This window comes from Misgurnus anguillicaudatus, chromosome 11 (assembly GCF_027580225.2).
Source record: "Misgurnus anguillicaudatus chromosome 11, ASM2758022v2, whole genome shotgun sequence".
Classification (NCBI taxonomy): domain Eukaryota; kingdom Metazoa; phylum Chordata; class Actinopteri; order Cypriniformes; family Cobitidae; genus Misgurnus; species Misgurnus anguillicaudatus.
The window spans coordinates 28525590-28669768 of NC_073347.2; the positions used below are offsets into that span (position 1 = coordinate 28525590).

Sequence of the window (144179 nt, forward strand, 5' to 3'; positions counted from 1 at the left end):
CAGTTTTTCTCTTTTAAACTTTACCAGTAGTTCATACAAGCATTTTCTCATTCGAACAGAGTTTAAAGTTTATAATCATAAAGTTTAGAGTTGATAATGATAAAAATGTACAACACCAATGTTGTAAATTGTGTGACCAATGTACAGTATGACATGATGTTTATTATTGTCACTGTTTTAGGTTACTCAGTCTTTAACTGTAAATATAAAAATATAAACAGTCATGATATGCACTCATCTTAGTCATGAACACAGAGGCACAAATCAATGAACTTTAGGCTCTTGGCAACTTCTTAAGTCACAAGACTATATCTGAGGATCTACATTCATCACCTGACCTATTCAGTTCTCAATAATCCATAAATGACATATGAATATATCAGCACAGGTAAGAGATGAGAAAACCTTCAAGTGTCAAAGAATTTAGCTTTAAATTTGAAAATGTTCATACAAGAGCCAAGCAAATATTTAAACAAATAAATTAATTGCACAATAATTAAACGTAACGGCAGGTTTGAATTTTAAAGAGATCACTAGTCAAAAAAATCCTGACAGAATGTTTGATATTAAACATGTTTTATTACTGAAAAAAGAAATCATTCAATTGTTTAATCATTAAATCAAGAATTATTTAATCAGACTTCATCACACAGTTATTCATGTATCAGATCAGATCTTTGATGTAGACCAGTTGATCTACAGTAGTCATATTTACTGTATGAGAAGAGATGAAGAGCGTGCAGTTTAAACTTTCACAGCTTCATCTGTCTGAAGACGCTCATGAAGAACCTGCAGTGAGAAATCTCGAGATACACGACCGATACCCTTCACCTGTAGAGCTGATAGAGATTCCAACGGCAGATCTGACAACATCCGGTCAGCTAAAATCACCAAACTCTCATCAGTTTCTGGAAAACACAAACAAGAACAGACACAACACACATTAAACATTCAACACATCAAAGGGGACATTTCACAAGACTTTTTTAAGACGTCAAATAAATCTTTGGTGTCCCCAGTGTACGTATGTGATGTTCCAGCTCAAAATACAATATAGATCAATTATTATAACATGTTAAAATTGCCACTTTGTAGGTGTGAGCAAAAATTTGCCATTTTGGGTGTGTCCTTTAAAATGCAAATGAGCTGATCTCTGCACTAAATGGTAGTGCCGTGGTTGGATAGTGCAGATTAACGAGCGATATTTTCCCCTTGTGACATCAGAATGGGAGCCAAATTACCTATTTTTTTCACATGCTTGCAGAGAATGGTTTACCAAAAGTTACTGGGATATCTTTTTCACGTTTTCTAGGTTGATAGAAGCACTGGGGACCCAATTGAAGCACTTAAACATGGAAAAAGTCAGATTTTCCTGTTTTACAGTTAAATGTTTTGTGTGTACAAGCCCTGAATCTATGGAGCTTTAAATTATTTTATGAAACATTTTGATAAGACCAGACACAATAAACACTACAACTGAACTTATGATGAAGCTGAAGAATTGATCAATAATTGTATCTTTACAGCAGCTCAGATCAAACATCTTTTAACTCTATTAATAAACAGTGGTGCAAAGCGAAATACAAATAACAGATAAAGATGTCATTCTGACAACACGTGAGAGATAAATTCACATGAGCAAATGACAGCAGTGTGTTATTTTGTGTTTTCATGCGAGACGTACCAGACTGAGGTTTATCAGGAGCACCACGGACAGATGAAGAGCACACGCTGAGATAAGACGGAGAAGACAAGAGAAAATTTATGATGAGAAGATGAGACACAAAAGACCATCACACACACACGCACATTTGTGTTAAAACATAAGTTATGTAATTTCCCAATTTTTGGATTCACACAGACAGATTTGATCTTTAATCCTCATTTTTTTTGTATTTACACTAAAAACACAGCCTTGTTACATTGCATCAGCAAACACATACACATACACCCACGCACACATGCACGTACACACACACATGATGTTTATATTGCCGATCATAAACTTAAATGAAGAAAAGTGAACATTAATGTAAAAGTGTGTCTAAGTCAAGAATTTGTGTGTGTGCGTACCTAATGCATGAAAAGTTAAACTGTGAAAGAACAGGATGCAAATAGTCCTCCGTCACATTTACCAATGACCTGAACACAGCATCCACATCTTCATATGTGTGTTCCTTCAGACAGACAGACAAATAGAGAGAAAGAGAGATACTTTCTGTCCACTATATTTAGATGTACAGACACTTTCATTCCAATTGACCTATAAATGAGCATTTAACATTATGTCTAAGCAAATGTCTGATGTCAGGTGGAAATGAGGCGTCAGAAGAGTAGTGTTGTGTCATACTGTCTCTCTGCAGGCATCATCGCTGGTCTGGTGTGAGTTTGTCCGAACATCCACATGTTTGTAATCCTGCAGATGTTTATGAAGCTGCAGAAGATCTGAGTGTTGAACTGAGACCTTCACAACTTTAGAGCAGATCAGACCACCTACAAACACACAACAGATACACACTCCAAAACCCAAAGTTGAAATTCATTCATTGTCTGTGCAAAGAGAGAGAAAAATGAAAGAACGAGAGGTACAGTAAATGAAGACAGATAGCTGTTACCTATTGAGTTTACACTCTTTCCTTTAGGAGTCTCTGCAGTTTTCACCTTTTCGTAGAAACCACCATACAGCACAGATCTACACAAACACAGATGCGTTACATAAAACACATATCTACACAAACACACACAGCAGTGGCAAAGAGGCACAAGTACACAATCTGGTACTGAATTGTAACAACTGATGACCTCAGAAACACAAAGACTGCTGCCATCTAGTGGAGAGTATAGAAACAGCAAGATTAAACTATATTTAAAACCAAACATTAAAGAATTAAAAAGACTAAAGCAGAAGAGAACTAAGCATCCCTGGTTTACCCATCATCTGAGTGTTGTAGCAGAAGGATCTTCATGTTGGGTGGCATTTCACCCAAAATCCTCATGTGGTTTGGGTTTATGGTTGGGTGACTGCGGACCTGAGAACAGAAACACACAATGTGTGTTATATCTGCTGTACTTCCACAAGAGCTGCTGTAGTCAGTCCAGTACCTGAAAGAGACCCGCATGCTCTTGTCTTACTGCTGCCAGTACAGCACTGGATCTGTGATCAGACGGAAAGATCAGATTCTTCCTCAGATAAGACTCATTGACATCAGAATTGACCGCATGCTGGCCGGACGACATCCTAGTACACCACAGACTGCTCTGAGATCAGACGAAACACCTATATTAATATTAATCAGCACTGCACACACATACACACACATTTAAATAAAGACACAAACACTGCAAGGAAAATATTTTAGATATATGTGACCCTGTCTGTGAAATCTAGTCTCATAATCTAATGATGAGATTTGTTTGATTTCACAAAGTTTGATTTCACATTGATCTTTGATATGATCTTACTCTGTCATATCAAAGATATCAAGATTATATTTTCACAGAATGTTTATTACATTGTGTAGAAAACAGTAAATCACAAATTACTTTAGCTTGGTTTTCACAGACTGGATCACATACTGTATATATTTACAGGCAACATAAAGTTCTGCTATTAACCAGTTACTGAATTGCTTAATATATTTTAATGCCTAATTTGTTTTACTTACTGACAGTAATTTATTGCTATTATCTATTTTTATAGATGTTATTCTAGAGAAGAGAATTGTTATTTAAAATAAACATATGGATTATATGCATTATTGCATTGTTATAGCTGTACTTCTGCAAAGACAAATACAAACTAGCATACACAGATATGAACATGCAGATGTATAAAGAGGCTGATCTTTGTGTTTCACTGAAGAAAGACGGATATTACTTTTTGAATAAAGCATGTCTTTATAAACACATCAGACCTGTAGTAGGGCGAGGTACTGGCCGCTGGTGCTGGTGTCAAACTGACCATGACACTCCAATAGATCTGAGCAGACACCAGGAATCAACTGTAGAAGATTGTGCTGTAAACTCAGAGTCACAGACTGAACGAGCATTTCACTCGACTGAGCCAACAGATACTGAGCGGCCTTCCTGCGGTTCTGACAACACATACAGTACACACATATCATACACAGATCACATACAGATCACACACAGATCACATACAGATCACACACAGATCACATACAGATCACACACAGATCACATACAAATCACACACACAGATCACATACAGATCATACACTGATCACGTACAGATCACACACAAATCACATACAAATCACACACACAGATCACATACAGATCATACACTGATCACGTACAGATCACACACAAATCACATACAGATCACACACAGATCACATACAAATCACACACAGATCACATACAGATCACACACAGATCACATACAGATCACACACAGATCACATACAAATCACATACAGATCACATACAGATCACACACAGATCACACACAGATCACACACAGATCACATACAGATCACACACACAGATCACATACAGATCATACACTGATCACATACAGATCACACACAGATCACATACAGATCACACACAGATCACATACAGATCACATGAGATCATACACTGATCACGTACAGATCACACACATATCCCACACAGATCACATACAGATCACATAAAGATCATCACACAAAGATCACATACAGATCACACACAGATCAAACAAAGATCACACACAGATCACATACAGATCACACACAGATCACATGAGATCACATACACATCACATACAGATCATATACAGATCACATACAGATCACACACAGAGATTGCATACAGATCATACACAGATAACATGAGATCACACAAACATCACATACAGATCACACAAAGATCACACACACACAGATCACATACAGATCATACACAGATCACATACAGATCACACACAGATCACATACAGATCACACACAGATCACATACAGATCACACACAGATCACATACAGATCACATGAGATCATACACTGATCACATACAGATCACACACACAGATCACATACAGATCACATACAGATCACACACAGATCACACACAGATCACATAAAGATCATCACACACAGATCACATACAGATCACACACAGATCACACACAGATCACACACAGATCACATACAGATCACATACAGATCACATGAGATCACATACACATCACATACAGATCATATACAGATCACATACAAATCACACACACTTCACACACCGATCACATACAGATCACACACAGATCGCATACAGATCACATGAGATCATACACTGATCACGTACAGATCACACACAGATCACATACAGATCACACACAGATCACATACAGATCACACACAGATCACACACAGATCACACACAGATCACATACAGATCACACACAGATCACATACACATCACATACAGATCATATACAGATCACATACAAATCACACACACTTCACACACCGATCACATACAGATCACACACAGATCGCATACAGATCATACACAGATAACATGAGATCACACAAACATCACATACACAGATCAAACACAGATCACATACAGATCACACACACACATCACACACTGATCACATACAGATCATACACAGATAACATGCAGATCACACACACACATCACACACAGGTCACATACATATCACACACACACAGATCACATACAGATCATACACAGATCACACACAGATATCACATACAGATAATACACAGAAAACATGAGATCACACATCACATACACAAATCACATACAGATCAAACACAGACCACATACAGATTACACAAAAATCACATACGGATCACAAACAGATAACATAAAAGATCACAAACTGATCACATAAGGATCACACAAATAACAGAGAATTATACACAAATAACATAAACAATCACAAACAGATCACAAAGATAACACAAACAATCACAAACAGATCACACTCAGATGACATATGGATAACACACAGATAACATAAAAGATCACAAACAGATCACACACTGATCACATATAGATCACATACTGATCACACAAATAACAGAGAATTATACACAGATCACAAACCGATACCACACAAAGATCACATACAGATAACATAAACGATCACAAACAGATCAAACACTAATTACTTAAATGTCACAAAAATAACAGAGAATCACACACGGATCGCATAAAAGATCATACAAGGATCACATACTGATCACACACAGATCACATTTAGATCTCATACAGATCACACACACAAACCTGTTTGTACCTGTAGCTCTGAACTGTGTTTATTGTCTGTGTCGTTCGGCTTCAGCTGTGTTTTGTGTTCTTCCTCTTTCTCTTCTTCACTTTGAGTTCTCTTCATGCTGTGATTTTCCTGTATTGTACAAAGATCATACTGACTTCATGAAATCAATGACTCTCTAGAGAAAGACTTTAAATTGTTGCTGTTTCCTACCGAGAGGCCCAGACTCGTATTTTAATGATTTTAATATAGTTTAAACAAGGGAAACAGTTGCAGAGAAACAAAAAAATCTATAATGTGCTGGTGGATTTGAGAAAGTCTGACTGAAGTCTGTAATGAGACTGCTTCCCACACTACATAATCAATACATTTTTATGACACTTCTACGCCTGAGAAACACAATCACAAAAGTTTTCCATGACCATAGTAACCCTAAAATGAACATCTTGTCAGTGCTGTACCGTGATTGGCTCATCCCACAATGTAGATGGATATAATGGGTCTTGCTGATAAGAGAAATATCTCAGACATCTTCCCATCATGGCAAGTGAGCGAGCTCTGGTCTCCATGCAGTTGATAGAGAGAGAATTCACAGCGGTGAGATGCGTCAGAATCACCTGACTGAGACTTTGACCTACACTGATCCACTCCTGAAGATAAAGACACAATACAATGTGACACACATAAATATCACATCAATGTAAAGCGTCATACAGCACTCCAATGACATATGACTGTGATATTATCTGCATTATTTGTGTTTGATAAGCCAATTACTGAATTGATAGCACATCATCTGATCTTGGTTTGGTTTATCAGACTGATGTCTGCTAACAGAATAACCCGATAAACCAATAAGAAAACACAGATGAAGTACATCTTCTTTTTTGTACCAATGAGACATAACAAACTTAATATACTTGAAGAACTTATTTTCTTACCTTCTGGAGATCAGTGAGATGTGAGCTGCTCCTGATGAACTCTTCCACTGCTCTTTCCTCTGATGTCATCATGTCTCGTGTGATGGCTCTTCTTTTCTCTTCTGCACTTTGAATCTCCAGCATCATCAGGGCGAGATCAGCAAGAGCCAGTTTTAGACGTACACATGCGCGCATCACAGGAAGATCACACCAACCAGACTGGAACACACACACACACACAAATCACTATACGTGTTTCATGTAAATTCAGGTTTTAAATTTGGAATAAGGCTAAAAGTCATATTTAAAAATGTATAACAACGCTATATATGAATTAGAAGTGATTATTCAACATCTGTGATACCTGATGAGGTGGCAGAAGGTTTAAGACGTTAAAAGCAACATCCTCATGAAGGGACACAGCCGACTGTATGGGGTAGAAAGCATCCAGGAGGTGGCGCTGTTTCTCTTCTTCATTCACAGTTTGCACAGACAAGATTCTTTATGAAAGAGATGAGAAACAATCAGACCTTAGTAGGACAGTACAGTACTTAATAATTATCAGGGTCTTTTATATATTTGAACTATTTGTGTTGTATAAACAAGAAATAAACTCTGACCATTAAAGAGCACATATTTTATTGCATTAAAAATTTATTTTGTGTATTGGTATAATACAATGTGTTCGGATGGTTTATAGTTAAATTAATTGGAAATTATTTTCCACATACTGTACATTCTCGTAGCTCCAGATATACTGTCTTCCTGAAACGCAATAATTTTGTTCAAAACTCAACCATATGAAAATAGAGCCCGACCGATATATCGGCAGGCCGATATTAGGATTTTTCAAACTATCGGTATCGGCATTCATAATGGTCGTTAAAGGAGTAGTCTACTCATTTTCAATATAAAAATGTTATTACCTTAACCAAGAATTGTTGATACATCCCTCTATCATCTGTGTGCGTGCACGTAAGCGCTGGAGCGCGATGCGACGCTTCGGTGGCATTTGGCTTGGCCCCATTCATTCAATGGTACCATATAGAGATAAAGTTAGAAGTGACCAAACACATCAACGTTTTTCCTATTTAAGACGAGTAGTTATACAAGCAAGTTTGGTGATACAAAATAAAACGTAGCGCTTTTCTAAGCGGATTTTAAAGAGGAACTATATTTTATGGCGTAATAGCACTTTTGGGAGTAGTTCGACTCGCCTGAAAAGTCAGCTCCCCTGCTCCCTCTCATAATGGGAGAGGGAGGGTGTTACTGCGCCGAGTCGAAGTACTCCCAAAAGTGCTATTACGCCATAAAATGTAGCTCCTCTTTTAAATCCGCTTAGAAAAGCGCTACGTTTTATTTTGTACCACCAAACTTGCTCGTATAAATAGGAAAAACGTTGATGTGTTTGGTCACTTCTAACTTTATCTCTAAATGGTACAATCGAATGAATGGGGCCAAGCCAAATGCCATCCAAGCGCCACAGTGCGCTCCAGCGCCCACGCGCACGCACACAGATGACAGAGGGATGTATCAACAATTCTTAGTTAAGGTAATAACATATTTTAATATTGAAAATGAGTAGACTATTCCTTTAAATGAATATTACAAAAAAATAACGGACGAACCAGCCTTCAACCATGTCACGAGTGTTGCCGTTGTATAGTTTGTCCACCAGAGGGCACTCTTCAACCTCCCTGTTGGCAACACTCGTGTATAACGCGTCACACATCCTGCAACCTGCTGATCCAGCCAGAGTCGGGCAGAGAGAACAACGGTTAAGTGAGTTCATGGTGAGTTGGTCACGAGACAATAAAAGAAACAAGTTTCTTTTTTTAAATGCATTACCATATTATTTTAGTTAAAACTCATAAATAACTACAAATATGTTAGGGAAATCTGTTAATGTTTTGTTGTGCGTTTCTGAAATAAAAAATCGGCCGATATATCGGAATATCGGATTTTAAAACCAACAAACATTTGTATCGGTATCGGCCTACAAAATCCTTTATCGGTCAGGCTCTATATGAAAAGCTATGTGTCCCTGATTTGCCAGCTAATCTGTACGTTGTGATTGGCCTGATATCTCTGACGTCAGCAGGAAATGTGACACTCCTTACCATGTTTGAAAGATTCGGCACAATTCAATACTAACAGGAATTAACTTACAGGCTGATTCTGAAGTGGAAGAAATTATGATAATGTCGGTCTTGTCCACGTCAACAGGCCCAGGAAGTAAACTGTTGCCTACAATCTGTGTGTTTGTTGTAGTCCAAGAAAAGAGATTTATGCTATAAACGATAATTCTTTGAGGTTTGTACCTTTTGCATATCGTTAACATGTACTAATACACACTTACACACCAAAGCAAATGTAAAATTGTGAAACGGATAATAGGTGCTTTTTAACTCTTTTGCCGCCATTGACGAGATAATTAAGAGAAAACGCTTCCCCGCCAATGACGAGATTTTCCGTCTTTCCGCAATACCACTATTATCCACCAGGTGGCGCACTTCCGCAACTTATACAACCCGGAAGTAGCGCCTCATGTGAAAGAGAAAGAACTCCGTGTATGTTTTAAAGATCGCTCTGCATCTGATTTCTATGAAAAGTCCTTCGCAAAAATTGAATTATCTCAGCTTTTTGCTCAAATTTGGGTGTTTTTGAAGAAACCTACCCATGTTTGAGAGGTGATTACAAGAGAACTAATGAAGGTAGGATGAAACGTTTTTTTTGTTTTTGTTTGAAAGCAGAGGGTCTGTTCTTTCATCTGATATATTGTTTGTTTATATATTTAAAGAAGAACATTTTCTGGAAGGCATTAAACTTTTGTGAAAATCATGAAAAATGCTGGCGCTGGCTGGCAACTTTTAGAGTTAATTGACAGGGAATTTCTTGTTTTTGTAGTGACATTAAAATGTGATGTTCCTCGGTTTCAGCAGCAACATAAATAAAAGGCTTTTCTCTACTGAACACAACTTCCGGTAGACTTCCACATAGAATCAATAACAACAGAGTCCTTTTACAGAAGTTTACTTCTGATAACAAGTGAAATAAATGGCAGGAAAAATTACCTTTGTTCATATATCATATCTAATGCGCATCAACGTTACTGTGTAAAATTAATGTATACAGTGTTAGCTACAGGTCACTGAATTCTTGCCTGGCTACCAAACCTCTCCGCACAGTTGCACTTGCTCATTCTCGCTGTCTCCCCTTGTCTTCAGCCAAACAAAATACAAGGTATTTGTTTTAGTGATCAGTTTAGCCACTAGCCAGATCGATAAATAAATAAAGACCGGAAGTTCACTTCGCTTTAGGCGCCTGACAACGTGCATGCGTCCAAAGTAATCATCTATACATGTGAAATTGATGTTTATGGTATATATGAGCAGTGTGTATTGATGCAAGCAGGTGAGTTACCTGAGTGTGTTGGCATGTTCTAGTGTGACGTCTGCAGCATATGTCCTGTAGCCCAGCTGTAGCAGTGTCGACGCAGTGTGTTTTAGTGTAACACAGACTGATGTCATCAACACTAATGATGAATCACTTAGTGGAGATGCAGGACCATCAGGACAAAGCAGGTGTCTGCGCAGAAGTGCACTTCTGCACATAGACACACACAGAGACACAAACACACATAAAGTAGTTACGAGTTTGGCTTATTCAATATTGAGCAGCTATAGTACAGTACAGTAAAATCATAAAGGCACCTGGTCTCAAGTGATGTGATGAAGAAACACAGAACCCCAGCTCGGTTCTGTCTCTGTTCCTGTACTGATCTGAAGGATCTACAGGCTTGATCTGTGATCTCACACACCTAAACACACATACACGCACTGCATTAGATATCAGCTAAATGTAGAATTTATAATGATGAATTAATCACATATTTCATATATGTGACCCTGGACCACAAAACCTTAAGTCGCGTTGGAATATTTGTTGCAATAGCCAAATATTGGCCAAATATTGTCTTATCCTAACAAACCATACATTAATAAAAAGCTTATTTATTAAAATCTATTTGTGGTCTAGGGTCACATATGTTTTTAATAGGGCTGTCAAAAGATTAATCGCGATTACAAAATAAAAGTTTGTTTTTGCAATGTATGCACTTGTGTAATTATTTTGTATATATAAATACACACACATGCATATATGTATTTAAGAAACATGTACATGTATATAAATATTTATTTTGATTTATTTAGAATATATTTAATATTATATATAAATAAAAAAATATATATATATACATAAACAACCTTTTTCTTAAATGTATACATGTATGTTTGTGTATTTATATATAGATTATAAATACACATAATACACACACAAATGTATTATGTTCAATAAAACGTTTATTTTGTATGCAATTAATCGCGATCAATCTTTTGACAGCACTAGTTTTTAATGGATGTTTTGCTCTTTTATCAATTTATCAGTACATTTACTAATGTAATTCTAAACCAATTTAAAAAAAACAAGATACCTAATTATTATCTTAACTATTAATTATTCAATTAGCACGGTCACCCATCTGTGATAACAGTATATGATCTCTCTTTATGCCTGCTATAAATCAACAGGAAATATTTAATCACACGGAATCATCCCAAGAGCAGGAAATCCATTAGTTTTACTGTTCATTACAGTTATTAGTACAGCAGCTGTCAATCATTTAAACCTGATGGTGTGCATCTGGTACTCCTCGTCCAGCTACAGCTGTCAGGAGCGTCTGGATCAGCTCATACCAGAAGGTCTCTTCTCCACCCAATTCCTGTGCTTGCTCAAGGAGGGCAAGGGCGTCACTGTATCTTTGCTCCTGATTGGCTAGGACAGCCTGGAGCTGCAAGCTCTTAGCCAATGACCTCTGGTCACCTTGTTCCTGAAACACACATAATAATGACACAATCCATCACTGTTAGACAAACTTCATTTAAAACTGAATGTTTTAAAAGAGCTAACAAGAGAATGTAACATAATCAAATTATATTGAGTTATTCTAAGTAAATTAAGTATCTGAATTAAAAGATAAAAAGGCAAAATAGATAAAATTCAATGACAATAAACATCAGTAAACAACTTATAAAGACATCAGGTAACATAGTGCTGAGATATTTTACTTAACCGAGTAGTTCACAAAAAAAAGAAAATTCTGTCTCAGTTACTTTCCCTTAAGTGGTTTCAAAACTTTATAAATTGCTGAACATAAAAGAAGATATTTTGTAAAATGTTTGTGACCAACCAGATCTGGGGCACCATTGACTTCCATAGTAAAAAAAAAAATACTATTGAAGTGATTGGTGCCCGTGATCTGTTTGGTTACAAACATTTTTCAAAAATCTTCATTTGTGTTCATTAGAACAAGGAAACTGATACAGGTTAGAAGCAACTTGAAAGCGAGTAAATGATTACAGAATTTAAAGGGGCCATGGCACAAGACTTTTTTAAGATGTCAAATAAATCTTTGGTGTCCCCAGAGCACATATGTGAAGTTTTAGCTCAAAATACCATATAAATAATTTATTATAGCACGTTAAAATTACACTAAAAGGCAGTGCTGTGGTTGGATAGTGCAGATTATTATAATAAGAGCTCCTTATGACATCATAAGGAGAGCCAAATTTCAACTACCTATTTTTTCATGTGCTTCTAGAGAATGGTTTACCAAAACTAAGTTTCTGGGTTGATCTTTTTCACATTTTCTAGAAGCACTTTGATAGAAGCACTGCACCTAATCATAGCACTTAAACATGGAAAAAGTCAGATTTTCATGCCATGGCCCCTCTAAATTTTTGGGTGAACTATCCCTTTAAAATAAAATGTTCATTTTTGAAGTTTGATTGTAGACTCAAATCTGTAGCTGTGAAGAACAGTAGAGAGTTTAAAATTCACTGGTTTGTGTCACCTCAGCTAACAGTTGAACTCGTGTCAGCAGGACTTTAGCAGATTCATGTAGATTCATAGTGAGACAAACATCAGCTATCTCCAAACACACGTCACAAATACTTAGATTTCTTCTGTTCACATCTCCTTCATCTACAGACGTCTGTAAGACACCATCAGCTTTGTGTCACATTTAATATTCTTCTCAAGATGAAATTAGTCAATGCATGAAGTGACTTTTATCTATTTAGTTCAATGCAAATGATAACAAAACAATCAGAAGGGCTCAGAAAGAGACACCCACTAGCTCATTTTTAAATCTGAACAAAATACAGTATGTCTGTAATCTCAAATGGTTGTGTTTCTCTTACAGTAACATTTATGATGTACAGTACTACTGACCTCATCTCTCATGTTGCTGTCAGATTGAGATTTGTTTCTCTGAGTGATGATTGTTTTACGGCACCTGAAAGTATATAAAATGTGATAAATCTAATAATGACAGTAATGATTTATTGTTATTTGAAACGATGAAGACTCATACTGTGTCTGTTCCTCCTCTGAAACCTGTGTGAAACTCTGAAGTCCTTCACAGTATGGAGACTTGAAGCCCAGCTCATAACAGTTTTTGATGATCCTGAAAGATCATTATTAACTATATGAACACCGATATATAGCCAGACTTAAGTGTCTGAACATCACTGGATTATATAGAGAGTAACAAAATATAAAACATGTCATCTAAAAACAAATGATGAGTGGATTTATGAAGTCACACAGGTGGTCATGTCAAACCCTACAAACTTTTCTATTATTTTTGCATGAAAAGTCTTGTGGTAGTATTTAAAAAAATAATTAAATAAAAACAGACACTTGTTATTTAATGGGGCGGTTTCCCAGACAGGGCTTAAGCCTAGTCCCAGACTAACTTAAATGTTAGTGTTGTCTTGACCGAAAAAACAACTTGTTCTGACATATCTTAAAATATATCAGTGCACGTGTTGTGTCTGAAGATGCACACCATTCATGTTTATTTGTAAATTATGCTTTTAAAAATGACTTAAATATCCTAATTTAACTAAGGTATAGTCCTGGCTTAAGCTAATCCCTGTCTCGGAAACCGCCCCAATGTTATATAAATGTAGTCTCAATATCGTTTAATCCTCAAAAGCAATGATTGACGCGTCATACAATGAAAATGAAAGTTTCTGGTGCTTTTCTGTGTCTTTGATCTTTTAAGAGAATCTATACACTAGTGTACTTCTATACTTCCTAAAGAAACAATGCTGATGATCATTAACTTCTCATCAAGGCTCTTTACAGGGACGTTTCTGAAGTTACCTGAGACGGTAGAGACCAGATTGATTCTTGTTCTGGATGAGGTCATGAGCAATGACCTCTGCCAAATGAAGAGGGATGAAAGTCAAAGGGATCAAACCGGCCGATTCCAACTCTCTGACCAACACGTCCAAATAAAACAGAGTTCGGCTCTGAAATACATCAATGACACGCATGAGACAACTAGGTTATCATCTGAAGAGAAATACAATAGCTGTTGTAAAAGACTCCAAACAAAAGTCACACACACACATTTGAGATTCAATGTTAAACTCCTTGTCTTACTGTAGGGTGTACAGATTGTTTAAGAGACAGCGACTGATTCCACATCATCACAATTCTTCTATTCATCTCAATTACTATTCTGAATTATTCTTATTTGACAACTGTATTATTTTTCAACTCTTTAGCTTTTCTTCCTTTTTTGTGTAACTATTTGAAGTGCTATACTTGTTTATAAATGCTAGATCATTGTAATTATACCAAATATATGTGATGTTAAGGTCTTCTCGGGTCCAGAGAAATGTACCCAACCCACTTTTTCCCTGAACCTGACATGCATAATATTTTTTAAAAGAAAGACCCAACACGAGTCAAACCTGAGAAAATTAGACATGAGTCCGACCCGACCAAGCAGCTTTTTTTCTTTTGGCAAACAGAAGGGGGTTCAAAAAGGACTCGATGCACAAACGCAAGATAGTTCGGGTCATCTCGGGTCAGTTCAGCAAAAACATTTTAAATTACATGAGACCCCATGCCAATATTATTATTCCTGCCCATGTTTGAGGCACACGTGAGAGTTTTAGACCTGAACCCGCTAGGGTCTCGGGTCGGACCATGGGTTTTCAGATCTAAGTGGACCCGTGATGACCTCTAATGTGATGTTAGTAAAACACAATTAAAGGGATAGTTCACCCAAAAATGAAATAATGTCATTAATGACTCACCCTCATGTTGTTTCAAACTCGTAAGACATCTTCAGAACACAGTTTAAAATGTTTTAGATTTAGTCAGAGAGCTTGTTGACCCTTCATTGAAAATCTACATACGGTATACTGTCCATGTCCAGAAAGGTAATAAAAACATCATCAAAGTAGTCCATGTGACATCAGTGGTTCAAATAAAATGTGTTGAAGCATCAAAAATACATTTTGGTCCAAAATTAACATAAATTACGACATTATTCAGCGTTGTCTTCTCTTTCGCGTCTGTTGTGGAGCGGATGTACGGGATTGAAGTCACGTGACTGCAGTGACGTGGATGACGTGTTATCCTCAGACATATTTGCGAAGTTTTTATTTTCAAACTTATAGCATGCATCTCCCTCAGACTGTAAACGAAGCCCGGGTGCACAAAAAAAAAAAAAATGGCTGGGGCGCACCAGATAACACGTGCGTTTGTACATCATCGTCGTACAAGCATCATAATACATTTTGGTCCAAAAATAACAAAAATTAAGTAGATTTTCAATGAGCTCTCGGGACAAAATATAAAACATCTTAAACTGTGTTCCGAAGATGAATGGAGGTCTTATGAGTTTGGAACGACATTAGGGTGAGTCATTAATGACATTATTTTCTTTTTTTTTGCGTAAACTATCCCTTTAAATTGAAGAGTGGCCCTCTAATGGCGATTCACTGACCTGCATACAGATGTTGGTGTTGTTGATGCTGTACGGGCCGCTGTCATAACAGAAAAACTGTCGTACCTCATCTGGACACTCAAATTGAGCCCATTGCTCAGGGCTGATAGGAAGACAAACCTCAGGAGCTTCATCTCTTGGTTTCACCTCAACAGTGGATGACTGAAGAAGTAATGAATAAAATAAACTCTATAATACCTACTGTTTAAAAATAACAGTATGTTAAGCAGTATGCATCCTATGCAACAATAAAATTTCAAACTTTATGATAAATTCAGTGAGTGATATTAAGTTATACAGAACACTGCACAGAGAGTAAACACGGCATACTACAGTGCCATATTTCAGAATGTTTATGGATGTCTGATGTTGTGATTCATTGAAAATACATCAGTGAAAGATCTGCTGCTGTTTATCACCTGCTTAAGCTTCTTCTCATCCGCTCGGCCTTTATCTTTTCTAGAGCTGGAGGAGATTGCAGCGGCTGAACGATTCCTCAACTTTTCTTTCATCACTTCCTCTGCTGTTTCTATGGACACCTGCATTTAAAAACCACAGAGTTTTTTGGGATGGGAGAGCGATACAAGGAGCTGATACTCTTAAACAATGTAATAGCGCAGGTACCTTCCAGATGTGACGTGTAAAGCTAAAGGCTACGAGCAGGTACTGTCGGTGTTTAGGAGAAGATCTCTCTTCCATAAGAGCCAGCAGTGTGTGCGCTCTGATCAAACCTTCCAGACGTCTGATCTCCCTCACATCAGATAAACACACACCAGATTCAACAATGTTCATTCTCAGCCCGTGTGGATCCACTTCATCAGCATCCACTGCATCTTCTCACAGACAAACACAAGACCTTTATGTTCTCACATGCTGCAGTTAATTTAATAACATTATAAATGTATAAAGTTCATCTTGTGTCGTAAGTGTGATAAGCAGACACTTACCAGCCGTCTGCTTCGCGTCTGTGTTTGTGAACATCAGGGTATCTATGGCCCAATCGATCTGAAGACGGGCATCAGTTTTAAGAAAATGTGTGAAATACAGCCACTCTCCAAACTCCAGGAGGAGCTCAACCTTCTGCCACTGATAACTAGGATCCTAAAATACATAAAACACATGCACACACATTACTGCAGTGTTAAAAACAAAGGCACATCATTTAAGATCTTCAACAGGGGGTCCGGGGACCCTTGGGGTTCCATGGTAGTATTACTGGGGGTCCTCCAAAAAAATTTTAAATTCAAAGAAAATGAAAAATGCATCAACAGGCTAATTATAAAAAATAAAACTTGATTAAAATGAAGAGGATAATGTTCCCACGTTAAACTGTTATGCAGTAGGCTAAAAGTGTTTTTTTAATGTCTCTGTAATGTAAACATCATTACAAAGTATGTGAATCCAGTCTTAATTTGATACATGTACTGAGGGTCCCTTGTCATCCTCTCTCTATTTATTAAGGGGTCCTTGCCTTTAGAGGTATAAGACCTCTGATTTAAATTGTTTAGTTGGAAGAGTACATCCACAGCATGTTAGGATTTGTTATACTGCCTGTAATTAATGATGTGCCGGACAGGATAATATTAATTTTTATATAACAGTTAATAAAACTTAAATGCATGAGTGTTTCACCAATTATTATATTTACATATATGGGCCTTTAGAAACTTGAAATGCTTATCTAACACCCATCGGTAAACATTCCTCATAAGTCTAAAACTGTCCTAATAATTTGTTAACAATTACAAAATGATAACATAAACCATATGTCATTATGTTTTGACATTTTATTTGTCATTAAACAGATGCAAAAAATACAATGTTAAAATTATGCACTAATGACATTTCGGGTCTTTAAAGACCCAAGATATGCACTCCACTGTATTTGAAAATATGCTAATTTTCAGGCTACCCTAGAGTTAAACATTTGATTTTTACCGTTTTGAAATCCATTCAGCCGATCCCCGGGTCTGGCGGTACCACTTTTAGCATAGCTTAGCACAATCCATTAAATCTGATTAGACCATTTAGCATCGCGCTAAAAAAATAACCAAAGAGATTCAATATAATTCCTATTTAAAACTTTTCTGTAGTTACATTGTATACTAAGACACAAAAATAGTATAAGAAAATAAGAAAATAGTCCTCTGCTTTGAAAGTTACCAAGGGGACTCTTTTCAGGCACTGCATAATATCACTACGCCTGCTGCAGCCACGGTACGACAGCAAAGTCCTTGATTATTACGCCAGAATGAGAGTATAGTTCATAAACACATATCTGCCTAGAAAATCGCAACTTTTCATTTTCCGTCGGTCTCAGTACACCATGTAACTACAGAAGAGTCAAGTTTTAAATAGGTTAAATAAGTTTTAAAATATCGAAATTCTTTGACTATTTTTTTAGGCACGATGCTAATGGTCTAATCAGATTCAATGGATTATGCTAAGCTATGCTAAAAGTGGTACCGCCAGACCCGGAGATCAGCTGAATGGATTCCAAAACTGTAAAAATCAAATGTTTAACTCTAGGGGAGCTGGAAAATATGAATTTTTTTTAAAAAGTGGAGTGTCCCTTTAAGGGTTAAATGGGATTAAATGTGTTTCGATGTCATGACAATAATGCCACTAGGCGTTAAAATCATAATTTGTTGGGCTATACAAAATATTACTTTATTCTGTTGAATTTATGATGAAATACATGTACATGTGATGAAAAGTTTATGTGTAAGTAAATGAGATAGATGGAGGTGAGATGATGGTGTGATGGTTTACCTTCAGTGCTGTAATGGCGTTCTGATAACACATCAGTTTCTGTTGTTTGTTTTTAACACAGAGTGCTACACGATGCCATAGACGAGAACACATGAGCTCATCTTCATCACAGATCTGTTTCATATCCAACACAATACTCTCTCCCAGCTGAGCCTTTACCAGAACACGCTGCTTAAAGACAACACTGTATGTACAGATGAACAATGATGTTTAGACCACAGATTATAGCAGTTTACCTGATTATTATTAGAGATTAATTAGGTTTGGCATGTTGTTTAAGTCATTCTAGTCCATGATATTTTAAGGGAACAGCTATGTGTAGTGGTGTTCAAACCACAGTGAATATTATTGAGGTGAGACATTATGTGTGGTTAAGTGTTAATGTCCATTCAGTGATCCATGATGCACTGCAGATGTACAGATACTATGGCACTCACAGTCGATGTGTGGAGGGCGGTATCACTTTGACAGCCTCATCCAACACCTGCAGACCTCTCCTCAAATTTTCATCATCTGCAAATACATGAAAGAGTGCGGTGTACATGGAGGACCACACCTTCAGATCATTGTCAGAAATACCAACACCTGTAGACAGAGAGAGACATAAGTAAAGGTAAATGTAATGTAAATACATTGAATGTTTTATTGCTCTTTATGTCATCACTAGTTTTGTGCTGTGATTCAGTCTGCATTACAGATTTATTCCAGCGGGTGGCTGTGTTGTTCTGCCATCAGATTTAGTGGCTTAGTTGTTGTTAAGTTGCTGCCTAATGCAGATAAAAACTCAAACAAATAAAATAACATCCCAAATAAAAGAGAGCATTGAAATGCTAAAAGTTTAATTGATTCTTCATTTATTTAAAGAAACTTTCATATGATTATGAACCATAAATGCAATGCATTTAAATGTGCCATACAGTCTGTGACTTGCTGTTTCTCTGTGATTGTTTCAATTAAAGAGGAAACGTCTCACTTGTGAAATCTGGTGGGTGTATCAGAGCTCTGGTCCTCTTCACTTTTGATACCATCTTACTTTGTGAGCCCTAAACACAAAATAAAAACCAACAGATGTTTTATGACACCAGCATCTTACAGTAAATATCAAACTAAAAGACAACATTTTTCCAATGGTTAAAACAAAGTTTAACAACAAAATAAACAATGAAAACATGAATATATTAAAGGGACACTCTACATTTTTTAAATATGCTCAGGAGGCACAATGATATTACGCAGCAGCCGAAAATAGTCCCCTTAGTATCTTTCAATTGCAGGTGACTATTTTCAGGCACTATGTAATATCATTGCGCCTGCAGCCATGTTACGGCAGCAAAGTCCTTGATTATTACGCCAGAATGAGAGTATAGTTCCTAGCCATATCGGCCTAGAAAATCGTAACACTTAATTTTAGTCTTAGTACATGATGTAACTACAGAAGAGTCAAGTTTTAAATAGGAAAAATATCAAAACTCTTTGGTTATTTTTAGGCGTGATGCTAATTATCTAATCAGATTGTGCTAAGCTATGCTAAAACTGGTACTGACAGACCCGGAGATCAGCTGAATGGATTCCAAAATGGTAAGAATCAATGTTTAACTCTAGCGGAGCTGGAAAATGAGCATATTTTCAAAAAAAGTGGAGTGTCCCTTTAACTACCTTGCACAAATCATATTTCATATAAAGATTAAACGTTGAAAGATATATCCGTGAAAAACAAACGACCGTTGGTATGATTACAGAATGAACTGTTCTTTTCTGTCTTACAGTAACATGTTTGGTGTAGATGTTTCTCACAGCCTGCAGAATGAGCTCCAGTGTTTTTTTAAGCTGTCCTCTGTTCTGTCTGGTGTTCAGTAGGGGCACACAGGCGTTCCAATAGTAACACACAGCTCTCATACACAGACACCAGCTGCCCGTCTGTTCTGCATAACTATAACAAACAACATAGCTGGATATCATTCACAAAAAATGTTTATGTTCGCATCATGGAGATAACAAAGCGGTCAGTGTTAGACTGAAATAATGATCATTCTGACCTGACACTGGAGTGAAGCGCCTCAAGACCCTTCATATATCTGCTGGAATCAACAACACTGACCTCATGAATCATACTCAGACCTCTGACACAAGCCGCACTGCACAACATCTCCTGTACTGAATGCACATCAAACCTAAACACACAACACGTTAAACAATCACTACATGATGTGACACTAACTTTACAAGACATTTCTGTGTGTTACGTAAAGGTATTGCGGAGGATTTTCTTTTTCCGGGTGGATCATCAAGACTATTGGTCCTCCTAGTTGTCAATCAGGAGTGTTGGGCAATTGCATTTTTAAAAAAGTGGAGAAGGCGGTTCTTTTCTAAAATTCGAGAAAAACCTCCGCTACACCTTTGAAGGAAAACATCACAGTTTTTCAATATTTTACTATGTTCTTACCTCAACTTAGACAAATTAATACATGCCTATCTTTTTTCAATGCGTGCACTTTTAATCTTTGTACAGCGCCTTGTGAATATGTTAGCACAGTGGTTCCCAAACTTTTTCAGCGTGCGGCCCCCCTGGTGTACGGTGCATTTTTTCGCGGACCCCCGAAAAAATTTTCTTCTACAAAAACAGTTTAAAATGTAATATTTTAATTAAACAAAACATATAAAATTATACCTAGTAGTGCTGTTGGTTAGTTGGCTTATTATTTTTTAGGTTTAAATACACAGAATTCATGATAAATAATGTATTTTATAAAATGTCATAAACTGGGGCCCCCCTGGCACCATCTCACAGCCCCCCTGGGGGCCCCGGCCCCCAGTTTGAAAACAACTGTGTTAGCATTTAGCCTAGCCCCATTAATTTCTTAGGATCCAAACAGGGATGAATTTAGAAACCACCAAACACTTCCATGTTTTCCCTATTTAAAGAGTAGTTACACGAGTAAGTATGGTGGCACAAAATAAAACTTTTGTTTGGAGCCATAGGAATGAATGGGGCTAGGCTAAATGCTAACACATTCAAGAAGTGCTGTACAAAGATTAAAAGTGCACGCATTGAAAAAAGATAGGTATGTATTAATTCATCTAAGTTGAGCTAAAACAGTAAAATATTGAAAAACGGTGGTGTTGTCCTTTAATTATTGCTGAGGATAGATAAGATTATACTGGGGTTATACAGAATAAATGTATAAATATTTTATGAAAACATGTCATATGCTTTACTATTCTTGCATTTTTTGTAATTTGTGACGAAATCCAATAGATTTCATTCAAATGGCTAAAAAGTATATTCTGTATGTTAAACATTAACCTAAAAATGATAAATAAATAAAAAAAAAATCACACAGTGATTGACCATTGATTATGATGATGTCACATTGTGTGCAGTCTTTCTCAGGTGTAAACTAAATCACCATAAAGTGTGTTCTTATTCCCAACACAAGTCATTAAGACAATATACAAATGTTCAATATGGATTTAAATGTATTCATAATTATAAATACTTATAAAGCAGTAAAATTAATGTAATTAATATAGAGAGTTTTTCATTTAGCCAATTCTACCAGGGCTCGTCCAATCAGAACCCAGAGCTGAATGAATCAGTTTTATAAATGCAGACAGTGTAAGTATCTGACAGGTGTTTGTATGGTGGTACTCACAGAGCGTAAGGGCTCATATTCAGACTGTTTATTGCGGTCTGCTCTAGCTGCAGTGCATTATCGGTGCAGGTCATAATGATGTCGTGGTCAAGTGTTTGATGGGCGAACAGGGCAAGCTGCGTCCATACATATAACTCCACAATAGAGCTGGACCACTGACAGTCTTGTGTCATCTGTACTAACTGGATAGAGACACACAACTCAACATTACAAATAAACACAACAGTGCACAACATCAGAAAAAGCACATGCCATGTCCCGTATGTATATTTAAAGAGCCCATTGATTTACTTTCTCAAGCATAAAGATTTAATGTAGATTACATCTATCTAGTGAGGCAAAATCCCTCATACTTTACAATTACAGATAGACCAATAAACTTTTTAAAATGTGCACAAAAATTGGAGAAACTTGCTGAAGTGATCAGTCAGTATTATCTATCATGTGTTTATCTTCTGTGGTGTTTATTAAGGATATTCAGCAGGTTTTTACCACAGACAGACTGGGAACTGTAAACTTCATCAGTTTGGTGTTTGTGTTACAGTGCAGCATCTCCACACCAACCAGCACACGAGACATCGCTGTCACGGCCTTGTTTTCACTCTGGCAGCCAACAGAGACACAAAATCATTCAGGGTAATCATTTTAAATGACATACTGTATGCTCGACACTGACCTGAGGTCAGAAACAGTAATACCACACCTGATCACGGATGTTCAGCTCCTGTCCAATCTGCTGCTGTAGCAATTGTTTAACTTTCACCCAGGTACTGATGAGCTGTTTTCTCACATCGATGGACACAGGGTCTGTGTTCCCATTGGACATCCGCAGTGCATAATCACAGATCTATTATAGAGGTATAGTCAGATATCAGCAAAACATGGACAATCTGTCCAAGCAGTCAGTCCTCACAGATCCAGCTAAGAAACCACATTATGCATTGTGCATTTTCAGCTTCCTAAAACCAGCAGACCGCTTGACATGTTTTTAATAGATAAATAAATAAATAAACTCAAGGAAGATTAATTATATCCGTCAAGCGTAAAATATAGTGTTAGGAAAGTGATTAGTGAATAATTTTTCCTATTAAAAAAGTCTTTCATGCGGAATTAGCTGATACTGTATATGAGGTGAGGGGAGGTGTGTATCCCGCACACCAATTTTAATTAAAAAAGATTATGAACACTATAGAGATAAGTGTAGTGGATAAATGAGAATGTGAATATACACAAAACAGATTGGCATACAGTATCTTGATTTAATTTGGCACATGCAGTTTTGGTCCTGGATGCTGATTGGTCATTCCAGTTTACTATAGTAAATGTAAAAGTAAGTACCTGCTTACTAGCGTGATGTGCATAAGAACCTGTCTGTCATGTGATCTACAGGAACAGTCTAATGCACACTGTGTCCTACACCCTTCACAGGGTTCCCACACCTTAGTTAACTTCAAATTCAAGGACCTTTCAAGGACTTTCCAGGTCCAATACCCTCAAATTCAAGGACTAAATGTGGACACAATTCAAGTGAGAGCAAGGTTACATCGTGTTATACCTTTTAAGATACATTGTTACAGTTCCTTTTCACAGGAACTCGCGCTGAGTCACTGCGGTGACACTTTGGGGACGCCTCCAGGGGTAAGTGTGTCTGAATGTGTATATCAAATTCAACCAATGGTGAGGCTTAACGACAAAGATAGGGTGTTGCAGGAGCCAGAAAGTATATCTCTATCTGAAATATTGCCACAGATGGCGTTACAGGGACGCAGGAAGTATGGCAAGGGAGACGCAGCGTCTCGTTCACTTCTCAGGGAACAACAGTTACATACGTAACCTGAGACGTTTTCATGTGTCAAACACAACTATGCAAAAAAGCATTTTGGTATAAATCAACATTTGCATATAGAAGATATAAGCATTTAAGGCGAACAGTTTAGCACGTGTGCTTAAAAAGTCTAGAATTTTTATGAAACTATCCTAAACTACACAGGGAATAATATGGATATTTTTTCAGAAAACTTCTTGCATAAAATAGATTCAAGCACTTTCAATGACCTGTATATTTTCAAAAACTTCCCAGGGCCTTGAACTTTGCCCCCCAGATTCACAAACTTTCAAGGATTTTAAGGACCGTGGGAACTCTGGCTATTTTAACATTGCGACTGAATTCATGTAATTCTACCTTTTGAGGCTTGGCAGGTAAAAACCTTAAATCCTTCCAAACCTTTTGCCCTAGACAGTTTGTAACAGCTCACAGTGCTTCAAATTTCAAATCTCCCAGAATACCTTGCATCAGACGATACACTGTGGTGTATACCGTACGTGCATGTGTGTGGTATGTAGATAAGAAATTTCACCATTTATAGCCTCAGGTGAGCAGAAGTTGGAAGACTCTTCACTGCTCACCTCTAAAGCTTTCTTCGCATCCTCCATCGCGTCAAACTGCAGGCCGTTGGCAGAGCTGGATTTCTCTGCAGCCTTTCCTCGTCCTTTTTTCGCCTTTTTATCTGGAAGCTGCGTGACTTTCTTCTCGTTGTCATCCGGCTCCTGATCGGCATGTGCTGATGTGATGAGACCCTGAGCCACGGCGTCACATAACAGAACCAAAGAATCCACGTCCCTGTACATAAACATCAAACACAAACGCTGTAGATAAGAGTTTGTTTGTTAGATTTGTGTTTTTTAAAGGAAAACACCACAGTTTTTCAATATTTTACTATGTTCTTACCTCAAATTAGACAAATTAATACATACCTATCTTTTTTCAATGCGTGCACTTAATCTTTGCACGGCGCGTCGTGCATGTGTTAGCATTTAGCCTAGCCCCATTCATTCCTTAGGATCCAAACAGGGATGAATTTAGAAGCCATCAAAAACTTCTGTTGCATGAGTAGTTACATGAGTAAGTATGGTGGCACAAAATAAAATGTGGCAATTTTTTTAAGCGATAAAAAAATTAGAACTATATCGTATGGTGGAAGAGCACTTAGTTTGCAGCACTTCAACCTCGGGCGCAGTAATATTGACGTAAGTTAAGCTAGAGGGGGAGTAGTCAGGAATGATGATGTTACTGCGCTTGCGAGGCCGAAGTGCTGCAAATTAAGTGCTCTTCTATCATACGATAAGGTTCTCATTAATATCCGCTTGAAAAATCTTTATTTTGTGCCACCATGAAAGTTTTTGATGGCTTCTAAATTCATCTCTTTTTGGATCCTAAGAAATGAATGGTGCTAGGCTAACGGTACATTCACACAGGGCGTAAGCGTTAACGCTTGACGGAAGGCTTGTCTGAAGCGTGGCCAACAGCCAATCACAGTGGCTCTGGTCTTTCATAAACATAATTGGCTGACTCTGCCTAGGTTATTTGCATAAGGCGATCTGATTAGCTGACGCACACATTGCCGCTTGAAAAGTTGAGAAAAAGTTGGAAGCGCCGACGGATTCACTTTTCAGTTCGGCAACACATGACGTCACCCATTGAAAGTGAATAGGAAGCGTTAGCACTTACGCCCCATATGAACGTACCATCAATGCTAACACATTCACAACGCGCTTTAAAAAGATTAAGTGCACACCTTGAAAAAGATAGGTATGTATTAATTTGTCTAAGTTGAGGTAGGAACATAGTAAAATATTGAAAAACGGTGGTGTTTTCCTTTAACCCGTTAATTGGCGCTGTCCCGTGAGCCGGACACCTACATTTATTTCAATATTTTCTATGTAAATGTTAATCTATCACGACAAACTATATATTGTTGTAAAGGTCTAAGAATGTAGTTTTCATATTTCAAAACCTTTTAGCAGTAATAATAATGCAGTAACTGTAATTTATTCATTTGTGACACAAGAATGCAGCAAACCTCACAGCAAACCAGCACAAACCTCAGTTTTTTGACAATTTTATGTATTAAAAATAATACTATATTGCATTTTTATTTATTACAAATAAAAAGGCCAGAGTTATACTAATTTAAAGGTGTATATCACCTTTTCACCAACCCCCCACTCAAAAAGGGCTGCGCCAGTTAAAGGGTTAAAGTTCCTGTTTTACCGACCCCTATTTCAATATATTACGATTTGGGACAAACTAATTGTTATTTTTAATATTATTTAAAGCTGATAGTATGGGGAACTGGGACGTGGGCTGTGATATTATGATGTGTATAACTCACAACACTCGAGTCTATTCTCACAGGATCTTACGCATCGTACGCTACGCATAATGCACATTGGCCGCTACCGGGAGCTAGTTATTACAGTTTCTAAAGTTTTAAATATGGATATTTTTCTTACGAAATGACATTGAGTACCCTCAGAAGGTCATTATTAACCCCCTAGAGCCATGTGGATTACTTCTGTGAAGGATGAATGCACATTTTTGGGCTTGAAAGTCATGGACCCTGTTTTCTACCATTATAAAGCTTGGAAGAGCCAGGGTATTTACAAAAATAATGCAAATTGTGTTCGTCTGAAAGATGATGGACGTATCTCAAGTGAGTAAATCATGGGGTAATTTTCATGTTTTGCCGAACAATCCCTTTAATCAATGCACTCCTCAACAAAACACATGCATTAAAATCACTCGTCTGGAGCACATACATTGCAGGAGGAGTTATGCCCTGGCCTAAAATAATTTTTTTTTAAGGTTTATTCATCATAATATATAATACACACACAAATAAAGTGACAAAAAGCACAAGCTTACCCAGCACACCCTGTCTGTCTGTGGAATTCTAATAAGCGACTGTAGGTGGGCAATAAAAGTCGATGCCCTCTGCTGGCCAACAGCCACCTGTTGTAGCTCCACAGCTTTACAGCTACATTTGCTACCAACCAGGCTTCATTGAGCTCTGCTCCAAGCTCCGCCCCTCGAAGGAAGTTAGCTGTGGCATTAGCAGATAAATCCTTGATCCAGTCACTGAGGAGATAAAAAGAAGTACAAGCCAGAGATAAAAGCCAAAGACGAGAGAGATCATGTTAGTGAGAGTAGCTGTAACTTTTCTTCACGTTCACCTGTAAAGGGTCCAGTGGGCATCGTCCTCAGGTGAGAGTTTATCTTCAGGAGGTACAGGAGAAGCGTTTAGTTCCACACCTTCTGAATGAAGTTTCAGTACAGTTACCTATACACCAAAACATGACATGTGTCTTTAACGTTTAATGAGGTAATGTTGCATCAGCAGAAAGAAAACTTACAGAGAAAAAGATTTTTGGGGTAAATCTACAGGTCTATTAATTATTGCATTATATTTTGATCTTCAGAGGTATATGAACTCATGTGATTTTCTGACCTGATTTAAATCATGTGTGAGTACATGGGGGGGAGTCTGGACTCATAAAAGGGCTGCTGGGAACTCTGGGACTCATACAGTTATAACAGTGTGACTGATGATCAAAGCATCACACACATCCACGAGGGAACTCCCAGCTCGATCCTTTCACTTCCCCAGGACAGCACGCTCATCGAATTAAAAAGATGCCTTTTGAAAAATCAAGCCCTCCAAATGCAAAAGGAAACGTATTCATGAAGAACAAAGTGACGTGCTATCAAAGAGAAGATGCTCAGACAGGCTTCTGCTTTTGTCAAGGTTACGGCTCATCTCCTTGTCTTTCTGAACGTATTGTTCTGAACATCTTTATCTTTAGTTCAAAGAAAATGTAACATAATTACAGAAATTATCCTGGAGGTCCAATGTGGTCATTAAAAACCCATCACAGTGTAAATTTCATTATCAATATTTACTCCCTTGTTATTTCAAACGGGTTTAGTGTATTTTTCTATGTAAAACAAGTGTCACGTAACAACCAAAACTTGTAGTGATCATGCTTTTACATCAAATAAAAAACAATGGTAAAAAGCTGTGTGAAGATTGTTTAAAGGGCACCTATGTTTGGACATAAATGTGTGTTGACAGTGTGTGATCACAACAACCAACTCCTTCTTTTTTAATTACCATTAAACCAAAGCAGTCTCATTAGACATGCTAGTTTCATTTTCTTGTTAATGTGACATCACACTGATAAAGCCAATAACTGACAGTCCTGCATTACCATGGTTTCCACCCACATCAAGTTGTACATTGTCTGCAATTTCAAAATGTGACATACTATTGTCTTAAGGGGGTCGCACACCGGCCGCGCAGCTCAGCGTCGCGCCAAGTCGCTTCTAGGACAACTCGGAGGTATCGTAAACCAGAAGTGCACATTAAATAGGGCGAGCTTCTTCAGATAGCATCTACTTAATAATGCAAAATATACGTTAGCAGCCAATGTTAATCGTTAATGATTTGGGACAAATATGATGTTATTTAATGTTAAACTATGTGAGTGGCGCTCTGATTTGAGCAACTTCCTGAGTCTTAGCTGGGTGACGAGGACAGGCGCCACCTGTTGGCGCCGGTGTGCGTATACTCATAGAAAGCAATGTGTTTGAGTTTTTTAGACTGTATTCACAGAAATCAGATCTATTTTACCTAAAAGTGCTCACTGTCTCTTTTGGTAAGGAAGTGAGGAGCAGTAGCTGATTTGCATTTAAAGGTACAGACACAAAAACAGCACATTTTTGCTCACATCCAAATAGGGGTTCCATAGGTGTGACACGAGAAAATGCTTTCTGATGAGCTGTTTCTTTATAAAAAGTGGCTTAGATTCTGATCTTTGTAGACATGTAGACCTTTTAACATGTTTAATATTTACGATCAGAAATCCTGATGTGTGGGGGGAGCCCCGAAGACAAGCGCATGCCCGATCTTGAGATTATCACATGAAACGAAACAATATCCAATCAGAAAGCGAGATGATGGAAAACGGAAGCATTCATGGCGCAGCACAAAGTGAAGTTGATGCAAAGTCAATTTGTACAGACCATGTTCCCACTGTCTCCATGACTTCATCCAAACCCTTTTCTTTTTCTCCTTGAATTTTCTGTGAAAATCATTCCAAACACTATCATTTAATTTTTTTCCTGCATATCGTCCGCCATGCTTATTCTAAGGTCTCACGAGATTTTGAGAGATTTTTGTGGTTCACAGTCAAGACTCTGGTTGAAAATCTGTTTGTGTGTGGTGTGCTTTCTTTGACACATCATGGCACACCACACACTATAGGAGCAAAACGGTTAAATCTAGGATTTTTTATTCTCGTGTTTGTGGTATATCACATTTTGAAAATCTTATAAGATGTTAAAAATCTTTTGGTGTGTACCCGCCATTAGTTTCAGTCAAGACATTAATTAATGATGTACTTTAGAAGATGAGCTGTTGATGAAATGCATGGTTGGAATAAACCAAGAAAATTAAAAATAAAACTTTGAGTAAAAATCTGTAAAGGAAAATTCAATGTTTTATTAAAAGAGACACTTCAGTTATACTGAAAGAGGCAAAACTGGAACACTCAATATGATGGCTACGGAAAGGGCTGAAAGTGATCTAAATGTTTTTGACATCATTCACTTCCGATTGTATCACTGTTCTGCAATATGTTATTGAAACATAAGCTTGTGGAGTGGATTTTAAGATTTTAGTCAAAAAACACGGAAGTGTAGACCTTTTGCGTGTTTGCAAACAGAGATGACGTTTTTTGTGGGCGGAGCCCAACTGGTGGCAGAATGTGACAGCTCCGCAATAGGGGTGTGAAGTGTTTTAGCATTAAACTGTGATTTGTATGGATCCGGTGTTCTGTAGAAGTCTGTTTCCCCTATATTTCTCTTAAGTGTAATGTTTCTTATAACGTTTTCACCAAGTTATGTTTATTTTTAAATAAATTAAAAATTTAAATGGCTTGGCTACTGATATGTGTGCATGTATGTAATGTATATGTATTGTTCTTTATTGGTAAATCAATTATTTTTACAGTATGAATCACTGAAGTACTTATAAGAGCAATACTATCATGTATTCTGTATAATATCATTTATTAAATATTTCATAATTTCCTGTTTTCAATTTCTTCCTTATATTTTTAGCCTACGTGTTTGTTCTAAAACTATTATGTTTATATGCAAATTCATGTGTATAGGCCTGTTTATATATTATTAACACTTTACATCGTGTGTGTGCTATGTTTATATATTTATTAGTAAACACCATAATTTAGAACAAACAGGAAAAAGACATAGGCTAAGATAGAAGGTAAAAATGTGAAAACTTTAATAAATGGTAATATTACTGATATTATGAACTCATTCAAATCTTTAATCTTTCTAAATAAATTATAAACGTAACGTGATGAAAACGATATAAGAGACATATAGAGGGAACAGACTTCGACCGAACACCGGATATCTTCTCTAATTATTTTCTATTCAAATTATTAAAAGATTTTCAGATGATTTCATCACTCCAGTCTGTCCGGTTGAGGGCTTATTGCAACCATAAACACCTACGTTTATCTTCAAATGGTGTCTTCGACGACGGTATACTTTAAAAAATGAAGGTCATCTATTTTGGCATTCCTATTCTGACACTCAACAGCACAACAAAACATTTTCTAGTGAGTTATATTGTATATCGTTTCACTCATGTCTAATTCATTTCCATTGTTTTTCTGCCACCACATTGCGTGCTTGACGTAATTGTGACGTCGACTCGCAAAAGGTCTATATTGAGGTAACTGCTACTATAAACATGTAAACAGTTTTATTAGCTTAAACAGATTCTCTCCTGCTTGCTATAGCATCACTTATGGAAAAGCTGTGAAAAACTTGATTTTCTAAATGAAGATGTCTGTGTTCCAGTGCTTCAATAAAGTATAACAAAATAACATTTGCTTTTATAAATGATTTTATCACACATTTGAATCATATTCATCATAAAGTGTATTGCTGTGGTCAGTGAAGAAGCTGTTTATACCTCAGCATTGATGAAATGAACTTCAGCCAGCAGACGTAACACATCTGTTTCTGTCTTCTCTTGTGTGCGTTTTCTCTTAGCTGGGCGCTCTCTTCCTCTCAGATCATCTAATATCAGACATGTATGATACAGAGACTCCATGAACAAAACATCTTCACTTTTCTCTATTGAACTTAGGCTAAAATTTGACATTAACATTCATTGATTCAAACTTTTACAAAACTTTTTTGGTCAGAATCATTGAAGCCCTAAAGATGCAACAACTCGGTCAGTTTGGCCCTGTCCCAAATGTGGACTTTCATGTTGACTTTCGGTCTCATGGCCTTAAATTGCGCGTCCTCGCTTAGTCTATGAGTCCGCAGGGTGTTCCATCTGTCATTTTTATGCTCTGAAGTGTGCTCATAAGCGCTCCCTTTGTACCCTTGATGCGGTCTTCGGCGAAGCCCGCACTGTTGCAGGCTTCATGCGCTTTACCAACCCAGAGGTCTTTGCGAAAGAGCAATCCGACCAATCAGATGACAGATGGGAGGAGATCACACTGAGTGGCAACTTATCTTCCTATTTTCGGCATGAGGCATCAGTCTGTCCCAAAATACGACTCCAGTGCGCCTTCGTGGACTCGTGTCAAGGGTCCCTAAGGCCTGCACTACATGATGTCATCAAAGTGTGGACTCTGAGGAAGTCCACAAGTCCAGAGTGTGCCATTTGGGACAGGGCCATAGTCTTGCTATTCTTAAAGTTCTGGACAGTGAATTTATTCCACAGCAGAATTAAACTCAAGCAGAATCATTTCTGCTAAAACTTTCAAAAATGTAATAAATCTAAAGTCTAGAAGGTCTGCTTTATAAAAAAAATCATGATTTTGGAGACACCCACTCAATCATTATGGAGCAGTTACTCGGACAGGGATTAGACCAATCCTAGAATAAATAAATGTAAGAGCTGTCCAAACTGAAAACAACTTGGACTGACATATCTTAAAATACATCAGTGCCCTTTGTGTTGCCTCAAAATGCAAACAAGTGGGTGATTCTCGCAAAATTAGACTTGTGAGGTGTCATGACACATTTTGATAAAAAAGTATATGCATTTAAAATAAGAAGCATACAGTTACAAACAACTATTCATGTACTATTTTGCACATGATTTCAAATGACATCATACAAACAAATTTTGTTGTTTTTTCCACATTTAAGGGGAAAATTTTCATTACCACAATGTGTCCATGACTGGATTTGGGTTCTTTGACATGGAAAATTTACAATTAAAAAATCTAAAAATAAAAAGCTTCAGTGCATGTTATATTATAAACATTTACAGTAAAGAAACATGTGCTATTTAGTGATCATTGGTAAATGTAGAGACAATAATAAGGAATATAAATGTGACCAAGACCAATTTTCTCATCCTCCGCAACAATTTTCAGAGCAATTCTCAAGCCCTCAAGGAACTAACATTTTTAAAAATAAAATAAAAATGTTGGAAGGGACAAGATTGACTGTGACACTCAGGATGGCTACCAGGTAAGCAGTTCTTATTTTTTCTCACCAGATAAAAGTTAAAATTTTGTTTGTCATAGTACCTAGACAACTTTTTAGTTCTCATTACCGAAACATGAGTATGTAAATGCATATATTTAATGTAATATCATGTTGCGGTAATGATAATTTTTGATAATGGTAATCTAAAAAATGTAAATAATTCTATAGAAAATATTTTTTAAATCCTCTAAAAAATAATGGTTATAGTAAGTTCAGACCTTAATCTTATGTGTGGAACAAAAAATTGGCTTCAAAGGCTTTTAAAAAATTCTGATGCTGGACACCTTCATTTCAATTCCTGAATGAATTACTTAGACAAGTTTTTCTAAATTAAATCTATTTGTACTAAAACAAGCTTTCAATAATATCTGATCACATCAACTGATGAGTGAATAATAGTTGTCTATGCATTTTAAATTCAATTTAAAGTTTTTAACATCCAAGGCCCTCATTAATCATCAGTGCGTATGCACAGATGTATGTGTAATAACCGCATGCGCAAGTATGAAAAATACAGATTTTAGGACTCCTACCCTAGAGAACCAGTGCCCTGCAGAGTTTAGCTCCAACTTTAATCAAACACACCTGAGCAAGTTAATCAATGTCTTGATCATTGTTTTGATCTTAATCATGATCACTAGAAAATCACAGGTAGGTGTGTTTAATCAGGGTTAATGCTAAACTCTGCAGGGCACCGGCTCTCTAGGGTAGGATGTGAGGAACCCTGACTTACACATAAATTTCATTCTTAGAACAGTAGTGTATTATATCAGTATTATTTTGCAATAAAGGAAACTTACTTGAGTTTTTCCATCGACCGTCATCATAAAGCAGGCAAAACCGACAAGCTGCCCTGCACACATCATAAACTTCATATTTCCATGCGGTTTTGGCCAGCAATGCCCATAACTTCACCCTAAGAAATAAACAAACATCTGTTTAGACCAACAATATCAATCTGACATAATGCTGATGGCTGCAGTCATGTTAAATAATGAAAACCTCCTCTGGCTGGTTTTACAGTTCTGTTCTTTTATTTACACTAATGAAGTCCTGCTGGACCTGGTTACATACTGTAAACTTACGATACTGTACGTGCCTGACCAAGCCATAAATAAATCTATGTGTATAGTATAACACAATATTATGCCGTTTTCATGTTTCATTCCATTCGTTTGTTAAAGTTTATCAAATAAAAGAGGATAAGTTCTCTGACTGATTATTTACAAAATGTTCTGAAGCCAGCAGAAGACATTTCCTGAGTCTCTATGGTTAAAAGTTAAACTAACATCACCACAAGAGCTAGAGGATCATACTGTAAATGTGTACATCACCAAATCAAGTTAATGCAGACCTCTCTCGGTCATCTGAGTTCTTGTCAAGCCCAAACAAATGACCTTCGACCTTCTGAACCCAGGCGGTGTAGTGCTGGGCTTTATCAGCCAGCTGTGCAAGGTGACCTTGTGCTTCACTACCTGGTAAAAAGTAAACACACAAAGTTAATCTTAAAGCGTCATGAAACCCTGCTCTACCTCACTATCATTTGGAAAAATGCTACTTAAATGGGCGTGGACGCTGTGAGAAGAACGGCGATGAGTGGGCGGGGCAACTGATATAAGATAAGATTTTCTAGGATTAGCAGTATTACAGAAATAATGAAAGTGAATATAATATTTTACACATTTACTTCAGAACCATATCCATGTGCGTTTATCCTACATCTTAAAAAAGTGTTGGTTAGTGTTTCATGACGCTTTAAGAGCTCTATGCAGATTCTCCTCAAATGTCTTGCTGAAGTGAAGATCTGCCGTAGGTCAGTCTGACATCAGCCAAATCTAATGCTGAATAATGAAGTTCAGTGTCATTTCAATCCATCGCTGTCATCACTCAAACTACATACGTGTAATTAAAATAAAAAATAATAATAAGGTCATCATTGGCTTGAGGGTACAGAGCCACAGACAATGTGTGGGTGTCAGCAATTTGTCAGTATGGTTTTGTAACATCACACTTGCTCGGGGTAAGTCATTTTAGTCTACACTCTTAGAAAGGATGTGTTAATTTTTTACACATCTTTGTGCGTTAACACATTATGTGTCATTTTATCACATTATGTGTAATTTTGTGTTAAAATAAAACACAAGTTGTGTTAAAAGTAACACAAAATCTGTTGTTTCAATAATAACACAGAGATGGGTGGACATTTAGTGTGTTGTCCCAAAAAGCTGCTAACTAAACTCCTCTTGGTTTAGGACAGATCTGCAGACAACATCAAATATTGAGAAATGGCTATAAATTATCATCTGTCACCACAAAAGTATAGTTTGAATTTATATTCCATACATGAATCTTACAAAGGAATTTATCCAACCGAAATATGCTCTACAATTAAAAAGTCCTATTAATGATGAAAACGTTCCAACCTTTCATTGTATTGTCAGCATCCAGCACCATACGGAAAGCATCAGGTGCAAGAGTTATTCCAGCACTGATCGACAGAGGCTTGTTTGTCCCACACCCTTGGGCATCCCTAGTCTGTTATAAAAAAATACAAAAAATAGTGTTATCCGGGTTATGCATCTACCAGCTGATACTAGTGAGGTGCATCTACCAGCTGATACTAGACAGAATTTTAGGGCATCGTATGGCTTGAAAGCTTTTTCAGAAAGCTTTATTATTGTGCATTATAAAATAAAACACACTGGTAATTAATGTATTATTAAAATGTATTTATAAAACAAATGAATAATTTTAAACAATATTTGTGTGTCCAATCTATATGCACTTAATATGCTTATTAGGGATTTACAGTGCTAGTTAAAGGGCACATATGAAGAGTTTCGTTGCAAAACGAGATAAATCCATTGTTTTACATTTTTGTCAAAACATGTTTATTATTATGTTATCATGTTATTATTTTGTTTTATGGTGCTACTTAGCTGTATGTTTTAAGTTATAAAGGTTTAAATCAAAACAAACCAACTGCAGTTGCATTGAAATTAATTGGAATGCACAACCAAAAAACGAGATTTCTGAACAATTAAAAAAAACGGTGGTTATCTCGTTTTGCAACGAAACTCTTCATATATAACAAGATGTTATATAAGTCTCAGGTGTACCTGTGTCTGTGAAGTTTTAGCTCAAAATACAGATCATTTATTATAGCATGTCCAAAAAGCGCCTATTTGGGTGGAAGCAAAAATGTGTTGTTTTCATGTCTGTACCTTTAAATGCAAATGATCTGATTCGTATGAATACAGTCTGAGACAAAAGTATCTTACTTTTGCCATATAATGGACAGCATACAACTCGCTGAGGGTTAAAACTATGGTTATGCAGGACTGTCTGTCAGTGACTGCGGGTAGGGCTTTATCAGTGTGATGTCACATTAACAAGAGAATCAAAACACCATGTCTAATGGGACTGCTATAGTAGCGTGGTTGTGTTCACACACTGCCAAAGCACATTTATGTCCAAACGACTTGTAAAAATGGATTTTGCATAATAGGTGCCCTTTAAGCAAAATGCTAACATCAAAGGAAAGATGCACTGCAAAAAAAATCTTAATAATTTACTTGTTTTCCAGTAAAAAACATCCTTGAGGATACATTTAGTTAAGAATTAAAAAAGCCTGATATACGAAAGCTTGTTTTCAGGGAACACATCTTCTCTTTCCGCAAAAAAAAACATTTCTAAAGCATCTTGCTTTAAGCATCAACCTAACAAACATTAAGTAAAGTTTACGCTTAAATAATGCAATGAAATAAACTTCAGATATACTGTGTAAAAAACAAGTTAATTTATCATTTGGTTAAACAACTGATTAAGATAAATACAGATTAGTTAAATTAATTTTTGCAATGTGTATTTGTAGACAGCATGATGCTAACTCAGAGATGACTGACAATCAAGGACACACATTGAATATACAACACAGAAAAAAACTGTAGAGCAGCTGAGATGTGACCTGCTGTATAAGCTGAGCGGCTCGCTCCTCAGGGCGTTTGGGTGTGATGTGAGGAGAGGAGCGCAGCTGTAGAAGATGTAAAGTGAAGGAGAGATGTTCAGTGTAAAGTCCTCTCTGATCAAGCTGCAGGGCTCTCTCAACATGTTTCATAGCAGCTTCCAGTCTGTCATCTTCCTCCTCTATATCAGCCAACTCAGCATGAATCTCGCATAACACATCAAGCATCGAGCTGTGAACCACATGGAGGACAAATACACACAAATGCACCAGACATTAGGGCTGCACAATTAAGGAAAAAACTAAACAGGATTACAATTACGGGTGAAACAATTGCTTAATCACCAAAAGCCTTCATTAAAGGTCACGTTTTTCCTGATCCCATTTTTCAAACTTTAGTAAGTGTGTAATGTTGCTGTTAATAAATAAAAATAATGTTGCTGAGCGTAAATAACACCTGCAAAATGATAAAGCTCAAAGTTCACTGCCAGGCGATATATTTTCTTGAACAGAAGTTCAACTTCCCGCTTGAATGACATCAATATAAAAGTTTTTGACTAAACTCCGCCCACAGGCGTCAGTCGCCAGCTAAGCTCAAACGGCCCTGATAAGCTAAGCTGCTATCGGATCACAACACACTAAACAAAATACACAATCAGAACTCGTTACATATTTCAGAAGGAGGGACTTCATAGTCATAGAAAAAGGAATACATCAGCCCGTTTTTAGGACAGTGAAAACAGCACTATAGAGATAAGTAAATTGTGTGAAAAATACAGGGTTTTTTCACACACGAAACATGAACACATGTTTCACTGCGCACCATAAACACAACCAAAGCTTTAAAGAAACAGAAAGAACGTGACACTAATGCTGCGTTTACACCAGCCGCGGTAGAGGCGTCAAGCGCAAATGATTTCAATGTTAAGTCAATGTTAAGTTGAAGCGCGCCTGGAGGTCTCGCGACGCAAATGAGGCGTTTAGCGCAGTGACGTGAATGGTACTTTTTGTGCATTTTGCGGGAATTTCTGGTCGACCCCAAGTTGAAACATTTCAACTTTAGTGGATTTTCACGCCGTGTTAACCAATCAGAAGCCTGCTTGCTGCTGTGGTGGCAGCCCCGCCCGGAATTACTCATTCAACATGGAGGAACCCTTGATATTGTCCGTGGGCAGTCACCCAGAGCTATACGACACAAGTTCTTATTTCTATAGAGACAGGAATAAAAAGGACCTCGCTTGGAAGAATGTCAGTGAGGACATTGGGCAACCTGGTAAGTTGTAATACACATTTCACTTTTGAGTCACGTGACGTTTATCGACCCGCGCCGTTTATTTTCCCCCTATAGTAAGGTGACTAAATACAAACCGGTAACTCTCTCAATAAATGCACCATTAAATGAATAGTCTACTCATTTTCAATATTAAAATATGTTATTACCTTAACTAAGAAGAGTTGATACATCCCTCTATCATCTGTGTGCGTGCACGTAAGCGCTGGAGCGCGCTGCGACACTTTGATAGCATTTAGCTTAGCCCCATTCATTCAATGGTACCAATCAGAGATAAAGTTAGAAGTGACCAAACACGTCAACGTTTTTCCTATTTAAGATGAGTAATTATACGAGCAAGTTTGGTGGTATAAAATAAAACGTAGCGCTTTTCTAAGCGGATTTAAAAGAGGAACTATATTTTATGGCGTAATAACACTTTTGGGAGTACTTCGACTCGGCGCAGTAACACCCTCCCTCTCCCATTATGACATGAGCATGCGTCAAAACCGCCGCCATCTTAGAACAGGGGTCTTGTCATAGGAAGTATCTAGGTAAAGCTGCTATGTCCGCCTGTACTTCGAATTCATGGACGATGCCGGACTTTTGTGCTGCGTATGGATGTTAGGGCTACTAGCACTATGCATTATGGTTAGAAAAAGTAGATTTTCAAAATGTTTAAAGTTTAATTTTTTTCTTGACCCAATGCTAAATACATGTCTATCTGTTGAAACGAACCAAAAGAAAACGAAGAAAATCGCATTCATGACGATTTATGGGGATTTTATTTACGTTACACCATTGCCTACAATGACGCTGATGCGGGAATCCCCTGTTTCAAGATGGCGGCTCTGTTTGACGCATTCGGTCCAATGAACTGCCGTAGCCAAGGCGACATCTAGTGTACATATCTATGCCATTATGAGAGTGAGAAGGGGAGCGGACTTTTCAGGCGAGTCCAAGTGCTCCCAAAAGTGCTATTACGCCATAAAATACAGTTACCCCTCCAAATCCGCCCAGAAAAGCGGTACGCTTCATTTTGTACCACCAAACTTGCTCGTACAACCACTCGTCCCAAACAGGAAAAACGTTGATGTGTTTGGTCACTTCTAACTTTATCTCTGATTGGTACCATTGAATGAATGGGGCTAAGCTAAATGCTATCGAAGTGTCGCGGCGCGCTCCGGCGCTTGCGTGCACGCACACAGATGATGTGTCAACAATTCTTGGTTGGGGTGGTGACATATTTTGATGTTGAAAATGAGTAGACTATTCCTTTAATAATCAAAATAAATATATCAAAGTAAATAATAAATAATTATGGTTTATCATCGTGCAGCCCTACGGTTTATAATTATAAATTCAAAAATTTCTGTTTCCTCTGTAGAGCACAAAATAGAACATGATAAGATATAGCATAAATGACCAGAAACAAATGCTTTTGAGCATCTAAATTTCTATTTTTATATTTTTGTGTGGTCTTCTGAAGTTGTAAGCTGTAACGCAGGAGAGGATTTTCTGGGAATAAGGAATTGTATTTTAGTCTGTCCCTCACTCAAAACTAAATGTACAACTTTATAACACTTACAAGAACACAGCACACAAGACTCTTAGGATCTTTACAGGCTTATGCCCAGAGTATAGTCTGTTTTTGTAAATGTACGTGAACATGTGCGCACGGTCAAATGCACAGCCTTGCAATGCTGGGTTACATAATAAATTCTTCTGTAAGCGACCAACGTGTACAAATGTACCCAGGGTTTCAAAAATCTGGCGGTGCGCATACAGTACGCGTGCACTCTACTTATGACGAAAATTGCATAACGCATGTACGCCGACTCTCGCATACACATAAAAAAAAACGCATAAACATTTTGCTTGACAGAAGAAAGAGAATATGAGTTTAACACAACACGAGGGAGAGTAAATGATAACAGAATCTTCATCAGGAACAGACATTATCTCTGTTAATGGAGTGAAAGAAGCAGTATTGCTAACGCACACACACCTGTCTATGCTCTCCAGCGCTCGTGCGAGGGAACTAAGTGGTTTTTTGATCTTCTTCCTGAAATTTGGTTTCAGGAGGGGCAAACATGTGTTCCACTGAGCCACACACACAGTTTGGATCACGCGAGCGTCTCTCTCTCTGAGTGCAGTCTGCAGTAACGCGTCCAGTCTGCGTACAACACTCATCTGCAGCTGCAGCGGGAATAAAAACACAAAACACAGGCTGATCAATTTGATAAAAATAACTATGAACTCAAAACACTATTCGACATACTGAATCGATCCACAAGAATCAAATATTAAAGTCTTGTGGGTATGAATGTTTACTCAGCGGACAAAGTTACTGTGAAGCTGCACCTCCACACTGGGTCTTGAGTAATTTTCAATTCTGTCTCTCTGCTTGCTGAGGTCACAGCAACACTGCAGACACTCCATCATTATACGCTGACTGACCTTTATGAAATAAAAACAAGACAGCTTTGTGTTAACAAGAATAAGACTTGAAAAAGGTTAATAGTGGAAGTGAAATCACAGGTCTGCTTACAGTGACGTCTGTGTGTCTGAGCCACATTAGACAGTCGGACATCACCTGATGCTGCTCTAACTGCAGGGACAGGAAAGCCAATTCCAACAAAAAATCAATCCTGTGTTAGGAGAAAAAACAGAGCTGAGAGAGACACACAGCAACGGGAACAGAATAAACAAGAAAGACAGAGATGAATGTGCAAGTGTTTCTGTGAGACTGTCTTTATACTAGTGTGTTCTTCAGACACTAGTGCAACAAACTAACATTTAGTACATTTAGTATAAAAATGATGGAACATCATTTTGTACTACAGTATACAAATTTCTGTACACTAAGATACAACTAAGCTACAAGCTGTCATGTGTGAATGTGTATGGCTATTAATTATATTTAATGTTAGACATACCTGTCAGTAAGTGAGATATAGGAACTGTGATCCAGAACCGGACAAGAACTGTCAGTGTTGGGTGGAGGACTGGAGCTCTGGGGTTCAGGTGGAGGACTGGAGCTCTGGGGGTCCAGAGGATGAATGGAGATTTGGGCTTTAGGTGGAGGACTGGAGCTTTGGGCTTCAGGTCGAGGACTGGATTTTTGGGCTTCAAGTAGAGGACCAGAGCTCTTGGGGTCGGGTGGAGGACTGGAGTGCTGGGATTTAGGTGGAGGACTGGTGCTCTTGGGGTCTGGAGGAGGACTGGAGTTCTGGGCTTCAAGTGGAGGACTGGAGATTTGGGCTTTAGGTGGAGGACTGGAGCTGTGGGCTTCAGGTGGAGGACTGGAGCTCTGAGCTTCAGGTGGAGGACTGGAGCTCTGAGCTTCAGGTGGAGGATTGGAGCTCTGAGCTTCAGGTGAAGGACTTGAGCTCTGGGGGTCAAATGGAGGACTGGAGCTCTGGGCTTCAGGTGAAGGACTTAAGCTCTGGGGGTCGAATGGAGGACTGGAGCTCTGGGCTTTAGGTGGAGGACTGGAGCTCTGGGGGTCGGGTGGAGGACTGGAGCTATGAGCTTCAGGTGAAGGACTGGAGCTCTTGGGGTCTAGTGGGGGACTGAAGCTCTGGACTTCAGGTTGAGGACTGGAGCTTTGGGCTTTAGTTGGAGGACTGGAGCTCTGGGAGTTGGGTGGAGGACTTGAGCTCTTGGGGTCGGGTGGAGGACTGGAGCTCTGGGGGTCGGGTGGACTACTGGAGCTCTGGGCTTCAGGTGGAGGACTGGAGCTCTGGGGGTTGGGTTGGTGACTGGAGCTTTGGGCTTCAAGTGGAGTACTGGAGCTCTGCCCTTCATGTGGAGGACTGGAGCGCTGGCCTTTAGGTGAAAGACTGAAGTTCTGGGTGTCAGATGTCAGCAGTAATAAAGTTTCCTTTAGTGTCACAAAGTCATCTCTTTTCATTTCACTAGCCTCAACCATGCTGTGGAGAACAAACACACACACACTATCATTCCTCAATCAAGCTACAGTAAAAAAAACAGGAATGTACAGAAGTTCTGAAATTGACCACTTGTAAATTAAAGGCATGGAAAATGCTCAGTAATTTGCTATTAGTTAATGTTTATTATATTTCTTTACACAACTCACTGTTTACATATAAGAACGTTTGTACGTACCGCTTAAGCTTTTCAATCTTGTAGATCATGAGCAGTTTGGGATTTTTAATTTTCAACATGTTAGATTCATCTATGAGGTTGTGTCGAACCTATGAAGAATAAACAAGAAATAAAAGTAACTGCATGTATTTTATAAAATGTCATAAAACTGTGATTCCCTAGCATCATCTCGCAGCCCCCAGATTCAGAACCACATCGTTAATGTACTGTAACATTTAGGGAGGCTCATGTTTAAAATGAAAGAAAAATGATTTTATTTAAAGGATGTTTTCTCTGTTTTTTCTTGCAGTGTGAATGTTTTTATGGAATAGACGCATGAGAAAGCTGCAGCTCTATGAGAGAGATGAATGTGTGAATCACATAGAAAATGAATGCCCAAGAGATTTACCTGTATAGTAAAAAGCCTGGGATAAACCTCTACTTTATGTGACTTTATAAAATCGGAGGTGACCATGGCGAAATCAGCCGCTTCCTGTTTTTTCCCAGCATCACACAGGCATACAATAAGCTGTCTGCATATGAAAAAAAGTTACAAACAACATGAACCCTCAAGCAATTTTGTCAGTATAACATTCGTAAAAGCAGGGGTGCCCAAACTCGGTCCTGGAGGGCCGGTGTCCTGTAGAATTTAGCTCCAACCCTAACCAAACACACCTAAAGTAGCTAATTAAGGCTTTAATAAGCATAATAGAAACATCCAGGCAGATGTGCTGAGGCAAGCTGAAGCTATACTGTGCAGGACACCGGTCCCCCCCCCCCCCCTTAAAGGGATACAGTAGTTCACCTTAAAAATAAATCTAACTTGTATAATTTTTTTTGTTCTGCTGAATACAAATGAAGATATTTTGAAGAATGTTTGTAATTAAGCAGTTCTGGGGAACCATTGACTTCCATAGGAAAAATTATGCTATGAATATGAATGGTGCCCCAGATTTGTTTGGCTATTAACATGTATACAGCCAGGTTTGGAACAAGGTGAGGGTAAATGATAGTAGATGATCACAGAATTTTCAATTTTGGTGAACTATCCCTTAAAAGATTTTACCTGTGAGCACTGAATTAAATACACAGAATCACTGAGACCTGCACTATAATGTTAAACGTCAAAGGCAATGCTGGCCTCAAAAGTATAAAACATAGGATAAATACATTAAAAATATGTAAGAAACAATATTCTACAAAACACATTCTATTTTAAGAGCACAGAGATGTTTTTGATAATTTTCCTATATAATGTGTTTGGACTAGGGCTGCCAAAAGATTAATTGAGATTAATCACATACAAAATAAAAGTTTGAATATATAATTTAAAATATATCAAAATCTAAATAAATATGCTTGTAAATGTTTCTTAAATACATGCATGCGTGTGTATTTATATATACAAAATATTTACACACAGCACACACTCATATATTATGCAAAAACTAACTTTTATTTTGTATGCGATTAATCACAATAAATTTTTTGACAGCCCTAGTTTGGACATTTGAACTTTTCCATGACATAATCAGCAAACAATAACAGCTGGATTTTCAAGCTAGTGTAAAAATCACCAAATTGGGGTTCAAGTTTTTTCTTATGTATGGGTTGGGTGTAGGGTTGTAACGGTATGAGATTTTCACGGTATGATAATCGTCTTGGAAACTATCATGGTTTTCACAGTTTTGCGGTATATGGGATTAAACCATCATTATAATCATCAGCTATAATGACCCTTACATGAATGCAAACAGATATGGTTTTTGGTTGAACATTTGGTTTATTTTATAAAACTTTTTGTGAAAGAAAGGAACTTTTGAAAAAAAAGACAAAATTAAGCTGCATCTCCCATTTGAACAAAATAAGGAATAAGTTATTTCTCTTTAGATATGGCCTACGTATAATCAACTTAAAATTGACTTGTAATATAAATCACTTAAATGGGCTTTAGGGTTTTGAGAGAACGAGAGCGTGCAAGAGAAAGATAGCATGTGCGCAAGAGAGAAAGGTTACCAGCATTCCCATGTAAACAAAGCAGACATGTGCGCTTATAAACAGCGCTTTATCAGGCATTATACTGAGATTAGACGGAAAGAAAATGCCATAAAGACTATTCTCAAACAGTTCTCTTTAGAGGCGCATTTATATAATAGCTTTGTGTCCGAAAACAGATCGGCTGAAAATTAAACACAAATCCGGTTCCGATTTATGACCGATTTTCATGACTGAATTTCGAGATTCCCTCTGCATCACGGAAATAATACTGCTTTTAATTATGAACAAAACACACCTTTATCTGCACAAAGGGATGTGTTCGCGAATATGGTAGCACATGTTCAACGTATTTCTTCCTTTTGCAGCCACTCTTCGTCCACATTTCTTGCAAACTGGATATCCATCTTCAAGGACAACCCCGTGTTCGTGTTTTGGATACCCAAGTATTCCCATACTGCAGATTTTAACTTTTTTTTCCAGCGGGAATAGAGGTTAGAATTTGTAGTCTCTGACATTTTGTCTGCTGTACATAAACAAGTGGCGTCTAGCAGCAGTCACGTGGAATTAAGTTGCATATGCTCAGCAGCGCACGTGAGATCTGCTTTATTATAATTTTTTCCAAAACCGTAAATAAGCAAACGTTTACGGTATGATAATCGTACATGTTAATATCATGGTATACCGCCATACCGGTATACCGTTACAACCCTAGTTGGGTGTATAAAAGATCTACATTTTTAACAGTATAAATTCACCTACAGCATTAGTTCAGCCCTCCATTTATGGTCAGGTTCCTGAATCTCCTCTAGAGCTTTGACCACCTGTGTAAGAGAAGACACAAGGTGCTGACGCTGACCAGGTCTCAGGAATAGCCGAACTGTCTGAAGATATAACTGTGATGCGTTGAACACCAAGAAGTGATATCTGAAAGAGCAAAATTTAAACAGGGCGTGAGAAGAAAGAGACATTAAATATTCAAAGATGATTTTCAGTACATCTCAATTCATACAGCATGACGACCTTAGATCTAAAACCCACTGAAGACTTAATGAGCTTTTCAAAGAGCCACAGAAGACTCACTGGCCATGAGAAATAAAGCAGTTACAGCAGGATGAGCTAAACCAAAAAAAGGTTTGAAGACTTACAGTCACTAATTTATCCACTAGAGAGCTGCCTGCATATTAGTAGGAAATATCTGATACATGGTCCCATTGGTAAAGCCTGAGAGCTTCTACAGAGCAGTGTTTAGACATCCATCATTGACCTATTAAAAGTTTACAGTGGATAAGATCATCTAGCTGTCCCTTGATACAGCGGTTGCATTCGTTGTTTATCTTTATATTTCTTATGAAGACGAGACTCAATGAGTGCAGTTCTTCAATGATAAAGTGTATGATTGATGACAATCCTAAACATTTTCTATAAGCATCTTAAAGCCTAAAACTGTTTCCTTCCAATAGGCTTTATGCCCAGCTGCACTACTTCCTGAATTTCAAACAGCTCCTTGTTTCCTGTCTGCCATTATTGGACAAACTGATTAACTAATTAATCCAGGTGTGTCTGACCTCAGTAGTCACAAACAAACTGATTAATCCAGGTGTGCCTGACCTCAGTAGTCACAACAACAATAATCAGACACACCTGGTCAAACCCAATCAGTTTGCCCAATAATGGCAGACAGGAAACAAGGAGCTGGCTGAAGTTCAGGAAGTAGTGCAGCGGGGCATAAAGCCTATTATACATGTTTTCCCCTATATCAGAGCTGGCATAAAAAGCCTTAGTTTTTTTTACTATGAAGTAGGACAGTATACTATGGAAAGGATTGTTTATATATAGATACTTACCTTGGCTTGACTTTAGCAAACTCAATTGCCTTTAGATACCACATCACAGCCTTATCCAAGTCCTTCTGGAATTAAAGCAATGATAAAAATAGTCACAGAGTGAAAAATCTTTAAAAAAGAGATCTATCATAGGAGACGAAAGGCCTTGGATTCCTCTGAGAAAAATACTCATAGGACAAAAACAAAAACATGATCGCACCACAACCCAAAAATACTACATTTGAGTTTTTAATTTAGACCTTTTTAACTGAAAGGTCATTTATTTTAATAGTTGTATGTTCTCATTGTAATATCTAGAGAGTCAGATAACACCGGCACATAGCTTTAAAGAGTTCATTCTTCCAAAAAAACAACACATTATTGTGTGATGCATTATTTAAAGAGTAAATGCAGACTAAAGCTGCATAAACACTGAAGACTATTGAACTATAGTGAACAATTTCGTTTTCTTACCACTTTAGTAGTGTTGTGTTGAGAGACGAGCTGACCCTGACACAGATACGCTCGACCCAGTAACTGATTAGCTGGAGGTTTTCCATTCATAAACATCATTATACAGTCCTGAGCGATGTTCCTACAGCCAAGCTGACAACACACCACACCACATAATGTTCACAATCACAACAAATATAGCAGATAACCGAATGTCCATGCAAGGATATTTTACACGGAAAAAAGTCAGTCTTTAGTCACACAGGTAAATTTGTAGCAATATCCAAAAATACATTGTGTGGGTCAAAATTGTAGAAATTATTAGGATATTAAGTGCAATTAAGATGTTTTATACATTTCCTACTGTAAATATATAAAAAATCTATTTATCATTAGTAATATGTGTTGCTAAGGATTTCATTTCGACCAGGCAATTTTTTCAATAATTCGATTTTTTGCACCCAATAATAATAATAATAATTAGATAAATAATTAGATTTAAAATTTGTGGGATGCACATCCAGGGCACAAAGCTCCCGTTCCACCACATTCCAAAGATGCTCTATTGGGTTGAGATCTGGTGACTGTGGGGGCCATTTAAGTACAGTGAACTCATTGTCATGTTCAAGAAACCTATTTGAAATGATTCGAGCTTTGTGACATGGTGCATTATCCTGCTGGAAGTAGCCATCAGAGGATGGGTATACATGGTGGTCATAAAGGGATGGACATGGTCAGAAACAATGCTCAGGTAGGCCGTGGCATTTAAACGATGCCCATTGTCACTTAGGGGCCTAAAGTGTTTCCCGAAAAAACATCCCCCTCACCATTACACCACCAGCCTGCACCTGCAAAGGCATGATGGATCCATGTTCTCATTTTGTTTACGCCAAATTCTGACTCTACCATCTGAATGTCTCAACAGAAATCGAGACTCATCAGACCAGGCAACATTTTTCCAGTCTTCAACTGTCCAATTTTGGTGAACTTGTGCAAATTGTAGCCTCTTTTTCCTATTTATAGTGGAGATAAGTGGTACCCGGTGGGATCTTCTGCTGTTGTAGCCAATCCGCCTCAAGGTTGTGCGTGTTGTGGCTTCACAAATGCTTTGCTGCATACCTCGGTTGTAACGAGTGGTTATTTCTGTCAAAGTTACTCTTCTATCAGCTTGAATCAGTCGGCCCATTCTTCTCTGACCTCTAGCATCAACAAGGCATTTTCGCCCCCACAGGTCTGCCGCATACTGGATGTTATTCATTGTATGTTTTATTTCTGATCAGTGGTGTCATATTTGCACCTTCAGTGATTGCCATATGTCAATGCGTGTATCTGTAAGCTCTTTTCTGCTGCCGCTTGAGCCATGTCAACTGAGTGGCGCATCTAGTAAATCACATGCCATGAGATTCTGAGGTCATGGGTTCGAATCCCATGAGCGTGGGTTTTGTCTTGACTAATTTGTTGTTTGAGTTATCTGATTCTGTTATTCATTGTATGTTTTATTTCTGATCAGTGGTGTCATATTTGCACCTTCAGTGATTGCCATATGTCAATGCGTGTATCTGTAAGCTCTTTTCTGCTGCCACTTAACCATGTCAACTGAGTGGCGCATCTAGTAAATCACATGCCATGAGATTCTGAGGTCATGGGTTCGAATCCCATGACTGTGGGTTTTGTCTTGACTAATTTGTTGTTTGAGTTATCTGATTCTGTTATTCATTGTATGTTTTATTTCTGATCAGTGGTGTCATATTTGCATCTTCAGTGATTGGCATATGTCAATGCTTGCAGATGCACTCTTAGAATGAATACTGCCGCATACCATTCTTTGTAAACCCTAGAAATGGTAGTGTGTGAAAATCCCAGTAACTGAGCAGATTGTGAAATACTCAGACTGGCCCGTTTGGCACCAACAACCATGCCACGCTCAAAATTGCTTAAATCCCCTTTCTTTCCCATTCTGACATTCAATTTGGAGTTCAGGAGATTGTCTTGACCAGGACCACACCCCTAAATGCATTAAAGCAACTGCCATGTGATTGGTTGATTAGATAATTGCATTAAGGAGAAATTAAACAGGTGTTCCTAATAATCCTTTAGGTGAGTGTATATGTGTGACAGTATTGTTCATGACAGACAAAAGTGTAAAATGTTTGCAGGGCGTGGCCAAGAAAACATGAATAAGTACCCAGCAAGCAATAGCTATCATTTCAACGTCTAGGCTAACTATAGCCGATAAGTAACCCAATTCTAGACTAAATAAATTAATATTTGGTTATGGGTGTTTTTTGACAAAATAACTTGTGAGATAATCCATCATGTAAGCAAAGTCAACAATGATTACAAGGTGTTTCATTTATTGATTTATTTAATTTCATTTATGTTTGGACTATGGTTAGAGGTCTATAAAATTTTCAATGACAGCCCTTATTTTAGCCTAGACGTCATCTGGGCTGCGTTTGGACGGCTATTAGATGTATTTTAAATGCAAATCTGCTTGCTGGGTAAGTGTTGTTTCAAACATGATGCCTACCTAGACAAACCAACTCATCCAAAATGGTAAACTACAGTGAAACTTCTTAAAAAAACATAATAAATCAACGAGGAACAATTTTATTGTGCTTGAGAACAGAAGGTTGAGTCCAGTTATTTCAGCTGACATCAGTAAGTCAGTTTATGTTATACAGTATGTGAATTCACAATGCTCAGTGTTTGTGCTGTCTCAGTATGATTGTATGAGGTTTAATCTGTATGGCTATTCATTTAGGATTGCGCACTTTACAACTCATTAAGCAAAACTCTGCTCATCTGCTCAGCACTTTCTTCAGCTGTTCTGTTCTCAGCAAAATCAAGTATGAGATCCATAAATTACTTCATTTGTCAGATGTGACATTTGATTCTCAGCATATAAGGGATGATTTAAATTTAACATACTAGGACAATAAATCTGTTTTCTCTCCCTCTGGTTGATCCAAGAAATGAAAAAGGTTGCTTATAGAGAAAGGTTGCCATTTTGATGGTACATTCGGGTGGTTTGAGCTCATAACAACTTGAACTTTAAAATGTACTTTCTTTATACACCTTCCTGTTCTTCCAGTACCTTTCCTGTCGAGTATTTCTCCAGCAAGTAACGGGGCTGTGTATGTCATATCATCATAACTTTAAAAGCGATTAAACTGCAGTTTGTTGTCTTAAGTCATTGTCCTTAAAGTCAGTACTAATTACATGGAAAAGAAAAAAACTCTTTCTTTACAAAATCTTCACAATGTTAAATCAGCGTGTGGACTGCTAAACTGCTAGTTAGGTCATTATCAGTGTTGGCCTGATTTAAATTTTTTACATATGTAGTAGGTTACACATGGTATATGATTCAAATTTGAAATATGCCAAGGTGAACTGGATTAATACTTACTGTATAACGATTAAGCTGATTATTAACTAAAAAATAATATTTTTGACATTATTTGTATGAGAAACATGTCCATGTTAAATGTGTAACTAGATGACAGGTGTAGTGTAATGGCTCACCTGCAGAGATTGTTCAGCACATAGCAGACAGAACTCATAGTGATCATATCCACAATCAGATACTGTCAGATCTGAGACTCTTATCAGATCATACGCTTTCTTTAAAGACACGAGATCTGAAAAAACAACAGAGAAACCACAATATGAAAAACATTTGCTATTTATTAAATGATTGACTAAAGCCTATCTGATACCTTTGTTCGTCTGAGATTTTGATAAATATTTACGAATACGAAGATCCATGAAGATAATTTCACGTAACGTTATGGCGTTTAGAACTCCGTTCAAATTCAAATTCTTTCCTTCAAAGTGCTTCAGCCGAGCACATTTGCTTTTATATAGTCAAAAAAGAGAAATGTAAAGTATATTAAGGATTTAATTGTTATTCAAGTCGAGTTCAGACGTTTAGCAAACTGCTGAACTAGCGAGCGTTTGGAGATGTTGTCTAGGAAACGCTCAACAGAACGCGCATGCGCACTTGCCCAGGATCAAATAGCTCAGCGAGTTTCTTATTTGCTGTAAAATCTGATAGAAAAAAATACAGAAAATGTATCTACCATTGTTTGATGTTATTTATATGTATTATAGTATTATTAATACGTCTTTTATCATTTTATTTGGTGTTATGCTAACTTTCTGATACTATATTATGAATTTTTTTTCTCATGTTGTTAGACTTTATATTCAGTTTTATTCCTGCAAAATAGCGAAAATAGCGTCGTGTGCTATGTTGGCTCCTTAGACAAAATGTTAAATTCTCCCTCATTTGTAAGTCGTTTTGGATTAAAGTGTTTGCTAAATGAATAAATGTCCATGTATATTTTTTATATACTTAGTGGAATGGCATTCCAAGTGACACTAAGTGAACCGGTCATAAGTATAGAAACTAGCCACCTTTGATTTACAAGCCCAACTCTCTAAACATTAGGACACAACTGACCCATGTCAAATGTGACAGGATCACATGTGTTATATCCTGATGATTGCATCACTGTAAATTTTGCTGGGTTATTGTTAACCCAATGCTGGGTGAATATTGCCTATATAAATAAACCTATGCTGGGTTGGGTTAACCATTTATTTATAACCCAACATGTGTTTTGTCCAATATTTACCCCAAAGTAACCCAGGAGAATTTAAAGTGATGCGATCATCTTAGGGCTAATTCACACTGATCCAACAAATGGCAACACGCACAAACAAACTGGTTCATACTAAATTAGATTTTTAGCTGTGAAAGCATTCAGGTCAGCAGGCTACAGTATACAGTATTCCCTGGGCATTGAACCTATGACCTTGGCAGAATACAGTTTTATGGGACATGACAACAGACTAACAGTCATTATTAAACTCAGTTCAATTACAGACACTTATATAGACGGTAAATGTCAAAAGTGTTGAATATATTAAACAACACTATAACTTTAATAATTGCTACTTGAGGATTGAAGGCTTACATATTGAGTAAAGCTGATGCAATAACAAAACAAAAGAGTTTGAGTGTGCTGAATATTTCATAGGAGTGTTGTGCGTGTGTGTGCGCGCGTGTGCATCTGTGTGTGTGTGTATGTGTGTGTATAGGCTGAACAACAGCGGTCCTGCTGGGTTTCTTCTCGAGGAACGTTTCTGCTTTTCTGAGCGGATTTCACAGCTGCTGCGCAAAAGACTGTCAAAGAAAAAAATCACCATATTAACTAAACATGGCTTCATGCAGGGACTTTATCCCCAAAGAACACCTTTGATGTGAATTGCAAACCAATTTACAAACCAGTTGGGACTAACAAGCTAGCCATAATTGACTGCTGCTTATTGGAAATACAACACAAAGATGAAGCATTACGAAAAAATTGTAAAAATTTGCTACATTTTTTATGCAAACAACTTTTATTCAAACTACACAGTTCTGAACAATATGTTTTCTCTGGGGAATTTAGTGAACCAAACAATAGCCTAAAAACCTTTGTATTGATACCATACTTTAGTGATGTAAAAGTGCTGGACCAACATCCATCAACAGGATAAACTGTAACTGAAGGCATATGAATCATACTTAAGACTTTATTTTCTGATCAATTAGGCCCTTGATTCTTTAATATTCTGTAAGTAATGGCTTTGCAGATGATAGTGATGCTTCATTAAGCAATCACACTTTGACAAGCCGGACAAAGACAGAACATGTGCCAAGATAATCTTAAGAAGTCAGATTCAGGCTCAGATACCTGTGATGATAAAATCTGTGTGAAATAGCTCTTTTGATGGCTTGAGTGGGACATTAGTGCACAGGTGTTTTATTTACAATGTTCGATAGTTCCCAAAAGTTCACATTTTTTTTTACAAGAAACTGAAAAAATCCCATTAAAAATCCATTCTCTAAAGCCGCTCTGCAGTCTTCTGGGATGGCTGAATTATGAGTAATAATGTGTAAATGTAATAAGTCTTAACATAAAGTGTATAAATAATGTTATCTATGAGATTTATTTCAGTTTAATTACCCCACAAATTAGTTTGATTTGAGAAGTGTTTTTAAATTCAAACATCTCAACCAAGACTCTCTTACTGTATTTGTACTGTATGAATGGGGATTTCATGTTAGATCACAGTTGGATTTTGACATCAGGCCAACATTGTGGTTTGACGTCAGGCCAATTTTGGGGTTGGACGTCAGGCCAATTTTGGGGTTGGATGTCAGGCCAGCGTTGAGGTTGGACGTCAGGGCAACGTTAGGGTTGGACGTCAGGCCAACGTTGGGGTACTCTTGAGAGTACTAATATATTTTTATATATTTTTATATTTCATTGCTAAAAACAACGTTATTTTGTGTATTTGCTATAATACAATGTGTTTGTGTGGTTTATGGTTAAAATACACACACATTCTTTTCCACATACCGTACATTTTTGTAGGTCCAGATTTCACTCTTTTCCTGAAACACAATGATTTTGTACAAAACTCATTGATTTGAAAAGCACTGTGTCCCAGATTGGCCTGCTAATCTGTATGTTGTGATTGGTGTGAATACCTCTGACGTCAGCCGGAAATGTGACGCTCCTTATCATGTTTGAAAGATTCGGTCACAATGCAATGCTAACGGGAGGAAACTTACAGGCTTTGAGTCTGAAGCGGGAGGAATTATGATAATGTCGATCTTGTCTACATCACCAATCCCAGGAAGTAAACTGTTGCCTACAATCCGTGTGTTTGTTGTAGTCCAAGAAAAGAAATTTACATTGGAGACGATAACTCGCGTCATCGTATACTTTGGGGTTTGTACCTTTTGCATATTGTTAACATGTACTAATACACACTTACACACCAAAGGAAATGTAAAATCGTGAATCTGATAATTGGTGCTCTTTAATGGAAAATTTTTACTTTTTCTTTTATTACTCTGTGGCGTTCCTTTGTTACGGTCTTGTTCAGGAAATTTTATTTTAAAATTGCCGCCTCATGTTTCTGGGGCATTCACGTATTAATGACTCGTTTGAGACGATTCTTTACAAAGCAAATGGGCCAAACGTTTTGAATTGGTTCGTGAATCAGTTTGAATTAATTGAATAATCTGATTCGGTTTCACTCGTATAAAAAAACACACAAAAAGAGTGTTGGATGATGTGGATATGAATCTATTATATCTATTTACTAAAAGCAAAACTTCACATGTGTACCCACCATTAGATATGCGCGAGCTGTTCGTATTGGTGCAATTTTACACATACATACTGTATAAGTGCCCTCCAGGACAATACAGGCAAAATTCCTCTGTTGCTGTGGAGTCAAGAAATGTTCAAACAGTAAAAGGTGGATATGAGAGAAAAGTACAGAATGTCATATTTTTTTAACTACTCTACCACCTTTGAAACCTAACCATAGTGATTTTATTTAATAGCTACTGCAATAAATGCATATAGGGTGTCAGATTCATAGATTTGCATCATTTAATGCAAATTTCAATGCTCTTTTAAAATATTTTGGGTAAACCTCTGCCACAGCTTCAAAGCTGAATCTTATCAAATCCTATCAGAGATACAGCATGTCACTAAAACACACCACTGGCATTGCTGTCATCAGTATAAAACATGTTACCCCTGGACCCCCCAACAAAGCCCCCCACAGAACAAATCCCAATTTAACCCCTCCGAAAACAAACATGCTTGCAGTGGGATCATGTAATTTAACCAGAAACAACAAATTCTCATTTCTTTCTGATTGCCTGATAGATTGCATTTAACTCTGTGGAGCTGTTCGACTTCACTTGGTGCCAAAAGAACTGAAAGGTTGATGACATCAGAGTACTGCGACTTGAGAGCCCTGATAGTAGGCTAATTGAAGCATTGCTTTCTGTGCTGCTGAAAAACGTGTGTGTTAGGTACAGGCACGTTTTTACAGTATGTCTGCGTGTTAATGGTTTCGTGTGTTTCTGCAGTCTGAGATGAATGGATCTAAAGGAGATCAAAAGGCAGATTGCGAAGAGCTTCAGAAGTCACAGCTGGACTTTGTAACATTTTTATTACTGGAATATTTCACCCGGGGCTTCACACCTCTGTATGATTAATTTTAGAACTAAAAAGCAATTATCTTGATGCCAATGTTAGCTGCTAAACACTGCTTCACCTTTTCTGAATCATTTTAGGGACTGGGGTGAATTGACAGCATCCAACAGGTTCATCAAATCACATTATCAAAGAAGTCTCATTGAGTGTCTTCGTTTACTTTCGATGTATGTCACTTATATTTAATAAACTCTTAGCATGTTATAATCTCCACCCTGCATAACCACTATATTACTGATATATTAGAGCTGTGAGACAGATAAGAAAGTTCAAAATGAATCATACTCATTACATCACTGATCATCAATGAATAAAGAGATTCATAGAGTTCAGACTTCTTCTGTGATGCTTAAAACCACAAGCAACCCTACTGAAAAATCCAGCTAAAACCAGCATAAGCTGGTAGCTGGTTTTAGCTGGTTTAAGGTGGTTTATGCTGGTCCTCCCAGCCTGACAAAGCTGGTCATGCTGGTGGGCCAGCTGGTATTCCAGCATGACCAGCTAAGTCCAGCTAGACCAGCTTAAAATGTGACCAAAACACACCTAGACCAGCTTGCTACACCAGCAAAACCAGCTTCCTACACCAGCAAAACCAGCTAAAACCAAGCTGGGGACCAGCTAAAACCAGCTCACCAGCTTATGCTGGTCTTAGCTGGATTTTTCAGTAGGGAAGTCTTTTAAAAATTTAACTGAGCTGTATTATACACAGAATAAGTGTTAAGGGGTGAATATAATACACATTTTTTGTCATGACTGGCCCATGTTTTGTGTGGTATAGCACTGGCCTTTGTTTAAACTGTGTGCTTCCTTGTCTCGTCTCCAGTCTCCAGACCCCGCCCGCTCATTTCCTCTTTATTTACCTTGTTAGTGTTTCAGTATCACCTGTTGTCCTCTTGATTTGCTCCCTTTTTAATTCCTTGTGTGTGCTGTTTTGTGCTGATTCGTTTGTGATCTTCCCGTAGTCTGGTCTTGTCAAAGTGAGTTGTCAAGTTAATAGTAAAGTTTTAATGTCAGTTTTGTCTAGTTTATTGTTTCAAATCTACAGATCTATAAAGAATACTTGCTAAAGATTTGCGTATTTCTTTCCTCTTTCACCATCAGATGTCTTTCTCATTGTCTTTTGTCTGGCTGTCAGTCTGATTGGTGATTATGTCCCGGTCTAAAGCTTGTGCTGTTTCCATCTGTTCTCTGTGTTCTTCAGCAAGGAGACGCTGTGTCTCTATCTGTGCTGTTCTTCAGAGCAGATCTAAGCATCTGCTGAGGTTTATGTTTAGCCTCAGCAGATGGTGGGAATCACAGTATCACCAAGCTGATGTGATATACAGACATCCAGTACTCTTTTCAAAACCAGATTTTAAAGCTGATGTTTATTTAGGGTCCAAAATTAACCCTTTTCATCAAAGTAATTTAATTTTAAGTATCTTAAAGTTTCTAGGTTCATCTTTTTTACACCCAGACCAAAGTTTAAATCAGACCCTACCCAACGTTATTGCCTGAAAGGTAACAGCCTTAAAGTGTAAAGGTTATCCAGGCTTCTGCAGTTTAATGCCTTTAGGCTACAAGGCTGATAAGTATGAATATTTAGGCATTTTAAAAGTAGGAATCAAAGTCTGAATGTTATGATGGGGAAGTTGGATTTTGCCAGGGCATGTAGGATTCATTATTGTGAATGACGATTATTGTGAATAAAATAAAAATGATCTGATCATCATTTGATTTAGTTTTTTAAATGTTTCTTTAGCAGTACTTCTTTGCCTGTTTCCTCCAAACCTCTCTCATCGCAAAAGAGAAGAAAGAGGAAGAATGTGAAGATAAAATATTATGAAAGGACAGTCTCTGACCTGAAGGCAAGCACACCAATGGCACAACACCCATGTGTGTATGTGTAAGAGAGAGAGAGAGTGAGAGAGAGAGAGAGAGAGAGAGAGAGAGAGAAAGAGAGAGAGAGAGAAAAAGTGTGTTATGACATTAGCTTCACACTTACAGAAATAGCTTACAGACACAAAAGTGTGGTTTTCAGGGTTCTGCACAATATAATCGACTTTTTATTTATTTATTTAATTCATGTTTCTGGTCTTATTGTAAATTATGTTTGACTGCATGTCTTTTCTGTAATCCCTTAAAGCAATATCGCTGGTGTAGGAGTGTGATATGGCTCTATATCAGCACAACTGTAATTAGGTCAGAAACACAAAACCACAGGCAGACAATAACAGCCATCCTGATATAGATCATATCGGCGATATTGAGCTTATACAACAGTTTCACGGTACACTTAGATAAATCAAAAAACATCTACTCAGTGTCTTTTGTGCAAAACAACTTCCTTCCTATACAGATTCGAAGCCCAGGATGATGGGTAACCAGGCCCTAAAAGCAGGCACCAAGCACTGGCGAGTAACCAGGCATTGTGTCAATCGCCAGTTGTGACAATTTTGGGTCATATATGAACAAGTTGGGTTAACAGTTTGGTAACAAACCAGCATTTTTTTATATATATACAGAAATAAAATGGGTTGTGGTGGATTTACTTCAATAACCTCTGATTATTGTGTCTTGTTATAGTTTAAGACCAATAAACATTCTTCTGGTGTTTACAGTATGATCAGCAGTGTGCCATGCATGGACAGCTGTGTTTCTCCATCTTTATGTGTTTCTCTCTCTAGAGAATCAACTTTGAAATCATATTGCTTATAAAGTCATGCATATTTTAATCAGATGCCTGTGCAGTGTTTTTTTCTGTAGTAACCGCAACAGCCAATACAGAAAAACACTACAAACATCTTCAGCTGGTATAACTCGAGCTAAGAGCAATTCATATTTGTAAAATCCTGCAATATTTTCATATGCATATGTTACTACTTGTTTGTTGAAGGCAACATAATGAGAAACAAGATATTCAGATTTAATCAGATGGCAAAAGTGTCCCTATGACAAGTTGTTGTGAAATAAAATGGCTTGTTTTAATATTAAGAATACAGTTCTTTATTCTGAGCTTGTGCCCTTTTAAAAGTCCCGTTCTTTCTGTGTTTTTGAAGATTTGATTGTGTTTACAGTGCGCAATAACATGTGTTCATGTCTCACGTGGTATTTTTCACACAATTGACTTATCTGTATAGCGCTGTTTTTACTGTCCTCAAAACGGGCTGATGTCTTCCTTGTTCTATGAAGTCCCTCCTTAAGAAATACGTATCGAGTTCTGATTGTGTAGTTTGTTTAATGTGTTTTGATTCGATAGCAGCTTAGCTTGCCGTTAGCTTAGCTGGTGACTGACGTATTCCTGTGGGCAGAGGTTAGTCAAAAAACTGTTCTAGTGACGTCATTAAAGCAGGAAGTAGAGGGCTGTAGTCCAAACCGGCCGTTCGCTGTAGGCTTTGAAAGGCAAATTCTATTAAAGAAAATATATCGCCTGGCAGTGAACTTATTTATGCTATTATAGCAACATTACACACTAACTAAGGTTTAAAAACTGGGATCAGAAAGAACGTGAGCTTTAATGAAAAATGTCAATTAGCAGTACTACAAGTTTAAATCTGTTCAACCTTTTTCTTGTCAGATGTCAATATGAGGCTGATGAGATCACACAACATCTGTCAATACAGTAACACACACATAATGTTTCAAGTGATCATCACTTGAACTAAAGTGTGTTGTCTGATATCGCTTTACTTGTTAATGTGTTTTCCTGTGTGAATCTCAGCTCATCCTGACTGACACATTCATACACAGTCTTTAAATAGGGAAAACATGGAAGTGTTTGGTGGCTTCTAAATTCATCCCTGTTAAGATCCTAAGGAATAAATGGAACTAGGCTAAATGCTAACACATTCATGACACGCTGTGCAAAGATGAAGTGCACATATTGAGAAAAGATAGGCATGTATTCATTCATCTAAGTTTCAATTCAATTTTTTTCAATTCAATTTTATTTATATAGCGCTTTTCACAATTGGTGATTGTTTCAAAGCAGCTTTACATTAAGTTAATAACATAGTAAAATATTAAAAAACTGTGGTGTTTTCCTTTAAAGGCCCTTTCACACGTGACGCGGCAAGTGGTGGAATCAGCACACAGTTGCTGATTTCTTTTTAGCTTTGTGCAGTTGAAGTCTTGTTTACACTTTTGCAATTCGCATGGCTCTACTCTACGGCATGAACGAGACTTTTATGCTTGATGTGCTCTCCGTTGTATAATTCTGTGAAATGACAGAGGGCGACTCGTGAGTAATTGTTCTCAAAACCATCAAAAAGCAGCGATGAGAGAAAGTAGTTTGCCAAATAATTTGTCAAACACTCGTCTCGTGAGAAGTTTGTAAATACGTGGATTTCTTCACATATAAACTGATTAGGTTGTGGGTCATTTTGACGACACATGAAAAAGTTTTTATGATGTTTTTATAAAACATCACTTTACTTGAATGGGTGTTCATAAGGCTGACATGACACATTCATGACCATGACATGACACGTGTCATGAATATAAAGGAGATTTTATTGATGTTTATGACTACTGTCATTAAGTGTCATTTGTTCAATTATGTCATTTTTATTGCAAAGATGACATTGTTTGAAATGTCTTTGTTATGGCAACTTGACATTAAACAAGACAACATAACTGACCACTTTTTACCAGTGATACAAATTGAATTTGTCATTGGAATGTCATTACGTGTTAATACTCTGTAAAATAGTTTTATAACAGCATCATAAAGATTTTTCTTGACCTCAACTACAGTGGTACAAATATAATTTGTCATTAAGTGTTAATAATATTTGACATAGTATTAACACTTAATGACATTTAAATCACAGTTTAATGTAATGTTAACCCACAAAGCTAGGTAGTTTCTTAAGTTTGATAATAATTGTTTATGATTTATAACAAGTTGTGTTGTATTGGTTTATGTCAAGTTGTCATGACAAAGATATCTCAAACAATGAGGTATGTAAAATAAAACGAAAGTTTCTAAGCAGTTGCACACATATGTGTAAATGCTTTTTGGCATTTAGAAATAGACCCAGATAGATTTCAGCATAATAGGGATACTTGCACTGAATCACCAATTTCACATGTATTTTGTGTATTTTCAAAATACAAAATACTGTATTTGTATTTAAATACATTTTTCCGCACAGTATTTTGTATTTGTATTTAAATACATTTTTCCACACAGTATTTTGTATTTGTATTTGAAATACATCTCCATGTATTTAATGAATCACCAGGTGGTTTAAGAAAGATGGATGGTCTTATCTGTTTCTGTGTTTTATGACCCGCTTAAAGGGGCCATGGCATGAAAATCTGACTTTTTCTATGTTTAAGTGCTATGATTGGGTCCCCAGTGCTTCTATCAACCTAGAAAATGTGAAAAAGATCAACCCAGAAACTTAGTTTTGGTAAACCATTCTCTACAAGCACATGAAAAAATAGGTCGTTGAAATTTGGCTCTCCTTATGTCATAAGGAGCTCTTATTATAATAACACCGCCCCTTAATCTGCACTATCCAACCACAGGACTGATATTTAGTGCAGAGAAAAGCACAATTCAGTTTTAATTGCAACAAACCACCATCATTGTGTTCAGTGTTTGAATTTCATCAGCTTATTTGCATTTTAAAGGACACACCCAAAACAGCACATTTTTGCATACACCTACAAGTGGCAATTTTAACATGCTATAATAAATTATTTATATGGTATTTTGAGCTAAAACTTCACATATGTGCTCTGGGGACACCAAAGATTTATTTGACATCTTAAAAAGTCTTGTGCCATGGCCCCTTTAAAGAAAACCCTCATAGGAGAAGCCCGTTTAAAACATCTCACTGTTTCAGATTTAAAGAGACAGTTTTTTGTTTTTAATCTTAAATCATCAGATATTGTTTGTTTCGCACTGCAAACATTGTTAAAAACAAATTAATTACAGGAACCAATGTTCAATTCAGTTTTATTTTCATCATTTCAAAGCAGCTTCAAACCATGTCACTACAATTTATCAATTTATGTTTTTTTGAGCAAAGTAAAATAAAACTTAATGATCAATGCACATATTTAAAACCTTTAAAATGGTCATTTGGTTCTAGAGTTTTTTTTAAATGTAGCTTACAGCATACAGTAGATGTCCTGCTTGACATTCTCATGCATTTCATTTTCTTTGTTATGCAAATCAGTTTCCAATTACAGCACGTCGCTCATTTCTCGTTCGGGTGTTTCTCTGTTGCTTTTTGTCTGAAATGTGTTGAGAGATGACAAAAGTACATTTATTACATTTCTCTGCATTCCTGCAGTTTATTGGAGAAAATTTCAAATCTCTCTGGCTATTTTTTGTTTCCTGTTTTACATGTAATATTGATTTTGATAAAGTTCATAAAGTATAGATTTATGTAAGCTCAGACAATAATGAGGACTGTGGTCGATCTGAAGCGTGAACCCAAGACTCACTCTCTCACGTACTCACTCATTCGCTCACTCACTCTATGGCTAATATAGCCATAAGCTCACTTGAGAAGATCACAGGATAAAATAAAGTGGGTTTTCTTGTGTGAGACCATCATTGTTTCCCCAAGGTACATGTTTTTATAGTCACACAACCTATGTGTGATCTAACAGACCGATAAAAGCCTGTGGCCTCTATAAGAGTACCGGATGCGATTTTATGGCTGAAACATTGTTGCTCAAGATACTGTATGCTCACGTCTGCACTCCAGTCATTTCAAGTGTTAAGCCATGTCTTTGTCTTTTATTTTATTTAAAATTATTCTTTGTCATGTTTGTATCTTGTTTTCCTGTTCCCTGATGTGTCATGCCCCTATTGGTTCCTCTGTCTTATTTGTTATGTTTTGATTGAGCTTTGCTCATATTTATGTTTTTGGTTATTAAAGACTGTACACCGGTTCTGTTAACTCACCTCTCAGTGGAGTTCCTGACAATTACAGTATACTGCAGCAATAGAGACAGATTGTTGTTAATCAATGTATTTAGTCAATACATTTCTGTTAGCTGATCAAATATTACAAAGACCACATACAACTTCAAACTGAGTTTTGGAGCCAGAGATATTACATATAATATAAACCAGCTCAGAGTCAGTGTACATGTGGTACAAGTGTGTTATGTATGTTTATACCTACAATGAATAGGAACTGAGAGGCAGAGCAGCAAGAAGACTATGAGGAAGAACAGGAGGACCCTATAGAGGAAATGCAGTTGTCCTGTATATGTGTGCTGTGCTGTCAATAGTGTTGATCCTCTGTTTACTGGCAAGTGCAAAGTTGCATGTGATGAAGGCTTACGGTCAGTTAATTTTAACTGCAGCTTCCAAATTCAGCACTAAGTCTCTGTTTTGGGTCACATTATTTTTTCTGGCCCTTCGAACTACAGTTTTTCTGTAACAGAGGATGAAATATTGCACTGACTGAATGTTCTGTCTTTTTTTCTGTCTGTCTGTAAGGACCATAACTTTCACCAGCCAGGGCATTTTAAATTATTTAAACCTCTAGATGAGAAACTTTTACAGTTTGTTCAGAATTTTTTTTTTTTTTTTTTTTTGAGTAGTTAACTGTTGCTTAAAGGTTTCTGCTAATGGCCAATTAATAGTTAAAGCAGGTCGGTACTGTATGTAGCTGATCAAATTCTGATCAGACTCTGTTCTAAGTGGATTTTGGAGTATATCTGTGTTAGTCTCCAGTGTGTTGCTTTGTGGCTGTTCACAGATGTTCACAGTATTTTTAGCACACTTAATTTAACTCAAATGAGCCAGTGCTATCTCTAGATAAAGCTCAGATCTGTCATTTGGTGTTATTTCGTTGGATTTGTTTGCCTATTTTCGGCATCGTCCGACTGGTGTCTAATCACCTAGAAAAAAACACACCTTAAATTTGTGATTTGAGATACTGATGATGTACAAACATTGCATGAGATGAGTTATACATTAAAGTCTAATACTTAGGTTTATATAATTATACATATAGGGGGGGTTTCCCGGACAGGGATTAGCTTAAGCCAGGACTAGTTCTTAGTTTAATTAGGAAATAAAACTAGTTTTAACAAACATGCCTTACTAAAAACATTACTTGTGTGCACTTTGAGGCAAAACAAGGGGCACTGCTGTATTTTAAAATATGTCAGTATAGTTTGTTTTCAATTTGGACACCTCTTACATTTATTTTAGTCTAGTCTAATCCCAGTCCGGGATACCGCCCCATAGTTTTTCCTTCTGCGATGTCTGTGATGTTTTTATAGATGTATCTATGTAAATTTCATTGAATTGAATCAAACAGATTTGAAATGAGGTTTTACACTGACCAGAAGGATGGTGGTCAAGTGTTCTTGATTTATAAAGCTGATCTTACTTTGTTCTTTAGTTGACAAAGATTTTACAAAAGTGATTTTTTTTTGGTCAATTTATTTTCCGAAATTGGAGATCAATATATAAGATACAAATAAATTTAAATGTACATTTTACCCATGATGCCTTTAACCAACAATATATAGTATAATATCTTACATCTGTTTATGCACAAGCATAATTTTGAATTAATGATATTTTTCTGCTTTTATACGGTTGTATTCACTTGAATAACTGTCTGTGTCCATGTGTGCGATATGTAGGAGAAAATTGCTACATAAAAGTCTTTGTCAGATCGGAGCTGTCTGATCTCTTTGTGCCTTTAGCAACATATCTGTGTTTCCAAAACTGCAGCATTTTAAGGCTTATAGTCATAAATAAAAGCCTGTTACAGAAGTTAGGAAGAAACATTGTGTTATGAAAGATCTTGAAATATCTTGATCATAAATATACATTATACATTATTTTAACCCCTACAATCATTAACGTTGTTGCTTGTAACCTGGTGCTAGATAATCATTTATTATAACAACAATTCTCAGCTTAGTCATTCAGTTGTTTGTTTAAATATTGGTATTCTGTAATTTTGGATATAAAACTGCTTTTAACACATCTTTTGAGGTGTAATGGGAATATTTGTTTATTGCTCTTTGTTTGAGGCCACAAGATGCAGCTGAAGAACCTCCAGCACTTGACAGAGAGTGTGTGACAGAAAACCTTTTAACCGCAGAGACTGAGAAAAGCCGCAGAGAGCAAGAACCTGGCATAAAAACAGGATACAGAGCAAAGGAGGGGAATTTATATCAGGGTGAGAGAAAAACAGATAAAGTTCTAGAAAGAGAGAGGGGGAAATGAGAGAGAGAGAAAGAGAGAGATGCGAATGTGATTTGGAGAGGATGATGAGAAATGTAGAGCAGGAGGGAATTGATGGGGAGAGCCAGATACTGAGAATTAATCATCAATACAAGCAGCCAGGGAGAACAGGGGAAGAGAGAGAAAGATAGAATTGAGAATACACCGACAATAGATGTTATGGGAGCCAATTATATAGCAAGCAGGAGAGTTCTTAGTCGAAAGTCTGTTTCTATTATGAATGCGGTGTGTGGCAGCTTCATCACTCCTCGCACCTCATCCTCTTGTTCTGCTCTGAAGGCACTCATTTAGGTGTTCACAACACAAATGTTAACACTATAAAGTAAAGCCCTTATCGGAATCTTACAAGTGTTTCACCTTTGGAGGTTTGAAAAGATTAATAATTTCTTTTTGTAACGTTTGCTTAAACAAACGTCATTTATTCTATTCACACATGCGTTTGTGTGCAGTAAACAGCCGCTGTCCGTGGTACTGAAATTACAGCTTGTATTTCTGTTGCATTACTGTCAAAACTCCATTATACAACTGTGCTCTGCTTTGTATTATACCATATAAAACTATTTTTACAATTACAAACTGCTTTTACTGTGGACAAAGAGCATGTTGCAATCAGACATAAAAGAGAATGCACATATTTACTCTCGTAAAATAGAAGACATTAGAAAATTATTAAGATAGGTGACATAAATCATAATTAAATCAGCTTACATGGAAATGTAACACACAGTAAGTCCATCTATCTTAAAAAATGAAAAGGTTTTAAACCCTTAACATTCAACTTTCCTAGATGTAGAAAGGACGAATCCCTTTGATTGTTGTTGCTGTGATAGATAAGGCAGCTTATGTGAGGTGGTATTCACAAAACTCTTGTCAGAGCAGAGGTTGATGGCACCAGAATCTCATCTTCTGAGTGCAGATGCTTCAATTTCTGCTCTTCCTTTTTTCTGCTCTTTTCTCAAAATTTCCTCTTAGCGGTCTTCTTTCTTATCCTTCTTGTACGAGATCCCTGATGTTTAATGCATAGTGATGAATGTATTGTGCCTGGAGATAAAGAGGACTAGGTTGTGGAGAGAGAGGATTGTGTGTAGGAGTGAATCAGATGCGATAAATGTAGCTTTGACAAAGCTGAGGGAAGCTTTCTCCTTCTGCTGAGATGAATTTTTGTGTAAATATGTATTTATGCTTCAATAAATGTGTTAAATGCTCATTATGAGCAGATATGTCAAAATTGATAGATCATTTAAAACACGGCTGACGAAAATGCTTAGAAAAGAGATAGATTAGCACCATTACAAGACACAAAAGTACGCACAGTACAGACTTGAACATTATAGACTTAATCTGTACACAAAATAAAAACAATTTACAATTTACAAATGAACACAAAGTACAATTTTCAAATGAATCATAGATGTATGTACACTAGTAAGAGTTCCCTGATGGCAATTAAATTGTGATGTCTTGCTGTAATTTGATTAATGTATGCGTATATTTTTAGTAGGCTATATACAGTGTTCTTCAGTTAAAAAAATTCAAGCCAAACTCATGCTTTTTATAATATTGTTTATTTGTTCGTTTTTTTTTACACTACTGGATAAAAACACTGACTTCATGAGTCGTGGTTACTAGATTTTAAAAAATCATTAAATTAATTAGTTACGGTTAATATTTTAATTTAAAAATATATATATTTACTTTGAAAGGAGTTTTAGGTTAGATAGTTTATATCAATTTAAACAGTTGTTCTAATTGTTGTAGGCTACAAATAACTTTTCATGCTAACTGGGTTAAGTTTAAATAATATATTTTTTAAAAATTGTAATTAATGTAACGTTACATGACTTCCTGGATATTAACATTTTAAACTTCCATGACTGTAAGACCCGTGTAGGCTCTTTTAGAGTCTAACCTTGTAGTAAATGCGATTGTGAATGAATTACAAACACAAACTTAACAAACCCACCGATAAAATCCGAGTGAATTATGAGTCACGTGACGGGCGCATCTCTGTCAGTGAGAGAGAGAGAGAAAGCGCGCGCTGCCTGCGAGGGAATGTGTCACTGTCTGTCACTTCAGTTGTGTCTCGCGCTCTCCGCGTGCTGCGAGTCTTGAATCGGAGTAAAATTTTTGATTTAAACTGCTTTGATTTGGATATCAGGAGAAGATTAATGTTTATCTGGACGATGTTTGTCAGTGTTTTCTGATATTTTTTGTGAAATGAGTTCATCCGCGCTGCTACCCAGGTGAGTGAGATTGATCTGACGAATGTCACTTGAACCTTAACCTTTAAAAAAAAAAAAAAACTATTTGTGAATGTTTTATTTTTATTTCGATTGTTTCAGGTACATTTAAACAGTTTTATCGCTAGTAAACGATGCTTTCCTTCAGTTTGTACTTAACACTTAACAAGGAAATCTTACAAAGACATTGTAGCCTATGAGTGTGTGGTTGTAATGTTTTTGTTTTTGTTTGTTACATTTTTACTGGTGTAATATTATAGTTGTGTCTTGTGTTGTGTTGATGCTATACAGTAGGTGTGTCACATGTGTTGTGTCGATGCTATAGGTGTGCTTCATGTGTTGTGTAGATGCTAGCTGTGTCATGTCGTGTGTTGTTTGGATATTATAGGTGTGTCTCATGTGTTGTATAGATTTTATAGATGCGTTTTTTCCGTTGTTCAGATGTTGAAGCAGAATAAAGTTGATTTTCTAGTATAGTTACACACAGATATACTGAGGTTACATTTGTACATTAGAATAAAATCTGGTAATGAACACTTGGTTGGCAGTTCCAGTATTTGATTGCTTTTTTGAAAAGTATTTGCATTTTCATCATTACTAGTTAACTTTTTTGTTTTAGAGAGAGGACATATTGTTTTAGGACAGCACATACAGTTTTATTGTAATTCGACTTAGCCATAGAGAAAATGATGTGTGTTTTTTCTAATCAACTCAAAAATGAGTAAACGACTTATTGTTGGGACTCTGCCATAATCTTGTTGGTAATTATATCTAGTTTTGTATGGCAGGGTCCTAACAGTACATGTTTTGTGTGGGAGATCGTGGTTTTGGTTTTGTTATATTTAACCACGTTTTTCCCGTGTCTTGTGACTTTTTCCCCGCTCCCTTGTATTCTCTAGTCTTTGTTTTAATGTCTTGTTTAGTCTAGTGTTCTGTTTTCATGTGTATATATTTATATATTTATATATATTTATTGTTTTGTCTTGTTTGTACTGGTGTTGTCTTGTGTTTGTATGTCTCGTCTCCTGACTCCGCCCCCTCGTTTCCCTGTTAATTATCCCATTATTGTTTGATTCATGTCACCTGTTCACCTCATCATTTGCTCCCCTATTTAAGTCCTTGTGCCCATTGTCCTGTCTACGTGCGTACTGTTTGTTCCTGCTGTGTTCCTGTCGGATTCAAACCAGTTAAGCCAAGTTTATTTGTGCTGTTTAACTAGTCCAGTTTAGTGTCTTGTTGTACTTAGTGTAGTCTTATCCTGTCAGTGTTTTGTAACTTAGTATCTTGTATATCCTGTTTGTTTTGCCCCCTCGTGGGTTTTCTTTTCCCTTTTGTTAATAAAGTCCTGTATTGTGTACTGCCGTCTGCGCTTGGGTTCATCTGTCCCCAAACCCTCACACTTATGATGTCTGATGTGTGCTAATATCTTTAGATTTTGAGTATATGTGCAGAAGCCAAACCCACAACAGACAGTCGATCGTGAGCAAATGTAGGTGTATGAATGAACAGGATTAACATAAATTATTTATTTTTTGGGAGTGTTGTGGAGGATGCTCCATGCTCTTTTCCTTATCATCAGCATTCCAGAAGTGTGATTTTCAGAGTGTCACATTTCCTCAAATCCTGACAGACTGAGAGTCTGTTTGAGGATGTTGAGGTTTATCACGTATTCAACACATTACCTTCATTTTCATATTAGACCTTATATACAGGTTGGTAACAGTTCAAAAATTACAAATAATACATATGGCATTCAGAGAAAATTAAGCCTAGTTAAACGATCATTTTTTGAGGAAACTTAACCTTGATAAAGTGTGCTTTGAGAGGTTCAGTGTCACAAATAAGAGTAATATGTTTTGTCCATTTGAAGGTCAAAAACTGATCCATACTGTTGCCAGGGTCATGTAAATGGAGCTATAAGCATCACTGTTTTTTATGGAGAGCTCCCTCCATCCATTCAATGGTTTGATTAACCATCAATCATATTTTGGTTGGATGGTACAGTGGGAGGGTTGCCATGACGCTCCACGTGGCTGTCTACTTCTTAGTTGATGCCACCTGTTTTTTAATATGATTTTTAGCTTCTACTCTTGACCTATGGACCCTTTAGAGTCAATCATTCAAGATTTCTTACTCAGGTTGAGACAGAACATAAACTCAAGTGACAGATGTTAAGTGTTTGACCCTGAAACATCTCTTTAGTCCGCTGTGAGCAGGATTGTGACAGCTGATTTATTACTGTATGTTCTACCCAGGATATGAGCTTCCTTTTAAATGAAAGATCTCGTGACCAATGGTGACCTTGCCCTGTCTTATACTGTAACTTGTTCATTGAAGTTGCTTCAGTAAATAATGTTCCTCTTGACTCATATGTTGTTCATGTTTTACATCATTGCATGATATTTTAATAGATTATTTTGCCAAGAGTCATGTGAAGATGTTCTGGATTGGATGGTTTTTACTGTATGGTTGCGTGTTAGTTGTCCGTCCTTTCTTTGGAGAAAAAAATTAATAAACCATTGCATTACCAAAAAGTTGTACCAACACAAAGGTTATCAAACGTTGCTTGGTCTGTAGACCTAACAGTTTTTTTTATGGGTAATGGTTTTGTTTTCATTTCATTAAAGCATTGTTTTGGATGTTAACAAGAAATTAAAAAGCACAAATAGTTGACATACAGTAAAAGCATAAAGATTATAAAGATTTATAGCATAAAGCATCAGATTATTTGGTCCAGAAATAATTTGATGAAAATTGTTCATATTGATATTCATAACTCTAGAGATGAAGACACATTTAAGATTTCTTCTTCTTATTTTTTTTCAGGAGATACAATTATAGTCTCATTTGTAATTTGTTGTTTCTTTGGTAATGTCTTCATCTCATATACACAGTAGCATCTCTCAGTCCTCTGTGGGATCTTTGAAATTGATTGTATTATTTTTTTTACTCAGTTTATCTAATCAGTGTGATTTCTTTTCCATCATACCGCACGGCTAATTTACAGTCAGGTTAACTTTGGTCCCACAGTCTATACCTTCTGCTCTTTACAGATGCAGACAGATGGGCACATTTTATAGATGTATCAGAGAGCAGCAGGTGGCTCATATGCTCTGCCTGATTAAAACTGATGTGATCCCCGGTGCAGATGCATCATGGGATCCGAAATCGGTGCAGTTCTGTATGTGTAATATACTATAGGGCTGCACAGTATTGAAGAAAAATGTAATATGCTATAACTTGCTAGTTAGAAATTTGCATAGAAATATGCTAAATAAAATATACTAAAAGATAGTGCTTTTAGTTTGTAACATCAATTTTAACTCATTAGAATTTGTTAATAACTGAAAATTATATAACAAACATACGTTTTACATTCTTTCTACTCATTGATCATCTTGCAAACATGACAAGCACTCATTCGTGTGCCAGTCTCTTCGATAACACCTTGACAATACATAACCTATGGAAATATTTTTTCAGCTATTGCGATTGTCATATGCACTTCTACTATATTTTGATATATTTTGCAGCCCTAGTAATAGTGCAGCTCTTATCTGTAGATTCTAGTTGTTTAGTGAGTTCAGGGAGATATTTATTTGATGGTAACTTGATATAGTTTAATTGTTGTAATATAGAAATGGGTGGTGAAATTAGTTTGGGAGTAATCTTGGTAACTTCAAACGCCAATAATATGCATAGGCCCTGTCTTACACCCGGCGCAATGTGACGGCAGGTGCATCGCAAGTGTTTCTTACTAGTTTCAGTCTTACCCTGCGTTCACACCAGCTGCGGTAGAGGCGGCAAAAACACGCTACTCGCGCGTAAGTTGGACACTTGAACATTTTGAGTTTAATCGCTTCATTCACGCGTGAAATTCTGGTCATTCGAGACATTTACGTGGAAATGCGCACGAATATCCGCCAAAGTTCAGAATGTTTAACTCACCGTTTCCCGCAGCAACGCTCAATTTGCGTGGAATTCACAATTCGTACAAACCACGCCGCAGGATGCCTATTCGCGTCTTTGCATTGACTTAACATGTAAATCACTCGCACTTGCCACCTCTTCCGTGTCTGGTGTGAATGCACATATAATTTTCACGTCCAGTGCCACACTGTTAAATAGCAAATGCACTTGCGCATGTTCGCCCATGGGCATGCTGGTCTGAAAATGAGGTGTGTTTAACTTCAGGTGCATTGTTGGCTTGTATTTTGAGGCGACTAAAAACGATTGCGCCATTCTCCAACAAAAATCTAGTCTAAAGTTTATTTAAAGCTGTGGTGCATGATTTTTGAAAAACACTTTGAAAAAGGGAGTCGGGCCGAGTACCAAAACACACTTGTAGCCAATCAGCAGTAAGGGACGTGTCTACAAACCAACATCGTTGCCTGGGTTGCATATGTGTGGGGGGGGGGGTCTATCAAAAGAAGGTCCAGATTATATTGGGGTAGGGGCGTGTTTGTTTAGGTGATTTCAAATAACAACATTGGCTTTCAGAGATCATGCACCCCACCTTTAAAGACACTTTTGTATTATGTGCCTATAGGCAAGTGCACAAAGTGTGTACACTCAGCTTATTACATTCAAAGCAGCAGCACACAAACATGCCAAATATAAAAACTAAAGGATACAATGCAATGTAAAAGATTATTATTGTGTACATAAAGATAAAAATGCGTACGTCATCATAATGGATAGTGATATGTTTCCTCTATTCAGAAGAGTTCAGTCTTTACTCCTGCAAATTCCTCCATGAAAATAGTGAATCTGGTGCGAGCGCAACTGGCTTTTAAAGGGAATGGGAGATGGGACTCTGATTAGTTTATTGCACGTTAAGCCCAAAACACACCCATGGCTCATTGAGAGAATACCCTTTTGGACCATCATGTGCTGGGCACGCCGACCGTTTTTTTTTCCATCATTAAACTAGCAAAAATGGATTTGGACACATGCGATTCAGACCATGCGCTTAGATTGTTAAAATAGGGCACTTTGTCTTAAGAACTAGTCTGACCAGTCTTTTTGAATTATCTTAAAGACAACAATTAGGATTAGGAACACAAGATAGAAACGAAGGAAACTCAAACACAATAGGATGATGAAAAGCAAAAGACAGGATTTTATATCATTCATTGTGATTTGACTCAGAATCTAACACTTTTTTTCCCTTACAGCCCTTTTCATGTTAAGTGGAACACAGTTCCTATCCAGTTTGCAGAGGCAGCAACCATAATCTGGTACAAATTTCTTTAGAGACAGAAACAGACACACTAGGTCTGATTAATGTATGACCGAGACCAAGAGCAACAACATAACAGGATTTTTGTGCTGTTTTTACATTGAATTTTGGTTAGAAGAAATTCACTCATTAATGCTCCATTATACAGGAAGCAGCAGTTAGGTTTACATTTTACTAATACAATTCTCAATATCTGCAATTAATTATCTTACATCACCCTGTATTACTGTAATATTTCATTGTCTCTTGTGTCTACACACAAATTACATTATTCTTATGTTATCAGTAGATTAATTCATCTGCTTCTTTAAAACAGATGATATGCAAAGTATGCCAACTTATGTATTTATGTGTTCAGCTTCATTACATCTCTCATTTTCTATGTTGAGATACACTTTATAAAGACAGCAGTCACTGAAGGTAATGGTTTTTAAATTGAGGTCATGCCTCAGGGATTGATCCTGTACTGTGGGTATATTGAGCTATCAAATTAATACATCAGATAGTTGGTATCTTTCTTTCTTTCATTGAGACTAAGGGTGTCACGATTTTGATTTTAAATCGAAATCGATCGAAATTAAGTCACAATCTCGAACTTCGAATTAAAAAAAGGAATCGTCAATGCTGCCACACCCCTATGTCACATCTGCTCGACTTGTCAAGTGGGGGAAAAAAACAAACGCGTCGAGTGCTGTGAGTCAACCTAATTTAGCTAGCTACAGCAAGTCAAAAGATAGCATATCAGATGCAGGAGACACCATGTGAGCTGCTCTTTATAGGAAACAAAAAACAGCAAGCGTTCTTGCCCGCCTTTAGCTGAACTCAATCGTCGCATGCTGCACAGCAGAGCGGCATCTGTGACAGGACCGGTGATGTGACAAATCCCTGCATCAGTGAGAGTGTGTTCGCTGCATTTTCAGTCATTCAGTAATTTGTGATTAATAAAAGCAGAACCACTTAAATTGTCTTGTTTTTATGCTAACACTGTCAAACTAACTTGTAAATGTAAGTTATTGATGGATTGATTGATTGATTCGTTCATTTCTGATCACCCTAACCACATGGGTTATAAAAATGAATATTTAGACAATTTTGACGATTGTAACAAATATTTTTTTATTAAATGCAACTGCTCAAACCCACTGCTTGTGACTATTTAAATAACATAACCTTAGCTGAACATTTAGCATTTTGTTTGTTTTAATAACTTGGCCAACCCTTACGAAAAAGAAGTTTATTGAAGTGTGCTATAAGTATTCTTCTTTTAAACTTAAAATCAGAAAGTATACTTTCAGTTTACTTTTTATGTACTTCTCTAAAATGTTCTTTAGGTACTTCTCAGAAATACACTTAAATTGTACTAAAGTATACTTGACCTATACTGACTGAAATGTCTAATTATATTTGGCCTATACTTGTTTACTGACATATACTTAAAATTATAAAGTAAAAATGCAACAACGAAAGTACATCAAGAAAGCTGCAAAAAGCCATATGATTAGCCCTGGTGAAAAATACATATACTTTATTGTATTTCAAGTATATTTAACTTTGCAATAGTACGTTACAAATATACTTAGAAAGAAATGTATCATATTTGAATATATTGAAAGTACTATGCTTACAACATATTTGCTTACAATTAAACTTTTAACATATTTCAAAATAATTATTATTTAGTATATTTTCTAAAAGTATACTTAAAAAAATATACTTGGAGATAAAGTTCTGTGCAATTTTTAAAGTATAATAATTTGAACTTATTTTAAAGTTTACTTTAGGTATACTGTTAAAGTTATCTGTTAAAGTTATCATTATAATAATGCACTAACAGCATATTTATAAAATACATTATTTAGCATCCTTTAGAAACAGTATATTTTAAGTACATTTTGAAAGTATATGTAGTGTACAAATGTATATTATCTTTATGGAGAATCTTTAGTGTTAACTAGTAGGTTATTAATTTAGTGCTGCAGGTATACTTGCAAGTATTCTTTTACTATACTTTTAGTTAACTAGTACTCATACTGAAAGTGAACATGCAATTGTTCTGTTAGTGTACTCTTTTTAAACTAGTAAGTTACTAATTGTGTGCTGCAGGTATACTTGCAAGTATTCTTTTACTATACTTTTAGTTAACTAGTAGTGTACTAGTCATACTGAAAGTTTACATGCAATTGTTCTGTTAGTGTACTCTTATTAAACTAGTAAGTTACTAATTGTGTGCTGCAGGTATACTTGCAAGTATTCTTTTACTATACTTTTAGTTAAGTAGTAGTGTACCAGTCATACTGAAAGTGTACATGCAAGTGTTCTGTTAGTGTACTCTTAGTAAACTAGTAAGTTACTAATTGTGTGCTGCAGGTATACTTGCAAGTATTCTTTTACTATACTTTTAGTTAACTAGTAGTTTACTACTTTAAGTGAACTTAACATCATACTATAAATATATATACATTGCACTATATATACAATACAATGTTCCTGTGTATTAATTTTTATACTTGACATATACCTTTTAATTGTACTTTCAATTTGAAGCTAAGTCTTTCGTATGCTATCAGTGAGCTAATCAAACAAAATTAATACATAAAAAAATGCCAAATATTGGATCATTTTGGATCTTCGGGACGGCACTGCATCACATACAGGAATGCTACTGTAATGGAAATCATAACATGGGCTCCAGAAAACATTGTCAGTGGACACAATCCACTGTGCCATTCGCCGTTGCCAGCTAAAACGCTATAGGTCAAAAAAGAAGCCATATCTATACATGATACAGAAGCACAGGCGTTTTCCCTGGGCAAGGCTCATTTAAAATGGACTTTGGCAAAGTGGAAAACTGTTCTGTGGTCCAACGAATCAAAATTTGAAGTTCTTTTTGGAAAACTGGGACGCCATTTCATCCGGACTAAAGAGGACAATGACAACCCAAGTTGTTATTAGCGCTCAGTTCAGAAGCCTGCATTTCTGATGGTATGGTGTTGCATGAGTGCGTGTGGCATGGGCAGCTTACACATCTGGAAAGACACCATTAATGCTGAAAGGTTTATCCAAGTTCTATAACCACATATGCTCCCATTCAGACGTCGTCTCTTTCAGGGAAGACCTTGCATTTTCCAACATGACAATGCCAGACCACATACTGCATCAATTACAACATCAAGACTGCGTAGAAGAAGGATCTGAGTACTGAAATGGCCAGCCTGCAGTCCAGATCTTTCACCCATAGAAAATATTTGGTGCATCATAAAGAGGAAGATGCAACAAAGAAGACCTAAGACAGTGGAGCAACTAGAAGTCTGTATTAGACAAGAATAGGACAACATTCCAAACATTGGTCCTCCTCCAGCTGTTCCTTATATGTACATTTGGCTTTTCCGGCCTCTTATTGCTACCTGTCCCAACTTTTTTGGAATGTGTAGCTCTCATAAAATCCAAATTGAGCCAATATTTGGCATGACATTTCAAAATGTCTCACTTTCAATATTTGATATGTTATCTATATTCTATTGTGAATAAAATATAAGTTTATGAGATTTATAAATTATTCCATTCCTTTTTTATTCAAAATTTCTACAGTGTCCCAACTTTTGGGACCTCTGATTTGAGGTTGTATATGTATCTATATATATATGGCTGAATCCCCTGAAAATTAACTTTCGTTCTGGACTCCATTTCCCATAATCCCGCATACCTGGACTGATTACTCTGCCACCTGAAGCTCATTGGACAGCCTATATAAACTCTCTGGAAACATTCAGTCAGTGCAAATCTTGATTTGTACCGGCTGTCATTGCTGAGCGGTTTGCCTGCCTGCATACCGATCTGTATTTATTGATCTTTATCTGTTTTACCTGGTTTTATGAGTATGTTTGTTGACTGCTCTGACCCTTTTGCCTGTTTCATGACTAAGAGATTTGCCTGCCCTACATTGGTGTGTTTGTTGTTGTTTGACTTTGCCTGTTGGAATATGAGTGTGTTTAATAAAAACCTGCAGATGGATCCTCAGTGTCAAAGTGCTTTGTTACACAAGCAGTATACAATAAGTAACCTACTAGTTTACTAAGAGTACACTAACAGAACACTTGCATGTACACTTGAAGTATATGACTAGTAAACTACTAGATAACTAAAAGTATATTAAAAGAACACTTGGAAGTATACCTGCAGCACAAAATTAGTAACCTACTAATTTACTAAGAGTACACTAACAGAACACTTGCATGTACACTTTCAGTATATGCCTACTAAACTACTAGATAACTAAAAGTATATTAAAAGAACACTTGGAAGTATACCTGCAGCACAAAATTAGTAACCTACTAGTTTACTAAGAGTACACTAACAGAACACTTGCATGTACACTTGAAGTATATGACTAGTAAACTACTAGTTAACTAAAAATAAATTAAAAGAACACTTGGAAGTATACCTGCAGCACAAAATTAGTAACCTACTAGTTTACTAAGAGTACACTAGAACATTTGCATGTACACTTGAAGTATAAGTCTAGAAAACTACTAGTATACTCATGAGTTCACTTGCAGTACAAATGAAGAACTAATTGTGCACTAGTTGTACACTTAAAGTTGACTACTCTTACACTTATAGAACACTTAGAAGTATACTTTTATATACTAAAAGTGGGCCAATTTAGTCCCAAGCGGTATTCAAGCAGTACACTTACAAGTATACTACTAGAACATAAATGTTAGTACACTTACTACATAAAGTATACTTAAAACTATACGCCAACATTACTTAAGTATACTTAATAAAATGAACTTGAAGTATACTTCTTTTTCGTAAGGGAAAACAGAACTATCTTATGAACATGTGTTGATTCATCGCACAGAATAACTTACAACGGAGAAATTTGTTTATAGAATCATTACGTAGGTATTTACACATTGTCAGTAGCTGGTTTGCCAACCGTCATAAGACTCCAAAAGAAGAAGTGTCATCTTACTATAAGCTTGAAGGGATTTATAGCTCTTAAACTCCTGCAAAGTGTAAATAAAGTCCTGCAAAACAAGATAACAGTTAATTGACCAGATATGTAAGCGGAGGTGCGTCTGGATCCGTAATCCAGTCTTGGGCTGCTAAATCATATGGTTCTATGTTGTTTATTTGTCCAAATAAAGTTTTTTGGCAGAAGCATTTAGTTTCTCCCAATAGGGTCCCTTCTCTTTTTCTTTCAACTTCTCGATTTCTTCTGTTTTTCTTAAATTTTACCTAGTTTTATATTAACACACGCACAATTAAATGGCATAGTGGTTGGCGGTGCCTCTAAACATGGCGCCCAGGTCCCATAATGCAACACTGCAGTGACGTACATTAACATTCCCTATTAAAGTTTACATTTAAAATGATGACAAAAAACTATATTTATACAATTATATTTGACTTTTGAATTATTATCTTGTAACTCTGAAACCTTTTTTGGTGGGGCTAGTGAAATTTTTTTGCAAGGGCAAGTGTACCACTGGCTCAATCGGGCCAGTATAAGAAATTATTTGCATTGAGCCGTATAAAAGCCGAATTTTGACTTCAAAAGTCATAAAAGTTGTGTTTATCTGTGAAGACTAACTTGTTGGACTTAAAGGAACAGTATGTAAAATTTTTTTATCAATTAATCATAAAATGGCCCTGATAGGTCACTAGACATTAAGAAATCACGTTCATTTCAAATACTTATATCACTGACAACAGTGGTCTGGCCAGGATATTGTCATTTTAAAAGTTGAGTTGCAGCCCTCAACTGATATTTATGTTGTCATTTTGTGTATTGGCCACCAGTTGTGTGATTGCAGTACCAGTTTTAGCCACAAGTTTTGTGATTGCAATACCAGTTTTGGCCACAATCCTACATACTGTTCCTTTAACGTGTAACACAGAGCTTAATTTTTGCGATAATTTAAGTGACACGAGCGATGGCAACCGTTGGCAACAGAAAGTGGGTGTGTCCAGCTATGCGACAAAGTTGAGAACAGCTCAACTTTATGCAAATGACGAGCTACAATCAATGATAGTGACTTCTCATCATCTGTCTTTCGTAATTTACTTAGAAGACAGTTAGTCCTTGGCTAATAGGACAACCTAATTAAGAACGCCTCCTAACGACCTCATTGAAAGAGACTACCGACACAGTGTCTACTGGTGGGCTCTGGCTGTGTGCACGCACAGTTACTCTTTTAAATAAGCCATCTGGATTTCTAATATTACTAAAGGTTTTCTGCTTGCTTTCAACCCACAGCAACACTTTCGAATAACAACGAGAGAGACTTCAAAGTCAGAAAACAGATTTCCTTTTTACTGGCAGTGATTGGATGTGCTGTGTTTGTGAGCGAGTCATTACAGTGTTTGCTGTAGTTGGTATTGTTCAGGATGGTGTTCAAAAAGTGTCCTGTGGTCGACGTTACATTATGAGTGTGGATTTCACTGCATAAATGTGCCTCAAGGGTAAATGACAAGTCAAGCGAATAGGTCCTACAACACGGTGTGTGTGACACCGAAAAAGATCTCTGATGGCTACCGGAGGGAGGGGATAACATATGTGAGGTGGTTTTTAAAGCCGTCATATCACACACAGTAAAGTCCTGTACTGCATTCTAATTCTGTCTCGATGTGTTAGTGGTCTGTTCAGTAAAATGAAGTAGATTAAAGGACTATAGTCAAAATATTCACTATAAAAATGCTTTTGCTCATACTGTGTGCGCTTCTAATGACCTGCTTCTGTTCTTCTTCAGATAGACCTCACCAGATCGCAGCTCTCATCCTCTCAACATGACGAGCTTCAGCTTTTTATTTACCCTCCTCTTCATCAGCAGGTAAGAGGAATTCAGTGTATTAAACTCATTGGATCATTTTAAGAGGGCTGTCTGGTGGATAATAGTGGAAATTCGGATTACTGGAAAAACTTGTCATTGGCAGGCAAGCGTTTACTCTTAATTGACGAGTTAACTCGTCAATGGCAGGGAAAGTGTTAAGGTTTCTTAAACAGGCTAATGTTTAACTACTTTAGTATATGCAAAAATGCCATTCATTCACATTTGTTTTTCCAAACCCTTTTTTATTTTTCTGCAAGAATGAGATTTGAGATATACAGCAGGCTTGATAGTGCCCTTTTGACTCTTATTGAATAGAAATGAGCATGTCAACTCCTAAAGACCTTCTTTTGAGTTCCACCGAGAATATCGAAAAATATCACACTGTTAAGCAGCATGGCGGTTAGCAAATCATGTGGCGAACTGTTTCTTTAATGAAATGTTTGTGAATACGAATGGATGAAGGAAATTATTGATAAGAGGACAGACATCATTAATGGTGTTCAAATTGCCAGTTTGGTGTATAGTAATATGGATAGATGGAAAGAAAGTTGGCAGCCAACTTCAGATGGATGCCAAGAACCAGTGATCTCTGGAAATGCGTTTTCCTCTTTGTGATGGCATAAAGATCGTGACTGAATCCAGCAGTCTGCTGGCAAACAGGGCAATCCCCATCACATCATAAACTGATGCAGACAGCCAATCACAACCAGAGATTCCTGCTGAGGACACACGGAGAGAATGATTGGATGTTTTCTGACTAATTTCACAGTCTGATTCACTCAAAACAGTCCAACTGTGACATTTACATTAAACATAAACACAGTCCAAAAAAAATTTACACACATGCATCTCTGTCACTGACACACATGTGTGCTCACATTTTTATGTAATGTCAGTTGAGCATGATGCAATACATTGTGGTCACACTGTCATGTGTCATAAACCTTTCAGTCCCACTCATCCACAATAATGGGAAATATATTTTACATGAATAAAAGGAAATGTGAGGGGTTTTGGTCCTTGCAAAACTCACAGCCACAATGTTGGGGTATTGAATGTGATTGTTAGGGTACTGTCATGATATTTTGATCAGTTGTCGTGTTTTAGACTGATTGAACTTTGGAGGAAGCTGAAGAGTCTCTCAGTACGTCTGACATGTTTGCCTGTATGTTAGCATTTTAATCAGACCCCTATTGGATTTTACCAACAAACTGGTAAGACCACTTTACCAGGATTAAAAAAATGGCCCAGTTCACACATGGGGCCCTATTATACACCTGGCGCAATGTAGCGCAAAGCACGATGCAATTGTTTATTGCTAGTTTCAGTCCAGTGTCACGTTTAAATAGCAAATGCATTTGTGCCCATTTGTGCGCCCATAGGCACTCTGGTCTGAAAACAAGGTGTGTTCAGGCGCATTGTTGGTGTGTTGCTATTTTTTGAGGCAACTAAATTCCCGGCAGAACACTGTGGGGTTCGCATCAAAAAATGTTGTGCAGTACAGTACATTAAACATTAGCCTACATCAGTATGTTGTCAGTCAAGCATTGTCTTCTTAACGGGTAAGTTGCTAACTAATTTGTGAATTACATTACATTACATAACTTACGGTAAGGTTAATAAACAATGACTCCATAAGTTTCCTTTTCAACACAACTCCAATATAACGTTATTCTCTTCAAAACTGCCAATGATTTAAGTTATTGTTAACTTGTTAAACACACTTGCCCATGTTATATATCTTTATCATGTAATTTTAAGTGTTTAATCACCACATTTGTGAGTGGTCATTGCAAATTTTTTTATTTATTTATATATAGTATATTCTGTTAATGTATATAGTTTATTCTACAGTACTGTAGTATAATAAACTGTAGTATAAGTGTACTGTACTATAATATACAGATAAAGAATATCGGCCGATATATCGTTATCAGTCTTTTTTTACCCCCTAATATTTGTATCTGCCCCCCAAAAAAAATGCATATTGGTCGGGCTCTAGTTAGTAATATGCACCTATAAACGGGACGACAACTCGCATTTGCTTTTTTCATGCAGCAGCAGCAGCACACAAACGTTTTTACATGAAAAATTAAAGGATTAAAATGTGAAAGATTATTATTGTCTCTCTTGGACATAATTGAGGACAGTTTACAGGATTTTAGAAGGCATAAAGAGCTGCTTCAACTGTAGCCTGGTAAGTAAGCAGATTTTTTTTGTGTTAATATTGCATTTTTTTTTAATGCTACCCCACGGATTTATTGTATATGATGACTTTGTACCTGTGGATATGGTGAGATGAGAACCTGTTTTAATTAATGCTTTTCAAAACCCTCACGGCGCTGTCCGAGTGCTGAAATGTTTCATCTCTCCACACGTTTGCAAATTATTTATCTCCCGTTTGTTACAAATAAAGTATTTTTAGAGTACAAACCTTTTCTGGCATGTTTGTAAATTATTCTTTGAGAATACACTGATCATGTAGGCTATCCATACATTTACAAAAATATAAAGCCTGCTATTTTTACTTCCATGACTAAAAAAGCAACTTTTAAAGAGAACAAAAGGTTTTAATACAAAAAATAACAATTTCAATACAAATAAAAACAACACAAATGTTGTAACATCAATCTGAAACTGGTGGTCTTCCTCCATTTAGTTTTTAAGTTTACAATTTCCACCATCTAAATAGGGAATCGGCATGGCGCGAGCTAGGGCTGTGCAATTTAGGGAAAATATCTAATTGCGCATTTTCTGCCGGGAATTGCGATAGCGATTCGATTTGCGATTAAATTTTGTAGCAGATGCAATGTGCATCTGCCTCTTTAGATGGTTAAATCTTACTGATACTGCTTATGGGTCTGGTGATTTAACCGTTTTTTTGTGTGTGAAAATAAGGAAACAAAAACAAACAAATTAAGAATATAATTAACACTTCTTATTGTATGAAATGTAAAATGGTCTTTAGCTCTTTAGCTGTAACAGTATTTAAATACGTGGGTTCATTATAGCTGCAACTTTAACAACAAGTTAAAATATTTAAATGGGTGACTGAGTTTTACCGGAAAGATTTGTATGCATGTTTGTTTTTTGTAAACAAAGAACTAATACTCAACTTCATAACTATGAAAATATTAAATAGCTACATTTGGGAATTTTAAAATGAATATAAAATCCAAATGCGTTCAATGTCATGTCATTTCATTCAAGTGACATTAGCAACCCAGTTAAATGGTATTTTAGTTTGTTTTAAATAAGGAGCCGGGCTTGTAAGCATTGTTGGGCGTGTGTGTATAAAGTTTTAACGCATCATCCGTTTTGGGAGACGCGGGCGTGAAGTCTTGCGATGCGGACTTGCGGAGACAGGCGGGAGTATTTAATAAGCATAGAGAGACAGGGTGCGCGTGTGCTTCAAGTTTAAACACCTTGTCTGTTGTGGAAGGCGCGCGCGAAAAGTCTTGCGATGCGGAACCCGGCGTGAGTATTTAACAAGCATTAAGAGACACAGGCTGTGCGCATGCTTTAAATTGAAACCCCTTGTCAGTTTAGGAGAAGCGCTGTTTTGGCTGACGTGCCTCTCACGGAGAAAGCACAGACATACTTGCGCTCGCTCAATTGGTTAGACTGTCACAAAGCCTCTCTGCATATTTCACAAATCGCATCATATCGCATCCTTTCGCGATTTACTAATCGCAATGTTTCACATCGGGATTGCGGTTCGATTTCGATTAATCGCCCAGCCCTAGCGCGAGCGCAACTGGCTTTTAAAGGGGATGGAAGACTCTCATTGGTTTATTGCATGTTACGCCCAAAACACACACATTACTCATTACGAGAATAGGAACAACCCTTTTAGACTGTGTGCTAGGCGCACAAACCATTTTCGCCGTCATTAAATTAGCAAAAGTGGATTCGGACACACCTTTTTAGACTGTGCGCCGTATGCTTTAGAGTAGACCATGCGCTTAGATGGTTAAAATAGGGCCCATGATCTCTTAACTGCAATTTACCAGTAAAGTGCCAGTAAAACTGTATTTGTAAAGGTAATACTGTCTGGGTCCGTCCTTCCATGTACAGTAAACCTTAGTTATTTAACACAGAAATAACCTCAATATGAGCACATTATATGGGTTATTTTTGCCTGGTAAGCTTTAATACATCAGAGTTTATATTTTCTCTGAGCTTTTATCAGTCGTATCCAAACTGCTTTTGTGTTTTACCCTTGAATGTGTGAGCAACTATTTTTGTTCCATTTGAAAACTTTTAAAGTCTGAGCAGTTGCCATAGCAACTTTTCCCCAGGAATGGTCTAATGGACTCTAGAAATGTAGCTTAAAATAGTTATTTCTCATTTATTCACGTGATTATTTTTTCCTGTGATGTGTTTTAAATAGATTTTGCTTACAGCTGGATGCTGTAAAGGCTGAACAGGCTTGTTATGTTTTTTTTTCTGTGAGAACAGAGATCTTGACATTCTGCTAGGTTTTTTTCTAATAAATCTGTTAATTGAGCTCATAACAGAGAAACAAAGCCATTGTTTTATGATTCTGATGGTTCACTATAATCTGCCAGGTAAACAGAGCAGCCGGTTATGGGTGAGATAGATGAAACTCATTATTGACAGCAATTGGTTTTAGTTTGCTCATGGTCATCATTATCAAAAGAAGAAACTGAGTAGTGACATTGAGTCCAGCTAATGCAACAACGTGTTTTTGAGCTAATGTTGCTTTTAGGAGTGAGCATATTATTATCATAAATCAGTGTTGAGTTATTTTATATCACAGTAACAGAAAATTTTATTTCATATGTAGGGGAGGGCAGGGCACAAAGTTTTTTGGCTTTGGCTCTATCATTCAAAAAATATTTAAGTTAAGATTAATATTTTTTTCCCAAACCAACACACACATCTCTGCAACAAATTAACACTTAAAGTTTGTTTGTGGGACCTACCGTTATCGTACAATTACACCGAAAGTGCCAGGAGTGCAAACGTTACCCCAATTTACCCCATAGGTGGGGTTTATTGTAACAAAGTGAGGGTTTGATGTAACACCTGCTAGAAAATGCAGTTTAAACAGAAATCATTCAATAAAATACTGTCTTAAAGGTGGATGTTGTTTATACGTATATGTGCCTATAATAGATAGATATCCACACATTCATCCATGCACGATCCTTCATCTAACAATCCTTGTATAATGCATTAATGCAAATAAATAGTTTTTTAAAGGGCTGCACAATTTAAACAAAAAAATAATAGTAATTGTGAAATATTTCCATTGATATTGCATTAAAAGTTATCATTTTGATTAATAGTATTTAGTTTTCATTTCAGTATCATTGTATACCTGAGGCTTAATTGTAAAACTGTATTACAACTAACCCTGCTGTGTAAAAATGTTTTCAATCCCAGCTAGGAGTTACTAGAAGTTGCTGACATGTTTCAAAATAGTGTTATGTTGTAGGTAACAAGACAGTGATTAAAATAATATAAGGTTGGATTTGGTGACTTACACACCCAACTCAGAAATCAGAAAAAAACATTAGATGAAGAAATGTACTCCCATGCCTTCAAAACACTCTTAACCAAAACACATCAAAACTTTTTACAAATTCACAGGAGATCATCTTCTGACAATAAGAGAAAAAGACCAAAGCACAGATTGCTCGGCCCTGTATAAATATGTAAAGTGTTACCATTAACCCTGCATTAGTTTGTGCCCTGCTCACCCCTACTGTATGTCTGATGGAAATTCAACAATAATCAAATTAATAAAATAAATAAATAACCATTGTTAAATAACCATTGTTATTTTTTTATGTTTGCATTACTCAATACTTGAAAAATAAGAAAGCACTCGTTCCCACTCACAGCCAAATTCAGCTTCCCGGGAAGCACAAAAATATTTACTCCACTTACTGTAAAAGATGCTCACATTTAAATAAAAAACCGCAGTATGTGTGAAAAGTGCAGGGCTGTTATTTTCTGTGTTTGATGCAGTAATGAGTGTTTCCTGACACGAGAAGGAGACTGTTATTGCTGATTTAATGAATAGAGAATATTTAAAGAGTTTGGTTCCAAAACGCAATAAATGCCATTTTAGAAAAAAAATGAGTTACTGCCAGAATCAGTATTATATCAGGTTAGTATTTCAAAGTAAATTCTTAATTTTACGCAAAATCCAATATCCGCCGTGTTATTCTGTCATCTTTTCTCCCTTTTTTCCCAAAACGCAATAAACGCCACTCCCCCTTTTCCACAGAATGCAATAAATCCGCTCCACAAATTACAGCGCACCATTCCACGCAATGTAAAAAAACAATGGTGGCACGTTGAGTACACGCAATCTTAGTTTTCCTCATCTACTTTGTACTTCATGATCAACAAACAAACAAAAACAAAATATTACTTTAATGGCATTGATAAACCTGTGGTGGTAACACATTGACCCCAGGGGATCTTATGAAGAACTTTACATTATTTTACTCAAAGTCAACGCAACATGTTTTTACCGAAATTTGTCAAAATGGATTTATTGCGTTTTGGAACCAAACATTTTCACTGTATGCTTGAACTCTCCCATACATTTCCTTCCATATCCACTCCTATAATGATCCGTCAGTGTGGCCAAGCTTCCACAAAAACCCATTTAAGCAGTTATTGTTTCCTTTATACAGAGTCGCAAGAGATTTTATTGTTCCACACTTAGATTTGATAAAAAACGAAAATATTTATTGAGAATAGTAGTATATAATCTCTGGATGTAAGATACTGTCTGTGTAAATGAGTACACTCTCCACATTAGATGTAATTTAACAAACCCAACAATCGCTGGGTGTTGGTGTTTGTTAGGACAAAATACAATAGAAAATCTTATCTGTTTGGATCTTGTGTATAAGTAGGTCACACAAAATCATGTCCCAGCTCTCTTACTCACATCTATGGTTTGCCTACCAAATTTTCACCATCTTGAGCTTGTATTAAACAGATGTTAGACTTTAGCTGTCAGTCACTGCCTTGTGGAGCCACCATGGCTGTTTGTCATAAAGATATGTGTTATTGGAGGTGACATATTGTTTTTGGCCAACTGCAGGACTGTATACAGAACATACATTATCAGGCTGAATGCACATACAGTCCGAAAAGCGTTAAGACTTGCTCCTCAGTTTAGGTAAAGTAGCAAAATAAATAAATAAATAATAATAAAAATATACAGTACCTTGCATAAGTCTTAGGCCACAATTATATTTGTTGTTTTTGCAATGTTATTGTGATCATATATAATTGTTTCTCAGTCTCTTGGGAGTACATCCAAAAAATACAGGAAATGTTTATATAGTATTGAAAACAGTATGAACGTGTAGGCTGATGTGTGGGGTTTTTATGGTAAACTCCCCTTCCACTTGAGCAATAGCAGGAAACTGCAGTATCTCTTAAACATAAATACAATTAAATCCTAATTTCTAATTTGAAAGAAATTAGTCTTTTTACTTTATTCTGCTCAAAAACACTCAAGATGCGTATGTAAATGTAAATGATGTGATATACAACCTTTATATTATTGACAAAACTGTCACACTTCAAAATGTATAAGGATTTATTAATGCATATTGCTTTTAAGGAGATTACTTGCTTATTAGTCAAGTGTTTGTTGACGTTGCATGTCTTTTGGCTTTTTTAGCCAGGCCAGAAATAATGTAAACCAATAGTCAAAGTACAAGTCTTTTTCTCAGGCTGTTGTTTTAATGTAATTGTCAGGTGTTTATTTACACACACTGCAGACACACAACTGCATTCAAAATGTAAAAGTGAATTTTGCATAATAGGTCTCCTTGATGGATTATGTAACTGTGTCTGCCTGTGTGATACAGATCAGTTATGTTCAGACTTACAAAATTAGATAAATAACGCAGCTACATATATTTTACATTAGCTTTCGGTGTCAGATTTAGCAGAGATGATGATTTTAGCAGAGAAACTATCAAAAGGTGCTGTACACCCCTGAATGGACGGTAATCCACCATAATCCGGAAGTCTTAAAGCAGTGGTCTCAAACTCCCGGCCCGCGGGTCATTTGCGGCCTGCCCTCCCCCTCTGTGCGGCCCGCGTCACCTTTTAAAAAATATAACATAATCTGGCCCGCAGAAAGATTTTTATTCCCTTTGTTTTATATTCATTTGATTTTTGATTTAAACGTTTAAGTGTTCGTTCACATGTCGCGTCTAACAACGCGTTAAAACGAGTCAAAGCATTACTTTCCAAAGTGCTCGGGAGCGGAAGTTGCGCTCTGTGGCGTGGGTCGCGTCACCCGTTGCTACGCGGCCATGAAACGCGTGCTCCGTGATGTGATAACGGAATGCGTGATCGGATTTTAATTCCTCAAGTGAACCTCGCGTCAATCATACTGTTGTCACCATGCGATCAGTTAATCTGGTCGGGATTTTTTAGTGTTTGTCCAGAAAAGATTCGTTACTTCCGGGTGGATACTCAGCTGTTACTCAGAGAAAATCGAGCTGCGGTGGGGTTAGTTCACATCAAGTCACAGCTTCTAATGGAGACACCGCATATGGAGGCAGAGCCGTATGTGTACTGCAACACATTTTAAACTACAGATAAGAAAAGAGCCATCAAAGTGCCCAGGTTAAGGAAAGAGAAAAGATGAGGAGAAATGTACAGAAGATAAAAGTATGTATACTGCTATATATAATGAAGTATAATATATTATTATGTAGCTTACTATTCAATTACACATAGAGCAATTTTATTATTTTTTTTCTGTCCAACTAGCTTATGTAACATTGACTTCCCATTCAAAAGTTTTAGGATCACTTTCACTTATTTTTCCACATAATTAGAAAATTCATTAAAACTGAAATAACAAAGAACACAATGAAGTCAATACTATGACTGAAAACAATCCAAATTAAATCAAAACAGAAACACTTACTGGTGGTACTTTTTTATAATAGTTTATAAATCTATACAGAAATTAAATTTGTTAGTTTAGTGCAAGGTTTTAATAGGTCTTAGTTATATAAGGTTAAGAAAAGATTTACTTACTTTTATAAAATAATGTATATTAAAAAGATAAAACCACTGCTTATATATTTTCAAGCATTATTATACATTAAATAATAGAAAATAAACATGACATTAACAGAAATATAGTACTTTTTTAACGTTAAAATAGCTTTGCGGCCCCCCGATGAAAGGTCTGTCTTAGAAATGGCCCCAAGCCAATTTGAGTTTGAGACCCCTGTCTTAAAGTGACAGCTGAATCATATCAGTGAGTATAGTGACAAAATAGACGAAAGTAAGCGCTGTAATGTCTGAAAGTGTACCAAATAATATCTGTGTCTACAGCCCACAAGCACAAAAATTCACATCCATGCCATAATAACTCATTTTAGCTGTCTAAATGCATTTAGGAAATGTTATTTTTTATTTGTGTTACAGGAAATTTAAATAATTTAATTTTATAGCTGTCACCCTTGAGAGACTTCTGAGACTGAAGATTTACAGTACCACAGCACACTATTAGTTAGAGAATCTTATTTAATAGACCATCTTATCTGTTAACCGTCTTATCTGTAATATTAGTTTCTAACTTTAAAACTTTCAAGGGATATGAAAAATAACTGTAATAGGCCATACTATTACTTTTGGTGGACAGACGGATGCATGAATACATGAATGTTTTGTTCATAAATGCAGAATTATCCAGAGGTGTAATTGTATATAACAATGTGTGTTTATGTTGGTAGAGCCTCAGCTTCAGTCCAGCTTTTAGTTCAGTATTTACATCCAATCCCACAGCCAAAACACTGAGCGGAGAGTAGAAAGAGCGATCCAAACCGTTCATCCATAAGCACAGGAACATGTCACCTGCTCAGAGCCACAGGGAATACTGTATTAGGAAAGGCAACCACATGGAAATGTGCTGTAGTATATCAAATGAGAGATGGTAAAGGATGATACAGATAAACAATATACTGTACAATAAGTATATTGTGCAGTATGGTATATTAATTTCTTTTGCTAAATTTTGTTAAATGATTAGTCCATTTTCTAAAAAAAAAAATCCAGATAATTTACTCACCACCATGTCATCCAAAATGTTGATGTCTTTCTTTGTTCAGTCGAGAAGAAATAATGTTTTTTGAGGAAAACATTCCAGGATTTTTCTAATTTTAATGGACCCCACACGATCTCAAGCTAGGCATAAGGGTCTTATCTAGCGAAACGATTGTCATTTTTAGCAAGAAAAATTAAAAAATATGCACTTTTAAACCACATCTTCTCGTCTTCCTCCGTGTGTGACGTGCCAGCGCAACCTCACGTAATTGCGTAATTACGTCGAAAGGTGTAACATATATGAAACGCACATTTGCGGACCATTTTAAACAATATACTGACACAAAGACATTAATTAGTATCATTTGACATACAACAACGTCGGAACGGTCCTCTTTCTTCACACTTGTAATCACTGGGGTGTAGTTTCGCATACGTCATCCGTGACCTCTTGACGTGATGACGTATTACGTGAGGTCGCGATATCGCGTCAAACATCTGGAGGAAGACAAAAAGTTGTGGTTTAAAAGCGCATATTTTTAATTTTTCTTGCCCAAAATGACAATCGTTTCGCCAGATAAGACCCTTATGTCTCGTTTGGGATCGTTTAGAGTCCTTTGAAACTGCAATTTTAAACTGCATTAAAACTGTTAAGTGTTGGGGTCCATTAAAGTCCATTAAAATGAGAAAAATCCTGGAATGTTTTCCTCAAAAAACATAATTTCTTCTCGACTGAACAAAGAAAGACATCAACATTTTGGATGACATGGTTGTAAATAAATTATCTGGATTTTTTTTGAGAAAATTGACTAATCCTTTAATTTTTAGTTTGCCATTTGATGCTGTTATGGTATGAACGTTTATATACTGTATACAATTGTCCGGTCACTTTAGCAGACTATAATGTTTTAATTTATAGTCTTTTGTCTTTTATTACTTTATTTACTGTATGAAACACTCATTCATTGCATCATAAACAGACTTTTAGTTAAACTGTATATCAGATCAGTTGTTTGGGGGGAAGGGCTAGAAAAATTGAGCAAAAACAAGGCAGTGATAAAACTCAAACTGTGATGGGACATTCAAGTCCTCCATACTGACAGATCAAAGTAATTCAATTATGGAAATAAGCTTCTCTATTTTTTCTCCGGTTTAAAGATGATGGGGATCTCAAAACCGTTCTGTTATCAGTGCGTCTCTTAGCCTGAAAGATGTTCATCAGCGATCTGTCATGAAATAATTAGATTCTGCCCGAGCTCGTACCGAGGAAATGTGCTGGAACCGGGTTTACTTTCTTCATGTGTCTTTTCTTTTCCTCCATAGGATTTTGCTAAACGCTCTGCTCAGCGCTGAGGTGAAAGATGGAGAGATTCTTCCTCCGACTATCCAGAAGCTTATGAAAGGATACAACAAATACCTCAGGCCTTTCTTTGACAGTAAGAAAACATAAATAAAACACACATTCATATGCTATGAATGTTCACACGCTCACAGGAGATTATAAGTAAATACTTGATGTGGGAGTTGTGTCTGTGTGCAGGCTGACAGCACGTTTTCACTTGGGAACAGATGGACTTACGCTCAGTTAATACTCCACATTAACACTACAAATTTTTTGAAATGGTTTGTACAATTTCTCTCCAATTTTGATTAAAGGGTTAGTTCACCCAAAAAAGAATATTCTGTCATAATTTTCTCATCCTCATGTTGATTTAAATCTGTAAATATTTTGATAAATGATGGTAAGCACACAGCTGATTGTAACCATTGACTTTCATAGTTGGAAAACAAATATTATGGAAATATTGTGATAAATGATGAAGAAGATATTTTGATAAATGATGGTAAGCACACAGTTGATGGTACCCATTGAATTTCATTGTATTTGTTTTTCCTACTATGGAAATTAATGGTTACAATCAGCTGTGTGCTTACCATCATTTATCAAAATATTTTTTATGTGCTCATCGTCTTTAATCAAAAACGCAAATGTTTTCCCTTCCTCGAAATGATCTTTCTTTACTTCCGGTTTGATTGCATGATTGGAACTCAAATCTGCAGGATGGTAGCCCTCCAGGAACAGGGTTGGGCACCCCGGTACTAAATGGGGCAGTTTCCCAGACAGGATTTAGATTAAGCCAAGCCTAGGCCTTAGTTATTTTAGGACCTACAAACCTACATTACAAAAAATCATTACTGGTGTGTATTTTGCAATGGTGTATTTTAAGGTATGCAAATATGCATTTTAGTCTGGGACTAGACTTAAAGGATTATTCCATTTTCTTAAAAAAAATTTACTCACCACAATGTCACCCAAAATGTTGACGTCTTTCTTTGTTCAGTCGAGAAGAAATTATTTTTTTTGAGGAAAAGATTTCAGGATTTTTCTAATTTTAATGGACTTTAATGGACCCCAACACTTGACAGTTTTGATGCAGTTTGGAATTGCAGTTTCGGGGGACTCTGGATGATCTCAATCGAGGCGTGGGGGTCTTATCTAGCGGGACGATTGTCATTTTTGACAAGAAAAATAAAAAAATATGCACTTTTAAACCACAACTTCTCTTCTTCCTCCGGTCCTGTGACGCACCAGTGCGACCTCACGCAATACGTCATCACGTCAAGAGGTCACGGATGACGAATGCGAAACAAGTGTGGAGAAAAAGGACCGTTCCAACGTTGTTGTATGTGGAATGATATTAATTCATGTCTTTGTGTCAGTTTATTGTTTAAAATGGTCCGCAAATGTGCGTTTCATATATGAAACATGTGACCTTTCCACGGCATTATGCAATGATGTGAGGTCGCGCTGGCGCATCACACAGCCAGAGATAGATGAGAGGTTGTGGTTTAAAAGTGCACATTTTTTATTTTTCTTGTAAAAAATTATGATTGTTTCGCTAGATAAGACCCTTATGCCTTGTTTGGGATCGTTTAGAGTCCTTTGAAACTGCAAATTTAAACTCCATTAAATCTGTTTTGTGTTGGGGTCCATTAAAATGAGAAAAATCCTGAAATGTTTTCCTCAAAAAACATAATTTCTTCTCGACTGAACAAAGAAAGACATCAACATTTTGGATGACATGGTGGTGAGTAAATTATCTGGATTTTTTTTAAAGAAAATGGACTAATCCTTTAAACACTATCCAGGAAACCCCCCCTATGTGTTCTGTATGAGAACATCTTTTTGTCTGTCTGTTTGTCTCTCTCTTGTGGCTTTTTGTTACATAAACTGACATCCAAACCCTAACTCCAAGCGGCCATGGTTTAAAAATAGACAAAAAAGCAGGCAAAAGCACGCACATCAATCTAAATTGGGCGCTCGAAAACAGTGTAAAAATGCAAAGTCTGCAACACCAAAGCTTCAAAAATGTTTATTATTAAAACCTTTAAATAATGAAAAAATATATATATATATATTTTTGGAGCTTTGGTGTTGTCGACTTTGTATTTTTACACTATTAAAAATAGACAAAAACATGGAGAAACCTATATATTAAATGACATCCTTGTCACGGCATTTGTGCTAGATGTTGGTCTGAGTGCATCTGACAGGACCGTGGCAGTATCATGTTCTGTGTGGGGGCATGTGGAATCACATTGTGTGTGTGGCTTCCACATGTTCCCGGTGTCTTGTGGCTGTCGTGATCTTGCCAGACCTTAGTATAAGTTCAGGTCTAGATTAGAGGGCAAGATCACGGGAGCATTGTGTCTACGTGGGAACACGTGTGTTTCACATCATATCTGTGTGACACGTGTTCCCAGTGTTTTGTGGCTGTCATGGTCTTGCCTGACTTTGGTTATTATCCAGAGGGCAAGACCAGGGCAGCATTGTGTTTACGTGGGAACACGTGTGGGTTTCACATCATGTATGTGTGACACGTGTTCCCAGTGTCTTGTCACTTTTACCCTACTCCCTTATGTACTCGTGTCTTAAGTGATTAATTATGTTCACCTGTTCCCCATTGATGTGCTGTCTATATAATGCCCTTGTGTTCTCTGTGTGGGGTGCGTGCGTTGTTGTAAATTCTGTGTTCATGTTCTCTGGTACCTGTTTCAGTGATTCTTGTGTTTCATCACAGTCCTTTGTTGATCTTCTGTTTTTCCCCCTCGTGGGTGTTTTTGTTATAGTTAATAAATTCATAGTTATATTTTTATACATCTTTGCGTTTGGGTTCATCTTTTACTTTTCTTATTCGGTGTTTAAATCACACCGTGACAATCCTAAAGCAAATCCCAAATCTAACCCCGAAGTGACAATAGTTAAAAAAAACAGAAAAATTATTGGGAAAACAATACATAAAGCGACATGAAAAGATGCACCTTATTAAGTTAACGGGAATGACTGGCCTATCATATGCACGCAACATTGGAATTTTACCAATGTATTGTACTACTTTTTTTACACTGTGTGCTATTTATACTCACTTTATGAGAATGGGTTGGCAAATACATATCAGTGCTTTGAAAATAGTTGTTACAAGTTACTCATGAAAAAGTGTTATATATAACCATCAGATTATGTAATGTTTGTATTAGACTTCTATTTGTACTGTAATATCACTTCTCTACTTCCTTTTGTGATTTTACTTCATATGTTGATCAAATTTGTTTGCTTTAATATTTGTACTGTTTATAAAAGCGTAATGTACTCGAGGCTTCACATCCCTTCAGCCGTGACTTATTCACAATACAGCACAGCCTCGAATACATTGTTGCTTACATGCACTACATTTCTTTACCTTTTCCTCCATCTTCTGTCTTTAGATGGTCCTGTTACAGTGGGGATGAGTCTGGACATCGCCAGCATTGATACTATATCAGAGATCAACATGGTGAGAAACATGACCAGTTGATTTAATATACAATAACTAACATTTTAAGCATCATATCTATAGCTTATATTGTTTTTGATTTGAACAAACCCTGTAAATACAAGTGTTGAACTTGTAACTCATCTCAGCATTTATAAATGATACTGCATGTGATCAGATTTTATTTGATTTCATCTGTCAAATGATAAAGAAACTATATAATAGTCTGTATAATAATATAGTAAACTGTCTAATAATATGTCACTTAACAACCTGCATCAGGACATTGGGTTTAACGTAAACCCCTTACATATTGATCGGAAAGATTTAAAATGGTGTTAATGTGTTGTAAATTGCAGGACTACACAGCGACCATTTTCCTCCGTCAGCGCTGGACAGATGAGAGACTGGTGTTTGAGGGAAACAAAAGTTTAAGTCTGGATGGTCGACTGGTGGAGCTGCTGTGGGTACCCGACACATTTATAGTGGATTCAAAGAAATCCTTCCTCCATGACATCACAGTGGAAAACCGATTGATCCGGATCTTTCCCAACGGAACGGTACTTTATGCCCTACGGTGAGTCATCTGGCCTCATGTAATGTTATGCTTACATTTACGGATTTAGCAGACAATTGTATAATAGTTCACTACACATGTTCACTGGGAATCAAACTCACAATCTGTTGTACTGCTAACACAGTTCTCTACCAACTGAGCTATAGGAACACCAAAAAAGACGTTCGGGTCCAGCTGGAACTTACTGATACGTGTGCTGATAAAATGTATTATAAGCTTAAATGCACTGCAAGTCATGGATAAAAGCAGCTGCCAAATGCATCAATATAAAATGTACCTGTTATTTCACAGGAGATATTAGATTTAGGAGATCATGAGAAGAATGTCAGTATGTATGTATTAAAGCTGTGATTTTTCTGTAGGATCACGACAACAGTGGCCTGTAACATGGACCTGACGAAATACCCCATGGACAAACAAACATGCACCTTACAACTGGAGAGCTGTAAGATTCTGTGTTGATCTAGAGTTATATGTCTTCTGTGTGTAGTTTGTGTTAACTCATTCCCCGCCAGCCAATTTTTGAAAAGTTGCCCACCAGCATTTTTTGTGATTTTTGAAAATGCCTTCCAGGAAATTTTTCTTATAAAAATATATAAACATACAAATATATTAAATAAAAGAACAGACTCTTTGCTTTCAAACAAACAATAAACAAACAAACAAAATACACTGAAAAAACAAACTTTTTGGTGTAGTAATATTTATTAGATTAACTCTCATAATTTCTACATAATAATATTAACATTTATTGAGAACTAGATTTTCCTAAGTAAAATGATGATAAATACACAATTAATTCATGTAAAAAATGAACTGTGTGGAAATAGTAAGTCTTATTAGATATTTTCTTGTATTATTTAAAGTGTATGTTGCAGGTTAACCACCACTGTCGATTAATGGGTACATAAATCACTCAAGATATGTGTATAATTTTTAAAATGTCTCAAAAATGGTCTTAAAGACCACTTTTTTTACGTTTTTGGTATTAACGGTTTTTTTAACGCAATTCTGCGATGACGTCACGTTGGGGAGAAGTGGAGACAGACTCAGCCAGAGCCATAGAGATAGATGAGACATTTATTGCTGTTTAATACTTACGTATATAATTTGGAAATCATATATACATCGTAGGAAATATATAATGTGTTATACTGCAAAGTTACCTTGCTAATTATTATTTATGATATACGTGGAGATAAATAAAACTTCGCAAATCTGCTGATTTGATCCATTCATGTCCTGACCACCAGGCTAGAGATTTTTAAACATCCTTAATCCACACTTACTAGTCTATCAAATAATATCTCAAATATATTGTTTTGTGAAATAAAAGGATGCTTTGTTATATTGTTTATGCGATTATAACGAATCACACGATCATTTTATACGCAGCAGCAGTCAGCAGCTGCAGCACACTCGGATCCGACCGCATACATACTGTAATAAACAGGCGTTCGGCGGCTTTTTACGTCACGACAGGCTAAGCCATTTGAGGAGGAACCGCTCATTGATCACCGTATTTTTATAAATCCTGTACATGTTTGGACCAGCCGAACAGGTTGAGCACTTTTATATACTTTATTGAGCAGAGAGGCTGCCTGCACAGTTTGACCAGCGGGCTGCGGGAACCGGCGCACATCACGCCGCCAGACGGTGTTGCTAATATAACTCGAAATGTATAACTATTATCAGATCGGCCCGGGAAAGTCCCGACTCTCTCGATTGCCATTCCGCTACTGGCTGTAAGAAAGTGAGTGCGTTTGGGTCGCTGGTCCCCGCGAACAGACGTGACGTGCTTCACTCACCTTCCAGGATTAGAGACATGCTGCCAAAACCGTTTGTGCTGAAGATCGCATAAAGTTACACCCATTTCAGGCAGGATCATGGACCCCCTCAAGCCAGCATGCACGAGTATGTTAATTGTTTGTTTACTTTCTACACGAAGATATGTTAACCTTATGCTATCTGGCTGTCTGTCTGCCTATCTCTCTATACTAGCCTATCCATCTGTCTGTCTGTCTATCTATCTGTCTATCTATCTATCTATCTATCTATCTATGTATGTATCTATCTATCTATCTATGTATGTATGTATGTATTTATCTATAATCTGCGCTATCAGAACTGTACTTTACTCGTCTTTCTATAGTCATTCTCAATGCTCTCAAGACGGCTTTGGTAAATTCTCTCCCCAGCGTGACGTCATACAGTGCGTTGTGGGGGAAAGGAGAATCATTGCAAACCACTGTACTTTTTCATACTTTTTCGGGTTTTGTGATACCCAACAACATAAAATACAATGGATAACAGTCTAAATGTTTATTATCAACAAGCAAATTGCACAAATTCGTTGAAAAATTTTACCTGCAAAACGCCCTTTAACTGTTTTATAGTCACTGCACATAGTCCTAAAATAATTAAGTAAATTTCAATCAAAAACTTTAGCAGATTCAATTAAAAAATCTTAGTTCATTTTACTTAAAAATATTAAATCCATTAAACTAAAAAATCTAAGTAAAATTTACTTACATTTATTTGCATATGTTGTAAGGAATACCCACAATTCTTTGCGACTGAATATTTTTATTTTTTAAGCTTTATCACAGAATAAGAACTGATAAGAACTTTAACTACTTAAATATTTGTTAGCAAAATGTCATAAAGGTTTAAGCTCTTATATTATTGATGTTGTTTTGTTGTAAATAATAATTTTGTGAAGTCACCGTTCAGGTCATCAGTGTTTCTTTACATGAACGCTGTTCAGAACATTGTATTGTAATTCTCTCCACAGTGCTGATAATGCATGTCAGAAACACAGTTTGTGTGCGTTTCTGATCCGAATCAAGTTTATTCAATGACTGACTTGTTGTCAGTCATGAATTTTGTGTTATAATGCCATTTATAATACTAAAAATAACTAGGTCCATAGGAATATGTTAAAGAAAATAACAAACAGAAAATACGATTTATTTAATATTATTAGGACAGCAATGCTTCAATTTTCAAAAAAAAACCTAATAGACTTTCCCTAAACGATTAAAATAAATCTAACTTCTAAATAAAATAATTAAGTAACATTTAATTAATTATTTAACATATGTTTTATCATGCAATTTTAAGTAAATTTTATTTGATTTTAGTAGGTAAGTTTTACTTATAAAAAAGCAGTAAATTTTACTTAAAAAAAGTTCCTGCAAATTGTTACGAGGAAATTTTTAAGTTAATTTTACAAGTTGTTTTTTTTAGTGTAGGAAAAACGTTTCATCCTATCTATATTTTTTTCTCTTGCTTATAATTTTTTTTAGCAAAATGCTAAAATAATTGCACTTTTGTGAAGGAATTTTGTTAAAGATCCGATTCAGAACGATTATCAAAACATACACGTAGTTTGAAATTAGTAAATAATTTTTGGCTTCAGTTTTTTATAAATTGGGTAAGTTCGCCATCTAGGGAATAATCGTGGTATTACAGATTAACATAAAACCTCATTAGGAACACTTTTTTATGCAAATGTGTTCTCTTAATAGAGGGTATGCATTGACGTCACTTTTTCACATGACCACACCGGACCGTTTGCCCTGTTGAGTGGCAAACGTTCAACAAAATGGCTGGTTTTCATAGCGTCTGCTGCGAAAATGCCAGTAAAACTGACTATTATCAGCTTAAATTAAATTTAGTTGCTGATAGCAGAGGTGGACAATACTTAGTTACATTAGTTACTTTTTTCAAGCATCTGTGCTTGATTAGGGTGTTTGTCTTGGGAAAAATTTTACTTCACTACATTTTAAAGCATATAATCATAATGTGTATTCTTTAATATTGCATATTAAAATTTATTTAATACCTAATTACATTAAAATTGTGTCATTTTACTTGAGTAAAACTACGTTAATGTACTTAAATAATAAATGTAAAACAAAAACTTAATATTTAGAATGTATTTGGAATGTATGTTTTCCAAAGAAAAACACGGATAAAATACAAATACTTGAAAAAATACTTTAGGGTAGAAAGTAAAACCTTTGCTTGATAGTGACCCTAGCAACTTGTCAACCCACCTGTGGTCTGTGGAGGTTGGCATGAACGATCTATTTACTTCTCCTTTCGGTGTTTTTTGGCAGTCTGTAAAACGATATCTCCGAATTCTTGTTAATCTGTTAGAACAGTCTATCACACAACAGCTGTTTCTCATTTAGACACGTTTTCCCCGTGTTTTCACTGATTTCACACTTATCACAAATGCTAACGCTCTGTCTTTTGCCACTCAGTGGGCGTAACCCCAGTCATTTTCGCCAAAGGTGACGTCACGTGCATATACTCTATTGACGAGATAACTCGTCAATGGCGAGGAAAGAGTTAATATTTATATACCCGTGTTTCATATTCACAAAGTTTAATGTTCTATAAGAACATGTACATGATGATGACACTGAATCTCACATACACAGCCATAAACATATACAGGTTTATTTTTACGCAACCTCACTCTGTAATATATACTCACAAAGCTTTTAGGTGACTGTGAGAGAGACACATCCAGTATGAAAGAAGTGAGAGACAGTGATGTATGTGTGACAGCTGATAGATTTGGGTGAATTTCGCTGTTTTGAATTCAGAATCTGAGTTCAGTTCTTGTCTTGTGATTCCTTGCTGTCCTCTTTTTTTTTTTGGCTGCGTTGAGTCTTTGATACAGACCTCCTCCACTCTGCTTCCGCTTATATAAGACCAAAGCAGAATAAAAAGAGAGAAGAGGTTCTGTCTGTCTCTCTCTCCCCCACAATCAACTGCTAGCAGCAGTTCATGGTTTAATCTTATGAACGGGACACCGCTGGTAATTTCAGGCTCCCATAAATTCAGACAGTTATGGCCCTTATACTGTATCAATCACCTGGGCAAGTACTGATTGCTTACCAAAAAAAAAAAAAATGTCAAGGTCATATTTCACCTCAAAATCAGTGAAGCCTATTTTAGCATCATGATTTTTTTCATTGTGATTTTACTGATGTTTTTTGAACATTTAAAGGGATAGTTCACCCAAAAATGAAAAATAATGTCATTAATGGCTCACCCTCATGTCGTTCCAAACTCGTAAGACCTCCGTTCATCTTCAGAACACAGTTTAAGATGTTTTAGATTTAGTCTGAGCACTTGCTGACATCCATTGAAAAATCTATGTACGGTATACTGTCCATGTCCAGAAAGGTAATAAAAACATCATCAAAGTAGTCCATGTGACATCAGTGGGTCAGTTAGAATGTGTTGAAGCATCGAAAATACATTTTGGTCCAAAAATTACCACATTATTCAGCATTGTCTTCTCTTCCGCGTCTGTTGTAAATCGAATGCACAAGACTGAAGTCACGTGACTGCAGTGATGCGGATGACGTGTTATCCTCAGACATGTTCGCAAAGTTTTTTTTTCAAACTTACAGTGTGTGTCTCCCTCAGACTGTAAACGAAGCCTGGGCGCACAAAAAAAAAAACAGCTGGGGTGCACCAGATAACACGTCAGCCGCGTCATACGTAATCCGCGTCACTGCAGTCATGTGACTTTAGTCTCGTGCACGCAGTTCACAACTGCGAGTGTGAGTCATTAATGACATTATTTTCATTTTTGGTGAACTACCCCATTAAGCACAACTTCTTCTAATGACAATCTGGTGTTTGGGTTAAAAGGATATTTAACCAAAAAATGTAAATTCTGTCATCATTTACTTACTCTCAACTTTTATAAATTTTTTTGTTTAGCTGAATACAAAGAAAGATAATTTGAAGAATGTTTGTAACCAAGCAGATCTGGGGCACCACTGACTTCCATAGTAAGAGAAAATAATACTATGGAAGTGAATGGTGCCCCAGAACAAAGAAATGTATATGGGTTCGGAGCAACAGGAGGTTAAGGAGTAAATAATGATAGACTTTTCATTTTTTGGTAAACTATTCCTTTAAATTGTCATTGTAATGAACCTAAACTTGAACAATGACACAGAGATTTATTTTCCTATTCTTTAATATTTTTATAATAGTAGTAAACATCTATAGTCACTGAAAAGTATTTGCAGAGATTTTGGCAAGTGTTTCTTGCCTGTGGGCTTTTATAGTCCTGAACAGTTCTTATTTTCTTTATTTAAATATCACTACTTATTTATTTATGTACTCACTCGGGCATTTTATTTTTTTTGAAAATTTACGACGTTCAGCTTCGAGTCAACAAGACACTGAGCTTGAAGGCTTTTGAAGACGATTTGAGCTTAAATATTTATTTGACGATGACAGAAACAGAGACCCGTGTGATGAAAGATTCAATGTCACTGTGCATGATTTTTAAGGAGATGAGATGTTCAAAGAAGTCTTTGTTTCAAATGAGAATATTTTAATCTTTTTGAATTACAACATTTCAGCAAGATATCATAATTTGCATTGTTCAGTTACAAAACCATCGGAAAAAACTACACGAAATCCGGACAGAAACTTCAAACCCTGTTGTTGTTTTCAGACAGAATATCAGCATGCAGCACAACATACAATATTGCTTGTTTTATTGCAATATGTGTCCAGATACCACAGATACAGTAATCTGATTGTGTGAGAGAACAGCAAGTCTTATAAACACTTCGGCATTGCTCATATTCAGGTGCAAGAAATTTGTGAACATATGAGAAAACACTATAATGAGTGTCACATGGCCACAATACAAGAGAAAGATATTAGCGCTAAAGTATCTGATGGTACAGCACCACCAAGAGGACACATAGTAACATTACATTTAATCTCAACCAGAGGTTTTTGAGTTTCATGCACAAAACAGAAAGTGTAAGTAATAAAATCAGTTTAGTAAGTCAAGGCTACATTCACAAAGCAAGATACAGTGTTGAATCCTACTGTTTAAAACATTATTATTAAGATGAAAAAGATGTGTCAGGTCTGTAATATATCACTACAGTATTTCTCTCCCCCACTCATTGTCTGTGTTTGTGTTAACAGGGGGTTATAATGTCAATGATGTGATGTTTTATTGGGTTCGTGGGAATGAATCTGTAAGTGGATTGGATACACTGCGACTGGCCCAGTACACTGTAGAGGATCATTACACTTCTGTCTCAGAGGCCGTCTATGAAACAGGTAAACTTACCTCACAACTTCTCTTTTTTGAGTTTTAAAGGTACAATGTGGGTTTTTTAGCGGCATCTAGGGGTGAGATTGTGAATTGCAACCAACCTCAATTTCGAAACACAATGAGAAGCTACAATAGCTGCCACAGGACAAACACGTTGTCGTCTGAAGGCCGAGGTATAGTCAGTTTTTACATGTACTCGGGGGTCTGCGTACAGTGCGCAGGATGTTATTTTTGTCATTAGAAGATTGCGCACACACTTTATATGCACGCAGGATTTTTGAAACCCACACGTACTTCACACATGTGCCTACAGGAAAATGTAGATGCATTGCAGTTTGTTGCAATGCGCATGCATCGAATGTGTACACGTACAAAAATAATAAACTGTACTTTGCAAGACTGTGCGTTCGATATAACTGTAAATGTAACTGGGTGTGAGAGTGGAAATATATTAATAAAGAAGCATGTAGGTAAGTACAACAGACATAATCCCAACAGACATAGTTTAAAAAAAAAAAGGATGAGGAGGGTGATAATAGCAATATGATTAAAAAGAACAATAATAATAATGATAAATTCAATTAATATAAAATGACAAATATTAATTTATTAATATATTATCATAATATAGTAGCAAAATCCCACATTGCACCTTTAAGTGCAGTGTGTTTTTGGGGAATTTATTGTTTTTGCACTATGATTTGTTATCTCATAAATTAACCTATCTATTTTATTTCTCACTAGGAAATTACCCCAAGCTGGTGTTTCATTTTGAGCTGAAGAGAAGCATCTTGTACTTTATTCTGGAAACGTATGTTCCCTCGAGCCTGTTAGTGGTTCTGTCCTGGGTCTCTTTCTGGATCAGCCAATCATCTGTCCCAGCACGCATCTGTATTGGTAGGACAATTGCTTCAGTGATTTGTCAGACATCAAACATGTTTCTGGACTTTTCACTACAATGTTACATTTACATGCACAAAATCTTGCCAATTCGACTGAATTTAATCCGATTGCAGGTTACGACAGTACCGTTTACATTTATCCTAAACATTGCAATCTGATTAAAATGTTTTGTTTACATGTACATTCAATATAATCTGAACCAAACGTCTGCGCAAGCGCCCAGCCAGGGTTGCCAGATTTGCATGTCAAAGCCAGCCCAAGGGACATTCAAAACTATCCCAATGACTATTCACATCCCAAATGCAAATAACTAATTAAAGTAATTATTTCGTCAACTTTGTTAACGTGCAGATAAAAATAAACATGCTGAAGCAGTTTAAATGTTGCCCAAAATCTTAAGTTAGACAAAACTTGGCAATGCAGCATCACAAGTTTTTGCATCTGATTGAGAAAATATTAAAGGGATAGTTCGGCCAAAAACTATATTAAACCCATGATTTACTCACCCCCAAGCTGTCCGAGTTGCATATGTCCATCGTTTTTCAGACAAACACATTTTCAGATATTTTAGAAAATATTTTAGATCTTTCAGTTGATTAAATGTAATATTACGGGGTCCAGCCATAGTCCACGAATTTCAAGTCCAAAAAAAGTGCGTCCATCCTTCACAAATTAAATCCAAACGGCACCAGGACGATAAACAAAGGTCTTCTGAGGGTAATCCGTGCGGTGTTGTTGTAGAAATATCCATATTTAAAATGTTATTAACGTAATTAACTACCTTCCGGTAGCGCCGCCATCTTTGTCTCATCCGCATTCAGGATGAGATCTTACGCAGCGTACAGAGGTTTCTCTGCTGCTGCTCTGTCCCCCCGCCCTCCGAATTTGTCATACGTCACTAAGAAAAGTGCGTACACTACGCTAATCCTCTCTCCTGAGTCTAAGATGGCGGCGCTACCGGAAGGTAGTTAATTACGTTAATAAAATTTTAAATATGGATATTTCTGACTACAATACAGTATGATCGAAATTTGCATCCGATTGACCCCAATCATATTGATTAACTCATTCCCCGCCAGCCTTTTTTTAAAGTTGCCTGCTAGCATTTTTTCAGAAAAGTTTAACAACATGCCTTCCAGGAAAATTTCCTTCTAAAAATATATAAACATACAAATATATCAAATAAAATAACAGACTATCTGCTTTCAAACAAACAAACAAAATGGGAAAAAGTTTCATCCTATCTTTATTTTTTTTCCACTGTTATAAACTCTTAAATATTCGTTATTTTTCTTTAAAAATACAAACTTTTAAGCAAAAAGCTTAAATAATAGCATTTTTTGTGAAGGAATTTTGTTAGAGATTAAAACATACACGGAGTGTAAAATTAAGAAATAATTTTTTGCTTGTTTTTTATAAATTGGGTATGCCATCTAGTGGATAATCATGCTATTACAGATTACCAATAAAAACTCAATGTTTTTAAATGCCTAACTGTGGGTTCACACCAACCGCGGAAGAGGCGGCAAAAACGCGCTATTCGCGCGTAGTTGGCCGCTTGAATATTTGAGTTCACTCGCTTCATTCTCGCGTGAAAGCCGCGGGTGAAATTTTAGTCATTCGAGAAATTCACGCGGAAATCCGCGTCAAGGGAGGGGCTTCTGCGACTCCCCGGAGACTACACCACTCCGCTCGCTTCCTGTAATCACGTCACTACTACAGCAAGCTCCTGATTGGTTAACGTGGCGCGGAATTCCGCCAAAGTTCAGATTTTTGAACTCGCGCGTTTCCCGCGGCAACGCTCAATTCGTGCGGAACGCGCGGAACGCCCCGCGCCTTCCGCGCGTTCTGCGCCCTCCGCGCCGCGGCTACCGCGTGTACCGCGCTGAGGATGCCTAATCGCGTGTTTGCATTGACTTAACATGTAAATCATCCGCGCTTGCCGCCTCTTCCGCGGTTGGTGTGAATGCACAGTAAGTCCAATTTTGAATAGCTTTATCTGCATATATAAGTGACTACTATACTGTTTCATTGTCCGACTCTCTGTTTTTGTGCCTGTATTACTGGTATCTTTTGAAGGAGTGACCACTGTCCTGACTATGACCACGCTTATGATGGGTGCCAGAACGTCTCTGCCCAATGCAAACTGTTTCATTAAGGCCATAGACGTCTACCTGGGCATCTGCTTTAGTTTCATCTTCGGAGCTCTAATTGAGTATGCAGTGACTCACTTCTGCACACTTCACCACCCTGACTGTAACAGTGCACTTATGGTGAGAGAACCAACATTATCATCATCTATTGATCATCATACTTCAGATTTGACTTTATAATCTGAATAATCCCATTATAATCTGATAGTCATTGATCATGATTTTTATTTATCTGTCTTTGGGTGTTTTTCTGTGTCAGTACGGTCAACACGTACACGACTGTGAGGAGGAGATAAACGGGATCGTCACCACCATCGCCAACAATTCCTCAAGGGTCAAGAGACGCAAAGACGCTGTAGATCCAGCCGCAGGAGAGTTGGATATTACGCCCTCCAGTGAAGCCACGTCCCCAGAGGTGCCAGCAGAGCCCTTAAACTGCTGCGTCCAAAGCATTTCAATAATGAGAAAAATTCTGACGTTTGTCAACTGCTGTCATGTGGAGAATCCGCATTACATAGACAATTACTCGCGGTTAACCTTTCCACTCTCATTCGTCATGGTTAACCTGCTCTATTGGACTTACTACCTTTACTTTTAACCAGCTGCTGTGATGGGTGGTTTAACTTGGGTTTGTTGTGTTATCATGCAAGAAAGAATGTTTGTGTCTGAATGATGAAGAAAAGGAAGGAGAAAATTGAAATAGTGAGAAGGTGTATTAAGGACGGGTCTTAAAGGGTTAGTTCACCCCCCAAAATGACAATTTTATCATAAATTACTTACCCCTGTGACGTTATAAACCACCAAGTCCTTCGATTGTCTTCAGAACACATTTTTAAATATTTTTGATAAAAACCTGGAGGCTTGTGATTTTCACAATCAAGTCCAGAAAAGAATGAAAGACATCACCAAAATGGTCCATCAGTAGTACAATAATGATATTATGAAAACAAAACGAAAGATTGTATTCAATAATGCGCTGTGACCTGTTGGCGTAGTTGGGTGATTATCGCAAAATTAGACTTATGAGGTGCCATGAAACATTTTGATAAAAAAAGTAAATGCGAAGTAAGAGTATCAAAATAAGAAGCATACACTTATAAACATCTCTTCATGTACTATTTTGCACATGATTTCAAATGACATCATACAAACTAATTTTGTTGTTTTTTCCACATTTACGGGGGAAATTGTCATTACCGCAACGTGTCCATGACTGGATTTGGGTTCTTTGACATTGAAATATTTATAATTAAAAAATCTAAAAAAATATTTTGGAGAATGGATACTGGATTTCGTGAGAATCACCCAGTTGCCAGCGTATTCTTTATATGCTTGTGCATTTATACTGCTGTTTAGTATTGTTTACAATGTTTGCATAATGGCTTAAATTGTGAATGTGTTAGCATTTAGCCTGGCCCCATTCATTCATTAGGTGGCACAAAATAAAGCATGGTGATTTTTTAAAGGGATAGTTCGGCCAAAAATGATATTAAACCCATGATTTACTCACCCCAATGCCGTGCGAGATGCATATGTCCATAGTTTTTCGGACGAGCACATTTTCAGTTATTTTAGATCTTTCAGTTAATCAAGTGTGAAGTTGTGGGGTCCACGTCCTTGAAGTCCAAAAAATGTGCATATATTCTTCACAAAATAAATCCAACCGGCTCCACGACGATAGACAAGGGCCTTCTGAGGGTGGTCCGCGCCGTTTTGTTGTGGAGGTGTCCACATTTGGAGCTTTATGAGCGAAAATGGCTCGCTTCCGGTGGTGCCGCCATCTTGGTTGCTTCCGCATTCAGGATGAGAGCTTACGTAGCTTACGGAGGTTACTCTGCTGCTGTGCTGTGCCCCCGCCCTCCGAATGTGTCATATGTCACCAAGACAAGTGTGTACACTACACTAATACTCTCTCCTGAATACAGAGGAGTCTAAGATGGCGGCGCTACCGGAAGGTAGTTGTTTTTGTTAACGAGGTTTTGAATGTGGATATTTCTGCAGCAACGCCGCGCGGATTGCCCTCAGAAGGCCTTTGTTTATCATCCGTTTGGATTTCTTTGGACTTGAAGGACGAGGACCCCTTAACTTTACTGTTTAGCAGCTGAAAAGACATTTTCTAAAATAACTGAAAGTGTGTTTGTCTGAAAAATGGTGGACATATGCATCTCGGACGGCTTCACGTGAGTAAACCATGCGTTTAATATCATTTTTTGGCTAAATGCTAACACATTCACAACGCGCTGTACAAAGATGAAGGGCACACATTGGAAAAAGTTAGGTATGTAATGTGTCTAAGTTGAGGTAAGAACATAGTAAAATATTGAAAAATTTCCTTTAATTAAGAACGACAGAGGGATAAGTGATTTATGATCAAATTTTAATTTTAGAGTGAACTAAGCCTTTAATGTCCTAGGTTTAAAATCCACAACCCACCAGACGTTTAAGATGGAAACATTTACTATATATTTTAATTACTCAAGTTTCACTCTACGATTCAAATACATTTGCATTTGGCAGACGTTCAGGTCACTTTCATTCAAAGTGACTTACTGTACTTATTTTATTAGCAAGTGTGTTCCCTCCCTGGCCTTATTGAAAAGATATTTTTTTAAAGACTCAGTCCTTCTGGCTGATGTTACTGTAGGCCATGCTTAACCTTAACACTGGTTAATGTCCATTTGGTAATGTTAACCAACAGCCAAATCATTTAGTCCATGGCCTGCCTTACATTCATTATTTTCAGGCCTATCATTGTGTTTTACTCATACATACAATGGGATGATGGTGTTTCATTTAATAAATGTTATATCAACGCTATCTGATGACGATTCGTACGTATTTTACGAGGTGGCTAATTCATATGACATTTTTGTATTTGCCCCGTGACGTTGGGGTTAGGGTTGGGATTTCGTTATTGTTTTTTATGAATTCTTATGAGATCAGGCTGATTATATTTGTGTCATCAGGAGTATCAGACCAGTGATTATAAATTGTAAGATTATAGTAATCAAAGGTGAATAATGAAAATGTTTGTCAGCATCAGTTAGGGTCTTTTAATTTGCATATGTTTGTGTGGTATCACAGACCTCCAGATATCTCAATATCAGTCTAAAACATCAGTATGAACTGTCTGCATACATTAATGTTTATGTGTTTAGTGCGTGCGCTGTATCACCTCTGAAGTGTTTCCCTTATGACTGATGTTTCCCTCTGTGAATGACAGCACATTACAGAAGCCATTGCTCAGTGATGATTATCTTAGGAAATTTCTGTGGTCTGTCTGCTTTTCTTTTCTCGAGAGCGCAGGGGTGGTGTAAACTATAATGTGACTTAATGCTTCATTTGGATGAGCTGTATACCAGAGGTGTTTGTGAACTCTTGAGCTACAGTATGAGAGATTGTGTGATATACTATGGACTGTACCTGCTGTACATTACACATGCTATCTGTTCAGTCTACGAGACCTGCTGTACATTAAAGCTCATGTCATATGAATCCAAAGCGTATGCGCTGTGTACTTTGCAGTATAAGGTAATATACAGAAATAGCGGCTTCTTCTGGAAGACTACTGAAACTGAGAGAAATGATGGATTGAAGTGAAATGTTTAAACCATTTAATCTGCTTCAGTAATTGTTCATTCACTCAGATAGATTTGCTGTTTTATGTCATTATTTTATGTCTTTGACATCTTGTCTATTGGGGGGACATTCAGATGTTTTAAACATTTGCCTTTAGTACGCAGTCATATAAGTCTGATGCCTTCTGTTTGAAGTACAAACTACAAAGTGCTTGACTTTCAGTTTTATGCATGTTTCTATACAACTTAATGCTAATAATGTGTGTAATATAACATGAATATTGTAAAGTTTTATTGTAGAATATCCTTTATTTTTCATTTTGAAAGTTGAGAATTAATGCAGTAACACCCCTAGTGGCCATTTGCTGTACACTTAATTTGAAAAAAAAATGCTTTTAAAGGAACACTCCACTTTTTTTGAAAATATACTCATTTTCCAGCTCCCCTAAATTGCAACTTTTAATTTTCTGTCAGTCTTAGTACACGATGTAACTACAGAAGAGTCAAGTTTTAAATAGGAAAAATATCCAAACTCTTTGGTTATTTTTTTGGTTATTCGATGCTAATGGTCTAATCAGATTCAATGGATTATGCTAAGCTATGCTAAAAGTGGTACCGCCAGACCCGGAGATCAGCTGAATGGATTCCAAAAAGGTACAAATCAAATGTTTAACTGTAGGGGAGATGAAAAATTTGCATTATTTCAAAAAAAGTGGAGTGTCCCTTTAACAGTTTTTTTTTTTTAATTTTGAAGAACTAGAACATTTTTAAATGCAGTACAGTAATGATACCCCTTTATACACACACAAATACAATTGGGAGGTATCTAATTTTCTTTAACAATAGATTCATAAGGGAAAACATTTTATTAGAAAAATGTATTAATTTATTAGATTTTATAAAACTGCTTTCAGAAACATACTGACAATGATTTATATGTGATGTCATCACTGAGAAATGACTGTAAAACGAAAGAAATACTTGCAATGCATGTTTACTTAATGTTTATTTTTTTCTAATATTATTGATAATGACACAACTAATAAACAATAAAAACAACACAAATATTGTTCTTTCTGATGAAAGTGTTCTCTGTTTATCAATAAAGGAGAGACATTAAAGATGACGTGCATGTGAATGAATTACATCTCAGTGTTGAAGTCTAAACAGTTCTGTCATGTGTTGATCATAATGACACTCATCTATTATATTTGAATGACTAAAGCCCAAATCTGTTTAGTGTCAACCAAAGCACTGATATTGATTTAAACCAGGTTTATTTCATGTGCACATAAAGTTTGTTCTGCAGCTGTATACATTAATAAATTCTTTATTGTTTGCAGTAAACATTTATTTTGTTCTAGTTATATTTTGTATGAGTAAAGGTGTATATAAATACATAACACAAATGCACATTAGCTGGACTAAAACACTATAAATGTATTTATAGTATGATGTTTAAAAACGTGTGGAAAAAATGCAATTGTATAAAAATGACAGATGATTTCGTGCATTCGTTTCTCCCCTCTGAATGGAGCATCAATAGACTATAATGAAACGCATCTTTGCTCATTACCCATAATTAAATGGAAACAGATTGACTAATGATCTATGTGATGAACAAAACACACAGTGGATGTTCTTGCTTGTAGCTGTATATTGATGTCATAATCACTTTAGCTAAATTATCATTGTGTTATTAGATTTACTGATGAATTTGTTCACTTTACATTATCATTAACTGTGTCTTGGCAAACATAATTTACTATAGTTCATACTTCTATTTGTTCAGCAGAACAAAGAAATTGCAGACGTGAAACAACATGAGGATGAGAAAATCTCATTTGTAGGTGAACTATCCCTTTAAGTCACTAAAAAGTTGCAAAAGAGACATTATTTAAAGGGATAGTTCACTTTAAAATGAAAATTTTGTCACCATGTTGTTCCAAACCTGTATGAATTTCTTTTTTCCCATCAACACAAAAGGAGATATTTTGAGAAATGATGCTAAACACACAGCAGATAGTGACTATTGAGTTCCATAGTAGAAAAAAAATATTTTGGAAGTATTGTGATAAATGATGAAGAAAATATTTTGATAAATGATGGTAAGCACACAGTTGACGGGACCCATTAAATTCCATCATATTTTTTTATTCCTACTATGGAAGTCAATGGTATATGCTGTGTGTTTAGCATCATTTCTCAAAATATCTTCTTTTGTGTTCATCAGAAAAACGAAATTCATACAGGTTTAGAACAACATGAGGATGAGTAAATGATGACAGAGAAGTGAACTATCCCTTTAAAATAGGAATTTCTCTGCATTTACCAATCCCTGGGAATTTAAAAGCAGCTCATGTGTTAATGTTATCTTGTGTCCTTTGTATTATTAAACATTATAAAGTGCACATTGTGTTTGTGGAAAGCAGTCAGGTCAGGAAATTAAATTAATAAAGCAATTAATCCCAGTGAAACAAGAACATTATCCAGACAGCACAAATCAACTGCAGCTTCTGACCACTAGAAGGCGCCATTAAACAACAATAAACTGTGCTTTTTTATTTTATTGCATAAAGAGGTATCAGTCACATAGGTTATAAACTGTGCTAAAGTTGCTCTAATTGCTTCTATTTATTACCTCATTTGTAAGTCGCTTTGGACAAAAGCTTCTGCTAAATGACTAAATGTAAATGTAAAGTGCCATTCTGGTTTTGAGTTGAACCCTGATGTGGTTTCACACCCGTAAGATTTTCTTTCATCTTCAGAAACCAAATGAAGATGTTTTTGATGACCCCCCCCCCCCAGACAACATCACTACTGCCATGTTCAAGGTTAAAAAAGACACGGAAGACAAGAAAATGTGGAATAAAGTTATTTCGTTTTTTACCACAAGTATTTTTGTTGCTTCAAGAAATAACTCTTTTACTGCCTTTCTGTGCCTTGAACATGGTAGTTTGGGGGTCAGAAAGCTCTTGCTTTACATCTGAAATATCTTCATTTGTGTTCTGAAGATGAATTAAGTTTATTGACTTAATTATGAAGTGAAAATCTGCCTTTTTACTAATATAAGTCTGATGTGTGCCCAGCATGTGTATGTGAAGTTTCAGCTCAAAACACCCCACAGATAATTTATTATAGCATGTCCAAAATTGTCCTATTTGGGTGGGAGCAACGCGCTGTTCGTTTAAATGTCTGTACCTTTAAATGCAAATGAGCTACAGCTCCTCACTTCCTTACAAACAGACAGCGAGTGCTTTCAGTTCAAATAGATCTGATTAATACAGTCTGAGACAATACTATCTATTGGACAGAGTAAAACTCGCTGAGGTTGGAAACTATGGTAATGCAGGACTGTAAGTGGGTGGGGTTCTATCAATGTGACCTCACATTAATAAGAGAATCAAAACGGCATGTCTAATGAGATTGCTTTGGTTTAAAGGGGATTAAAAACCAAGCAGCAGGTGCAAATTTTTTTATCGTAAGGTGGTTGTTTTTACACACTGCCAACACACATTAAGTCCAAACACCTTGTAAAAGTGAATTTTGCATAATAGGTGCCCTTTAAATGTAAGTTCAGTGGTTTCTCACAGCACATTTGAATTTAGAGCAGATCTGTAGATCCCTAATGGATTTGTGTTTACTCTCTGGAATAATGGGAATATCTAATAATAATTAATGAAGCCGAGCTCCGGGTAAGTATTTTAAAGCAATTGACAAAGCAGATGGACCAATTAAATATTTATAAATGAAGACAAACTGATGCTTACACACACCTTATGCGCACACACCTGCACTGTTCCAAAATGTCATGTGCTGTCTACATAAGCATCATGTACGTATAAAATAGCAACATTATGTTTCATTCAGTACAGATTTCCCATTATTTGAGTTTAAGCACAATGCATCATTAGCTTTTTTTTAGCATCACTCACTTAAAAGGTTTCTTCTGCATTTAAATACTGCTGTCCTTACAGTCATAAGGTAGCACACTATTGGAACGAAGTCTATGTTTAGATCCCTTCCATGTGTACGACTTCTGTCTGTTTTATCTCACTAGAAAAAATGCACTTACAGAGATGCACAACTTCTAATAAACATATCCCAGAATGCTCTGTTTGTATATGACTGTGTGCACTGTGACCTCAATGAATAATGACAGAGCACTGAAAACCTCAGTACATCAGCACACACAGTATAAAGATGAAGACATCTGATGAAGTCTCATTTTGCTCTTATTTACTGTAATCTCACTGCTATCTAGGAAAATACATTTATAGGGGACATTTCACAAGACTTTTTTAAGATGTAAAATAAATCGTTGGTGTACCCAGAGTACGTACGTGATGTTTTAGCTCAAAATACTATATAGATAATTTATTATAGCATGTTAAAGTTGCCACTTTGTAGGCGTGAGCAAAATGGGCTGTTTGGGTGTGTCCTTTTAAATGCAAATGAGCTGATATCTGCACTAAATGGCAGTGCTTTGATTGGATAGTGCAGATTAAGGGGCAGTATTATTCCCTTCTGACATCACAAGGGGAGACAAATTTCAATTATCTATTTTTTCACATGCTTGCAAAGAATGGTTTACCAAAACGCATTTTCTACTGATAACCGAGTGAACCCCCAAAATGTTATAGATACAACATCTATCAAAATGTGCTGACCTTTAAAGATGACCAGGTTTGGCTTTAGTCAATACTTTATTATTATGGCATTGTTTTCAGTCAACTGTTGCTCAGTTCAGCCATCAAATCTGCTGTATGTCTATGATTCTTCCCATGAGAGCCCCAAACCATTACTTAGTTTAACCATGAGAGAGAGAGAGAACCTGATTGAGACACTGGTCTCTACAGTTAAATGAAACATCTAGCATCCACCATCAGGACGTTTATAAAAACACAGATAACAGATGGTTATGGTTTATTTGAATAATATTTTGTGAGAATATAGAGAAGATTATATCAGACAGACGTGTGCATGACAGACATTGATGCAGTGAGTGAAAACATATGCTAAATAAATATGAGATATCAATCAATTCTAAATCTCATTGCTATAGTCTGTTACACATTCACTTAATCTAAATGAAGTCTGATAATGTGAATCTTTATATTTTCGACTATAAAATATTGTATTTGAGGATACTTCGTATCTTTGGTTAAATCAGGTGGATCAGTCACCTTAAAGGACAAGTTCGGTATTTTACACTTAAAGCCCTGTTTTCAGATTGTTTATGATGAAATAGAACGGTTTTGACTGAAATTTCGACATATGCTGCTGCCCCGAGAATTTTCGGGTGTTTGTTGTTTCACCTCCCACCTCTACAATGGGTGTATAGGTGCACTGGAACAATCCTTTCTAAAATGCATTAAACTTTCGTTTACAAAGACGGGAATCTCACCGAGTGGTCAGGGGTGTTCACTGATATGCTCACACAAAAATCGTTGCAAAAGATGTGTTCCAAAAGGTGTTTTAACTTGTGGACCTATTTTTCCAAACGCTCACACCCGTATAGTCTTCCGGTGAGAGCTTGAATAATAGACACTCCAGCCCAGTTGGTGGCGATAATCCGCCTTTGACAAATGCAAGGATACAAACAAAGTTCCCGGCGCAGAGTAATACTGTACCTCACAGCACATCTAATACAAGTCAATGGAGTTGACAAAAACTAGGATAAAACCTGTTGAAATGCGTATTCTGCAGCGATTTTTGTGTGAGCATATCAGTGAACACCCCTGACCACTCGGTGAGTTTCACGTCTTTGTAAACGAAAGTTTAATGCATTTTAGGAAGGATTGTTCCAGTGCACCCTATATACCCATTGTAGAGGTGGGAGTTGTAACACAAACACCCGAAAATTCTCGGGGCAGCCGCATATGTCGAAATTTCAGTCAAAACCGTTCTATTTCATCATAAATAATCTGAAAACAGGGCTTTAAGTGTAAAATACCGAACTTGTCCTTTAACCTTTATGTGGGCGCTGCTCTCTGCTGGACTCTGCTGTAATAGCAGGTGAAGTCTTTAAACACACAGAAGTCTGTTTATTTTATCCACAATCTGTTCATGAGATCCGAATCAGAGTTTGTTTTATGTTTGTTTTATCATTTGGAAAGAGCACAGTAAAGACACATGGGTTTGGAAAGAGATGATGGTGAATTCAGATGATTGGTCCACCTGACACACTAATCTGCTTTCATCACAAGCCCAAAGAATCTGAGGAAATTCTGCTTCAAACAGAAGGACTTTCTTATCATAACGGGTCGTATTGTGTTGAATAATCCAGTGAAACTGATGGCTATGTTGTACATCTGTAGGGTCTGAGTTATAGAGCCAATGTGGCCTTTAAATGTAAACGTTTGAAAGGACTAATCATGAATGAGACTCATTTAGGATGTTACAGACGCGAACTGTACCAGGTCGTAATTCACACTGGACTTTCCCTGGGGGAATATTTTTGGATTGGTGGAATAAAACTGAGCTCTTGTTACTCGACTGGCTGTAAATTACACAGTATTGATGTTTAGTGCTCGATTCAGCCTGACCAAGTGTTCTGAAATATTTTAGTTATGACCGTTGATATGGTCAATATAATCAGAATCAGATAGAGCTTTATTGCCAAGTATGTTTGCACATTTAAGGAATTAGTTTTACTGTCACAGTTTTCACTAGAGAGAGACAACAATGACAATAAAAATAAGAACAGGGTTCCCACGGGTCCTTGAAATCCTTGAAAGTTTGTGAATCTGGGGGAAATAATTCAAGGCCCTGGGAAGTTTTTTAAAATATACATACATAGTCATTGAAAGTGCTTGAATCTATTTTATGCAAGAAGTTTTCTGGAAAAAAATCCATATTATTCCCTGTGTAGTGTAGGATAATATCATAAAATTTCTAGCTTTTTTGGTACACATGCTAAACTGTTTACTTTAAATGCTTATATATTCTGTAAGAGAATGTTGATTCATACCAAAATGCTTTTTTGCATGTTGTGTTTGACACATGAAAACGTCTCGGGTTACGTATGTAACTGTTGTTCCCTGAGAAGGGAAAGAGACGCTGCGTTTCCCTTGCCATACTTCCTGCGTCCCTGTAACGCCGTCTTTGGCAATTTTTCAGATAGCGATATACTTCCTGGCTCCCGTGTCACTCTGTCTTTGTCGTTAAGCCTCACCATTGGTTGAATTTGATTCACACATTCAGACGCATTACAGCATTACAGCATTTATTTGTGAGTTGTGCTCTTAATTATAAGACTAAGAGTTTATTTTGACATCAAATGTAATTCAATTTACATCCATATAGTTGGCTTTGATGTAACATGCAGAATTATTCAAATACTAAAATATAAAACCAATTCAAAACAACTAATTCAGGCATTTGAAATGAAAATGTATTTTAGATAGTCTGAGAAAATACAAGTGTGCTTGTCAGTGGTTATGATTTCAAAAATGTGTCATAGAGACCAGACAAATAAATTCTGATGACTATTTATGACTCCTTTTTGAACAATATACCATATTTCAAAAGCAACGTTTTCATTACAGAATATTTTGTGAGATCTCTTAAAAAGTGCCTCAACAGCCACAGTTAAATCTGTGTTGTTTTCAGATGTTTGGCTTCAATTCTCATCAACTTTTGCCCTCTTGGTGTATTTTATAGTTCAGCCAAACCACTGCGTGTACTGTGTGTGTTCCAGTTTTCTGGTTTATACTGGTTTATAGACCCACCCTGGTACCAGAACCATCTGCATGAGATCCAGACACAGTCCTCATTGCATGTTTAAACTGATCCTGGGTCAGACTTCACTGAGAATAACATACAGCATTCATTTAAGAAAAATATTATTTTCAGACCTGTCGGACTCTGACCTAACATAAACGTTATAACTCATGTTCAGTCATGTTATGTTTCGACAGCGGCTCATGTTTTCAGCATTCATGTTCAGTACAGAAACATACATGAGCTTAATGGAAACAAGTGCACTCATTAGATGAGATGTGTGCTGTGTCAGGATGGTGTCACTCTTTGAAAAAAAGTTGGTTTAACTTAAAGGAAAACACCACCGTTTTTCAAAATTTTACGTTCTTACCTCAACTTAGACTAATTAATAAATACCTATTTTTTAATGCATGCACTTAATCTTTGTACAGCGGGTCGTGCTCTTTCGCCATCATTTTTTATCCGTTTAAAAAAATGCCATGTTTTATTTGTGTTTGGTGGCGTTTAAATTCATCCCTGTTTGGATCCTAAGGAATGAATGGGGCATGGCTAAATGCTAACACATTCACGACGCGCTGTACAAAGATTAAATGTGCATGCATTGAAAAAAGATATGTATGTATTAATTAGTTGATGTAAGAACATAGTAAAATATTGAAAAACGGTGGTGTTTTCCTTTAAAAAAATAAGTTACCTGGTTGCCTTAAAAGCGGGGTGCATCATTTTTGAAAAATGCTTTGGAAAAGGAAGTCGGACAGTAGCTGACGTTTTTTAAGTTAACTAATATTTTGATATTTGAATGACCTCAACATTTTAAGGCAATCATGTAACTTACTTTTTTAAGTTGAACCAACTAATCTTTTTTTACTGTGTTTTGATGTGGAATGATTACATGAATATATTTCTTCCTCAATGCTTCCTAATTTCATCATTATGAGTGTTTTTACAATAATAGCACTGTACTTTATTCTCACAAAAAAATCTGTTGTTGTTTTCTTGTAAAAACATTAAACATGAAATAAACAAAACATACGATTGATAAGCAAGCAACATGTTATACTGTAAGACATTGGGTATGTTTTATAATACGTTATAATCTTCTTTAAAGACTTTTAGGACAAAATCTCTGTTTTACTCGCCTTCTTTCTAGTTTTCAATCTCTTACAGTCTGTCATTTTAAATCCATTTATTTATCACTCTGGACTTTCACAAGACTTTTTTAAGATGTCAAATAAATCTTAGGTGACCCCATGTGAAGTTGTAGCTCAAAATACCATATAGATCATTTATTATAGCATGTTAAAATTGACACTTTGTAGGTGTACACAAAAATGTGCTGTTTCTGGGTTTGTCCTTTTAAATGCAAATGAGCTGATGTTGTGGTTAGATAGTGCACGTTAGGGGGCGGTATTATCCCCTTCTGACATCACAAGGAGATGTTCTATTTTTTCCACATGCAAATAATAGTTTATCAAAACAAAGTTACTAGGGTTATCTACAGTAAGTTGAAGCACTGGGGACCCAATTATAGCACTTAAACATGGAAAAAGTCAGATTTTCATGATATGTCCCCTTTAAAGAGTTTTGAATTGAGATTATTTGTTTGGTATCAAGAGTCTGATGAAACTTTCTTGCTTAGTGCAGAGAGACAGTCTGAAGGTGTGAGTCTGTTTTTATTCTTCATGAGAAGATTTATCATTGCAGATGATGATCTCAGAACATGGCTTTTTCCCTGTCTGCCTCATGAGAGAAGATCCTCTCGGCACACGTTCCAGATCTGAGGTGAAACTACATCTGTCCAAACAACTCCCTGAAAGGAACGCAAAGCTCAACAATGTTTCTTTATGTCTTTCTATTCCCGAGAGATTGAGAGAGAGAGAGAGAGAAAGAGAGAGAGAGAGAAAGCAAGCTGAAGAGTTAATGAGAAATTGGCAGTGGTTCAGCAGGAAAGCGCTGCCTCATGTTTGGCTGTCATGTATGGAATGATGGGAAACTCTGAATGGTCATCAGGTCAGGAGACGACCTCTCTCTGTCTCTCTCTCTCTCTCTTTTATTAAGTCAAGGGAAAGTTTATCAGTCCCTCGGGACTATTATAATACATTCAGGAATCATTATGCATGATTATTATATCATCTTAATTATGTACATTCAGCTAGCAAATCTTAAAGGAATAATCCACCCCAAAAGAAAAATTGTACCATCATCATTTACTTCTGTGGAAGACTAAAGGAAAAACATGAACAGAGCTAAAAGTGACAAAATCAAGTTCTCAAATCAAATTTTATGTGAATTCAATTTCAGAAACTTTTATAAAAATTTATTATATTAAAGTATGAAAAATTCATAAAAAATTCTCTTATAAATTGGTAAATATTATAGCATGTTGTCATAATCTGTAAACTTCATAATATAAAATCTCTGAATAAGTTTGAGGTAAAATTATAAATCCTATCATGTTACGCAGAGCTTGCTTGGTAACCCTGTAATACCAAGTCCAGTCTCCAGAATCTCCAAATTCGATGATTGGTCAACAAATAAGCGCCCGCCTATCACTGTGTGCCCATCAGCCAATCGGAGCGTCTGCTCGGAACCTTCATTAATATTCATGAGCCACGCTGCCACAATAGTAGAAAGCGGCGCTTGATGAAGTTTCAGTTTGCTGTACGAGACGAGTCAGGATTCATACAACAGTTTCTTCACCCACAGCTAAACTAAATAATTCAACTCAAACCACTGATGTTACCACTGAAACGCGAACTGGTAACGAGCGGACGTGCACGCACAGATTGAAAGAAACGTTTAGTTTTTTCTTGTTCTTGAAGAATAAGGACACGTGTAAGGTTTCAGGATGCAAACTTTACTGCAGTTGCATCCTAACTGCAATATGTGTGCTTGATATGAAGATGACGAGGATGATGGTGCTTGTGTGCGCGGCGATTATTGGATGTTGGAGATGCGCTCTGAGCAACAGATACTGTCCTGATTTAATGATTGACAGCTGTCACTGTACCGCCGAGAGATCAAAGGAGTTTAATAGACAGACCGTCCGCGTCAAAGTCATTTGTGACGACGCGGACCTGACGGAGACCATGCCGCCCAGCTCTTTACCCAACAACACGGTGTCACTGTAAGTAACTATATCATATTTTACACGTGTTTAGTGTTATGGGTGCTGGCAATTTTATAACAATCTACAGCAGATACAGTATACACAGCATCACGTGGAGAGGGAGGAGAAGCAGAACATGACATACTGGTTTATACACTGCAAAAAATTACTTTTTTACTTAGTATTTTTCTTGTTTTCAGTACAAATATCTAAAAATTCTTAAATCAAGATGCATTTTCTTGATGAGCAATGTGACTTAAGAAAGTAAGTCTAGTTTTAAGCACAAATTCACTTAAATTGTATGCTTTTTGTCTGAAAACTAGACTTATTTTTTAAGTCATTTTGCTCATCAAGAAAATGCAACTTATTTTTAGATATTTGTAATGAAAACAAGACAAAAATACTAAGTAAAAAGGTAATTTTTTTCAGTGCAGTGCTGTAAACTTACCTCTAATGCATTTTGAATTTTACAAACTGTTATTTCCTTCCTAGATGTTTGTAGTATTTGTATCTTTAGGTGTTATTTTAATGAATTATGATGGTTTTACTGATTGAACGGGTGCAGTGAATTTACCAGGACCATGTGTAAAATGTACATCACAGTTTTTGTAGATCAAGCTCTGTTTGATGTGCAGTAAAGTACAAGCCCAACAGCCCATACAGTATGTGCTGAATGTGTCCCCATCAACCAAAAGTTTCCTAAAACACACACACACATGGTTTATGTAATAATTGTGCATGTATTTGTGTGTTAGTGTTAGAGACTTTAATCCTGGGCTTGTGTTTTAGTTTTGGGCTGTCAGGAAATCTTTTTCCTGTTGTAGGAAGCGTCACATTCATATTTCTAGTGAAGCTTCCCTCATCACACTTTTGTTTCTGAGAACTGAATAAATAAACAGTCGGGCGGCGGAGGTGTTCTCTGCTGGGACTCATATATAATAATCTTCATCAGTCATAACTCCGAGTCATTCTTCAGCAACCATTACTCCATATGAAACATCTTGAGATGTCAGGAACACATCTTTTATTCATTTTCTATTATTCATTAGTTAAATGAAAAGAAGTCTATTATTCTTTTTTAGACGGATCCATTTACATTTTTGTAGGCTTATAAGTTTTGGTTGCTTTTATCAGTACTTCTAAATTAACTTGTTCCTATGCATTTCATTTCTATAGTTATATTTTTAATAGACTCGGGTATAAGTAAAAGTCTTAAAGTAACAGTTTAGTAAAAAATTAAAACCCAGTCATTATTTTTATTATTTAGTCACCATTATGTGATTCCTGTTTCTTCAAGCATCATAGGCTTTATAACCACTTCATCATCTGTATATGATAAAGACACAGCTGTATGGGAAGAACAGAGACAATTAAAGTCAATGTCAGTAAAAAGCTTATTTCCCTCAACAAGTTTGTATGTATTGAGTACAAAACTAATATAGGCTATAAAAACTTTGCATTCCCTACTGAAGAATCCAGCTAAGACCAGCATGAGGTGGTAGCTGTTTTTTGCTAGTTGACCAGCTTAAAAAGTGAACAAAACACAGCTAGACCAGCTTGCAACATCAGCAATACCAGCTAAAACCAAGCTGGGAGACCAGCTAAAACCATATAAGGATTTATTGTATTTCTTGGAATGTTTGATACTGTAAGATTTCTGAGTAACAATATTTGAGTTCTGATTGATATTTCAGTACATCTGATGTATTTGATCTCTCATTACTCATCAAAGGTGCTCTTCCATAGTTTGAGGGTTTAAACGTGAATATTTCATTAAAATAATCTCTTCTCTCCGTTTACAGTTGTTTGATTGATGGTTTAGTAGTGAAAGATGAGAGGAGTTGATAAATGACATCATTTATCTTCAAAAACTTTTGAATCAGAGTATGTCGTCACAGTAGTGATTAGGGATGTTCATATTAAAGGTGCAATTTGTAAGATATTTGCACTAAAATCTCCAAAAACCACTAGGCCAGTGTTATATATTTTGTCCAGCTGATTACTATCAATATCTGTAATGTTTTCAACTACTTGTAAATCGTGAGAAAATTTCCATTCAAAACATTGACACGGGGCAGTGCAGTCTCCTGTCAATGACGTTAATATCCATGTGACCCTTTGTCACCGCCTTTACTGACGTAACCCACATGACAACACTGGTCGAGCTCGAAAAAATAAAATGGCGGCCAAGGAAGCGACTGGAGCACAAATTTAGTGTAAATAAACGTATATTTTCACATTTTACACATTTTAATTGCATTTCTAGCGAGAAATTAGTATTGTAGTTTTCAAATATGTGATTAGTTATCACAAAGGCGCTCTCTGTTTATATTTCAAACACGCTGCCTTTGAAGTGCGTCGGAAAGCCTTTCTCTGAGCGGCCTTCAGGCCTCCGAGGCCGAAGTCATTTCCTCAGGAGGCAGCGAGGCAACAAGTCCTCACAGTCCTCACTGCCTTGAGTTTTCGGACGCAGCCAGTGTCGTGGACAATGCGGAACCATGCGCTTGCTTATGGACTTATGGATAACTCTTTACCGTCTGCCGCTGGTTGTGTCAGCTCCTGTTAGCGTACGGGCCAACCAAACGACCCAGGAAGAGTTTGGAACAAAACAAGAGAGGATCGATTTGTTGTTGCATTATTTAGATGGAGAGAGCTTCACGACAACATTTAACTAGACTGAGATTCTGATCCTGCTTGTGTTTTACGCGATGGGTGAGTTGTTTTGATTCGTAACATTTCAAAAAACGTATGCTATTATATTGATCACAACATTACTGTAATCAGCGCGTCTTCCCGCGGACGATATGCACATCAAAGGTATTGTACAGCAATATAAATGGTCATTTTAAGACACTTCACAATAAGATTTGTACTGTCAATACATTATGTGAAAAATCATTGTAGATTGTAAGTTGAAAACTTAATTCTGTGCTGTGTTAACCATCGAATTTGGACTAATACTGTAATATCTATGACTGAAAATTTCGTTTTGAACATCACATAAAAACTTACATAATGAAATAAACGATGTCATCAAACGCAACATTTATAAGACTTGATTACCTTATCCGTCAACGTGATTTCTCGTTCTCGTCTGATTGATGGCCATCAGCAGTTGAGTTAAAGACTACTGTACAAATCCCATAATTACACGCTGCTTCAGAGCGTCAGTAAACAACATCATTGTTGTTGTTTGATCTGGCGCCATCCATCGGCGAAAATAATACAAACTGTATCTTTAACCAGTAACCGAAGGTAAGAATTTATGACCGATTAAAGGCGGAGTGCACGATTTCTGAAAACGCTTTGGAAAAGGAAGTCAGGTCAACTACCAAAACACACTTGGGTGATCCTCACAAAATCCAGACTTAGAAGGCGTCCAGCATCAGATTTTTTTTAAAAAAGCCCTTGAAGCCAATGTTTTTTTTGCACATATAAGATTAAGGTCTGAATTAGACTCATGAGATGTCATGAAACATTTTGATAAAAAAGGTAAATGCAAAAATAAGAGCATACCGTTACAAACATCTCTTCACATATTTTGCACATGATTTCAAATGACATCATACAAACCAATTATGTAGTTTTTTCCACTTTTAAGGGGGAAATTTTTATTATCGCCACGTGTCCATGACTGTATTTGGGTTCTTTGACATGGAAATATTTATAATTAAAACATCTAAAAAATAAAAAGCTTCAGTGCATGTTATACTATAAACATTTACTGTAAAGAAACATGTGGTATTTGGTGATCATTGGTAAATGTAGAGACAATAATAAGGAATATAAATGTGTCCAAGACCAATTTTCTCATCCTACATAACAATTTTCAATCATTGTTTAAGCCCTCAAGGAACTAACATTTAAAAAATGGAAAAAAAATGGGACATAATTGACTGTGACCCTCAAGATGGCTACCAGGTAAGAAGTTCTTATTTTTCTCTCTCCAGATAAAAGTTGAAATTTTGTTTGTCATAGTACCTAGACAACTTTTTAGTTCTCATTACCGAAAACATGAGTTTGTAAATGCATGTATTAATAGAATATCATGTTGCGGTAATGATAATTTTTGATAATGATAATCTAAAAAATGTATATAATTAATTAAATCCTCTAAAAACTGGTTATAAGTTCAGACTTTAATCTTATATGTGCAAAAAAATTGTCTTCAAGGGCTTTTAAAAAAAATCTGATGCTGGATTTTGTGAGTTTCACCCAAAAGCGAAACTTTTTTAAATGTGTCTTGCTTTAGAAATGGCCAATCCGCCCTCTTTGGATATTAATCCTTTGCGTGTTCTTTGATAATGTAATGTTGCGTGAAAATTTGATAATGTATGAATCCTGGTTCTGTTGTTCATCTGTTGCTGCTGTTTGCACGTTCAAATTAAATAAAATGTTTGTTTTGTTGTCACAGACAACCGTCAACTATATTTTACTCAATGCAATTTAATATTAAAATCTAATCAGTTAACGGTTAATGTTCTGTTAACAAGCTTAAAATAATTCACTGAAATAAACATCCCTAGTATGTCATAGTAAAATAATCACCAAATATACTCTCTCTTTATGTCACACAGTTTTATTGTGTTGTCAGTCATGAACAGGATATTCTGTTGCCGTTGACATATGACTCTCAATATAGAAATAGAAATATGACAGAAAGTTGTGGTTTATAATTCAACAATTGTTTCTTTTATCAAGTGAAAGACAAAATAAATTTTAATTCCATCTCCGACACGCTCCATCACACAGACAAAAACGTTAATGAATCCTGTACTTTTAGAAAACCCAAAATGAGTGTCAACTGTCTAAAAATTTTAGCAAGAAAAATATTCAATCTGCCAAGAATACAGTTGTGGTGTGTTGTCCCAGCCGATCTCGCTCTGAGTAGAGTAAACGCTGAGGTTATTTAAAGTGTTATACTGTGGTGGTGACCGCTGGTTCCTTTATTGAGCGTTCCTGCTTTTATAAATTTCATAAAACACACCAGAGCTTCTGTCTGTGATATCTGTGAACAGAGGTGAACGCCCACACCAAACAGATCCCCAAACAGTCATAGAGCTGAGGATGTGTTGAAGGATATAACTGCATGTCCACAGCTGTTTTTGTAGTCCGTTATGATATGTGATGCTTCTCAGATCTACTGTAAGGTTGCACAAAAAAAAGAGAAAAAAGTGCTGATGACATCATTTATAATATGATTCATTCGAATCACAACACACACACGATTTCCTGGGACATGTTGAGAAAAATAAACATGATATATGCGCATACTTTTACTGTATATGTCTTCTCAGTGTTTTTATATGAATGCAGTGTGGTGTATGCAGCTGCATCCGTCTGAATGTTTCCAGACTTTTCTAATGCACACTTGAACTCCGCCATAAAGTCCCGTATGTCCAAGGTCAACTCCAGTCGATATGAAATATGTTATTTTGGTCAGATGTTCCTAGTAACCTGATATTATAGAAAAACACACGGGTTTCGGCAGTGGAGGTTGGAAATCTTTGCCCTGCCACACGGGATGTTTGTAATAGTTACGATTGTGATCTTTAGCCCGCTCGCTTTCTGTGATTGGTGACTGTAGACCGCTGAAATGTTCTGTTGCTTTTATAATAATAGAGTCGAGGTGTGTTGGTGCGGGAGGGCAGGAGTTTAGAGACGACGATTGAGCAGCTGTATAGGGTGGAGGGACTTCATTTACTTTGCGTTTCTGTGAATCATGTGAAAATGGAGAATCTTACACATGACACATGCCTGAAGAGTAAACTGATATTTACACAACCAACAATATTGATGAAGTAAAACACATTTAACATTATACGGGTGATTCTCACGAAAACTTGGTTTTAAACAGGTCAAGCATGACAATGTAAAAATTGCTTAAATTTACTTTTTTTCCCATCAGACATTGAAAAACAAAGTCTGGAGTAAATGGGAACATTAATTTAAAAACTTTTACTTATCATTTAACACTTTTTGTAACATAATTTAAAAAATTAGTCCTAAAAAATCTCATTACCGCAACAGTCAGAAAACATCAACACTGACATATTTTCAAAATGACATGACAAACCTGAAAGAACATAATTTGGAGATTCTGCACATGCATTTAAAATCAAAGTATTATGCTTCTATTAATTAAATTAACATTTAATAAGCATCTGTTGCGGTAATGATAATCAAAATGTTGTGTAAGCATTCTGACAAGACTATATTTCAAATTAACTGTAAAAAAAATGATCTTACCTGGTAGCCATCTTGAAGTAACTGGTCCATGTGCTTGGTCACTCAAAATCAAACTTTATTAAAATTCTGTATGTGTGCTTAAACTGTTCTCAAAAAGTGTTGCGGAGGATGAGAACATCAGGCATGGACACATCATTTTCCTAATTTTTCTTCATTATTATTATACATGAATATTCAGTAAATATTTTTTCTGTCATCTAAAGTAGTCTAGCAAAACATCCATTTATTTTTTTTCTTAATATTTTTGTGTTAATTTGATTAAATTACAACATAACGCATGTTCAAACACAGCCGGACACATTGCGGTAATGAGAATTTCAGCAGAAAATGAGATAAAATTTCCAATTATAAATTCTTATGTTGAAATCACACATTGTGCAAGGTAGAAAACAGTATTGTGTTAATTCTGATGCTTTTAATGTTACTATATTACACATTTTAAAGCTAAAATCATTAGTGCCGTGGTGTTTCAATGGTTTCGTGAGAATCACCCATACATTGTGAGCAGTTACTGGGGATATTTGTGGAGGTTGTCAGTGGTCGCAAGATGATTTTTCCCAGCCTGCATTGCAGTAATTTTCAGTGCATTTCAAACGTATCTCTTGTTCACTGCTGACTGAATATTGTGAAATGCATGCAGACCGAGATGTGCATTGTTTTTCCAAATAAAGATGTGTGCACGCACATACGCACACACACAAAGACTGCAATGACATAAACCATTTGCTCAAGCAGTTTATGTAAGACAATATTTACTTTCTCTCTCTCTCTCTCTCTTTCTCGTGCTCCCTCCATCGCTTGTCCTCAGAGAACATTGACTGATGTTGTAAATAGAAAGTTGGAAGGACACAGAATTTTTGGCATGCACTGTTTACATAATGTAAAGTTATGTTTTGCTTGCTATTTCCTGGATGTTACACAGAAGTGAGAGAGAGATAGAGAGGTCGTCTCCTGACCCTGTGTGTGTGTGTAAATTGTAATCTGTATTTATGGGTCTGTAATGTCTGTCTTGTGTTTGTTTTCTCTCTTCAGACTCCTGAGCAACAATAAGATCTCAGTAGTGAGAAATAACTCATTCACCAGACTGGGATCTCTGGAGAGATTGTGAGTATAATCTGTGCAGTCAACATATACTTTGAAAGGTTTAGCTCCAGGTGATGTAGATGTAGTGTACAGTATATAACAATAAACTTATGCTGTGAAGATCATCAATCATCAGAAGAGTTTCTAGTTACAGGTGGTTCTGGTTTCGGTCAAAAATGTTTGATTTCTATATGAAGAGTTTGGTTCCAAAATGCAATAAATCCATTTTGACTGATCCAAACCTGATTTTTTTCACAAAATGCAATAAATCCATGACAAGTTTTTCTTCAAAATGCTATAAATCTATTGAATCAATATATAAATGTGCATTCACCTTTGCCATGTTATATTAATTTAGTTAACTAGTGATACACACTGATTAAAAAAAGAAACATTAATAGCATTAATCAAAACACTTACTTTGTCATATTAAGAAAACATTGCTGCGGTTATACTCAGGACGTTGTCGCTGAACTTTTTTGAAAGCGATCGGCTATAAAATGTTTTGGTCGTGCTCCATTTTTGTTGGCTTTGTGTAAAATAATGGAAAGTTTTTATTAGATCCCCTGAGGTCACTGTGTTAACATGACAGAAGCTTGATGCTGTCTGGAGAACAAGCAACCGGCATTTTCCGTCTTCCGAGTGCTTCTCGCGTTTTGGAATCAAACTCTTTTTTTTTGGGGGGGGGGGGTACATTGACATTACATTTATATGTAAATTAGAGCAGCACAAGAACAATAATACATAAGTGCACTAGAAGAACTAGTCTCATCAAGTAACACAGTATACATAGCTGAGGGTTAGTATTTTTTTTGTGGACAGAGAATGTAAAGATAAAGATAGAAAAAAGAAGAGATGTAGCAAGTGTGGTGTTGGCGGAAGAGATGGGTTTTTAGTCGATTCTTTAAGACTGCAGAGTCAGCAGATCTTGTCGCAATCGGCAGATCATTCCACAGATGAGGAACAGAACCAGAGAAGGTATAGTGATTAAGATAGTGGCGATAGTGATTCTTTCCCTTTTGGGGGGATCTAGAAGGTGCATAAGTCTGCATAAGCGATTAAAGGTGGGCGCTGACCCAGTGGAGGTTTTAAAGGCCAGGGCCTTATTTATTAAATGCTGCATAGAAACCATCCTACATTTGATCTTACGATAATTTTCTCAAAAATGCATACGTGTGATGCATACAACAAATGTAAGCTCAGAAAACACTGTACCCCTTTATTTCAGATTTGAAAACTATAAATTGCAAATGATCTTGAACTTGTGCGCAGCTGAGCTGTTTCAGATATTACACTGTGCCTGAAAATAGTCCCCTGCTGCAGCCATGTTACAGCAGCAAAGTCTTTGATTATTACGCCAGAATGAGAGTATAGTTCCTAGCCATATCTGTCTAGAAAGGTGCAACTTTTGGTTTTCTGTCAGTCTTAGTACACAATGTAACCACAGAAGAGTCAAGTTTTAAATATTAAAAAATATTGAAACTTTTTGGTTATTATTGAGCGCGATGCTAATGGTCTAAACAGATTTAATGGATTATGCTAAGCTATGCTTAAAGTGGTAGCGCCAGACCCGGAGATCAGCTGAATGGATTTCAATGCGGTAAAAATCAAATGTTTTACTCTATGGGAGCTGGAAAATCAGTATATTTTCAAAAAAAAGTGGAGTGTCCCTTTAAGGTCACCTATCTTATCTCTTTTAATGAAACTGTTATCTTTTGAGCAACTGCTTTGAGTCTCTGTTACGTTTGATTAAATGAATCAGAGTAACACATGTGAAGGACAGACGGTAATGTTTACTCACTGTGTGAATGTCAGACACTTTTCTAAAGTTGGTTTTAAACACTGCATTGGCTGCTGTTGTTTAAACAGTTTGTTTGAAACGGATTCTTCACTGACTGTAAATCTGGCAACCTTACGGTCCATGAACACGCTGACTGTGTGTACGTGACTGAAGTTGTTTGATTAAATGTTAGACCCAAACATTATAATTGTTAAACTAACACAATACACCAAGACTAAAGTGTTTGCTAATGCAACATTTAAGGTGCTAACCTGTAAATTTAAGTTAAAGGTGCAGTGAGTAATTTTTAGAAGGATCTCTTGACAGAAATGCAAAATAATATACAAAACTATATTATCAGGGGTGTATAATGACCTTTCATAATGAACCGTAATGTATTTATTACCTTAGAATGAGACGTTTTTATCTACATACACCGAGGGTCCCCTAACATGAAAGTCGCCATTTTGTGCCGCCATGTTTCTACAGAAGCCCTTAAGGGACAAAGTGTCTTTACTAAGTTGTCTACGACGATGGCATGTTTGTCCGGTGGCGGCTACCAAAGCTTCTATGTGTGTTTTAAAAGTGAGGGGTGAGCAGTGGGCTGAGCCATTGGTTGCATTTCGCAACCTAACCACTAGATGCCGCTAAAATTTACACACTGCACCTTTAATTTATAGGCTATACAAAAACAGCACACATGTGAAAGGTAATAGCACATTTTTGGAGGGATTGTAAATGTATTGGAGAATATAAATCTTTGCAGGGTTTATGAACCAGAGGCTGCGCAATGTCATCATATGGACGTCTACAATAATTCAATTATGTTCGGTAGGTCTATATCAGAGTACTACTGTATGGTATGACCTCATGCCATCACTGTACCGTGGTACTGCCACAGTAATTGTTTGCAAGGGTAATCAGCTTTAGATTAAACTAAATAAAAAATATATTTGTAAATATACTTGACAAAGTTTACCTCACTTGTGTTGTTGTTTTAACGTGTTGACTTTAGCAATCAGTTTGTCTGGTCTGAATTTGATATCAGTTGTCAGGATATGATCACATAAGATAATATTTTTATTATTTCTTTGGTCCTGTGAGACAGTGATATCTGTCCGACTCAGAGGTCATCAGCCGTTCAGTCTTGATATTTAGTTGAAATCGGATTCTAATGATTGACTCTCTTACCGGAGAGAAACAGGAAGAGGAAGTACACGGTGATGTCACAGCGGACACAAATCTGAACTTTTACACACACTTGTTTCCGTGTTCCAACTCAAAACTATAACTTTAGACAATGTTTTGTTTGTTTCTGTGTGTGTGTGTGTTTATTTTTCTGTCTGAATAGCATCAGTTTTTCATTCACTATTGAATAATGAGAAAAGAGCTAGACTAAATAGACTGATAGACTGATGTTAGATTACAGCAGCGATCTTAAGTCAAGGTTACATAACATTCAATTTTATTATCATTCTGTAGAGTCCAGTGCCAATGAAATGTGGTTCACATCTAACCAGAAGTGCAAACAACAATAGTATATTCAGTGTATGTGTAGATACAATAAAGACTTTAATGGAAATTATGTGGTAGAGAAACAAGTTTGAAATGACAATGAATACAAGGTGCATATAAAATATTAAAAAAATCTTGTGGTTTTTACTATCATAACATTATTAATGATTTTTTTTTCTGTTGCACAGACACGGCAGTAAGAAAAATCCCTCAGATGCACTTTGTGTTTCATAATACATTACAGAACATATCTGAGAGATTGATGGATATAAATCTTTTCTCTCAGACACTGGTTTGTTTACACATGTCGAGCTTTCTCAACATGACTTGCTGCTTTAGTAAATTCATTGCCCTCTGAAGTGTCATTGAACACCACTGGATGCTTACAAATGAGTGAACATGAGCTCTGTGCTCTGTTAGATTATATTAACAATCTGTTAATTGGTTTTCCTCACAGAATGCTCTAGAAGAAACACAAGTACAAACACATACACATCTCATGCCATCACACTTTCCTGTGTTTGACATTATTTTACACATTAGCACAGCTAATGTCTGGATGTTTTTTTGGAACATTTAAATTGAATCATCTGCTGTTATGTAGCACAGAGATTCAGAAACTAAACTGGACACCTTTATTTTGGTGTTCTTTATGCTTTCATAATTAATAAAAAATGAAACCAGAAAATGTTTTAAGAATTAAAAGAAAGATGGCATATGAAAGGTGAAAGGTCATTCCTAAAATATTTCTCCTGTATAGTTCGTTGTGTTATGATGATCCACAGATGTCAGGGTGAACTCTTGTAGATTCCTGTCACTCCCCTCAGACGCAGGAAACGCTAAGAAACAATATAAGGAAATTTATTTTGGCTTAAGACGAAAGCCATGTCTTGTATTTTTAGCATGTTTTGTCTGTGAACATGAGAGAACACAATAGAAAAATAATTCAAAATATAATAATTGTTGGTAAACCCTGAATATTGCTATTGATTTGAGCTGAATAGAGCTAATGAGCTTTTATTTTGTTGTCAAACTAAAAATAAAATCTTAAAGGATTAGTCCATTTTCCTAATAAAAATCCAGATAATTCATCACCACCATGTCATCCAAAATGTTGATGTCTTTCTTTTAGTCGAGAATAAATTATATTTTTTGAGGAAAACATGTTAGGATTTTTCTCATTTTAATGAACCCCAACACTTAACAGTTTAATGCAGTTTAAATTTGCAGTTTTAAATGACTCTAAACAATCTCAAACGAGGCATAAGGTTCTTATTTAGCGAAAGGATTGTCATTTTTAGCAAGAAAAATTTAAAATATGCATTTTTAAACCACAACTTCTCGTCTTCCTCCAGCTGTTTGATGCGCCGGCGCGACCTCACGTGATTGCGTAGTTACGATGAAAGGTCACGTGTAACATCTATGTAACGCACATTTGCCACAAAGACATTAATTAGTATAATTTGACATATAACAACGCCGTAACGGTCCTCTTTCTCCACACTTTTAAACACTGGGGCGTAGTTTCGCATACGTCATCCATGACCTCTTGACGTGATGACGTATTACGTGAGGTCATGCTGCTGCGTCACAGGACCGGAGAAAGATGAGAAGTTTTGGTTCAAAAGTGCAGATTTTTTCTTTTTCTTGCCAAAAATGACAATCGTTTCGCTAGATAAGACCCTTATGCCTCGTTTGGGATCGTTTAGAGTCTTTTGAAACTGCAATTTTAAACTGCATTAAAACTGTTAAGTGTTGGGGTCCATTAAAGTACATTAAAATGAGAAAAATCCTGGAATGTTTTTCTCAAAAAACATAATTTCTCCTCGACTGAACCAAGAAAGACATCAACATTTTGGATGACATGGTGGTGAGTGAGTTGTCTGGATTTTTTTTGGGAAAATTGACTAATCCTTTAACTCTAAATTTGCTGAATATGTTTAGCAAAAAGTCAAATTTAAGACTGTTTTAACAAAGATGTTGTGATTTAGTGCACATGTGTCGTGTAGACAGCTGTAATAAACACAAGTGTACAGAGAGTTTTAAGGGATAGTTGGTTCACCCAAAAATGAAAATTCTGCCATCATTTACTCACCCTAAATATGTTCCAAACTTGTATAAATTATTTTGTAGATAATGTTTAAGATAGTTTGATAAATGTTTGTAACCAAATAAATCTGGGGCACCTACTTCTATAGTATTATTTTTTCCGACTTTGGAAGTCATTGGTGCCCTAGATCTGCTTTGGATACAAACATTTATAAAAATATCTTCATTTGTGTTCAGCATAACAATGTAATCATTGATACTTAAACTATCCCTTTAACTCTTCATAATAAATGTACAATATGATTATATTCTCATGAATTGTTTTATATTATTTTTCATGTCTCTTTAGAGATCTCAGAGGGAATCTCATCAGCAGAATTTCTCCCGGTGCATTTAATGGTCTGACAGCTCTGAAGAGATTGTAGGTTTGATCCACGTACCTCAGTCTGTTTTCTCTAGATTTGCTTGAGTTTATGTTTTTAAAACTACATTTTCATCGCATATAACAAACTACTTCCACTACTTCTACTTCCACCATGTGTTATCATAAAGGGGGTTTAATTTTCTTAAACGTTAAAGGAGCTGTATGTAACATTGACTTATAGAGGTTGAACTTAGTACTGCAGTCTAAATTAAAAATATTGAAAAAAAGAATTTCCTAATTTCGGGTTGCCAGACACATACAGAAGCACAACTGTCGGGGGAAAGCACAAGTTTATCTGCTAATTTTTACATTTGCAATGCTTTTGTTGCCTGTAAATTACAAACTTGCTTGTGTGGATTTTTATAACTTAATCTTTGGCTCATTTCGGAGGTTGCGTCCACTGGAGGTCACATTTATGGGCAATTGTGGTGTTATTTAAGCAAGTGTGGGTAAATTGGCAGTGGGCAGGATCACACAGACCAAAACAAAAACACAGCAAAAAAGACATTCCGGACCAGAAGGCACATTTAAAAAGCAAATAAATGGCTACAGCATTGTTTTTTAGGGAAACAGATATGTGAACTTAGCATGTTTCCTAAAATGAAAAATTTTAGTTTTTTTATTTTAATTAGTGCAGTGAAAACCTACATACAGCTCCTTTAAAGTCCCATGGTAATATGCAGAGACCATTATAGGGTTTCCCAGACAGGGATTAGCTTAAACCAGGACTAGGCTTTAGATTAATTAGGAAATATAGTTTTAACAAACATGCCTTACTAAAACATTACTTGTGTGCATTTTGAGGCAAAACAAAGGGTACTGATGTATTTTAAGATATGTCTATGGAAGTTGTTTTCAGTTTGGACAACTCTTAAATTTATTTTAGTATAGGTCTAGTCTAATCCATGTCCGGGAAACCGCTCCTATTTATAAGTAATATGAGGGTTCGAAATTGAAGTTTTATATTTTGTTCCCTCAATACTAAATCTTTAGTTTTCATTGATCACATACACAATTATACACAATATATGACATGACAGACTTGTTACAACTATCTCCCCACAGTTTACAATAAAAATGATAGATTAGGAATAAAAAAGCATGAAGAAATAAAAAAATCCAAGATAAAGAAAAAAAGGATATAATCTGGAAAATTTACAACAAAATAATATGAGAAAGAAGAATCCGAGCATGAAATGCATTTTAAACAGTTTAATTTTGGGTCTGATAAGCTGTGAATCTCAACCTGATTATAAAACAGTTCAACGGACACACACACACACACATGCACAACTGGAGCTGTGTGGTTGGTTTAATGTGTCTCTGATTGAAGGGATTTGTGCGTCTGATTGTGGATGTGTGTGCCAGTTCAAGGCTGCTGTTAGGTTTTATTTTAAGCATGTGGTTTCAGTCGCTCCGCTGGGTTAATTTAAAAACTCAAAACCCCTGATTACAGACAGCACTGCTTCAGAACCACACACAACACATGCCTCTTATGACACACGCACGCACGCACACACACACACACACACACACACACATATAGAAAGCGAAATATTCAAACTGTAAAACTCCCTTTAGTGCTATATTTTATTGTGTATTTTTATTATACTTTACTATTTCTATATTTTATTATTATTCTGTACAGAAGTACATGTTTAGCTAAAGCAGTATTTATGAGCCAGTGGAACGAAATTTCGTTGATATGTGCACTCTGTATACAATTAAATGACAGTAAAGCTACCTACTTGGTCCTACCCACACACCTGAAGATTATAACACAAACAATATGCAGACAGTAAATAAGACAATGAAAAAACTGCATTTGGTGTGTTATTGAATGAAAGGTTTGTTTGTAGTTGTAGTTGTGGGTTTGATCTTTAGTACGTCTCAGTGGTTCGGTGGTCAGGACAGTAGATTTTTCATATAAAAATGGACTGGGCAGAGAAACTTAGATCTGCATATTCCACATATTCACAAAGCAGATTATATATTTCAAAGCTTTTTGATGGGAGCTAATTTATCTCTATTGAAAGACTGTGTGTGTGCGTGTGTGTGTGTGTGTGTGTGTGTGTGCGTGTGCGTGTGTGTCCTCAGGGATCTCTCCAACAACAGGATTGGTTGTTTCTCTCCTGATATGTTTCTCAACCTTGGCCGCCTCTCAAAACTGTGAGTAGTGTTAAGGGAAAATATTTTCTCTCTCTTTCTCTTTCTTTCTCTCCCTCCTGTGTGAGTTTGACCTTCACATGAGTTTTCAGTAAGATTCAATTTTTGTGTAATCTGTGTCTTTCAGTAATTTGTCTGGGAATATTTTTTCCACACTGCCGGAGGGTCTGTTCACACATTTGCCTTCCCTGAGAACTCTGTAAGATTTTTTTACCCATTTTCTATTTGAAACATAAGTTTAAATGGGTCATATAACAAGGAATCAAATTCTATTGATCATTTGAGATAAGACTTTATTTTACAATTGTAACATAAAGTAACTGATAACTCAAAACTCAAGTAGTTGATCTTGAGTGGCACTAATTGATATGAGGATCATAGAGAGGTTGGACATAATGAAACTAAATATACTGTGTTTTAATTGGTTACTAAGACTGTAAGTGGAACGTATTGGTAAAAGAACCAAATGTTTTTTCATCTGAATGAATCATTGGGAATCTGTTCATCTGTGTGTTTAATCTTGTATGTTTTTTTAGACACTTCAGCACAGATTATCTGTTCTGTGACTGTCAGCTGCAGTGGTTGTTGGAGTGGATCAGAGCTCATTCACTACGTGTAGGAAATGAAAGCGTATGTGTGTATCCCACCCGGCTTCATGGTCTTGAATTCAGCTATCTTCAAGAACATCAGCTAACATGTGGTGAGACTTACAGTACATGATCTCTACTGTTATGAAATGCTTAAATTAATAAATGTAATACATCATTGGGTGTTAAGAATCTACACTGACCTAAAGGATTATTAGGAACACCCAGTGTTGGGGAAAGTTACTTTTAAAAGTAATGCATTACAATATTAAGTTACTCCCAAAAAAAGTAACTAATTGCATTACTTAGTTACTTTTCATGGAAAGTAATGCTTACGTTACTTTTAGTTACTTTTGCGTTACTTTTTCTTGGCTAAAGCTTGATCTCTTTCAGGCCTTGCAGGTGTTTTTATGACTGAAAAGTTCTGCATTCAGAAGTTGCATATTTCATCACAAAAATGTTTAGCTCTGGCCTGCCATCTCAGTTTCTGACTCAAACTGTTTCCACACAGGCACAGAGAGTGCATACGTTTAGTTTAATTCAGTAAATATTTTTTAATCAAATTAATTAAACTAAAAAAGTAACTTGAGTTACTTTTTTGAAAAAGTAACTCAAATCTTAATGTGTACATTTAAAAAGTAATGCGTTACTTTACTCGTTACTTTAGAAAAGTAATATTATTACGTAACTCAAGTTACTTGTAATGCGTTACCCCCAACACTGGGAACACCTGTTCAATTTCTCATTAATGCAATTATCTAATCAACCAATCACATGGCAGGCGAAAGGGGGTCAAACACAGTATTAGCATGGTGTTCCTAATAATCCTTTAGGTGAGTATATGTTGTATTTGACTTATATCGTAAATACACAACTGACAACAGTGGTCCGGCCAGGATATTGTCATTTCAAAAGTGGAGTTGCAGCCCTCAACTGATGTTTATGTTGTCATGTTGTGTATTGGCCACCAGTGGTGTGATTGCAGTACCAGTTTTAGCCACAATCCTACATACTGTTCCTTTAACTCAACACGTAACAGTTTTTTTCAACGGTGTTTCAAAGGACTATAAACAATCCCAAACGAGGCATAAGGGTCTTATCTAGCAAAACGATTGTCATTTTTGACAAGAAAAATAACAAATATACACTTTTAAAGCACAACTTCTTGTCTAGATATGGTCGTGATGCGACAGGTGACCCCACGCAATACGTCATGACGTCAAGAGGTCACAGAGGACGAACACAAAACTCCGCCCCGGTGTTTACAAGTGTGTTGAAAGAGGACCGTTCCTACGTTGTTGTATGTCAACTGATACTAATTAATGTCTTTGTGTCAGTTTATTGTTTACAATGGACCCCAAATGTGCGTTTTATATATGTAACACGTGACCTCCCTACGTCACTACGCATTTACGTTATGTCGCGCTGGACCGGACCTAGACGAAAAGTTGTGGTTTAAAAGAGCATATTTTTTATTTTTCTTGTCAAAAATGACAATCATTTTGCTAGATAAGACCCTTATGCCTCGTTTGTGATTGTTTATAGTCCTTTGAAACTCCGTGTTGAGTTAAGTGTTAATTGTTGGTGTCTATTGAGTCCATTAAAATGAGAAAAATCCTGCAATGTTTTCCTCAAAAAACATAATTTCTTCTCGACTGAACAAAGAAAGACATCAACATTTTGGATGACATGGTGGTGAGTAAATTATCTGGATTTTTCTTTTAAGAAAATTGAATATTCCTTAAAGAGTGTTTAAATAAAAACAGATTTTCCTCTTCAGTTTGTGTCTCTCAAGTCAGGTAAACATTTTGGTTACGAGTTAATGAGTTCGCTGTTGTATCAGACATGCATGCAAACTCAATTAGTATTTAAACAATTAGTATATAAATGAGGACATGTTTAATGGCCAAACGTGTCTAAATTTGGCCAGTAAGCAACTTAACAAAGACAAAAAGTCCCCTTTAGTACCCTTACATCATGGCGACTGTTATGCAGACAAATACTTTTGACATTTCTCTGTATTTTATTTTAATAAAAATAAAAAAACATTATTAACTTTCTTTGTAAATTTAAGCAAATCTTTAGATGACCTCAGGTGGAGGCTTTAACAGATTAAAGTTTTGTAGACATTTTGTCTCCAAACTAAAACTAAATAAATACACAGTCTCTCTCTGTCAGTCTCCCGAGTTTTCCTTTTACATAAATTTTAAGAAATTAAGCAGTTTTCTCATACAACATCACTACAAAAGATGTTTGATGATGAACAACGTCTCTCATGTTTAAGACTTTGTTCGTCTAAACGTCTGACTATTTTAATCCAGTTAAATCTTTTAGACAGTGAGTCATGATGTGCAGTCATTATAAACATCAATACTTTGACATCATCTGATCACGGCCGAAGATGAGAACATACTTGAGCTTGATTAAACAGCTTTTGTAGACGTTGTCCAGTGATATTGACTATCTCTGCTTTTGTCTTTATTGTAGACGGACCTCTGGAGCTCCCTGTCCTCCAGCTGATCCCGAGTCAGAGGCAGCTGGTGTTTCATGGTGATCGTTTGCCTTTGCAGTGCACAGCCTCTTATCTCCATCCTTCAGTCAAACTCACATGGGTTCATGAGCAGCGGCCCGTGCACACGCTGGAGGAGAGAAGTGTGCACGTGGAGGAAAGCATCATTCATGACTGTTGCCTCATTACCAGGTGAGATGAATGAGATGCCACTCTTTACACAGTGTCAAAACAAACTTATACGTGTCATTGATGCTGGAAATATTCTCCAGAATTATAATGTTTTGAGAAAGCTTTTTAAATGAATTTCTAACAATGGGCTGAATATTAAACTTCAGTTTACGGTTCATCATTGCCCTTGATGGGTCTGTGTGTCCCTGTGGAGGTCTGACAGGCTTTACTGAATACTCAAGAAGCATTATGCTACACCAGTGAGTGCTAATATAGCACAAACACTTCACAGATCACCATGTGTCCTTTTACTACTTCATTTTCTGACTGAGGTCACAAACACACACAGATTCTATCTGATGTATCAGTCTCGCCACAGCTTTGTATGAGTATAAATATTGATGAAGTGTGACGGAAATCTGTTCCCCGTGTCAACAAACCTCACACATGATGCCGAAAGTGTTTTTTCACTTCACATGAGCTATATTTTCCCTTCCTTTTTCAATTTTTCCCGTGTGGGATTATTAGTATGCAGCAGATACTCTGAATCATTCGCCCGTCTTATAAATCATCTGTTTTATAGTCAGACCTCGTTCACTTCTGACTCAATTCCCTCTCGGATTTCACTCATAATCTTAACACTAAAGCTGAGCGTTTCAGAAGTTTGATTAGAATGTGAGGTGAAGCAAATAGATTATTTAAATATTAACATAACCTCCCAAAACTATTTGGATTATGTTAAAATTTTGTCTGTGTATGTAAATGTCTAAATGTCATATAAAAATATAAAAGCACATTTATTTTAAACATCTGTCCATCCATCTGTAGTGTTTTATTTTTGTAGGGGTGTGAGGAGCGTTCAACCTGATGTTTGAAAATAAAGGCAAAAAGTTTTATGGTTGTGATCTCATACATCCACTATAAATTATATCGAGGACATTTGGTTATAAAGTCACTTCAAGATGGCTAAGAAAAATAAAGCTAGTAGTGAGTAAAGCTTCAGCAGTATTTCAGTATCTCAGATTAATCTTAATGTGATATTTTATCTTTATTAGCATGATAATCAATGTGTCTTTTATATTGTGTATTTTGATCATACTTTGATTGACAGCTGTTATGGTGCTCTTCTGTTTGTCTCTCTTCTCACATCACCTCATTCCTATCTTTTTCTTCCATTCATGTTTCCAAGAGTCGATCCTGATGGATTCCTGCACATTCTAGTTCTGAATAAACCCTCACTTAGTCTTTGACTCTCTCAGGCTACACTATAACTTCTGCAGTCATGTTGCTTTAGGCCGCCAGGGGATTCTTCTGGAAAAAGAGAAAGAGACAGAGAGTGAAAAAGAGAGGTAACACAGGGGTTAACAGCTGTGTTTTCACTGTAGACAGACCTGTCTGACTTGCTCTGGTTCTGTGTCAGACTCGCTCTGGTTCAGTGACGGACTCGCTATGATTCAGTGTCGGACTCGCTCTTGGCCGTTGTCGGACTCGCTCTGGTTCGGTGTCAGACTTGCTCTGGTCTGATTTCAGACTCCCTCTGGTAAGGTGTCGGACTTGCCTTGGGCCATTGTCGGACTTGCTATGGGCTCCTGTCTGGTGAAGGACTCGCTCTGGTGTGGTATCGGACTCGTTACAGTTCGGTGTCGGACTCGGTGCGGTATTGGACTCCCTCTGGTCCGGGTTTAGACTCGCTCTGATCTGGTGAAGGACTCGCTCTGGGTCGTTGTCGGTCTCGCTCTGGGTCGTTGTCGGACTCGCTCTGGGCCACTGTCGCACTCGCTCTGGACTCTGTACGGTGTCGGACTCGCTCCGGTACGGTGTCTGACTCGCTCCTGTTCAATGTCGGACTCGTTCCTGTTTGGTGAAGGACTCACTCCGGTACGGTGTCGGACTCGCTCCGGTACAGTGTCGGACTTGCTACGGTTCGGTGTCGGACTCGGTGCGGTGTTGGACTCGCTCTGGTCCGGTTTCAGACTCGCTCTGGTCCGTTGTCGGATTCGCTCTGGTCCGTTGTCGGATTTGCTCTGGTCCGTTGTCGGACTCGTTCTGGACTCTGTACGGTGTCTGACTCGCTCCGGTACAGTGTCTGAATCGCTCCTGTTCGATGTCGGACTCGCTCCGGTTCGATGTCGTACTCACTATGGTCCGTTGTCGGACGCGCTCTGGTCCGGTGTCGGACGCGCTCTGGTCCGGTGTCGTACGCGCTCTGGTCCGGTGTCGGACGCGCTCTGGTCCGGTGTCGGACTCGCTGTGGTCCGTTGTCCGACTCGCTCTTGTCCGTTGTCGGAATTGCTCTGGACTCACTCTGGTCCGGTGTCAGACTTGTTCTGGTCTGGTGTCAGACTTGCTCTGAACTGGTGTCATACTTGCTCTGGTTTGGTGCCTGATTCGCTCCAGTTTGATGCCGGACTCGCTCCGGTTCGCTGCCGGACTCGTTTTGGTTCGCTGCCGGACTCGCTCTGGCTCGTGCTGGACTCGCTTTAACTTAGTGTCTGACAAATCAGACAGAAAGATTCAGTGTTAGACTTCTATGTCTATGTTGTGAATTCTATGTCACCAGAAGATTATGAGTGTTTATGTGTGTGTGTTTCTTAAGTGAACAAAACTCTTAACATTCACTTTTGAAATATTCATCAGCTTTATGTTCACAGTCCTGTTACACTGTCAGTTACACTGATAATATGGTATGCATATGAGTGTGGATGGCCGGGAAGGTCAATGTGTGTGTGTTTGTGTGTGTGTTTGTGTGTGTTTGTGTGTGTGTTCCAATGCAACACCCACATCTAGAATGTTAAGGTGGTTTGCGTTGTTACAAGGGCCTTGTTATGATGTTTTAAGTAATTTATATCACAGTGCTATACAGGTGATCCTGGGGAGTTTCAAGAGCATTACAAGGTGATTGTTAGGGTGCTTTAGAGGATTTCTTATAATACTATGGCCTTTAGACATAGCTCATGTTGTCCACTATGCATTCAATTGTATGTAGTGGATGATGGTCTCTGTAAGTGGCTAAGAAAGGAAGGTTTGGTAATGTCAGCTGGACTTTATTTAAAAACCGTCTGCAGGTCATTCAGAAGCCATTTCACTACATGCGCCATGTGTGTTTGTATAAATGTTTGTGTAAAGTTGTGAGTCTGACAGAGATTCTTGCTGGTATGAATTGAGTTCAGTATGATGTGCCTGCTGTGTTTGTTTGTGCTCATAAGAGGGAATCAATCCAGCAAACCATGTGCTCACGAACCCTGTTGAGACTTTATAACTGCTGCGATGTCCATCAATAACAACAGCTCATATCTGAGAGGCAGATCAGACTGAGAGAAGTGCATCTCATTCATGTCACTTTATTGGCAGTACTGTGTTGTGTTTTGGCTGTGGTTCTCAGTATAACAGGCAGAGGTCCAGTTCTGTTGGCTCACAGCTGTGTTGTTCATCACTGAGGTTGTGCTTGCTGTGTCATATTCGGTTCAGATGGATCACCAGAACTGCAGCGGGCCCAACACACGTCCAAACGCATTAATCAGTAATCAAAATACTTAGACATCATCGGTATAGCTGAACAATTCCTGCTGGTGTTATCTGCATAACAGATAGAGACTCTGCGTGTATCTGTGTGCGTATGTGTGTGGGGGTGCTTGTCTGTCTTTGTGCGTGTGTATTTCAGTGTGCTTGTGTGTGGATGTTTGTGTGTGTGCAGGCATGCGTGCATTTGTATGTGTGTCTTTGTGAGTGTGCGTTTGTGTGTGCTTTGGTTTGGCTGTTTCTCCCTTAGCCTCTCATCATTTATACAGTAACAGATTTGTGTTTTTGTGTGTTTATTGATTCACTGCTGTCTGTATGCATGACTCTCTCACTTCCTCATCCTCTAGCTCTTAAACATTCGACAGTGTTTTAATAATGCTAGAGTTAAATTTAAATGAATAACCTCAGACTTGTGTTGGCTGCTGCTCTTGATTTAAACTAAACTGTTCGTGATGGTGAATTGTTATTTAATAAAATAAATAATTATTGTGTGTCTTGTTGTTTAATTAAATGCACAAAAACATACGTGGGACATAAATAATATGTCATTTCGATGCATTCCAGTAATAAAAGGTAAATGTGTTTAATAAAATAAGAAGCTGATATGTTATGACTCAGTGTCTGTTTCTCCCTCCCCACCTGCAGTGAGCTCATTTTATCCAACATTGATGTCAGTGTTTCCGGTAATTGGCACTGTCATGTGACCAGTTCCCGTGGCAACAGCTCAATCGGCATGGAGATCGTGGTTCTGGAGACGTCTGCGGTGTACTGTTCGGCTGAGAGGATCAGCACTAATAAAGGTGACTTCAGGTGTGTGCAGATCCACAGATATAAATAAGGACGCTACAGTCGCATTAAGACATAAACGTCAAACTTAAAATCACAGACGTAATACTAAATCTCTTATTTCTTCTTTGATCTTTGTCCTCTTTGGTACTGAACTCATATCATCTCAAATAAATCAACAATTTCATATGCTCATTTGAGTGTGTTGAAAATCAGAATTAGATTTAAAGTCGATGCAAAAAACAACAAAGAATAAGTTTGCCGAACGATAAATCCTATATTGCACAAGTGTGTGTTTTTAAAGTGTGATGATGTGTTGACTGTACAGGTGGCCGAAGACTTTAGCTGGACTTATGGCTTTCCTACCCTGTACAGTTCCCAGCTTTAGCTCCGCCTCTCACGAGAAGAGGGCGTGGCGTAGGTGTGACAGAACAGGCCATTGGACAGAGGACGATTACAACCAGTGTTCCTATACAAGCGAGTTAACCCGCAGCCTGCACAAATTCACACAGGTCAGTAACCTTCCTCATCTTCATACGGACTACCGGCACATCCGGGAACTTGACTGTAAATTTCGTCACCGCCCCTTTTCGGGGGATAAAAAACAGCGCTTCCATTGGCTTCCATTCAAAATAGCGGAACAAAGCAACGTTTTTACACAGCCGGCAGGCGTAAATAACTTATGAAATCACTCAGATTAAACATGTTGAGTATTTATCTGTCCATCCTGCCTGCCATAGAGCGCGAAAGGTACATTAACACATTTAATTTGGTCAATATAAAAACATGTCCCTTTCATTCTCACAGCGTCAGATTTTGTGTAACAACGCCATCCAGTGATTACTAGATATATTGCTAAGCCAGTTAGTTGTATGGCTGGACGGAAAAGTGCACTCATTACTCTAAATATAAAGACATAATAAATAAATACCAAGTAACTTTCAAATACGAAGTAAAATCATTCACTTGCTTCCCTGTTGACTCGATGAGGTACGAGTAAATGTCCGGGTAAGACACCTCTGGCCAATAGGGAGCGTTGTTACACAAATTTGATGCTGGGAGAATGAAAGAGACATGTTTCCATATTGACCATATTAAATATGCTAATTCATCCCTCGCGCTCTGAGTGATCGGCAGGGTGGACAGATAATTACTCAACATGTTTAATCTGAGTGATTTCACAAGTTGTTTGCGCCCGCCGGCTGTGTGCGAAGGTTGCTTTGTTCCGCTATTTTGAATGGAAGCCAATGGAACGTCTAGTGCGATTTCCCCCAAAAGTGGGCGTGAACCTGTTCAGAGACATTCTATGACGTTGCGCCGGTTGTGCGTATAATTGTAGAGGATCTTGACTTTGAAGTGCACAGGATTAAAGGGACACTCCACTTTTTTGAAAATGCCATGTTACGGCAGCAAAGTCCTTTATTATTACCCAGAATGAGAGTGTAGTTCCTAGCCATATCTGCCTAGAAAATCACAACTTTTCATTTTCTGTAACTACAGAAGAGTCAAGTTTTATATAGGTTTTTGGTTAGTTTTTTGCGTGATGCTAATGGTCTAATCAAATTTAATGTATTGTTCAAGCTATGCTAAAAGTGCTACCGCCAGACCCGGAGATCAGCTGAATGGATTCCAAAACGGTAAAAATCAAGTGTTTAACTCTAGGGGAGCTGGAAAATGAGCATATCTTCAAAAAAGTGGAGTGTTTCTTTAAAACTCATTCTGAGATCAGATACTTTACCACTTTAGCCAATAATCTTCACAAATATCAATTATTTCGTGTTTAACACTCAGGGGTCCACAACCTCCTCTTTTTTTAAATCACTGCCTAAAGCAGTGCTTCTCAATTATTCTCTGTCACGCCCCCCCTAGGAAGAAGTAAACATTTCGCGCCCCCCCAACTCTCTGTAAATAGTACAATTTATCTTTAAAATGACACATCTGCAAAACATTGTATCCTTATTAACATTAAAGAAAACACAAAAAAAGAAATATCGATCAACTTACAGCAAAGAATAACTTTATTAACATTTTTTAGTCTGTAACAGAAAAGAGTTAAAATGCATCAATTTGCCTGGAAAAAAAATCAATCCTTGTTTAAAGTATAATATTTTTTGACCGTTTGATACTGAAAAATTAAATTAAATATAATCAATAAATAATAATAAAAACTCAAGCGGCTTATAAGCGTGATTGGGCTGTAATGTCTTTAAGTGACAGTGCAAAAAATCACTTCCTGAAAAAGTATTTTTCCCCCGGGGCTCGCGCGCCCCCCCCCTGGTGTCACTTCGAGCCCCCCCTGGGGGTCCCGCCCCACTATTTGAGAAGCACTGGCCTAAAGGGACTTATGCTGGGTACACACCAAAAGATAATCGGGCCGATTTCCCCCTTCTGACAATCTTAGCTCTGTCCTGATTATCTTGATGGTTCTACAGATTATCTTATAAGATTTTCCCTTGGTATGAGGTGTGTTAAGAGTGTCTGAACCTGATCGAACGAACTTCAGAGCCGCCCCGATCGCGAATCGTAAAGATTAAACATGTTTAATATTTACGACCAGAAATCCTGATTTGTGGGGGGAACCCTGAGGACAAACGTGCCCACGCTCTTGAGATTATCACGTGAAACGAAACAATATCCAATCAGAAACAGAAATGATGGAATACCGAGCAGTCACGTTCCTTTTTTTCCCTGGAGTTTTTTTGTGAAAATCATTCCAAACACTATCATTGAAATTTCTTTCTGCAAATCGTCCGCCATGCTTATTCTGAAGTCACGCAAGATTTTGTGCGATTTCCTTTGTTCACAGTCGAGACTCTGGTTGAAAATCTGTTTGTGTGTGGTGTGCTGTCTTTGACACATTATGGCACACCACACACTATAGGAGCAAAACTGTTAAAGGCGGAGTCCACGATGTTTGAAAAACGCTTTGGAAAAGGAGACGGGCCGACTACCAAAACACACTTATAGCCAATCAGCAGTAAGGAGCGTGTCTACTAACTGACATCCTTGCCGGGTTGCGTATGTGTGGAGCGGGTCTATCAACAGAAGGTCCAGATTTTATTGGGGTAGAGGCGTGTTTGTTTAGGTGATTTCATATCAACATTGGCTTTCCAACATCATGGACTCCGTCTTTAAATCTAGGATTTTTTATCCTCATGTTTGTGGTCTGTCACATTTTGAAAATCTTATAAGATGTAAA

At 36.8% G+C, this 144179-nt stretch overlaps 3 protein-coding genes across 9 annotated transcripts in view; 2 read left to right on the plus strand and 1 right to left on the minus strand.

Annotated features, from left to right (window-relative positions):
* Nucleotides 1-558: 558 nt before the first annotated feature.
* cfap46 (cilia and flagella associated protein 46) lies at nucleotides 559-50449 on the minus strand. 5 transcript variants are annotated; one of them, XM_073873488.1, is made up of 50 exons: nucleotides 50193-50449; nucleotides 49999-50114; nucleotides 46495-46626; nucleotides 46042-46103; nucleotides 44957-45121; nucleotides 42609-42732; nucleotides 42221-42309; nucleotides 41029-42024; nucleotides 40641-40740; nucleotides 40454-40549; nucleotides 40098-40288; nucleotides 36823-37051; nucleotides 35279-35390; nucleotides 34210-34330; nucleotides 33656-33771; nucleotides 31315-31421; nucleotides 27482-27588; nucleotides 27174-27386; nucleotides 24875-25088; nucleotides 23172-23315; nucleotides 22961-23071; nucleotides 22469-22650; nucleotides 20852-20986; nucleotides 20580-20745; nucleotides 19789-19858; nucleotides 19253-19400; nucleotides 18816-18999; nucleotides 16991-17144; nucleotides 16668-16879; nucleotides 16463-16582; nucleotides 16044-16205; nucleotides 14405-14553; nucleotides 13608-13700; nucleotides 13466-13529; nucleotides 13086-13226; nucleotides 11862-12062; nucleotides 10885-10991; nucleotides 10595-10777; nucleotides 7536-7671; nucleotides 7193-7390; nucleotides 6713-6901; nucleotides 6276-6383; nucleotides 3915-4094; nucleotides 3103-3258; nucleotides 2932-3029; nucleotides 2616-2692; nucleotides 2351-2493; nucleotides 2074-2177; nucleotides 1685-1731; nucleotides 559-908 (listed from the first exon to the last, which is right to left on the minus strand). In XM_073873488.1, the coding sequence occupies exons 1-50, from the start codon at nucleotides 50239-50241 to the stop codon at nucleotides 745-747; spliced, it is 7665 nt and encodes a 2554-aa protein (XP_073729589.1). In that variant the 5' UTR covers nucleotides 50242-50449; the 3' UTR covers nucleotides 559-744. The 5 variants fall into 5 exon arrangements, with proteins under 5 accessions (XP_073729589.1, XP_073729588.1, XP_073729587.1 ...); XM_073873487.1 differs by having other exon boundaries at nucleotides 16668-16876; nucleotides 46042-46106; XM_073873486.1 differs by having other exon boundaries at nucleotides 46042-46106.
* Nucleotides 50450-65805: 15356 nt separating this feature from the next.
* Nucleotides 65806-104681, plus strand: LOC129416602 (gamma-aminobutyric acid receptor subunit pi). Of its 2 annotated transcripts, none has more exons than XM_055170937.2 (10): nucleotides 65806-66011; nucleotides 78009-78089; nucleotides 89487-89599; nucleotides 92931-92998; nucleotides 93337-93554; nucleotides 93917-93999; nucleotides 100542-100679; nucleotides 101419-101571; nucleotides 103657-103850; nucleotides 103990-104681. In XM_055170937.2, exons 2-10 carry the CDS (start codon nucleotides 78046-78048, stop codon nucleotides 104326-104328), a joined length of 1350 nt encoding a protein of 449 aa, XP_055026912.1. In that variant the 5' UTR covers nucleotides 65806-66011; nucleotides 78009-78045; the 3' UTR covers nucleotides 104329-104681. The 2 variants fall into 2 exon arrangements, with proteins under 2 accessions (XP_055026912.1, XP_055026913.1); XM_055170938.2 differs by having other exon boundaries at nucleotides 78013-78089.
* Nucleotides 104682-117684: 13003 nt separating this feature from the next.
* Nucleotides 117685-144179, plus strand: part of adgra1b (adhesion G protein-coupled receptor A1b) — a 105429-nt gene continuing 78934 nt past the window's right edge. The window contains exons 1-9 of one of the 2 annotated variants that reach the window (XM_055170198.2): nucleotides 117685-118160; nucleotides 125424-125495; nucleotides 131168-131239; nucleotides 133340-133411; nucleotides 133536-133607; nucleotides 133945-134108; nucleotides 136483-136696; nucleotides 140840-141004; nucleotides 141309-141492. In XM_055170198.2, coding sequence (XP_055026173.2) covers nucleotides 117931-118160; nucleotides 125424-125495; nucleotides 131168-131239; nucleotides 133340-133411; nucleotides 133536-133607; nucleotides 133945-134108; nucleotides 136483-136696; nucleotides 140840-141004; nucleotides 141309-141492 — 1245 coding nt within the window. In that variant the 5' untranslated portion in view covers nucleotides 117685-117930. Of the gene's footprint in view, nucleotides 118161-125423; nucleotides 125496-131167; nucleotides 131244-133339; nucleotides 133412-133535; nucleotides 133608-133944; nucleotides 134109-136482; nucleotides 136697-140839; nucleotides 141005-141308; nucleotides 141493-144179 lie in introns of those variants that run through there. The other variant, XM_055170199.2, reaches the window with a different exon arrangement.

What these genes read in the sequence shown, in the direction of transcription:
- cfap46 (XM_073873486.1), bottom strand. Translation starts at nt 50,241, where the DNA reads ATGGATCTTCGTATTCGTAAATATTTATCAAAATCTCAGACGAACAAA. An exon ending in AGCTGAACATCCGTGATCAG is followed by an intron (nt 23,072 to 23,171) that starts GTGTGGTATTAC and finishes GTTGGCTGCCAG; the next exon opens with AGTGAAAACAAGGCCGTGAC. An exon ending in TTTAACTTTTCATGCATTAG is followed by an intron (nt 1,732 to 2,073) that starts GTACGCACACAC and finishes GTCTTATCTCAG; the next exon opens with CGTGTGCTCTTCATCTGTCC.
- LOC129416602 (XM_055170937.2), top strand. Translation starts at nt 78,046, where the DNA reads ATGACGAGCTTCAGCTTTTTATTTACCCTCCTCTTCATCAGCAG. An exon ending in ACGGTACTTTATGCCCTACG is followed by an intron (nt 93,555 to 93,916) that starts GTGAGTCATCTG and finishes ATTTTTCTGTAG; the next exon opens with GATCACGACAACAGTGGCCT. An exon ending in AGAGGCCGTCTATGAAACAG is followed by an intron (nt 100,680 to 101,418) that starts GTAAACTTACCT and finishes ATTTCTCACTAG; the next exon opens with GAAATTACCCCAAGCTGGTG.